This window comes from Callorhinchus milii, unplaced genomic scaffold (assembly GCF_018977255.1).
Source record: "Callorhinchus milii isolate IMCB2004 unplaced genomic scaffold, IMCB_Cmil_1.0 Scaffold1, whole genome shotgun sequence".
Lineage (NCBI taxonomy): Eukaryota > Metazoa > Chordata > Chondrichthyes > Chimaeriformes > Callorhinchidae > Callorhinchus > Callorhinchus milii.
Window position 1 is genome coordinate 20,819,344 of NW_024704742.1, and position 121,896 is coordinate 20,941,239.

At 41.3% G+C, this 121,896-nt stretch overlaps 1 protein-coding gene across 1 annotated transcript; it reads right to left on the reverse strand.

The window, feature by feature from the left end:
- Positions 1 to 23,368: 23,368 nt before the first annotated feature.
- On the reverse strand, positions 23,369 to 113,097 carry naf1 (nuclear assembly factor 1 homolog (S. cerevisiae)). The gene is made up of 9 exons (XM_042338710.1): positions 113,016 to 113,097; positions 105,731 to 106,377; positions 94,101 to 94,236; positions 75,371 to 75,464; positions 59,630 to 59,712; positions 57,138 to 57,298; positions 38,589 to 38,640; positions 31,733 to 31,820; positions 23,369 to 24,735 (listed from the first exon to the last, which is right to left on the reverse strand). Exons 2-9 carry the CDS (start codon positions 106,357 to 106,359, stop codon positions 24,284 to 24,286), a joined length of 1,695 nt encoding a protein of 564 aa, XP_042194644.1. The 5' UTR covers positions 106,360 to 106,377; positions 113,016 to 113,097; the 3' UTR covers positions 23,369 to 24,283.
- Positions 113,098 to 121,896: the final 8,799 nt, after the last annotated feature.

Genomic DNA, 121,896 nt, shown 5'->3' on the forward strand with positions numbered 1-121,896 from the left:
ACACCTTGCTCTGAGTGCAAAATCGATGAGCCAAATGATGAGCCAAAAGATGAGCCGATGAACCTTGCTAAATCTAAATTTCTATGATTCTAAGACGGCAGATTTCTTAAGTGCTGCCAGGAATGTAATTATATGGCAGAGAGGGCTGGCTGCCCGAATGGTCCACTGGGCTTTATATCCCTGTGCTCCTATTGTGTGGCAATGTCAGGTTTAATACTTTGACACATAAAGAGTACTTTGTCTGTGTGAAGAATTACTGTAAGAAGACACCCAACACAGCACAATATCACTGCCTGTTTCCAAGGCAATAACTTTAAACATCAAATCACCAGAGTTCAGTGTATAACATGCAAACAGACTCCCGCTACTGTAGAGAAGGTCACAGCACAAGAGATGAGAGCACTCATTTATGGTAATGCATTCCAAAAAATAATTGAATCATTCTACCCCATCTCTGGATATGATGGTGCCTTGTGCTGGCAACACTTTATCTGTGTTTTTTTTAAATAAATAGAAATCTTTTAAAACAATTCATGATCTTCCTGCTGTGAGACACTGATCTACAGATTATGTTTGATGGTTTGAAACATCCAAGCTTTTAGATGGCGTTTTTATAGCTTCTGTTTTTGTTATTCCTGATGATTCATTTAAGTGCTTTATTACTTTTTTTTACAACAATCTAAATCTTCAATGATAATTTATGAACGTTATGAGTGAGATTTTAATATCCGTCTGAATACCTTCGCCATGACAAACCTGAATTAGTTACACAGATTAGATACTCTGAGGCTGGGATCAGTTATATTGTACAAGTATAGAAGATGCAATAGTCATGTTCACATAAAAGTGCATAGTAATTTTTTAATCAACTTGTGGTGGTTAGATTGCTACTGAGGGGGATGTCACAGCAATATTGAACTCATTTATAAATGTAAAATAGAAAAATTGTGATTTATTTTGGGTTATATAGTAGATACTGTTTTGACCTATTTTTGGGTTGATGTTAAAAGGGAAGGAGAGTCACCTAATCCATGAATCTTTAACATGGCAAGAAACTGAGTTTGTGCGTTTTCGCTGTGATCAGAATGTTTTAACCCTGCTCAGACCAGCAGAATTGTCAACTTAAAAGGAATTTGGTTTGAGGAAATGTGCTTGGAAAATATTAGTTTGAAGAGATCAGAATGAGCTGTTCTGGTCCAGTTCGCAATAACACATGGAAGCAAGGATCAAATGCAAGGATTATTATTATTATTATTAAGCAGTGTGAGATTACTGTAAAGATAATAATAATAATAATAATCCTTGAATTTGATATAGCGCTTTTCACGTCGGGAGGACGTCCCAAAGCGCTTCACAGAACACACTGTAAAGTGAATTGACTGTATATTTATGGGCGAACGCGGCAGCCAATTGCGCACAGCAATGTCCCACAAACAGTCGTAGATTGAAAATGACCAATTTATTATTGTTTTTGGTTTTGGAGGGATTATTATACTAATGCACAGTTTGCTAAATTTAAATCAAGAGTTTCAAATTTTAGTTGTTAGGAAAATAACATTGTAAGTGAAATCTTGTGCCACATTAAGGATAGGAGGGAAAGTGTTTTTTTGTAGGGAACCCTATGTTACTTTAAACATCAACTGTGAGAACTTGGCTCCAAGGCAACCTCAGACTGCAGCATAAGATCACAAGATGTTTGGATGAACAACAACAACAATGATAATAACCTTTGCATTTAATATAGTGTCTTTCACATTGAGAGGCCATCTCAAATCGCTTCACAGGATTCACTGTAAAGTGTAGTGAGTGTGATTTTGTGGGTGAATGTGGCAGCCAATTTGCAAATAGCAATGTTCCACAACTACCCATGAAGTGAATGCTCAATTGTATATGGAGCATTGTTGGCCAGAACTCTTTTCAAATCATGCCATGGGATCATTAAAATTCACTTGAGCAGGTAGAGAGTCCATTTTATCTCTTTCTTTCACTATCCTCCTATCAGTGTCGGCAAGTGAGCCCATATTGTTATATAGGACTGTCTGAGGTTGCCTTAGATCCAAGTTCTCACAGTCGATGTTTAAGGTAATACAGGGTTCCCTACAGAAAAACACTTTCCCTCCCATCTTAAGGTACTTTATGTGACACCAGGTTCGGCTTACAATGTTATTTTCCTAACAAATAAAATTTGAAACTCTTGATTTAAACTTAGATTAATTGTGATACTAGTGCACCGTTTGCAATAGTATATTTACAGTAATCTCACACTGCTTCCATATGTTATTTTGGACTGAACCAGAACAGCTCATTCTGATATAGGACTGCTTAAAACGTTGAATCTAAATTCCAAATACAATGTGCCTGTAATATACCAAATAATTATATAAGAAAATTAATATGTTCCTTTATTATAAATATTTAACTTCCCTGCATTCTGTCTGGTTTAACATAATAATATTATTAATAATAATAATAATCCTTACATTTGGTATTGCATCTTCCACGTCAGGAGGACGTGCCAAAGCTCTTCACAGGATACACTGCAAAGTGGAGCAACTGTGCGTAAGTGGGCAGTCAGATGGTCTAAACAGTCTCTTTTTTGTGTGCTTACCAGAACTTTACCTGCAAAGCAAAAGTAAGTTTTAAATAATTGATCTCAGCACAGAGGAATTGCCCTTTTAAAAGGAATGCAATTTAATGTAAAAAAAACCAGTGCTGTTAAATGTACTAATGGAACGTTCCATCAAATGTGATTGAAATGTTGTATTTATCATTTTGCATGCCTGAGATTTCCTACTCAATGTTATTTTTACTGACAAGTATTCCCACGTACACTTTTATTTTAAGATCTATCTTGTCAGAGGAAGCAAAGCAATTGCATTTAAATATTGCTCCATTGATAATGTAAATTATTGTAATAGAAATGTTCACAAGGTGAGACTCATTTAAAATAAAATATAAAATAATCAATTATTATTAAATAATATTACAGCTTGGACTTGCCATGCCTTTTTACATAAACAATTTCAAAATGCCTTACAGACTTAATAGAAAGCACTGAGCAGGAAATAGGGAAGTTGAAAAAACAGGTGGTTTCGGAGATAAATTTAGGTGATTTTTGAAGGTAAACACAGTTTCAGATAACAACAGCAAAATTATCACTTTGTTCTTCCCACTGAATTCTTGTTAAACCTCCAAGCCAAAGCTCTAATAATAATCCTTGCATTTGATAAAGCGCCTTATCACATATTCGAGACACCTCAAAGTGCTTCACCGAATATACCGTGAAGTGAATTGATTGTATATTTTGTGGGAGAAACATGGCAGCCAATTGCGGACAGCAGTGGCTCACAAACAGTCGTGGATTGAGTGACCGTTTTTTTTATGAAGGAATTATTACCCATGGAAAAGCGATCTGCCAATTGACTAATGACTGGATTCCTACTTACTGCTAGGTAAACAGAGGCATGTGGAGTAAGGAAACTTGCCCAACATTGCCCAACGGTTCCCAAGCCATAGTTCTTGTCCACCTGCTCCTCACGCTCTCCAGAATTAGACAAGCAGAGTGTGTCCCTCTGGAGAGAGAGAGCATAGATATGTGGAAGTGGAAGTCGGAATCTGGCATACTTATGTGGAATCCTTCAATGATTCAACATTCAGATTGATGAATATGGAACAACGGAAATATTTTACAGCCTTGTCAGGTTTTATCACATAGCAAAACAACAAAGTAATCATTATGAAGCAGCTCACTGTCATGATGAAAAACTCCTCTCATTCGCTGGAATTTAAAGACCTGTCAATATCAAGAACAGTTCAGAGTAATGTTAACAGACAGTAAGAGTGACACCGAATGCAAATCCACTTCGGAAGTAAGAGTGAGAAGTATCAAGGTTTGGCTACAAATGCACAAACACAGTAAAAATCCTGTGAAGTGCTTTGAGTCGTTTCGATGATGTTATATCGGTGCTGTACTAAATGCAAGGATTATTGTTATATGGTTTACTCCTTTTTTTAAATCCCTAATAATTGATTTCTATTACATATATCTTTTGTCTCGCTAGTATACTTTTGTGGAGTCCTGTAACATATAGGTTAGAGTACTCACCTCGCAAAAGAGAGAACCCGGGTGCAATTCCTGGGCAGGGCGAAACCTTAGGCAAGTTTCTTTACTCCACACACCTTTGTTTACCAAGCATTAAGTAGGAACCTGGTTGTTAGTGGATTGGCAGATGGCTTTCTAGTGGTAAAAAAACCTTCAAAAAAATCTCAATCCACGATTGTTCGTGGAACACTTCTGTGAGCAATTAGCTACCCGTTTCGCCCACAAAATATACAGTCAATTCAGTTCACAGTATATTCTGTGAAACACTTTGAGATGTCTCAACAATGTGATAATGCTCCATATCAAATGCAAGGATTATTATTATATGTATTGCATTGGTATGCACATACACTTGCTTCAACTATAGTATTTGCCCTTTTAGATCCTGCTTCTTTCCCAGCACTTGAGTAACCCGCCTGGAGGAATGTACGCCATGTGCAGTAATTCAGATCTTCATTGTGCCGGGGATTGGAGAGTAGCAATGACCTCAGCCGCTCTGTGCTATGTTTATGATGTTGTAAACTGTCTGCAGCTGCTGAAACTCTGTGCCCAATCTAGATTACTGGTGAAATGCTCGGAGCAATTTTCTGATGCGATTAAGAGCCGTAAAATTACAAATTATTTCCTTCTTAATTTAATCCAGTTGATCCCAATCCTTTAGTACTTAAGAAAACTCTCCTCCAGCTATCCCAGGAGCCTATTTGTGAATTTGAAACTGTTGGAAATGTCCTTGTAATACGCTGGAGAATGTTCCTGTTCTGTTCCCTATATTTTCTTTGTTCAATGTTTGATAAACTTAAGACATTCTCAGGATTTTCTTTGGACCCAGCAGCAGGACTACAATCTGAAAAACAGACCTGAGGGGAGAAATTCCATCTGGGTCTACATTTCCTTTATTAACATAGCGCACAGCAGTGTTTTACAAACAGTTGTGGTTTGATTGACCAAATTATTATTGTTTTTTTCTTGAAGGATTATTATCAGGCATGTGGAGTAAGGATACTTGTTCAAGGTTTCACCCTGCCAGGAATTGAACCCAGGTCTCTTGCTTGCGAGGCAAGTGCTCTAACCACTGAGTTACAGGACTCCACAATTGACATGTCTTGCTGAGCGGGATTAGATGATCAGCTTGAACAAATAACAATCTCAGAAACCTAGAGTGTTCTGAACCTTTGGAACTTTAATAATATAAGAATAATCCTTGCATTTGATATAGCATCTTATCACATTGCATCTACATAGTGGTCTTCATGCAGGTAGCGTCTCGGAGCGCTTAACAATGGTGTGGTTAACTCCAAGCTAGAAAGGGAAGAGATGTGACTGAAGGCACTGTTGAAGAGGCAAGTCTTCAGCTGTAATTTGAAGATGGGCAAAGAGAGGCAAGATGGAGGGATTGAGGCAAAGAGTACCAGGGAATCATGGCATAGTGGCTGAAAGCCAAAGGTAGATAAGAGGGGACAAGGGATGTGCAGAAGAAGACCTGAGTCAACTGAGCAAAGGTGATGGGTATTGGAGTGAGGTGTGAGCAATTGTAGTGCAATTGTTCTTTTTAAGGAAAAAACCAACAAAAGAATAAAAGACATGGGAAGCTCAGACATTTTACTGCATTACATACAGTGACTCCTCTGTCAAATGTAAAAGGAAGGGAGATAATAAATTGTGTTTAAAGTATATTTTGATTCAGAAAGATTAATTCAGCTTTCACTCATTTGAATTAGAATTTTGGGGATTTGCTTGCTATCAAAATTCATTGAATACAATTCATTTTCCATCTGTTTCCCAGAGTTAGGAGGAAAATTTAGATCTAGAACAAAGGCCACTGCCTTTTCCCTTCCAAAAATTCAAATATGTACCTCAATAAAACCCGTACCTCTGAGGACACAAAAATCAGAACTGTAGACGTAGATGGTGTGCTTTATTTCTTTCATGTACGTTTCCTAACCAACCACGTGCGTTATTTATGAATGATTTGAAGCAGCCTTAAGACATCAATGGTTCATTGTCTGAAGGTCCAGTGGGGACCAGCAGAAATCGAGATAAAAGAAATGTATCAAAGGGACCTTGCAATAAAAGTGACACATTGGTTCTGTGATTCTGTTCTGTGACAGAGTCAATGTGGTCACCATAATAGCTATTCATTATAGAAGATCAGCTTCTTTGTTACATGGGTCCATATATCTTCATATTGCACCCTCTATGAAATATTCCTGCACGTTTCTGGAGAGTAATGCATTTAGAACACTGGGCATGATTTATTGTTTTATCCATCAGTTTCATTCTCTGATTTATTTTTATTTAAAAGCAGTAAGATTAGGAGTTTGACAGCCTTCTGCTGTCTGAGCTGCTGTTTGCACCTGACGTCTTGGCACAAAACGATGTCCCACCTTATTTAAAATCTGCCTTCAATGTGATGCGGTTTATGTGGTTTCCTGAGGACTTATGTATGGTCAGCACTATTTATCACATACGCTCTTACACTCTTGTGACTGTTCCTCAGACAACTCTGGATCAGGAGCCTTTAACACCCTATTACTCTGGGAAACAGGTGTAAAAGGAATCCCATCAACTTTGATGGCTGATGGATCATGCAAATTCAAATATGATTTTTTTCTGCTGCAAGATATATTTTAAGTAATATCTATGATCTCCTTTCTTTTTCTGTTTGACAAAGTGGCTGCATATAATGTAATAAAATTGCTGAGCTTCCAAAGTCACTTGCTGTTTTGTTGGTTTGTTTATTAAAATCAGTTGTTTTCCTTTAAAAAGATCCAGGTGTCTGACACACATGGGAACAACATCACCAATACTTAAATCAGACTGAGACTATGTGAAAGGTTCTACGCAAATGTAATTTGTTGTTGTTGAGGTTGTTGTTGAGTGCTCTACATATATATGAAATTTTCCAATATGTCAGGCACGGTTTACACACTCTCCCCCCAGAGAGATGCAGCCTGATTACACAACATGTTTAAGTGCAGCTTGGCAAGTGGTAAGGCTTGGAGACTTCAGAGCATGGGGCTACTGCTGGAGCTTAACCAGCTAAAATCTCATAGCTTGCCATTCCAAACACTGCCAAGCTTCCTGCTGCACGTCCAACTAAGAAACTCTATTCGCTCAGATCTTGGTTTGAAGAGATAACAGGCACTGAGTGAGAGGAATCCCCCAGTACTCCACTGACTGGTAAATTCCTGCTAATAAGACAGCTTGATCGGCCTATCATCCACAGTGTTGACTGAGCTGTCCTAAGAAACCAATTACTGAGACCACCACAAAGGCTCACCTCATATCCAATATTCCATTGCCAGGAATGCTACTTTGGAGCCAACTCAGCAACAAACAGATCCCGCTTTCTTCCCCGTTTAGGAGGATAGGCACTAGTTGGTCATGACTCTGAGATATCTGAGCTCTTGTTTGCACCTGGTATCTCGGAATGGAATGATTTTACAGAGGGTGCACAGCCCAATTGTGAGCCAGTCTTGCTTCAAGGTCAGAAGGATGTGGGTTCACTCCACACTTTGGGACTTTAAGCTCAGTCTACCACTCCATTACATTCATTAACTGAGGGGAGGGATAAAAAATTAAACTGAAGTCTCATCTATCTGTTCAGATGGATGTGAGTTTCCACGACACTATTCAATAAAAGAAAAATATTTCTCCTGATGTCCTGGCTGACAATTGTCCAGATAATTTGATCACTAATTTTGTGGCAATGGCTGATTCTATCTACACGACAGTAATATGTCGTGCTCATCATTGTTAAACATCATTTTGTTAAATGTTCTTCAGATGGGAAGAGTTTTACATTTGAAACATTGAGATCTGAGTGCCACTTAGCAGAAGCAGAATAGCCTATTAACATGCAGTACCAACCAGAAAATCAATTTTGAGTGTATCCTGTCATGCCTCTTCATAGCAGCATGAAATCTCAAAAGAAGTGGACAGGTCCAGTGTTCTGGGGTTACTGGTTATGATTTGCAAATATTCAGATGTTGAACTAGATTTGTGTTGATTCCAGGGTCATGCTAGCAGGAAATAATCATTATAAGTGGGATACAAAATGAAGTTTAATACTACATTATATGCAGCACTTTGCCAAGAAAGCCTTGACAATGCATCAAACAGTAATAACAACCAATCTTGTCTTCATTGATGGAGAAATCAATGCATTCTCACTTATTTTGATTATGCACTGCAAGCCTGAACATCCGTTACTGCCATTTAAAAAGACTGCAATTTTAAAAAAATGCAATCTGTCTGTTAAAAAAAGATAGTTTTTGTAGCTCAAGCAAAGGATCACTTATATAGCATCTTGAAAGGAATACTTTATCTCAAATTTCATAATTGGTACCAACACTTTTTTTTCTTAAATTCTTGTTCTTCCCGAACCTGTTTACAGTTTTCGCATAGCACGGTCTCTGTAACCCAGAAGGCAGAGCAACGACCAGCTCTTGCACCCTGCTATACAACCAACAACTTGGGAGATCTGACAAGTTAAACAAACAAAAAAAGAAATAAAAAAAAGTATTTTCTTTCTCTCTCTATCTCCGTGGGGAAAATCAGCTTTCTGCCCAGCACCTTCATACAATGGTGAGATTGTATCTCCTTGTGCTGGGCCCTGAGGAGAGGTGAAGAATCGTGTGAGATGTCACTGTCCCATTCCCACCTGATCGGTGTTCATAGAAATGGTTTAAAAACTATCCCTCCACAAGCATGGTCATTTTAAAATAAAATAATTTGTTAAATAACGTGAACAAATGAAAGCAGCCGGGTTGATGGATTACAGCATTAAAGCAGGGTTTTGTTTGCTTGGAAGCACTTTTTTGTGAAGACTGTTTCTTCTCTTATTTTAAAATTCTCAGCTTGGCTTTGATAAAGTCATCTCAGAATTCCCCTGATCCCAGGGTGAAGTTATTTAATTATTTCACGGGAAGTGGAAGTGGACGGGTATTTAAGGAGGATGGGTTTGCAGGGTTATGGGGAAAGAGTTGGGGAGTGGGATTGACCTTACATTGCTCTTCTCAAAGAGCCGGCACAGACTCAATGGGCCGAATGGCCTCTTTTTGTGCTGTACGATTCTGTGATTCTATGAAGCAATTTGTATGACTTTCTCCTATCACAGAACTGTTCTGAAAGGATTTAGTTGTGTGTTTTTTTATCACAATATCACAGTTGAGTTTGAAAACTTATTTATATGGGAGTTCTATCCAGCCACGGCCATGTACGGGAGATAAAGGGTCGATGGACCAGATTGACATGGCATAACTCTTAATGTTTTCCCTGTCCTTCGATCAAAGTTGTTTGTAACAATATTGGACTTCTTATGCTACTTGCATTCATTAGATTGGCTGTTGTTCACATATTGATAGATGCATAGCAAGCTGTTCATTACGCTGTGGTACAGATGAATGAATACAAACAAATACAAATTACAGTTACATTGCGCCCTTCACATCGGGAGGACGTCCCCAGGCGCTTGGCAATCCTGGCATGGTGTCGTAGCTGGGGTGGGAGCAGAGGGGATACGGAGGGGAAAGATGACTGAAGACACAGGCAGAAAGAGGTAGGTCTTGAGACACCAAATGAAACGAGGGAGGCAGCGAGTCAGACAGCTCTGGGATGGACATCCAGAGAGTGGGGCAGATAAGCTGAAAGCCCAATTGCCGATGGTGCGGCAGAGAGGACAAAGGACATGAAGCAAGCTGGCAGCCACTGAGTAAAGGGAGCAGTGCAGATTGAAGGGATCCTTAGCCATCAGGTATTGCAGTGTTAAGAAATACATCCTCTTCTGGAGGACAATGGGAATCACTTGAGATTAGCAAAGGTTTTAGTATGTACAATGATGATTTATAAGAACTCTATTTAATAAGTTGAAATGCTTTAGAGCATATACTGTATTGTTAAGCGTGGTGACGATATATTTTGCAGGTCAACTTTGTGAAGTTCTTTGTGAAGACTTCTTTCTCCCTTCTCCCCGCATTAAGATTCTCAGCTTGACCTTGAAAGATCTACCTCAGCAATCTTCTGATCCTAGGTTGAAGTCATTTCACAAGACATGATTGATTTGATTTCCTTATTATATATAAAACCCTTTGTACTCTGTCATAGTAAGAAAACCTTGATGTTCCCTGTTAGTTCAGGAATAACGGATTTGCCCTCCTGTTTGCCCTCCGCATGTAGTGATTGAGGATTTGAACCATTGTCCAGACGTACTTTGCAGTCACTGCTTATATTTTGAGGGGGTATGGAGAAAATGGCAGATAAGTGGGAATGAATGAATCGCTTTCAAGGAGCTAGCACAGACACGATGGACTGAATGGTCTTTGGCTGTGCGTAAATTTGTCTGGGTCTGTGGGCACAAACAGGTTTGGTCGAACAAGTTATTGAATACTTTGGGACAGTATTCCAAATTCTTTGATCAAGCATGATTCCCATGTCATAGAATCATAGAATTATACAGCTCAGAAAGAGGCCATTCGGTCCATCATGTCTGTGCCAGCGCTTTGAAAATAGCTATCCAATTCAATCCCACTCCCCTGCTCTCTCCATGTAGTCCTGCAAACTTGTCCTCTCCAAATAATTATTTGCTTCTCTCTTAGAAGGAATTATTGAATCAGCTTCCACCACCCTTTCAGGCAATGCATTCCAGATCCGAGCAACAACACAACCAACAACAAAATTAAATTTGTAAAGGCCCTTTCACATCGGGAGGACGTCCCAAGGCACTAGACGGACAGAGTTACGGACCCGATCTGGGGGTCGTGGTGGGGGAGGGTGGAGGGCAGGTGGGAAGCAGAGAGATCAAAAGCACAATCGAAGAGGAGGGTCTTGAGATGGGTCTTGAAAGTGGGGAGGGAGGGGGCGAGGCAGAGGGACTGCAGGATGGAGTTCCAGAGGGTGTGGACAGAGTGGCAGAAGGCCCACCCGACGATAGTGGGGCGAGCAAGATGGGGGACATGAAGCAGGCCGGAGCCCGCTGTGTGAAAAAAATTCTCCTCACATCCCCTCTGTTTCTTTTATCAACTATTTTAAATCAGTGTCTTTGGGATACTGACCCACACTCCAGTGGAAAGATTGTCTCCTTGTTCACCTATCAAATTCCTTCATAATTTTGAAAACTTCTATTAAGTCTCCTTTTAACCTTCTCTGTTCCAAGGAGAATAATCCCGGCTTCTCCAGCCTCTCCTGATAACCGAAGTCCCTCATTCCTGGTACCATCCTGGTAAATCTCCTTTGCATCCTTTCCAATGCCTTGACATCCTTCCTAAAGTGTGGTGCCCAGAACTGAACACAATACTCTAGCTGAGGTCTAACCAGTGTTTTATAAACTCCATGCTTCACAACATGTGTTTGACAACTCCATGCTCCACCGGGCAAATCAAACTAAAGTCCCAAAATGTAATAATACTATACATATACACATACAAGTCCCCAAGCCTTGATTCTTGACAACCTGGTCTAACAGACTCCAGTGTTAGGTAAGCATGGTCCATCCCTCTAGAGAGAGAGTGTACATTTCCAACACAGGGTGTCTATGTGTGGAGGGCAAACAGGTCAAACTGTCATTGTTGAACTAACAGGAAATATCAAGGCTGATCAGTTACAGAAAAATTTCACAAAATCGTTCTTAATGTGACAGAGTACAAAGAGTTCCATTTCAGACATGGTGATGTGTTTCCCCATGTGTCAAACACCCGACTGAGCAAAACAAATCGAAGTCAGGTTGTAGCCCTGTACAGATCACTTGATATAGCTCCATAGGGTTTACTGTAAAGTGGTGCAGGTACTGTGTGTATTTTGTAGACAAAGTTATGAGGGAAGACTCATTATGGTAAATTTATTTTCAAATCAGGAAAGATTGTGAGGCGATGCATTTTAAGATACTGAAAGGAATAATACATATGCATTAGAGGTTATTTAAATGAAGACAAAGTGCAGAACTCGGAGCCTCAAAGAACTCAACTAAGAAATATTTCTTCCGCTGGAGTAGTGGATAACTGGAAGATTTTATAATAATAATAATAATCCTTGCATTTGATATATTGCCTCATCACATCTTCTAGACGTCTCAAACACTTTACAGGATATAACGTAAAGTGAATTGACTGCATATTTATGGACCAAACACGGCAGCCAACTGTGCATAGCAGTGCCCCACAAACAATCATGGATTGAAGTGACTTTTTTTTAGTTTAGTTAGGACACATAGTTCTCCAAGGGTGTGGACTATAGCTTTTAATCTGTTTCTTGACAAACTCCACTGTTTGAATTTAAAAATGCTCGTTCGGAAATACCTGTCCCTCAGTAAGTAAGAAACAGAAGTCTAAATTTCTTTGCACTGCTCGAATAATTAGTTTCTAAGCTTGTAACATGACATTTTTTAATATCAATATTAGATTCTTATTTTAAATGTCTCTCTCTCTGGATAGTGCTAATATGATTCAGAATAACAATTAGTAGCCTGAACCAAATAGATAGATCCAGTGTCTGCTTGAAAGCGCAGTGATGGCTTACAACAACAGACATTGGTGGCAGCTGCAAATGGAGTTGAAACGAAACCTTTCGTTGTTCCCCCTGCCTGACCCCTTAATGATATCAGGGAAAATCCCACTACTCCCATCACTGCATCACTCCACCTTTAAAAATAGAACTAGAATGTCTCTTTAGGAATGAAATTGATTAATGGAGGATTAAATAACTGGGGAACCTAAGAATTCCTGAGCTGCTTGGATCAGGAAATATATTAGGTCAAATTAGACAACCAGTCAAGGGCGTACCTTGTTTTTTGTAAGAATAGATAGATATTTTGGAATATTGGGGGTGAGGAAGGGAATGTTTCCACAAACTCTTGTTCGAGAGATTCAATGGCAAGGCAGAATCAGTAGCAAAAAATAGTAATAATCCTTGGATTTGATATATCGCCTTATCACATCTTCGAGACATCTCAAAGTGCTTCACAGAATATACTGTAAAGTGAATTGATTGTATATTTTGTGAGCGAAACACGGCAGCCAATTGCATGCAGCAGTGTCCAACAAACAGTCATGGGTTGAGGGACCAAATTATTACTATTATTATTTTTTAAGGAATTATTACCCTAGAAAAGGATATGGTCTGAGGAAGAAATGTTCTTTTATTGTTTCAGACTTTCTTGTGTTCACAAGATCACAAGATTGGTTCAGATGAAGAAGGCCCTTTGGCCCTTCAGATCTCATCATTTCAGAACACCTCCCATCCTCCAATCACTGCATAAAGCTGCTTTTTAAATGAGTCCTGGCCTCTTCCTGGCAACCTGTTACAGTTGTTTAATTACCCGCTGGATAAATTCTTCTGACAATTTTTTGCAGCAGTTGGCTTCAGGACAAATTCCTAAATTAAATTGCGTCACTTTGGTGAGATACTGAATGGAAGACAATGGGTTTCCCACAGAGATAGGACTTATCTTGAGCTGCTTTTGTGTACTGCCTACTGGTGAACCTTAGAATGGGATTAATGGAGGCTCAGTAACCAGATCATGCACTTACAGTCTCAACTGGGAAAGATGTGCAGTATAATAATAATAATTATAATAATAATAATAATAATAATAATAATAATCCTTGCATTAGATATAACGCCTTATCATATCTTGGAGACGTCTCAAAGTGTTTCACAGAATATACTGTAAGTGAATTTACTGTAAATTTTATGGACGACACGCAGCAGCCAATTGCAGACAGCAGTGTCCCACAAACAGTTATGAATTGAGTGACCAATTTTTTCTGAAGGAATTATTACCCCCGAAAAAACAATCTGCCAATCGATTAACGAACGGGTTCCTACTTACTGCTATGTAAACAGAGGATTGTGGAGTAAAGAAACTTGCCCAACATTTGGCCCTGCTGGGAATCAAACTCAGGTCTCTCGCTTGCGAGGTGAGTGCTCTAACCACTGAGCTACAGGATTCCACAGTATGGACAGTATCAAAGAGTGAAAGGAATAAATGAATCCCACAAAATCCACATTCTATGAAAATATGCAGCTTTTACAAAGGTCTGTATAATGAACTGTGTTTATTTTATTTGTAAGATAATATTTCTTATTCTTAATAATAAGATAATATTTGGGTTCTGACGAAAGGTGCATCGACCTGAAACATTAACTAATTTTCCTCTCTTCATAGATGCTGCCTCAGCCGCTGCTTGTTCCCAGCGTCTTCTGTTTTAATTATATATTATTATTTAATATTTGGGTCGTTACATGTGCTGGTTTCTTGGTATTCTGCTGCTTAGTTAAGGAAGTTTAACTAAACTATTCCTCAATGAGATGATCTATGTAAATAAGAACTACTTATCTCAACTGATTCCTCTGCAATATCCTTGGAAGACCTTATTAGACAGGATGGCCCTGTTGTGTCAGGAAGGACTGCAAGATGAGGCAAGATCTAGAAGAAACAATTATTATTAATATTTATAGCTCACGGCTTATCTCCCATTTTAAGTCTCCTTCAAAACCTTTTTCTTCTTGTTTCAAATAAAGATAACAATTGGTAAAACTAAAGAAACTCAAACTCCCTTAGTTTATCAGGCACTGCAAGGCATAAAATCTATGTGAACATCGTGAGCTGCAACTTGATAGAAACCAAATGGCTTTGTTTTTCCTAGTTTCTTAAGTGAGTTTAGATCAGGGCATCACCATTCAGCTCATTCCTCCAATGCACATACCAGCGCATGTTCCAGCACAAACCTCAGAATACAGATCAGGAGCGGGAACCCTGGTTAATTGTGCCCTCCTCACCCAGGGGTGCTTAAGGTCAATTTTAACACAGTAAATGTTGTCCAACTGAGATCAGCTCACTCAGGAGGGATTTGGGATTCAAATCTGCAATTTTCTGGTCTAAACAGCCCAGTCTTACACTAGGATATTTCTTAGCCAACAGGGCCATCGGGGAGCTAAGCAGAAAATATATTTAAGTGAGTGCAATGATATGAAATGATGGGTTCTTCAGATTGCTGCCGAAACAAAGGACTGTCAAATGCACACTACGTGCTCAACAGGCCTGGAGGTTTCAAGAAAATCAAGGTACTATTGATGCAGGCAGAGCAACTCTGACAGAGTGAATGATATGCCTTTGATAGATGCAACTCACTCGGAGCACCAGTTTCCTTGAAACAAGGAAATAAACTCCTTTTTAACAGAAAACAATTCTGTTAAACTCCAGGAAGAATATCACGTGTGAGTCCATGTAAACAGAATAAATTAAGGTTAACTTGCTGCGTAAAAGCATTTAAACACAATTGGGACTTTAAAATGATCGATGAGAAATAGGACAAGGGAACATCTTGAAGTGCAATAGGTTGATCAGGGCCAGACAGCACAGAGTTAGGATTGGGAGATTGTGCTCAATAAATGTATTGGATTTCTTTGATGAAGTTACAGACCTACTATACAGGGATGCAACAATGGATACAATGCAGCAAATTCATTCAAAAATATATTATTTTTATTTGTGATACTCCATTTAATAGAGGACTCGTAGAGAATTGTACCACATCACAAGGCAAGTTTCCTTGCTCCACACGCCTCTGTTTGTCCTGCAAAGCAGGAACCTGGTTATTAGTTGATTGGCGAATTTCTTTCTGGGGGTAATAATAATTATAATCATTCGGTCATTCAATCCACGAATGTTTGTGTCTCATTTCACCCACAAAATATACAGTCAATTCACTTTACGGTATATTCTGTGAAGCACCTTGAGACGCCTCAATTACGTGGTAAGGCGTTATATTAAATGCAAGGATCATTATTATTATTAATAGTCAACTGAATAAAGCTCAGATCGAGATTTACAAATTACCACCAAATTGTGAACAGTAACAAATAATGAAAAACTCAATGTGCACTCAATTGAGGATCCAAACAATCTGAGCCAGAATGACAACTATTTGCATTTATAATGCTATTCACATAAAGTAATGTACAAAGGCAAAATCAGACTACATTCAGTCACACAGGGACATAGCATCAAAATAAGAACAAATGAGCATATTAGCAATTTTGTGATTCTGTATGAACAACCTCTAGGTTCACAGCTTGAAGCACTTTAGCAGCAGGAGGGAGCAAGTGGCATCCACAAGAGCAATACAACCACAAAAGCCTAACCATCCAAAACCTTTCCACTCTGTCCTACATTAACAAGCGAAGCTGTGAAATGATCATTCATCAGCAGAGTAGCTCCTTTAGCAACCATTTTAAATCTAGGTGAATCAAATCTTTTTAAATGTGAAAGCAGCACGGCACCATCTATGTACTGTGTAGGGATTGATGGGGTGGCGGGGGGTTGGCAAGTAATTTTGTTTCTCACAAATATATTAGTGAATTGCTAACGGACAGAAGAACCTAGTTATATGCATTTTTTTGCTTCAGGGAAGAGCAATTGAGCTTGAACAGCTGGCAGATCAGTGCTCTTGGAAACCACTGAATACGCCAATGTACTTTATAGTGTTCGGATCCAACAACAACAACAACAATATTACATTTGTATAGCGCCTTTCACGTCGAGAGGATGATCCAAAGACATATGTCACATTTAGTGACTCCAGGTTTTGGAATTTCCTCTCCCCTCCCCTTTAAGTTAAGGTTTATGTTGATCTTTCGATGTCTGCATATTTTAACGTGATCTCTTAGTTTCTGCAAGGAAAGGGATTCTAATCACAGTAATTGCGAGATTTCATATACAATACCTAATGACACACAAGTGTGTCAGCCTGGCTCGGTCGGTAGCACTCTCCACTCTGAGTCAGAAGGTTGCAGTTTCAAGCCCCAAGTCGTAACTTTAAACTCAGTCTAAGCTGACACTGCAGTACAATGCTGACTGTGAGGTTCATTTTAGAGGTGCTATTCTTCGGATGAGAAGTTAAACCAAGGTCCCATCTATCTGTTCAGATGGGCATTGAAGATCCCAAACCACAACTCGAAAAGAGAAAGGAGTTTTTCCCCGTGTCCTGGCCAACAATACCCTGAGTAAAATTGGTCATCCACTTCATCTCTGTTTATGGGACATTGCTGTGCCAAATTGGCTGTTGCCTACAAAATTCAGTCACTACAAGTTACAGTATAGCCCGTGAAGCACTTTGAGACTTCCTCCCCACATGAAAGATACTATGTCAAATGCAAATGTCCCTCTTGGGGGTCCCCTTGGAGCTGAATTGGCTCCACTGTGGCATGTTTGGCAAAAAAACGTTAGAATCATGTCAACCCTCTACGTGGTGGTCTCAATAGTCCAGTTCCTGAGTCAGGTGGGTCCGCAGTACTCCGAGGCACTGCTACTGACAGACCAGCCAGCCTGATTCGTATAATTTGGAGAGGCAACTAACCCCATAAGACAAAGCCCTAATGGGTAGAATGGTCTGAGCTGGACAAGCAACAGGATAACATATGCAGTGATAATTATATATTATGACACAGCACCACACAGGCAGTCTCACTTAGCACCCATGAGGGTAGCGGGTGTGAGAACACAGCACATTGCTGATGATAGATGATAAATTCAATGGGAAAGTGCAACAGCTTCACCCCACATGTGAACCATGTTGGAACCAATTCCAAAATGCCTAACATCAGCACTAAGTGAGCAAAGAGTGGAAAAATGCTCCGTTCTTTCAACACTGATATGCCTCACTTTGTGTGAGGTGCGAGAATAGATTAACATATTAATATGCTTTACATTCGACGTGCTTTGAAACCTGAGCTCTGAAGTTAATTAAATAACTGCATGGGATCAGTCTATGATCTTATTATTCTCCCCAAACAACAGGAAGACCAATCGCCTTTCAGCTTTTCACTTTTACTGTTAACCTTTCTAATGAATAACAAATTTAATTAACACTCAGGATCAAATTCGCTTCCTATTTTGAAACTTAAAAACCTCAGGTAGTAAGCAGCAGTTCACTTTACCAACACTGACTCCCAGCAGAGTAGCATTTCAGGGGCAATGCACTATATGAATGGCCAGACTAAATCTTTTCCAGTACATTAGAAATCATTCGCAAGCAACACTCCCATCTCACCCTCCCAAGATGTGACAAAAATATGTTATTCAGTGAAGCATATTATTTTGGCAAAATATATTCATATTAAATAGTTGAATATATTCTATTCTCTCATATGCATTTGAAATATTATTTACTCGCCTATAAATATACAATCACTGAACTTTCCAGTAAATCCTATGAATCACAACACTTTGAGATGTTTCGATAAAGGGGCTATATCACAAGCAAATATTATTTTATTTTTGTCCTTTGCCCTTAACAAGATCAGAAATTGTAATTGAAATTAAAACTAAAAATGAATCGTGAAGGTTTCCCAGTAAGTGACAAGAAGATTAACTCTGGTCAGGGCTCAGAGTGTTTCCATGTCCTTACAAATGGGTTAAATGTTTCCTGCAGATAAAGAAAAACATTTGGCCTTTTCTTTCCCAAAATTATCTTTTCCTGACCTTCCTTAAATTTTGGCGTATCAATTGTATTCCGATTTACTATGAATGCAGAAGGCACCCAAGGATTATCATATCATGTGGGAAAGGTACTGAGTTCTTGTTTATAAATTTTGGTCCACACATTGGAAATCTCAAATGACTCGAATGGAACCTGCAATAAGCAGCAAGGTCATCACAAATGCATTGAAGCAGACGTGGGAGCTCATTTATTTCACCGTCTATTTACAGACTTATGTACACTTAGCCTTTGTTGAAGTCAATCTTTTTTCATCATACATTTCAAGGTTTGGTTCCGAATCAACAACAGTGCACAGAAGGCTGAGCTAGAGGAAAGAACTTGCATTTATAGTGTGCCCTTCATGCGGGTTAGCTTCCCGGAGTGATTCACAGTGGCAGGGTCTGACAGTGAGCCAGAGAAAGAGGGAAGGGGCCGGTGACCGCAAGCACGATCAAAAAGGAAGGTCTTTAGGCAGGTTTTGAAGGTGGGGAGGAAGGGGGCAAGGTGCAGGGATTGAGGGAGAGAATACCAGAGTTTTGGGGTGTAGTGGCTGAAGGTGGTGGAACGGAGGGCACAAGGGACAAACAAGAGGCCGGAGCCAGCCGAGTGGAGTCAGCGGGTGGAGGCGTAGTGGGGGGATAAGCAGGTCGGATAGGTAGGGAGGTGTGAGGGCATGAATGGATTTGAAAATAAGCAAGAGGATCTTGGAATCGATCCGTTTGGAGGTTGGGAGCCAATGGAGCCTGACAAGGACGGGGGTACGGAGTTTTGTGCGGGTGAGTATCGGGCGGCAGAATTTTTAATTAATTGGATTTTCTGTGTGGTGGAGCTGGGGAGACCAGCGAGGAGGGCAATGGAATAGTCCAGCCCGGAATGGACGAAGGTGTGGCAAATACAGCAAAGACCTCTACATACATTGGAGGTGGCAATTTGGAGAAGGGGCTGAGTCAGGAGACGAGCAGAGCAGGGGTTGTGGAGACTGTATGAAAACGGGTAGCAAGTATTTACCATACATCTGAAGTTACAACAAGAAGAAAGCGTTTATTGACACTACAAAGAGAAACAAAAATGACATTGTATTTATATAGCACATTTCATATCAGGACACCTCAAAGTGCTTCACAGAGCCAGATGATAGGATGAGCTGAGTATCGTGGCATGGAGCTGAGGAAGGTGTGGGGGAAAGCAATGGTGGAAAAGAAAGTAATCCTTCTATGAGGAATGGAACATGTGATGATCCAAAGAAATTCAGATGGCACGTTTAGCCTTTTGATGAACACAATAATAATTATCCTTGCATTTGATATAGAGCCCTTATGACGTCGTTGAGACGTCTCAAAGCACTTCACAGAGTATACTGTATATTTTGCGGATGAAACGCAGGAGGCAATTGTGCACAGCAGTGTCCCACAAACAGTCGTGGATTGAGTGACTTAGTTGGTTAGTTGGTTAGTTAGTTAGTTTTCTTTCTTCCTTCCTTCCTCCCTTCCTTTTATTTATTTGAACGGATTTTTACCCCAGAAAAGTGATCTGACAATTGAGTAACAACCGTGTTCCTAGTTAATGCTAGATAAAGAGGTATGTGGAGTAAGAAAACTTGCCTCAGGTTTCGCCCAGCCCAGGAATAATGAACGTGATGGCTTTAAGTTTCTACGTTCTCCACTCACAGGACAAGGAAGCACTGAGACTTGGAAGACTAACAGAGCAGTGACTGAAAGCAGACGAGAGTAGGGTAGAGGGTATCTGCGGATATGCTCTATAGGCACACTTTTGCTAGGCTTCCATGACTGTAGTAAGTTTTCTGTCCACCCACTACCGAGGGGAAAGAACATGCAACAGCTCAGTCAATAGAGCATGAGATTTTGGGGGAAATAGCTAAAAAGTGGGATTAAAGAAGGATGACTAAAATACCAATACAGCAAACAATCATGATGAAACAACGGCCTCCGATTGTGCTTAAAATTTCTATTTAACGGATTGATACATAGAATCCATCTATGGAGTGAGTGTTAAGCCCACTCTACAATGGCAAATATCTGTGGGTTCAAACAAACAATTTTGAAGTTTTTTTGTGGAAAAAGAATCTGCAGAAAAGGCAGAAATGTTGTCTTTTCAATAGGCTTTTCAATAGGCAGATCTCGTACTGCACTCCCTTCATTTGCTCAAAGTCAAATGTTTCATGAATATGATTTTTTGTGCCTTATTAGAATTATCGTCTTACCCACTTCAAATGCAATCATTTCTTTATGACTGCATTCACAAGATATTTTTTCCTCAGTGGGCAGGTGATGGCAACATAACTGTCAATAAGTCTTAAAGGGGAAAAAAAAAGCACAAATCAGACAACTAGAGAAATGTAATTTCAAAGTCAATTTGAAAGCTATTACTAATCTCCCTAAGCAAATCTTAACTTCCTTGCGATTGCCATGGGATAATCAATCTAAAAATAAATCCTGACATGTATAATTCTAAGCAGCCCCAGTCTTCTATATCCTTTTCTTAACAACTGAGAAACTAGCATTAAAAAGTAATCTAAAAGATCAGGGCTCCTTAAAAATAATCATATCACATACTCCATGCTCACACAAGAGCTGGTAGGGAATATCATGGGGTTACTTCCAGTAGGTTTTTCATTTAGGAGAGCATTTTGATATGATTGAGGTTATTATATATAAAAAATGTGTCAATGGAATCTTTTGGGACATTTTATGAGTAGGCTAGATGGATGAATGGTGTATTCCTGCCTGAAACAGTTAATATTTTATTTTGAAATAAAACCCTGCTTCTTTTTACAACTGGGAAAAGTCACGTGCAGGTACAATCATTTCTTTATGACTGCATTCACAACCTATTTCTTCTAATATACGAGTGAGTGCACTCTTGTGCGTGGTTTAAAAGTCTATTTTTGAGCCCTCAGAGCATTCCCTTCAGCAAAGAACAAGAGCAAGTGGCAGGAATTCAAATAATATTCCTTGCATTGGATAACGACTTTCATGGCAGGTGGATTGCTCAAAGTTCTTTACAGGATTTACTGACTGTATTTTGTAGAGGAAACAATGCAGTCATTTGTACACAGCAATATCTCACAAACAACCATAATATGAGTGACCAATTTTTGTCTGGCGGAATTGTTCACTGGGACATTGGAAAAAACTCCCTTCTCTTTTGGAATATTGCCATAGGATCTTCAACATCCACTTTAACAGCCAGATATGACCTTGGGTTAATTAACACAGGATGGTTTCCGTGCTTGCAAATGCAACCATACGGAGATGGGGCTCAATTTGTATAACATTCCATTTGCTCGAATTGCAACCAACAGAGGGCAAAGTGCTGCTGACTTACCATGAGTTGGTAATGTGCTCCTTGGGTGGGTCCTGGCACTGGGATAAACCCCAACCGTCCTCTGGCTGGTCTTTCCTACACATCCCCCTCCATCCACCATTGAGGTTTGGGAAAAGAAAAGTGGCACATCCACAGGATCTGACATAGTATGACTTGGGATCCCAAATCTTTCAAGAATGGACCCACTTTGTAACTATGTTATAATAATAATATTGAAGTGGTTGTCAGTCATGTCCGGAAGGGCCCCTCTGGGCTCGTGCCAGTGTTGGGACAATTCTGGTTCGACAACAGACCCATGAGGGTATTCTTGAGGTCTAGAGGGATTACGCTGAGTTGACAGCTGATCCAACAGGTTATAGCAAAGATCCATCTGCATTGGGGGTTGAAGGATCTGCCGGGAGACACAGAACAGATTGAAAGCCTTAACGACCCAATCCATTGGGAGGAGGTGGATTTCGCACAGTGGGGCCTTGCTAATGGCAAGGCAGCTTAATGCTCAACTTCTAAAAGCTGCTCTGAGGAAGAAGATGGGAGATCGGTGAGGATCTTACGAATCCAAGGCAGGAACCTCCAACTCGCCTTGGAGCTGCCCTCCTCGTGCTAGTCAATAGGATTGTCTCTGAGGCACGCACTCCATCAGCGTTCCAGAGTGTAATTGTGGTGTCTGTCAACAAGGATGACCCTAGTGAGACCGAGAACTAATGGGATCTCACAGATCGCAGAACTTTGTAAGGCTAAGGGGAAACCTGTTACATTCCTCAGCTTCCGCAAGGCTTTTGATCTAATGCCTCATGAAGCCTTCATGATGAAACGGGAAGCCATGGTAGTGCAAGGCCAAATCCTGGATTTTATTCAGAATGTGTATTCCAGTTCCAAGATCCATGCAAAGGTCGCCAGTGGACTGAGCCCTTCCCTCTTGAAAGCGGGGTAAGGCAAAGCCTATTTATTCCATGTATTCAGTGCCCAGATTCCTGCACCGTCCCACATTTTATGTTGTTGTGTTGTATTACTGGTTCCCCGGATCCCCCCTGAGAGATTAAACCCATGTTGTTCTAGCCAGAAGTCCTGTGTGCGTCCGTATCTGCCTGGCCGGGGAGGGGGGTACATGCTACAATATTAAAGCTGCAGATTGGGCTCAATGTAAATACATGAATATTGCAACAGAACTTAAGAGTGTGAGTAGACTTTAGTAGCAACAATAACAATAAAATTAGATTTGTATAGCGCCTTTCACATCGGGACGACTTCCCAAGGTGCTGGACAGACAGAGTTACGGACCCGAGCTGAGGGTCGTGGTGTGGGAGGGGGGAGGGTGGGGTTGGGGAAGCAGGGAGATCGAAAGCACGGTCGAAGAGGAGGGTCTTGAGGTGGGTCTTGAAAGTGGCGAGCACAAATAAACTGGAAAGGAAATAATGCAAATAAGGAGAAACAGTGAGGCAGATCACACTTAAAGTTGTAAATGGAGTTCGGAGTTTATTATGCATCAAACGTCAAAGGACCATGTTATGCATTTCTGACAAAAACAAAATTCAGCAGGTTTTTAAAATTTAGCAAAAATAAATTGTTCAGCCTATTTTTCTCACTCATTGTTACTTTAGGTCAAGAAAAGGCATTAGGATTCTTTAAGCCGTAGAGTTTCCTATCACAAACAAACAAATACTGACAANTTTTTTTGGTGGGGGCAGGTGGGGTGGGGGGAGCGAGCGAAAGGAAGTGTGTGTGTGTATGTAGGGGGGTTGCCAGCCAGGACTCATCTACACCATGGATAGGACAGTTTAAGACTTTTACTTAATTTTATAAACACAAACACATTGATACCAACTATGTTTCTTTACACATATTACTTTCTAATTTAAATTTCAGTGATGGCAAGTGTAAGTGAAAGCAATAAAGCTGCTATGAATTAATAAGCCAATAATACGTTCCAAGGACGTGATTCAATCATGGCCTAACAAGCACCTGTCTGACCTTCGCTACCCAAGTGATGTGCTGTCAATCAGCAAATACGAACGTGTGCGAGAAACAGTCATGCAACAGACTATTCCTAATGACTATTTACATAATCAAAAAAACACGAATGACAATAGTAATATTTTGTTATGTAAAATGACTACTGGCAGCACGGAGGGATGAGCATCTCTGAGCTGCTTCCGATCATAATCATCTCCAAAGTTATATTTTTATATTAGCAGTACTCTCTCCTTATAGATCCAAACACCGTAAAATGTGTGTTATTTCTAAATACAGTCTGGTATTTGGAAGACATTTGGATCTAATTGTTGCCTCAGGGGAAATATTACTTGATTGTTTCCATGCAATTGAGGCACTTCAGACAGTTTTACAATTACACATGAATGGTTCTCTAATAGCGTGGTCTGTAGGCAGAACCTTGTGGAGGCAACGGTGGTGGTGGGAACGGAGGACTTGGCATGTGCGAAGAGGGACCACCTGGAAATCGAGATGTGTGAGAATTTGGAAAGCAAGGCGGGTACCCCATGTTAGGTTCTGACCAGTTACTGTACATTGGAGGTGGGGGCGGAGGTGGGGGAGTGGAGAAAGGAGACATATCACGTACGTTCATGGGCCAAAATGGTGGAGGATAAGGACATGACATCATTGGATTTGATATCATTGGTTGAGAATGCATCATATTAACTGGTGGTCTTGATGGGGGCCTTTGGTTAAATAGTGGTGGTCCGTAGGCTTCCCTTTGATGACTTGACGGACGAGGGCCAAATCCTCTGCGTTGAAAGCCTCTCCTGTGCATTGAAGAAACTGGATTTTGCTGACAAGGCTGTCCTTCTTCACTTCCTCCTAAATGGATACCAATCACACAGATATACTGGCATTATTAACATAACCTATAACAGCAAATGGACTTTTTAAAGTCAAAACATAAAGCGTAAAAATAACACATCACTGTGCAATTCCAGTACAAGGGATTATGGACTAAAACCTTGTACAATTAAGGACAATTGATGACTAATTTCAGAAAGGATTAGTAAAAGCATCATGATGAGCACATTTTAATTGAACCCAAAACACATACCACCAGTAATCTAGGCCTGTCATTTCCCTTTATTACAAGATGACTGATAGACAGAACAACAATTTACATTAATGCAGTGTTTCATATCGGGAGGATATCCCAAAGCAGAATCACTGAAAGCTTGCCTACTGATGGTGGGGCAGATCAGTTGAGGGACATGAAGCAGGCTGATGTTAGCTACGTGGAGGGAGTGGCTGAGGTGATACGGTTTGCAGGAGGTTGCAAAGGTGGGGAAAGTGAGGTCTTGGAGAGATTTAAATGAGGATGAGGATTTTGAATTTAAGCGCTCAGAGACACTACCTCGTGCGAATGGCGCTATATAAATACAAGTAGCTGGTGTTGAATTCGATCCACTGGGGAATGGGGAGCTAGTGGAGCCAAGCGAGGATGGGAGGGGTGAGGGGAAGATAGGCTATCAGACCATTCAGAACTCTTCAGTTCGTGTCAGGGTGAAACCTTGGGCAAGTCTCCTTACTCCACATGCCTGATAATAATCCCTCAAGAAAAAAGATTAATAAATTGGTCATTTCAAACCACGACTGTTTGTGGGACACTGCTGTTGCCAATTGGCTGCCGCATTTCACCCACAAAAAAAGTCAATTCACCTTAGTCTATTCTGTGAAGCGCTTTGAGACGTCTAGAAGATGTGAAAAGCGCTATATCAAATGCAAGAATTATTATTATTATCTCCTGCCAGACTCTGTGAGCCTATCACCCCCATCGTCTGACTCCCCACCCCCCAGAGGATCCTCGTCCTCATTTTTAAATCCCTCTTGCCCCACCTTTGCAACCTCCTCAAACCCTGCCAACCCTCACCAGCAGCATTCAGGCTTTCTCCCTGAACCTCTATCCTGGAGGTCCTTCAGCTCACCCCTTTCTTCACCTCCTTCAAGGTCCATCTAAAGACCTTCCTCTTTGACCGTGCCTTCGGTCATCTTCCCCGCTTCCCCCTAGGCCCCCAGCCCTCCCAAATTCAACTCCCCACTTGGATGCAAACTCTTGACCGTCCAGTGTCTTGGGGCCTCCTCCCAATGTGAAAGATGCTATATCAGTGCAAATTTGTTGTTATTGTTGATACGCACAGGACAGTTGTGCATCAAACAAGACCATGGATCCAAACTGGTTCCATGAGGTGAGGTGAGCATCCATGCAGGTGAATGGGGTCAGGCCTGAGGTGAGAAGGCACTGACGGGAGCCAAGCAGGAGAGCCTTGGTCTTCCTGACATTTAGCTGTAGAAAGTTGGATAGCATTTTAATAGTTATGAAAACCCATAACCCATAATGTTTCAACAAATTCACGTAAAATAAATGATAGCATTCACAGTGCACACTGAAAAATTGTAAGTGAATTTGAGTCAAATATAATTGATGCCTCCTACTATATTAAACAGCTTGTTATCGTATTTAACCATGCAATCGTTTCACAAAATGTGGTCCTTTAATGACACTTAATTGTACCAACGAGTTGAATGTAAGCGAATAATACCACAATGATAAAAGCCCAGCACGGGACTTGTAATGGTTTTATAGCTTATGAACTTCAGGTATAATTGAACAATTTAAATGGGAAGCACAGTTTTCACTGTATTTAGCTACTGTGATAGCGACACTGATTAAGGGGCTCCACTGGATGAAACTGCATATTTACCCCTGATTTGAAATAGCGACTTTGGAGAGTTTGGCGATGGAACAGTAATGACTGAATTGAAAAGTGAAACAGAAGCAAGAATGAAAGAAGTATGACTCAATATCCATTCTATTTCTTGTGCCAGCAACTGAACGGAATTAGCGACTGAAATTGAAATGAAATGATCATGAGACTGAATTTATTAAAACGTTACACAAAACCTCTGCAATGAGGTTAGACCTGAAGAGCTTAATAGAAAGCTTAAGCAAGTGTCCTTGCTCCACACAATTCTGTTTACCTAGCAGTAAGTAGGAACCCGGCTGATAGTCAATTGGCGGATCACTCTCCAGCAGTAATAAACCCTCAAAAAAAATGTGGTTACCCAATCCACCATTGTTTATGGGACATGGCTGTGCGCAATTGGCTGCCGCGTTTCGACCACAAAAAACACAGTCAATCCACTTCACACTATATTCTGTGAAGCGCTTTGAGACATTTCAATGACGTGATATGAAATGCAAGGATTATTATCATTATAGAAACAATGTCACAACACTTAAGACAATAAAAGTGGAAGGACAGATAGTTATCAATTTTGATGATAAATGAAATGCTCAAAGGATCTAAGAATCTAATTGACAGGATCATCATGCAAGCTACGTTATGTTAAAATGTTTCTAATCAGCCATCAATACTTATATAACAGCATGACTAGAGTGATGGGCTCTTTCCAAAATAGAAACAGAGAGTTTATGAAATAACAAAGGATCAGTGATAATTTAACCTCTGTACTGAACAATTAATACCTGTGATCGTATGGACAAATATTGTGTATACTGATAAATCAGATTCTGACCAAACAGAAGTAAGATTAAGCACAGCTTTGACTGCCAAAATATTGAAATAGCAATATATATAAGAATGTACCGACACAAATTGAACACTCAAGTAAGGGCTGCAGAGATTATCGTCGTTTACAGGATATTGTTGGCACAGGTTAGCAGCTGCAGTTGCCTGTATAACAACATTCACTTCATTTCTAATCAATTATATTTTGTAAAGCACTTTAAGATGTTTATTTTTTTACATCAAAGGCGCTATATAACCACAAATTATTATAGTAGTGCAATATTAGCTCAGTGACATTTTTATACTTGTCAACAGATTATCAAGAAAATATTATGCAATTAAATCTAAAATACCCATTAAATAAAGATTTAATAAGTCTTTAGCCACACTTAAATGAGACTAAGCGTATTCCCACAGTATTTTCCTCTTGTCTGGGTGCATTACCACAGTATTTTCCTCATGTCTGGGTACGTTTAGTTCAATGCAATGGTGACCTTGGTTTAACTGCTAATTATAACAACATTTATAGGCAACTTCTTGTTGCCTTTTCTCTATTGGTTTGTTAAATGATATTTACCCAGGGTTGCAAAGAAGTACTTCGGAAAACTGCAACTTATCCTGCACACTCTAATTGGGCCTATTTATCAGCAGATTTCTTTGCAGATTGTCATAATGAGTGACAGGAGGCACATTCACCCCATTATTATTATGATTATTATTATTATATAATCAGAGGGCAGTCAGAGCACAAACTATTGCATCATGTGCCTAGTCAGGAGGAAAATACTTTGGAAATGTGTTCGCACTACTGCCAGGCGTGGTCTGACCAGAGCATTGCACAGCTTCAGGTTGAATTATGGGGATCTAAACTCAACTGTACTGAGAATGTAGTGCATCTATTCATTACTGTCTCACAATGTGTTGAGTTTATCCTGATCCATGCCCGAGCACTGTGGTGCAGAGCGTGCCCATTTATGGTCTTTTAGGGGCTAAATTTGTGACATTTCATAACAAATTGAAATTGAAATTGATAGTTATTAGATCAAATCTACTATGAAAAATGACAAACTTACCCTTCTATTAACTATTCCTGTGATGTATCACCACAAATCAGACTGTAATAATAATCACTGCATTTGATACAGTGCTTTATCACGTCTTCAAGACGTCTCAAAGCACTTCACAGAACATAATGTAAAGTGAATTGACTGTATATTTTTGTGGGCGAAACGCGGCAGCCAATTACACACAGCAGTGTCCCACAATCAATCATGGATTGAGTGACCACATTATTATTAATAGATTGCAATATTTAGATTATTTCCATCATTGTTTAACAACCTTGCATGGATGGAAGTTTGCAAATCCAGGTCATTAATGTGTATAAGGAACAAAATAGGATCCGGTCTCAGGTACCAGTCAATACCTCTCCCCTATTTTAACCTAAACCCCTTACCAAGAATCCTTGTTTCCTTCCCTTTAACCAGCTACAAAGCCACTAACATCTCTTATCTCCGATACCCAGGTTCATGAGTTTCTGAATCAGATCATATTCTGTTACTGCCTGGACCCCTATTTTGTTATTCAGTAGGCCTTTGGGGACTTATTTGTAACCAAATAAATGTGTCTAAAACAGGCACCAAAGTGCATTGTCTAACTTTTCCAGGCTTCGCAATCCACCATTCACAGAACCACTAACTGAAAGGGGAGAAAATATCCGTAAAAAATAAGATTAAAACCTTTATTTTAAAAAATAACTAAAACTCTTATCAGAAGAATAGTAATTGTAATTCAGATTGCAAAAGCCAGCAGTTTCTGAGGATCATTATTGCATCCATTTTGTGTGTTGATTTAACCACATTGCTGGCGTCAGACACTGCTGGAGAGATGGGTATTAAAGAATGAGCTATTGGGCACAAATCATACCTAATGCTCAGCATATGACAGAATTATTAAATCCGCACTGCACCACTCTGCAGTCTCATAGATCAGATCTGGCTGAAAAGCTGCTAGGATGACGTTGTGGCCTCTTTTGAAACAGAGATTAAATATTCCAAGGACGAGAGGAAAATGATACGAAAAACCCCTTGTCTGATCTTAGATGATATCAGTCTTACGGTTCCTCAAGTCATTATCAGATCCTTCAAGTTTCCACAACCTCTACGTATCACCGTATTGAGACGCTATCAGGAAAGCATGTGGGGGGGTTGGTTATCAAAGATCTGGCTGTAAGTTTTTCAATCTCCAATTGTTATTGATGTGTAACATCGACTTTGTCGACTATCTCGGTCTCTCTCTCGAGTTAACCTTGTACATTCCATGCTTCTGATATTCCATGCTTACGGATATTTTCTCCCCTTTCAGTTAGTGGTTCTGTGAATGGTGGATTGCGAAGCCCGGAAAAGTTAGACAATGCACTTTGGTGCCTGTTTTAGACACATTTATTTGGTTACAAATAAGTCCCCAAAGGCCTACTGAATAACAAAATAGGGGTCCAGAATATACAGTCAATTCACTTTACAGTGTGTTCTGTGAAGCGCTTTGGGACGTCCTCCCGACGTGAAAAGCGCTATATCAAATGCAAGGATTATTATTATTATTATTATTATTCTGGCTGAACAGGAACCCATAACCCTAGTTAATGTCATTTTGACCAACATGCTAAGGGATGCTGCTTGACCAGTGAGTGAGCGGTTGCTTCCACAGAGAAATCAATAGATTCCTAGCAGAACCATGGAGAGGGAACCAATTAGATTCACGAGGATGATTCCAGGAATGAGGGGCTTGATTTATTGAGGAGAGACTACAGAAACTGGGTCTGTTGTCACAGAATAGGGAAGGATGAGAAGAGATCTATGCAAGTGTTCAAAATGCTAGCAGAGAGGGAGGGAGGTGGGAGGGGTGGGGAGGTCAGCTGAGGTTAATAAGGTCAAAAAATGGAAGCTATTTGCACTTGTTGGTAGGTTGGTAACTGGTCAGTAACTTAGAATTAAGAATATGATATTTGCTGATACTAAGGGAGAGGTTAGGAGAATTTATTTTGCACACCTTATTAGCACATGGAAAACGTCACACCCAAACGATGGCTGATGAGGAATATTTTAAAAGGTAATTGGACAAACATTTTAAAATTGAATATAAGGGTATGGAGGGGAAAGGGGAAGGAAGTGGGACTAAATAATAATATAACATTTCATACAGGGCATATATTTCTAAATTGTAATGCCTGTATTTTGCGGGTGAAAGAGCAATACCTCTTTAAAAGAGTCAACACAGGTTGATTTTAATTCTCAGAGCTGTGAATGTAGCAATATTGAGACTAATGTTCAAACTCAGATTGCTTACTTAAAAGTACAGCACTTCAGTTAAAGATGGCACAGTACTGCCAAATGCAAACTCTAGCAAAAAACTGGACTCAAAACTTTCATCCCGATCTCTTTCCTTTAGTTTTATACAAAATGACATAATAAATATGACAAGATTATAATATTCCTCTTGAGGTGCTTTGTAGTTATTTTACAGTGACTCTTCTGTCAAGTAGCTTTTCTTATGTTTTGGAAAAATCCACCGACACTTGAATTGTTTGCAGGATTGGACAAAAGTGTTTTAAATTCCATGTTTTTTTCTACGAAGATCCATTGATGTCGACAAATCTAACTGAACATGTATTTCAGTCAGAAGCAGCTCGGGGATAGCAGACGTCAATCTCTTGACAGTATGTCTTTAATGATTTTTTTAAAAAAATCATAGCTATCTAAGGGAAAACCTATATTTTAAAACTTACAACTTGCATTTATATAGTGCCCTTCACGCTGGATGGCGACTCGGAGCTCTAAGTCTTCACGTGGAGATGAAATACTGAAATTACTTTCAGGAACAAAATATTATAAGCATTGCATTGTCCTGTGAGTTCAAAGTCTTTGATTTGCTGCCTTATTCTGCTCTGCAAGGCTTCAGATCGAAGCTACTTTATCCAGGTTTTGGATGAGGAAGGAACAAAATACAGGAGGCTACTATTGCCAATGGACTGCAAAATGCTCTCAGCAATTGCTTAGCTGCAAGACATAATGCTTTTATTACGGTAGCAAAATAACTGATTGTGCTGCAGTAGAACAAATGTTTCCGCACATAAAAAGAATTAAATCGTTAAAACATGGGATTTATTGACAAGCGGGACATTTATAACAGCTGATACTTTCAACTGAGCCATTGAATTGCACAGGATCGAAGTTGGGTTTGTGAAGTGTAAATAAAAAGGTTGGTTAATTTGGCCGGCAGTGACTCACCGAGCCTGGTAGCTTTTTCTCCGTGATTGTGTGTCTTCTTCTTCTTCTTTGTTAATTTCTCAATTTCGTCATCACTGAAATCCAGAGCCTGGAAAATACCAAGGAATAATTTCATCCAATTCTTAATTCTAATTTTGTAACTGCGAATCACACTTTGAAATGCAATGAACAGCCACGTGTACTGGCATTAAACCTAAACATTATCTAAAGATCCCTTTAATTTCATTTTAATGACACTGAGGGGTTCTCTAGCTCAGTGGTTAGAGCACTCGCCTCACAAGGGAGAGACCTGGGTCTTGGGCAAGTTTCCTTACCCCACATGCCTGATAATAATCAAGAGAAAAAAATAATAAAATTGGTCATTTGAAACCACGACTGTTTGTGGGACACTACTGTGCGCAATTGACATTTCGCCCACAATTATACAGTTAATTCACTTTACAGTATATTCTGTGAAGCTTTTTGAGACGTCTAGAAAATGTGAAAAGCGCTATATCAAACGTAAGGATTATAATTATCATTATTACTGCTCTTGAACATTTAGCACAAGAACATTAGGCGCATAGATGATAAGTCTCACAAACGATATGCAATATGATGGGCATCATTTATGATAATAATAATCATCCTTGCATCTTCTAGACGTCTCTAAGCGCTTAACAGAATATACTGTAAAGTGAATTTACTATATATTTGTGGGGGAAACGTGGCAGCTAATTGCGCACAATTTCCTACATAAATCATAATTCATAACAATACTAGAACAGCTGGAACAAAATCTAGTGTTTGTATGAGGGACGAGGAAGAGAGAATTGGGATTCTATATTGCCCTATCAAGTTGTGGATAAATATAATTAAAAATATCAGAAAATAAGGGGTTCAGCAAAGTAAAAGAGGTTTATTTTTACATGAACTCCGAGATTTACTAAACGTCAGCAGCATTTCACCCCCACTGTATTTTTAGAGTAGTTTATAATTTGGCCCCGACTTTCCTATGTACTCAAGTGCTGTGCAAAACGCAGCTCAAATTAAACGAATGTGAATCTAAATACTGGGAAGCCAGTGTTATTTTAAAGTAATTACTAGTTCACAGAGCAGCATCAGTATCTTGTACAAGGAGTAACGATGTCTGAAAAAGGACCTGTGTCACAAGCACAGCTTTTTCTGCAGATTATCTTTAACCCCTGGTCCATGGAGTGATAATACCCTTAGAGTGATTTTTTAGGATGCCAATGAATGAAAATAGCTTTGGCTCACAATTCTATTTTACAGTCAAAACTCGATAATCACATATTCCATCCAAGTACACACATCTAATGTAACATTCACGTTCCCTCCTATTACAAAGTGCTCTGATCCAAGCATTTGATTTCTCCGCACATCTTTCCAATTTAACGAAGACCTGACTGCACATCAAAAGCAGTTTCATGTTAAGTTGTCGTTAAGAGTGGAAACCTTGTCTTTACTTGTCACCACCCACAATGTTCGTATTTTATACCTGCCTTTAGCAATAACAATACTGCCTATTGTACTGAAGTGTCTCAGAGTGTTTCACAGGTAACTCTGCAAGTGTAGTAACTGTGTATTTGTAGAAAAATGTAGCACTTAACTAGCACACAGCAGTCTGACAAACAGCAAGTAAATTAATTAAAAAAAAATTATCTGTAGGATTGTCAGTGAATTGGCCAGGAAAGGCAAATTAAACAAGAGAAATCACTAAAATGCAGCAGGAAAATTAAAAGCAATATTAAGAAATAGAGGAAGATTTACAACTTGCAGGGAGAGGGAGCGTCAAGCACAAGATTATACAGCAGCTGATAAAAAAAATTAGGGGAGGCAAGAGAGGGTCATAAAAGCAGATGTAAACCACATTGCCAAAGCAATTCTTCTAATAAATTGCAAGTAGGTAGTCAGAGAAGTTAAGTCTCCATAGAACCCAAATGGAGTTCAAAATGAAGGCTAACAAGAAAGTAAAAATATTAAATGAGTACCTCTTAGAAGTTTTTAAATGAGTGATTAAAGCCTATGACATAATATCACAGTGACTTTAGTCAGGCAAAGATAGGCTTGAGGGATTGAAAGGGATACACAAGGCAGATAAACTACAGCAAAAGAGAGGAAACTTGTGCATTGATAATAATAATAATAATCTTTGCATTTGATACAGCGCGATAAACTGTAATTTAACATTTGATTCCAAACCACTTCCATTCATAAGCTTAAATGCACAGCATTAGGCTGCGACAAATCTGTTGCAGAATAGTTCCTCCAAGTCTCTGAATGTTTCCAACAAGCACTACGGTACAATTTGAGTGACATCTGTCACGCTGAAAGCAATCTGTGGTTGCATCCAGTTGTGCTGCCTGACACGAGCACCACCACCACTCACTGTAACCAGATTACACTGTAGTGAACATAAATCAGATCAAAAGTCACACTGCAAGGACAGGACAGACCCCTCCCAAGTGCTGCTAACAAATGTTTTCCTCTCGAAAATTTAACATAATGCGACACAAAGCATTGCAAACGTCATACAAGTGGGACAAGGCACTGTTTATTTCAATGCAATGGACACTATGACTGACATAAGCAATGCTAATTAAGAGATAAAATACTATATTTTTATTCAAAGATAAAACCATTGGATGATTTCCCTGACTCAAGTTTCCAGATTAATATTACATTTTCATCAAACTAAGAGCAGATGAAATAGAGGGGGGACGGGGGTGAGCGGGGAGAGAGGGACAAAAGAAGGGAAAACAAATGGACATGAATAAGAGCATGAGCAACAGCCTCCCTAAAGCCTTTGCAGTGCAAATGTGAATTATGGGTAACTTATCAATCTTTGGATGCAGCAATAAGTGGAGTCCTGTGGAGTCCTACAGCTCAGTGGTTAGAGCACTCGCTTTGCAAGCGAGAGACCTGGGTTCGATTCTCGGCAGGGTGAAACCTTGGGCCAATTTCCTTACTCTACACGCCTGATAATATTNAAAAAATAATAAACTGGTCACTTCAATCCACGACTGTTTGTGGGATACTGCTGTGCGCAACTGGCTGCCGTGTCTCGCCCACACAAAAAAATATGCAGTCAATTCATTTTACAGTATATTCTGTGAAGCGCTTTGAGACAAGCGCTATATCAAATGCATGGATTATTATTATGATTATAAGAACAAAGTCTTTTGGCTGGAGATTGCATCAAGAATAAGGTTCGTAAGTAAAGGGGCCTGAATGGTGATCTTTTTGTTAAAAATCAATAAATCATTAATACATAAAATTTGCAATTATTTCAGTGTTAGTCTCCAACAGGGTCACAATCTTTAATGGAACTGTAGCTGACCTGAAGTAGTTTACAGAAAGAGTTTCCGATCCTAGTTTGAAAAGTACAAGAAGGTGAGAATTACCTCAATTGTGACATTAAGGATGTGGCAGCATTGCATGAAACACAGATTTCAATGGGAAATGTTAGTGAAGGGGGCAGGGGGATTAGACTGAAATGTGGTGGAGAACTGGCATAAGCATCCTGTGTCACAGAATATAGCAGGATTTCCTTTCCTAGGGCCAAAGGCACCAGGTCAATGTTGCCTCTGCTTCAAGATGGTCCTGCCAGAACATTATTGCTTTCAATGAGCTGAAGGCACAAGCAAAGGTGAGACAAAAAGAACATTGGGTTCTAATACATTCATGTCTCGCATGTGTCCTCAGACATAGTGAAGCGAGCACAATGAGGAAATCAATGTGCAGCTTTCTCCTCAGAGGAAGATGGTGCACGGTTGAATCGACATGAGGGGAGGGGTTGGGGGTGGGGGTGCAGATGGTGGACCCTCCAACTACAGCTCAAACCCCAAAGAGAGTAAGGCAAGAAGTTCTGGGGGCTGGTGCTATGTCGGATCAGATATTCTGTTTCTATTGAGAGATGAATTAAAGTCTCTAGACCTATTCCTTGCTTCTATAATGGCTTCAATAGGGTACCTCTGTATTGTTAATGGCAAGCACATTATTAGGGGTGTAAATATCTCTCACATTTGTTTGCCTTCCTTTAAAAAAGTATTTTTTATTTAATTTTTCAAACCTAACAGTTAGGATACTTTGCTTTCTTCTGCATGATAGTATTTTTGGTGCAAATATATATTGTATACCATTCTTGCTATTGTTGGGAAAATATTACTATTATTATTGTTGTTGGGAAAATGTTTTAATTTCTGAACTCGTAGAAAACTAAGAATTTTCAGTGGTTTTCACAGATCCACTTTATCATCAATAAACAGCATAAAGGGATTCAATCGTGCAGGGATTTAGGCTGTAAAATGAACACATTATTTCCAGTAACACACTACAACAGTCATCCCAGCTAACTTTCACTCAAGTAAGTTCAAGCCCTATTCCCACAAAAGATGAATGCTGATACAAAAAGCTCAACTGATTTACTTCAAGGTTGCCAGTAGAAGCAGTTGCTTTTCCTGCTTCTATCATTTACAATTCATGAAAATGGAGTCCAAAAATTTATGATTTTTTTCTGCCATGTTTCATATTTTAAAGAATAGAAAGGTGCCCAAACCAATCTGAATTCAACTGGAAAAGAGCTATTGTATGTGTTATTTGTTTGTTGCCATCCTTTATATTAATCACAATATTCTGAGCAGCGGTAAACAACTTGAAGTTAGTTTACTTGACAGCATTTCTTAGTAACAGATTTGTGAGTGCAACGGAAATACGTGTGACAAAACAACTTGCTTGATTTGTATGGAAACAGAGCATCAAGGCAGAAAAGCACACACCCCCTGGATCTCTCAGACAACAGACAATTGAAGTGATTTAGCTGAACTAATTAAATTAAAGGTGATTATTAACGATATCGCACAGCAGCAGCCAACTGGTGAAAAACAAGCCATTAAGACTGCAAGAATGTAAGACTGCAAGAACTTAAAAGCCTGTGAGAGTATAGATAGATGAGAACATCAGAGGAAGGAGCAAAAAGCAAAATACACAGTAGATACAATGAACGGCGCACAAATGTTAGGCTTTGCAGTACTAAATCCTGCAGTAATAACAGCACAAATAGTGAGATTAGTAACAGCAAGACATAGCCACATTTATACCGCATATTTTTTTGCACTGGGAGCTAAAATGGCTAATCATCAGATTGCTTCCTACGTGTGCAGGAAATGATGTTGGTGGCAAACTAATGATTCTGAAGTCAGCCATTTTGCATATGCCGCACATTACAACATAAACATTTGTGTAAACAAATCTGCGCTATAGAGAGTTATAATGAGGCTGTAATGTAGTCACCAATTCCCATTATATGATATAATCACTGAGTTAAATTATAATTTCCATGTGATGTGTTCCAAGTACCACAGGCAGGAAAAAAACGCCATGTTTGAACCAAGCCAGCTATATCTCACACCCATGTTTCCATTTCATCTCCATTGTGTGTAAATGAAGCCCACATTAATACTTATGCATAATTCATAAAGTGACTATGTTTAAAATGGCCACCTGATGATATGCCAGCACAGAGCAAGTGTTTCCCTTACCTTTGACATAACGCTGAGGGGGTACAGAATTAACACAGACAGAAAATTGGACAGGTAGTGAATATAAAATATTCGGTATTGACAAATAACTACAACTTAATATTCACAGCATTTTGGGACTGCCTGAAAAGCAAAGACAGTTTCTCCAGATACCCTGGCCAATAATCGTCCATATAAAATTGTTAATTCACTTCATGCTTCAAGGACTTTGCTGGCGCAAATTGCCTGCAGTGTTTGTCTTTAAATCAAGTCAATGTATTTGACAAAAAATGACTTGCGAAGCGTTTGGGAAGTTCAATGTGATAAGATGCTATTAAAATTCAAGTTATTTATTTTCTTAGAGATTACACTTGGGAATTTCTGATTATTCTCATTCCATGCAGTGCTTTCAGATGTGCTTCTATGTGAAAGGTGCTACCTGAATGCAAGTTGCTATTGATCCGCTACGGACAGAAAATAAAATGGATTAAAACCCTCAACTGCATGACCAAATTATTATTGTTTTTTTCTTGAGGGATTATTATCAGGCGTGTGGAGTAAGGAAACTTGCCCAAGGTTTCGCCCTGCTGGAAATTGAACCCAGGTCTCTCGCTTGCAAAGCGAGTGCTCTAACCACTGAGCTACAGAATAGCAAAGAAAAGTGAGCAAAATAGTGTTCATGGAAGGTCTATGTTGTATATTGTTTAAAAATGGATTTTAACTATATATACCTTCAAGTAGGATAATGTCTCCTAGTCCTTCACAGTGGCAGGGTTACATGCCGAGCAAGCGAGGTGACCAAAGATGCGGTTGAAGAAGTTTTAAGTTGGGATTTAAAGATAGAGAGTGAGTTGGAGGAATAGACACACAGAGTTCCAGAGGTTAGGGGCTTAATGATGGTGACGTAGAGAAGGCAGGGGATGCACTGAATGGAGGGATCATGTGGGATCAGAGAGATAGGGAGGTGTTAATGCCTGAAGGGATTTATCAAATTTATATTTATCAAATGCAAGGATTATTATTAGTAGTAGTAGTAGTATTATATGTGGGGCTGAGGAGAAGCCTCCCGAGAATTGGGGTGACGGGCTTAGACAACTATGCATTGCTTAAGATGTGGTCTGGCCTTATGTAAAAGACCATGAGCTGTTACTCAGGTTTATCACCTCTCTCTGAATGAATTGGAGAGTTCAAGGAAGATAACAACAAGGAGTCAATGTAGGTGACTGAACCATACTTTACCTTTGTATTTTGAGTCATGTAGTGTATATTTATGAGCTGGAAAATCACTACCCTGTGACCTGAGAAGAAAACAAGACAAGCTGTGCAATCACACTCACCTCAAGTGGTGGCTCCTGGTCATTTCTCCACGACGCATCTGATCCTTTCTCCCTGTTTAAAAATACATCGATATAAGTCACTTTTATATTTTTTTCAAAAATGCTGATGTGTGAATGGAGACGAATACAAATTCAAATGATTATTTGAAAAGAAGGGAGTTTCCCCCAGTGTCTTGGTCAACAATCTGCCAGATAAAATAGGGTCATTCACTTCAAAGCTATTTCTGGGACATTGCTGTGCGCAAACTGTTTGACATATTTGCCTACAAAATACACAGCCCTGAAGTGAAAGGCGCTATATCAAATTCAAGGATTATTAAAAATAATAATTAAAGTTAAAAAAAGGTATAAACTCACCCTAACATTTTTATCCACGGAAAGTGATCTGCCAATTGAGCCACAAATGTGTTCCTACTTACTGCTTAGTAAAGAAAAGGCGTGTGGAGTAAGGAAACTCACTCAACATTTCGCCCTGCCGGGAATCGAACCCAGGTCTCTCACTAACCACTATATTACGGGATTCCAAGTCAACAATGCAATGCAAATTTATATAGCGCCTTTCATGTTGGGAGGATATCCCAAGGAGTTTAACAATCCTAGCGCAGTACCCGAGCTGGAGGTGGGAGCCAAGCGGGATTGGGAAAGATGACCAAAGTGAAAGCCTCATGACGAACATTGAAAGAGATCACGGGGAACATTTAAAATAAAATCCTGCTTTAACCAAGTAAATTAAATAACCGCTTAACCTTTATTATAAATTTTATATGGCTGTTGTGTGGAGTCATAGTCGATGTGTAGAATCACAAGTAATTCATTCTGACCATCTGAAAATGGGTTTAAAAAATTTACAAGTTAGTATGATTTTTTTAAAAAGAACCCCCAGTGTAAATATGTGCAATGAAACTGGAGGCCGAGATATGGTGGATTTATACCAAAGATGAAAAATAAGCGTTTCAGACGCAATGACAGATAGAAGACTGATTTTTACCAATTGTATTTCCAACCTGTTTGAGTTTTGACCTAAAGTCAGAATCTGAGCCAGACTCCAATGTATCAAGGCTTGTTTAAAAAAAAGCTCTCATTTGCATTGCCTTGAATTTTAGCAAAGTCATAAGTCACCCCTACTCACTGCCCAGCGGATCAGCCCCCACCACCCACCCCATGACTTCCCAGTTCATAACCCACCTCCCCCCACGAATCTCCAATCCATCAACCCCCTCAACTGACTTCCCATTCCATCATCCTCCTCCCATAAGAACATAAGAAATAGGAGCAGGAGTAGGCCATTCGGCCCCTCGAGCCTGCCCCGCCATTTAATAAGAGCATGGCTGATCTACTAACCTAATTCCATTTACCCGCCCTCTCCCCATAAAAACTAAAAGATTTCCCTTAAATCTTTTAGTTTTTAAAAATCTATCCATCTCAGTCTTGAGTATGTTCAATGACTGAGCATCCGCAGGTTTCTGGGGTAGAGCATTCCATAAATTCACTACCCTCTGAGTGAAGAAATATTTTCTCAACTCAGTTCTGAAGGGCTGACCCTTAATCTTGAGACTATGACCCCTAGTTTTAAATTCTCCAACCAGAGAAAACAGTCTCACACTATCAACCCTATCAAGATTCTAAGAATCTTACAGGTTTCTATAAGATCACCTCTAATTCTTCTATATTCTAGAGAATATAGGCCTAGTCTACTCAAACTCTCCTCGTAGGTCAATCCCCTCATCCCAGGAACCAAACTAGTGAACCTAAGTTGCACCCCCTCTAAGGTGTGTTTGTCCTTTCTTAGAAAAGGAGACCCAAACTGCACACAATATTCCAGGTGCGGTCTCACCGAAGCCCTATACAATTGCAGCAAGACTTCCCCATTCACACCCACCTTCAAAGTCCATCTGAAGACCTTTCTTTTCAACTAAGTTTTTGGACACCCCCTCTTTCCTCAGATTTCTCCACCTCTGATATTGGTATTGTGCTGATTCTATGAAGCGCTAGGAGACTTCCTTTCGATGTGAAAGGTACTATATAGAAGTAAAGTTACTGTTGTCTTGCACGCTCTCACCACCACCATTTTGTCAATTACTTGGACCATTGCCTGGTCTCCCTCCGACCACAGAAAATTAAAAAAGCAGAGTAGATAGCAGAGGCATTAACAACTTGCTGGAGTGCTTGCTGTTCAGTGATCTCTGTTGAAATCACTTTGTAATCCTTTCCATCGGTTCTTAATTACATAATTAAGAGCATCTGTCATTCCATCTGTATACATGTTTTCACACAAAATGAAAAATTTTGTTACATGTTTTTATATACAATTAACCCAACACATAAATTAGACCCTGGTGTCGCACAAATAGTTGACAACCCAATCTACCTGGGCTTTGGTAGATTCACCTGAACTTAAATTCCCAGTTTAATTTCATGTGCATAATTCACAATGTTTATAGCTGTAAATAGCAGTCAAGCTTGCAGATTTGGTTTCTGTTTATGTCTACAAAGTACTCAGCACTATTGTTTACTGGATGCTTAAACAGAATTTAATAAACATTTTTAAACAAAAATACCTACAGCAGCAAGCCTAATACCTATACTGATTTGCACAGGTCCCCATTCAAGATGTGAAAATTGACAGAGCAGGTACCTTGTCATAACACAAAATACAAATTAGTTTTCTACTTCTCTCTTCACCTCTTTTGCTTTCTCTTACTGTGTGTCTGCTCACTCTCTCGCTGACTCTCCTGACTCTCGTTCAGATTCTTAACTGTACCCTGTGCCTGTAACAAACTGCTGAACAAACAGTTACTATACATCGCCAGATCACAGTCACACAACTAAACTAAAATTGTGTATCTGGAAGCAAAGAATGCATGCGCTAACTAAACACCCCACACCCTACCATGGCAATGCAGCCCAACCTGTCCATGCATCTGATACGAATAGTTGGTGCCCTAATCAGTCTATCAGACTCTGGTCCCCCAGCAATACAAATGCTGAATATTCAGAACAGAACACAACTTGTGTTGCAGCATTTATAATGGATCGACTGAATACAACACAATAAGAATGAAATGAAGCACAAAATGTAAGCAAAATAATGATGTAGATTCAGATGTTATGTGGAGCAACTTGTTTTAAGTTCTCTGAGATGCCACCCTGCACGAAGGGTGCTATATAAATTCAAGTTGTTGTTGTTTTCATCTGAAGTGTTGGCATCTTCAGTGGCAGCCTGACTGATCGCTCTCTCGCACAAAAGGAGTTGGGATGAAAATACCATTGTTGGTGAATGAGCACGCCAAAATATCTAATTTTACCATGAAAAGCAGGGACACGTGATGTCTTGGATAGATTATCTCCTATATTTCATCTTCCTGAGCATCTTCTTTTAATTAACATTTGTTGCATTTTTATAACACCCTATCACCTCAAAAAGTCTCAAAGTACTTCACCAATAATTACTGCCAAGTGTTTTTGTTGTGAGCAAACATAACAGCCATTTGCAGCTGCAGGATCCCACAAAACAGTCATGAAGCAAATGACCAATTAATCAGGAGGATTGTTTGGCCACCACAAAAAAAACTGAACACATTTCATTTTCATTGAATCCTTCAATCTCTGCTTTAACAATACTTTTGCTGTATCATCAGAAGCCTTGTGCTAAAAAGTTAATTGACAGCCAATTTAATTGCATTTTGTTCAGGGTAAATTGATGTTTATTTTTAACCTTTATAAGACCACATATAATAAGTGCTGCCTCAAGCTATGCGCAATGTAAATTACATTTCGTGCTGGAATGTAGTTCGCAGAGAACATGTTTGCGTGATTTCCATTTAAAAATGTACATACCACTCTAGCACAGTAGAGCAATCATGAACCACTTGTTTGCTCATCTGCACAGCCTTTTCAAGCCACTTCTTTGTGCAGTCACAGGGTGAAATTCAATCTGTAGATGTCGGCATTCTACATTACATATTTTAGCATTGTCTGCTGCTGATTTCTCTCCCATATTCCATCTTTCCTAATATAACCATGTAAAGTTTGAACAGCTTGTAGCCATTTGATCGAGCTTCTTACAAGCTTTGTGTATGGCAAAATTTACAACAGCTATAGAAGGGATTTTCAAGATGTTATTTACAGTGCCTGCAATGGTTCTCCCACCCCACAAAAACAAAATTTCAATAGGTAAGATGTACAACAAACTGCCAGCTAATTTCACTTAAATTCAGCTTCTTGCTCCAGTGTTGTTAAATGTTTTTATCCTTTACCACCTTCATCCTTGCTGATTTATTCCACAAAGCACAATTGTAACCTCCTACCTCAGACACTCTTCAATTCAGTCTTTGAATGTGTTCCATCGCAAATATTCTGTAGGGCGTGTACAAGGATCACAAGAGGAGGAAAGAACGGAATTGGATACAAGACAAATGCAGAATTATTTATTATAATAATTTCAGGCCAGAGAGTGTAATGGGAAACAGGATAAAACATACACTATTCAAAGAACCCCCACCTGTTTGATCTCCTGGGAAACAGGATGCAGATATTTTATGAAACCAAAATGAATAATAATAAACCTTGCATTTGATATAGCGCCTTATCACATTGAAATGTCTCAAAAGCACTTCACAGGATATACTATAAAGTGAATTGACTGTATATTTTGTGGGCGAAATGCAGCAGCCAATTGCACACAGCAGTGTTGCACAACCTGCCATGGATTGAGTGACCAAACTATTGTTTTTTGATTTTTTTTTAAAAAGGGATTATTGCTCCCAGAAAGCAATCTGCCAATCGACTAACCCCGGTTCCTACTTACTGCTAGGTAAACAGAGGCGTGTGGAGTAAGGAAACTTGCCTAAGGTTTCACTCTGCCTGGGAATTGAACCTGGGTCCTCTCGCTTGCAAGGCGAGTGCTCTAACCGATACGCTACAGGACTTCACAAAGTAATCAAGCAAAAAAAAGCTGAATATTCACCAATTAATCTCCACTATTTACCCCAGCAACCTTCCCTTCCACAGATGGCATGCCAATCTCACTGGCACGGAAATCATTGGGTCCTGCGGAGCGTATTTGTTCATCTTGGTCTCTACCTACTCCAATCTATCTCCACTGCTAGTTTCAACCAGAATGACATGCAGTTCTTTTTCTTGTTGGGAGTTAAATCGATCATTAAATTGTTTTCGTAACAAGTCTGTTCCATTTATTTGCTAACTGGTTAGACGGCATTCAAAAGTAGGTCAAAGTCATGTGGTTTTTGCTCCCACTTTTTCATCCAAACCAGGGCAGGTTACCAGAGGCCATATACAGTGACGTCATTAAGTGCATCAATGGGGTGATATCACTTGACTGATGCACATTTCATACTGAGAATCACATATTTTAAAAAATACCTTGTTACTGTAATTGCACAGTTTACAAGTTGCTTTGCTTTCAAAAATCTATTTTCCTCTCCCAAGTACTAAAACTATTGTTGTAACTAATACAAACACTTCTATTAAATATTAACGACCAGGACATTTTATACAGTGTTAGGCTTAGGCTGAGTTGGTGTTTTAAAAGACTTTGGGAAAATTCTTAAGGTTAGGTTGGGAAGCTATTTTAACAACTGCAAAAAAAAACCTGGCTGCAGAATAAGACTGAATTTTAGAATTTGCAAAAAAATTCTACACAATTTTAAATTTCAAGGCATTGGTCTTAAAGGGAAAGAACTTGAGATATTTGGGGCCTCAGAATTTGAAATGCGAATCTCCCCTTATTGCAGCTGCACATTTTGGACGATGTGACTTGTCTTTTTTCTTTTCTGCTTCACATGTGTATAAATCTCTGGCACTTTCATTCCTGAGTTCCATGCGGTGATTTCCTGCTTGCCGGTCGCTCGATACATTTTCTTGCCTGGTGAGCAAATCTTCTTCCCTGGTCAGTAGATTTATTGACCTTGACCTGTTAAGCCATTCTGTTTCACTGAAAGCCTGTGCCAAGCCGGAAGACGTGAACACATCATGAGCCAGATGACTAATCCTGAGCCTCTTGACCCAAATACATGCCTCATCAGGTACTAAATTTTCCCCGTTAACTGCTGTGGGCAAGGAAGCTAGGCTGGACTATTTCTCCAGATACCAGGCCTTCCCTTCATCTGACCGCTGATAGTTACTTTGCCTGTGGGTCTGATTGCTATCAAGTGATTCACAATGTTCATTTTCATAGTCGAGCCTTTTTATTTTATTTTAAAATAAATATTGCCTTTGGTCCCCAGGAAGTTGCTCCCCCCAATGCGGTCTTGAGTTACATTCTGTGTAGTAATGATTCAAGTGCTCTGGGATGCTACCCTGCATGAGTGGTGCTATGTAAATGCAAGTTGTTGTTTTTGTTCTGTATTGTCATGTATTTGTGGTTTGGTGTTGTTCTGAGGATATTAAAACATGTTTACCCTATCACAGTTTTNAAAAAAATAAGATTGCTTGTGCAATGACTGGATACAGAATATGTGTAATGATAATTGCTTTTGGTACCAGTGTTGAGTACTTGGGAAAGAGTACAGTAAAACAAATCCAGGGTATTCTGGTCTCAACTGGAAACACAATTTTTGTGTTTCCATAGTTGTGACACCACATGAGGGTTATAACTAGAATATAAAAGTTAATAAACAACAGCCATCTTAAACTTCCATTCATGCGAAAGGCTAAGTACTACTGGCATGAATTTAGTTTATTACCACTTGTTCCTTACGAGAAAATGTTGGTGAAAAAAATCCAACCAATTATGTAAGTGCCATTATCATCATTACTTTGAGGCAGAATTCACTACTGCTCAGTAAAATGACCAACTTTAACACTTCCAGGAACAAGATAGACTAACCCTCAAAAATCACTCAATTGGCAGCAACAATCAATCACAGATACACCACACATACTCACTGATCACTCAGACATGCATGAATATCAACCCCAATTGCACCAAGTCGTGCCCAGCGAGCTACCAGCCGTGTCCAACAAACACACCAACAGAAACGCAATATCCATTCCCTTGCAAGGTCAAAATATTTTATCTGTCAACTAACTTACAGCATCTGCAGAATGTTATGAATTTGTTCAACATAAAATGAAGAAGCAAACGTTTTTCTTTTTACACACTTGATTTCCAAACCATATTTCCTCATCAGTAGCCATTATAGTAAGAGTTAGACGGCACACTGAAACGTTTACTGTAAAGAGATCCAAGAAATGCTTGGCTTGATACCTCATCGAAGGAAAAAAAACAATTGTTGAAAAATTCATTCTGCAGTGCTTCCAATCTCTAAGGGAATCCAGAGAGGTAATAGGAAACGCATATAAAATAAAAGGATCCCCATAAACAAAGGTGACAAATCTTTTCATGTTCCTTATGGCTATGGGGAAAGGTTGGTAAATGGCACTGAAAGAATTCATCTTTGAAAGTACCAGCACAGACTGTCAATGAGGCATTTTCTTGGTATTTCCACTACTCAAGCATCCTCCTCGCTGGTCTCCCCACTCCACTATTCACAAAATTCAACTAATTCAAAACTCTGCGCCCGTATTCTCACCCGCACTAAACTCTGTATCTCCAATATTCCAGTCCTTGTCAAACTCCATTTGCTTCCTGTCACAGAGCCAAATGATTTCAGGACTCTCACAATGGTGTAGTTTGATACTGAAACCTCAGCTCCCTGAGATGGCTAATTAGCACTGCAAACCTAGGTCTCAAGCTAGTGGCAAGTGCCAGTTTCCTAATCCAACATGGCCACAGAAAACGATGGTCGCGATGGCCCAAATGGAATTCTCTCATTGCACATGGTTTTAAGAAAGCACAAGCATATGCATTAGGCAACACAGAATTCCAGTCAAATAATAGTTTTTTTTAAAAATTCCATCCTATAACCTTTTGCCATTAAACAAGATTATTTATGAATAACACTATGGTATAACATTATAATACCCCCAACTTCGTGCCAAGGCAGTACTGTTAAAGATCTTGGGACATCCCCCCGAGGTGAAAGGCACTATGTGAATGCAAATTTATATTGTATGGTAGGGCAGAAGTGAAAATAGACAACACTTGGAAGTAACTGTTGTATATAGTGTTTTCTTTTTTAATCTGTATATCTGAGGGACTGGTCAAAAGACACTGATAACCTCTGCTTCACACATACCAATTTGATCTGATACAGCTAAGACACAGGCCCCAAAAGTTAGTTAGTTTTAGAAAATTTCATCCTTCTCTATCTAAAAGCATGACAGCAATGCTGCCAATTCATTTCTGTTTGTTATTTAGATCGATATTGAATCTTTACTCTGTTAAAATTCCTACCACAAGGTTCAAGAAATGCTGTTTTTTTATGTTCCATCTGAAAATCCATTTACAGTATGCTACGTAGCAGTAAATCACTAGTCTCAATAGGTCTTTCGAGCACTAATTCATTCACAAAGTAACCGCAGTTACTGAAATTGAAACAATATTTTCAAAGTCAATGTTTTTGATTAACATTGTGTAAGCAGCAGGAATGTAAATATGAATATTAAGATGGATTATAGAGGAGAATGAATCAACATGTTGGACAGCACACATTAAACATTATTTGCCACAACTGACTTCCCTCATTGAACAATAACCCAGTATAAATTCTGTACCACGCTTGGGCTGGGAGTGAGGCCAGCCAGGACCACATTCCTCCCATTGAACTTCTAGCCTCTGAGCTTGAATCGGTGGAGGTTGGAACGTGCCCAATCAGGATTGGGCAGCACAGGGATTCCACTTCAATAAAGAGGATGGAGCCAGAAGCTCGGAGCAGCACCAGCCACCAGCTCCAGGATAGTGAGGTTATCAGCCCCCAGCACAGTGCCCTCAACAGCCTGGAGCAGGCTCTCCCAATGAGATCTTCAGGCTCCCCTGCGGAAAGAATGCTTGTGGCTTGTTCTTGGGAAGGAACCTAGAGGGGCAAAAAAGAGGTACTGCCATTCCCAGGAGCTAAGAGTCTGTAGAGGAGCAGGTCAGGGAGTTGACATCCCTTACTGTGAACCCCACACGTGTGGTTTACGTGATCTGTTAGCTATATGCCTGATAAAGTTTGTTTTGTTCAACAACTATGCTTGGTTTGATCATAGAGGCGGGTGACTGGGGCTAGAGTGACTACACGCTAACTCCCTGCTCGCCGAACTTCCCAACTCTTCCCTCCACATGCAACGGACTATTCAGAGCTCTGCAGCTCGTGTTCTCTCTTGCATTGAGTTCCGTGAGCCGATCACCCCCATCCTCCCTGACTCCACTGGCTTTTCATACCCCAGAGGATGAGTTCAACATCCTCAACCTCACCTTTAAAAGCCCTCCATAGTCCTGTTACTCCCTACCTCTGCGACCTACTAAACCTTTACCAACTTTCTCCCGCAGTCTCAATGGTATCCCTAATGGTGGCAATATTACAGACAGTGGCAAATTCAAAAAAAATAAATGTAAACATTTGCCTCTCTTTATTCTTCTGTCTGTCCCAGTCAAAGAGTAATAGGGACACACAGATAATCTGATGGATACAGAGTAGCACAGAAGGTTCTTCAGTTTATGTTTTGAATGGGGGTATTGGCGTCATTACAAACAGCAGGAAATAAGCCACAAAAATAAACTGAAAATATCCTCTGAGGTTTCCTCTATGTATGGGAGCCCGTGTCTATCCATGTCAGCCAGTGACTGAAGCAGTCCAAAGATTTTAATTTTGATTTTGATTTGCTGCTTTTTTAAATAATGATAGCATGGAGATGCAGTGAACATCATCGCAGACTGCGGGAAATTAAAATATACGTAAAATATATATGAATATAGATGTTGATTAAGTTGTCGATAAATTTATTAAAAAACAAGCAAGTAACCTATTTTCCTCTTCATTGTTGTGAATATGTTCAGTCAACGGTTTGTGTATACGTTTATATACCTTTTAATGATTTTAGACTTGAAATAGTTATTTTGATATTTCGCTCTTGATTTTTTACCAATTTTAACATTTCTTAATTTTTTTTAATACTGTAACATTTCACATTTGTAATAAATGTTGCAGGTTGGAACCTGCCATCGTGAAATCCTGTATCCGCCTTTCACCAAGTACCATAAAGTGCCATCTGATATTTAGCATTTTCTCAAAAAGAAAAAATACATTACCACTTCAAATAATTTGCTCCGATATAGGGTACTTCTGCTCAATATTTTGTGATTGGTATTTTCTTAAACTCCCCCATTGAATTAGTAACACCCTGCCATAGTTTTCTACAACTACAGAAAATACAAAAATCTCACAGAATAAATTATTAAATGCTACATCAATACCCTGGTGGCACAGAATAAGTGGCCTTTCAGTCAGTTTGCCAAAAAAATGCCATCCACTAATGCGAAAACAAAATACTAAAACATCACGACATGCTGTTAGGATCTGAAATAAATAATTGGATTTCAAGTATGATCTAGTATAAGACCATCTTAGGCTAAGGTTAAATAGAAACATCTTTACTTTGCATCTCTCCTGACTTGATCTCAGAATCATTGATGCTGATATGATGCAGGAAGCAGATAACTGCTATCATCTCTAACAAAGACATTAATCTTGGTAATGTTTCAAACAATTATTGTGATATTTCGGGGAAATAACAAACTGTGCAATAATGCCAAACCACCTGAGAACAAATCCAGACTTCTATTATTGATTTTCGTGGACCTCAAGAAAAGTCTTTGGGAGTCTCTAGTGAATATAAATGTAATCATTCTTAACAATGAATTTCTACTGCAGAAACAAACTTTGCAACAGTTAGAAAGCATCTATAAAAGGCAGATTCTTCCTTATGTCAATATAATTGCGTACTCAAGGAAATACACTGATTTACAAATGATTTGTTTTAAAATGCAAATCTTCTGCAATCCATTACACTTTTTGAAAAAAAAGACTTAATCCAAACAGAACTGAAAAGTGAAAATTCAATGAAGACAAACTATAGCTTGATGCCATAGTGAAACAAAATTATGAATGATTTAGTGCGCATTGAGCCATGTCTGTGTTGTCCTAGTTTATATGACTAAATGTGTTAGCTGACAAAAGCAATGACCTAGTCATAGCTAATGAACTGTTCCTCGAATAAAAATATTTAAAATGAAATACGAGATTGACAAATCCAATTCAGTTGCTTGTTCAATCAGTAGGAAGTGTTAAGTTTGTAGACACAATGCTTTAGTGATTCAATTTCCAAAAGACAAATAAGCATGCTTGAGTATTCTTATGTGATGATACAGTTGACACTGCACTCATCCATAATTCACGTTTGCGAAAACAGCTCAACAAATCTGACCAAGGTTTGGTCAAGATGTCAAAATTTATACATTTTTTGCCTTTGACTTTTCTGCAAATGAATTTGAACCATGAAATACCATGCATTTGGTGCTCTGTTGATAATCACCCTAATTTAAATCCACAAAAGACACTCAAAAACTTTTACGGAACTACTTGAGAGAAGAGACGATTTGACTTGAATCTGTTTCCTTCCATTTGAGCTGAATTTGCAGTGGGGCAAGTGGAGTCCAGTTGAAACCACCTGCCAAAGATTTTGTCAGCAATGAGGCTCCAACAAGAGTTTTTTCCTAAGCATGCTAGTGAAGTCAGATTTACACTGAGCTTATTTCCCATGAAGAGAAGGGTAAACAAGGCATGAATTATCACTTTGGAAAACGTCTCTCTATGGTTCTAGCTCCAAAATGATGGAACTAACGAACAACATTATTAACATACTTGAACAATGTAGAGAATTCACATTGAACAAAAAACATAGGAATGCATGGAGCATGAAAGGGCCACTTGGCTGATTAACCTCACAATATACAGACTGAGTTTAAACCAATAGACTAGTTTCCTGAGTTAACACATTCTCCGTTTTCTTTCACCATTTATAAGGGAGGGGATGATGGAAAAGCAAAATATGATTATATTGTCAGAGAGATTGAATGGATTTCTATTTCAAAAAAAATGTTTCCATTGTGAAGGGGAATTGCTTTTCCTTTGAGTCAAGATCAAACTGACTTCAAGCCTGTGGAATCCATGTGCAATGCAATAATGAGGATGGCTTTAAAGGAGCCGTTTCAGCTCTCACACTATGGTTCTGAATAATGTTGCACTATACTGGCAAAATACAATTCCAATCTTCTGTCTTGGACTGGAAAAAGAGTGTTTCATAGAGTCTTCAGTTAGAATATATAATAATCATCCCTGGATTTCATATAATGTCTTATCAGGTCTCAAAGTACTTCACAGGATATACTGTAAAGTGGTGTCTCTATGTATTTTGTGGGGAAACTCAACAGTAAATTTGCGCACAGCAATATACAGAATGTAACCATATTTTGCTTTCCAATTTGTCCCCCACAAACATCCATGCAGTGAGTGAGTAACCAATTTTATTCAGGGAATTGTTGGCCAAGACACCGGGATAAACCTCTCTCAATACTTGAACAGATTGAACTGGTGCACGTCAACTTAGACCATTTTTGAGGTGATGTTAATTCTCTGTCTAATGATATACAATGATATCCAAAATTAATCATTTTGAGATCTTGCTCTTTAACATTCACACCCGATCAGCCTCCTCCCCTCCAGACTACCTGCTGATGTAAAACGTGTCAAAAGTAGAAATATTAATTTGCACTTAGCACTTTTCAAGTAGTAATAATAGTTTTAAAAATATCATAATAATCCTTGCATTTGATATAGCGCTATTCACGCCTTCTAGACGTCTCAAAGGACTTCATAGAATATACTGTAAAGTGAATTGACTGTATATTTGTGGAGGAAATAAGGCAGCCAATTGCGCACAGCAGCGTCCCACAAACAGTCGTGGACTGAAGTGCCCAATGTATTATTATCTTTTTTCTTGAGGGATTATTATCAGACGTGTGGAGTAAGGAAACTTGCCCAAGGTTTCGCTCTGCCGGGAATCGAACCCAGGTCTTGCAAAACGAGTATTCTAACCACTGAGCTACAGGACTCCACATAATGGACTAGAAATGAAGTCAATGTCATTATATAGATAATTATGTTAGCCAATCTTATGCCAATGACTTCCCATAAAGAATGAGATGAAGAACCAGTTAATTTGAATTTGGAAGTAAATGTTGCCAGGGGAGGGGGGCAGGGGTGGAATATAAGACAAGTTTTCCACTGACCTTTTCCCACCCAAACACACCCAAACAAACCCCAACCTGCAAATAGCCTGGGGGAGTGAAAAAGAAGTTGTTTCTGTGTTGTTTTTTTTCCGGAAAAAAAAGGGAAGAGGGTGCACAGGATGGCCCAAAACAGTAGTGAAATATACTTATATTGGGTAGGAGGTGGAATGGGGAGTTTTCCAGCCAGTGGAATTGATAACCCTCTGGGCCATTTTCTTTGCTATACATTTTTCAGTGTCTCTAAATTTAGCAAATGTATGTAAATTTATAAATATATGTAAATTTATAAATATATGTAAATTTACTAAATGTATATATATATTTATTATAGATTGTGTTTCTGCACTGACAATTGGGCCTCACGTATCCGAATAACTAAAATATGCGACAAACAATGAACGTTACATTTTAATTGCTGTATGAAAACCTCTCATTCATATAAAACAAAGCACCCAATTTGTAGCAAACCATCATTCCACCAATGTTTTCAAGGTTTACTAAAACTATACTGGTCGGCAATACATTTGGTACTGATTTTACTCAATGAAAACAACTAGAACACTCAACTATAGTGTTATTCTTCCCTGCAGCTCACCTGAAGCTCTTATGATACCAGCAAGCAACAGGAGCAGTGAGCAAAAGAAGCGGTGGTCTCCTTAGCAACAAGATCCTCCTCAGTGTCCTCTAGGACTCCTTTAATAAATATAAGTAAATGCATATAAATTTACTACATAGATTGCACTTCTGCACTGATATTGGGACCTAACGTATCACAAGCTTCCAATTACTGCAAATGAGTCTTTCAGAAACTATGTTGAGATCCGTTGACTACAAAATGATGTCTGACCAATTCGGGCCCCAAGTCTTGCCTTATAAAGCTCTCATGTTGGTGGTGGCTCTGGCTCGGTCCTCTCTTGTGCTGAAGGTCAATCAGCAGTTATTGCAACTGTATCCACAGGATGGTTGGGTCTAGAGGGGGCTCAGTCCCACCTCCCCAAATATATCTACCAGCTCACCAACGTTTCTCCAGTTTGGGATAATGGATGTTGAGAGGCGGTTGGAGAGAGTCATTGTTGTAACAGGACATGAAGTAAAGCATGAAGTGGAGTCCTGTAGCTCAGTGGTTAGAGCACTCACCTAGCAAGCGAGACACCTGGGTTCAATTCTTCGGGCAAGTTTCCTTACTCCACACGCCTAATAATAATCCCTCCAAAAAACCAAAACAATATTTTCAATCCACGACTGTTTGTGGGACACTGTTGTGCGCAATTAGATGCCGCGTTTTGCCCACAAATATACTGTCAATTCACTTTACAGCATATTCTGTGAAGTACTTTGAGATGTCAAGAAGATGTGAAAAGCGCTATATCAAATGCAAGGATTATTATTATTATTAGATTATAAAGCGAGTGTAGCAGTCAATCCGTGAATGAATGAATGGGAGTTGGATCCAGTGCCGACACACACACAGACAAACAGAAACACACATGCACTCTGCAGACTTCAGCGAAGTGCAATAAGGATATAAGAGAACTCAGTTCAGCCCCCCTCACGAAGACTATTTTCACCTGCCGCATATGACAATCCCAGTGTGCGTCAGTGCCTTCAGGAGAGGAAGGAAAAAACACTGAAAGGAGGGAAACTGTATTGATGCGGGACCCGAGAGGGCAAATCACCCATGGTTGAATAGTTCCTGGAGGCTGGATAAAGCACAATGTTGGCAGATCAACTGCTGATTTTCCAGCCAGCGGTATGTTTCAGGGAAACCTAAGGAGAAGTAGGATGGGGGAGGGAAGATATAAATAGCTATTGAAAAGTTAAAAATTTACCACAGTTAAAACAGTGCTGTGAATTATTTTAAATAAATTGCAGGTTCTAAATATACAATTCCGTGTTTCATATCTCAATAGGAATCTTATTAACTTTAAATTGTGCAAGTTCTGCGGTGCTTATTCAGCTCGGAAAAATCATAAAGATCCCTTTTGGTTGACTTGCTTTCTTTTGGTTCATTGTAAAAGCACAGACAATAAAATCTAGAGGGCATTTACACATCTCAACGTTATCATTTTTTAGGTACATTAAACTCAGTTATCAAAACACAGAACACCAAAAGATCAGCCAGCCCCTTTCTCTGCAGTGTTGCACAGTAACTGCTAACTCTTGAGAGCCTGACCACTTCACAAATACAGTTATAAAGGATGCAGCTAGAAATCTTTAGTACATTGTTTTACTGGGGGAAGGGAACAGATGCTACAATAGGACTCAAAAATTCTGCGCGAGGATGGGGTGGACTGGGTTTAACCAGAAAAAAGAAATCAGCCAACGTTCTCATTCTTCACTGTTATCCAATGATCCATATGCAAATGCAATGTACATGGATGCTTGGTGAGGACAGGATTGGACTCAGCTACGGTTCTCCCTCCCCCAGGTACTACCACAAATTAGGCTCAGATATGAAGGATGAGTACACAAGCAAAGGGCAGACAACTCCCATGGAACTGTATAGCACGCAAACATCTGAGTGAGGGTGAAAACATACCCTGTTAAATTCAAAATGTTCACTTGTCAAACACCTCAGGGAATATCGTCAAAAAGAAATCAAAGGCAGTGTACAAACCATCTAATTTTCCCATCATTCGATTTATTAGGCTATCAAACTGCGATACATAAAAAGCTACTTGTGCTCATTAAAGTGGGCATCCAAGCACTCGAAAGCCAGGCAAAGCTAAAAGTGTTCACACTACCCTCAATTTCAGCTATGTGGTTAGTGGAGGACAAACTAATAGCATTCAAAGGAATCTGCCTCAATTAAGTGAATGGAGTATGAAGCAGCTGATGGATTTTAATATGCATCAACTCAAGTTAACATCATTTAGAACAGGATATATACAATGAAGGATGTCCATTAGCAAGGGTGAGAAAGGAAAAGGTTCTCTGTTAAATTATCAACCACTTACATAACATTTTCTCGTCCATGTAGATGTATATTGAAATGTACACCTCTGGCACATTTGAATACAAGTCAGAAACCAAAGTGCATTATGCTAGTCCTAACTGTACTTGAGATGAGACGTTAAACCATGATCCTGTCTGTCTGTAAGATGTTAAAGATCGTTAAAGATCCCATGGCACTATTCTGAAAGAGAAAAGAGTTTCTCCCAGTGTCCTGGTCAACAATCTTCCCGATAGATTTGGTCATTCAATTCATGACACTGTTGTGTAAAAACTGGCTACTGCCTTCATCTGTAAATACACAATCGCTAGACTTTACAATAAAATCCTGAAGCATTTTGAGACTCCTCCCAACATGAAAGATGCTATACCAAATACAAGGATTATGTTAGAATTATTCCAAACATCAGTGCTACAGGGATCCTCAAAATAATGCACATCACATGCACAAGGGAAATATCCAAAGGGCTTTAATTCTGTCGGAGGTTAAATTAATTTTATAAGTAATGTGTACAATAACAAAGGTATGAATACATGTAGGTATGTATACAATGATGTAGGTATGCTTGCAGGCAGAAATAAACCATCTTTTTGAGATAAGACTAGATAAACAGTTAAAAAAAATTCAGCTGTTTGACACTGGATCGAGCAGTTACATTTTCTAACCGATTTGCTCACCGTCATACCCAGTGTCGTAATGTAGACCCTCTGTAGAGCTCTGCTCTTCCCTCTTTAATAATCTTTATTGCGCTACAGATGTTAGCTTGCACAAAGGCAATGGACACCAAGTCTCAGAACTCATCAACAGTTCCGCAATTTGTAAGAACCACACAATTTTGAGCAAGTTACAGGTTCTTACCGAAATGTTATTAACCTTAAAATCTGCTCTAAACGATTCAATCGCCTATCAAAATCCCAGTGCCAGATGGTGTTACTTTGTGAGATGAAGATGATTAAAATGCTGTGGATGCTGCCTTTCGATCATCAGAAGCAGGAAAGGCCAGTGCGCTCCTTCAGCAATAGCAAAACCTTGGCAGAGCTTTGACAAGCATCTGTAAAACTAGATATTTTTTTCTCACAGGTGCCACACTCAATTACTAACTGAGTAAGAAATTAACTGCTTTTAACATGAAATACACACATCTCACTTCATTAGAGATAAGAAGAAAGACTGCAAGTGCTGGAAATCTGAAATAAAGCTGCAAAATGCACAGAACATCAATCAGGTTTGAGCAAACATGACAGGTTCAAGTTACTGGTGTGAGCCTCCACCAGAACTAATATGGATGGAGTGCACGTTAAAGTGGCCCATTGATGAACAAGAGGAGGGTAAGAAAGACCAGACTCATTAGGCAAAGATATTTGGAAGAAATTTTAAAAAAATTTAGAAGTGGTTAACTACAAAGACAAAGAAAGTACTCAGTCAAATGGGTCATTAATACATTTTGACATCCTGGGAAACGTTATTAAAGAGCTCAGCAAGATACAAAAATAATGAGTCGGATACACAGGATAAAGCAATAAGAGATTCTTAGGAATGATCCAATGCTGCGTTTATGTCTGGGAATTAGGGCCCAGCATTGTTTCTCCTTTCACTGGCCACTGATCAATACCACTTTGAATGTCCTGAACAGCTGAAAGTCCTGCACCACCACAGGCTTTGTCACACACACCATGACATCAGTTTCTGACACAGTCTCTCTCTTGCATTCACTGTACTTTTAGTGCAACACACGTGCTCTATTATCTGTTCAAAAAACGTGGAAAGAAATGTGGGGTTCAAAGTCCAAAGTGGCCCAAACGTAGTCTCTAAAAGCACTCTGATCTTAGTGCAATGGATGACTTTTTTTTTAGAAATTTTTCATTTTTTTTGTTGGGAATCACCAAAATACCTTTGTGTCTTAAGACCTGCAGAAAGCTAGTTTGCCATTTTTGCTACTGTCCACTACCTCAATAACACTGGCAGTAAAATTGGCCCAGGTAAAACAGTTTTCCAATGTTCAGCTGCACCTTTCAGGCTTCCCTTACCCTAATTTAAGTAGCAAACCGTTGAGAGAGTAATTGATGTATCAGTGATGGAGGGGAAAGCACAGTGGCCATTGTTCTCCATTGACAGTCAGTGGTCAGGGTCAACAGAAAATATACAATTCCACCTGGTTACAAGCAAAACAAGGAGCCTCGATCTGACCTACCTTCCACTGCCTCTTGCCTTCAGGAGGAGACACAAGGAAAAGTGAGAGTGAAAAATAAAATAAGGGAACAGAAATAAACCAGAAACAATGCTGGGCAAAACGCCATCTTACCAAGATATTGGTTGACTGAACTGAGCTGGTTTTTTCTCTGTCTCTGAAGTATATTTCTTAAATTGCAATAGGGAAATGTCAATTATGGGAAAAACAAATTACCTCTTGAGTTGTTCTGTGAAGATGTACTGAGTGAAATCCTTCACTGTGGGCGCAAAGTACAATGTCTCGTGTACCTTGATTCCCTTCACCGTGATGTTTTCAGCAGAATTGAAGCGCAGAACGTAGAATGGATGAGAAACTTGGCCGAACACTTCAAACACCTGCAAAGTCAAGGGAAAAAAAACGGTGTCACGGCAAGTTTGATAAATTCTTTACAAAAGTACTTTTGCAAGCCAAATACAAAGAGGAAAATAATTCTGTAGAGAATTCTATACAGATGTTTTGGGCAAAATCTGCATAGGTGTTAACTCCTGTGAACAAACTGGCTGCCACGTTCACCTACAAATATAGTCATTTCACTTCACAGTAAAATCCTGCAAAGCACTTTGAGATACCTTAACATGGTAAGGCGCTATGTCAAATGCAAGGATTATTATTATTGTAAACAATTGGACTTAGTATTAGCCTAGGCAGTGAGATCAGAGTCCCGATGAGGGGTTTGAACATTTAACTTTCTTGATGAGAGGCGAAAGTGCTACTAACCGAGTCATTGTAGAAATGGAAATGAACAAGTTCCACATAAACCCAGAAAAAATTACTCAATAGATAAATACTTATCAGGAAACCTACCTACCTTCTCCTTGAAGTAGTGGAAATGTACAATATTTAGGAGACAATTATAAAACTTTCCTATCAGGATACAAGCTGAAAAAACCCTTAGGGTTTTGAGAGAAATTGAATTAATTTATGCATTGAAGGGTATTAAATGGCACTGTTGACAGATGGACTGACTTTTCAGTATTCGTTTCACTTTATAACAGCAAGAGATTCACAATAATATTTTTAATAAATGCCTGATGGAGACCTCCTGCTTGCAACTTTAAACAGCTGCCTTAGAAAGGGCAGAACAATTTCACTGCACTGAATGACTGACGCCTGCTGATCAACCATCACCACTCAACAACATCAGCCTTTTACTCCTCTTCACTGACTGATGCTTCTCAACCACTTCACTATGTTCAGCTCTAAAGCTTCTTACCCACCCACTGCATTCAGCACAGGAGGAAAGCCACTTTTCATCCAAACCATTAAGGACTGCACAAACTCCTTAGCGATCTTGGTGTGCTCAGTACTGCATCATGCTTATTTTATGTTCACTCACCACATCACTAATGAAAAATGCCTTCCTCGCACATAACCTTTTTTTTAGAATCCACAAAACGTTGAAACCACTTGTTTCTGGTGGACATTTTTGCAATAAATTTTCTAAAGCAAAAAAACGTGTAATGTATTTGGTGAACAACAAACATCATTTGTAAATATAATGCATAAGAGAGCAAAAGTTCTAATTCTACCTTGGTGAGTCGGAAATGAATGCCCATAAAATTATAATTGCAAAAAGAATTGAAGGGGAGAAAATCTTTCTATATACGAGTGTGGTTGGAGTATAGAATTTCTTGTCACAAGCCATAGTGAGATAGACTCCATTTTTGTAAACAAAAATAAGAAATTAATTAGTCGTTTGAATAGGAGGAATAGCGAAGGGTATGGGGGACTAGAAGTAAGCAGAGAAATGCTTCTACGTACCGAATTCACGTTGTTAGAATTTACACTCTTTCTATAATGTTAGAATCATAATAGATGTTGCGAACGGGTTAACTTTTAAGTTAAGTGTGGGGGGCAAGTGGACTGAAACTCATGAGTTGACACTCACGAGATCATGTGAGTGTCTCAACGACAAGATGTGTACTACTGTCCTGCATGTACACGAGATAACGGACTGTCTCAAGGACAGTGTGTTTGTGTGTGTGAGGCACGTACACCCCATGAGATGTTCACGTGAACCCAGCATGATTTTGGCCAGGTGACCTAATGTCCGCACCATGATTGGATGGACACAAGCTTAAGACACCGTGCCCGACCAAGATCGGTGCACCCAGGACAATACCTACTGTGGATGGAAGACTGAGAACTAGAAGGAAGAAGTAGACGACCATGAGGAGGGATTACGCGGTAATATTGTTCTGTTAGTGAATCGATTGATTGTGCCTACTTGCCCACGCCCATCGGGAACTTGGACAGATCCTGGAGTTTAATAAACACCACTCTGGTCGCAAACAGTAGCTGTGTTTGATTGGAACTCGAAAACTCGTTTTTTTTCCAACAACGTGAGGAACCTATTTACTCACAGACAAGAAATTAGGTTCCTCACGCAAGTACAAGCATCTCCACAATCGGAAAGATTAGCTCATGTGGAGAAAACCATTAGCGTAAATGTGATGGGCCAAATGTCCTGATTCTGTGCTGATTCTAGGATTCATCTTAAATAGTTAACAACAGCAATTTAGGAGAATCTGTCTCACTTCAAATAAAAATTAGTCAACTAAAGCATTTGCAACATTACATAGTCCAACATAATTATCTTAACTTTTTTTTAAATATACTATACACTTAGCAAATATTTAAGAAGTGAATTGTTTTGGTACAATTACCTTTCCAACCGAGTTGCAATCCTTTTTGAAAAGGACAGTTTCCTCATTAAGTGGCGGCTGGTCCTTCAACGATTCAACGATAACTGTGTGTGGGCGGGGGCAAGAAAGGAAAAACAGAGAAAGAAGTCAGAAATATCATTACAATTTTCCCCATGGTTTAATTTTTCGCTTGAAACATAATCGATTCTCCAGCAGGTGCAAAAGTCACAAATATTAAGGTGGAAATGATGGTGTTTTAAACAAGTTGTTTCCTGCACAATGTCAGGGGAAGAGTGCCAACAAGCAACTTTTCAAGGAATTCAGCAACTTGACACCCAGACCAGAACTGCAGACCCAACCAGAAGGTTGTCTGAGGCATTATACACTGCGGAATCTGAAGGTACAGTAAAACTCGCATGTCTTATTTTTATAAATCATATACACCTCCTAAATCATAACACAGATCCCCAACCCTCTATGACTCCCGCGCTTACCGGAGACCTTCATTCATGTGAAATGACGACCATACCCATCGACGCATGTGCACTTACATTGGATTGCAGGAAATATAACATGTCTTAACCTGTCGACTCATGCGCAGAAGTTCAATTCCAGCGATTCAATGCAATTCCTACATTGGCCAGTAAGTGCGCTTACAGTGACGAGTCAAGAGGCATTGAATCACGTGAAATGTAGTCTTAAACCATCACTGTATGTGCACTTACCGGCTGCATCAAATTATGCATGATTGCTTAACTCGGATTTTGTATGACTTCTACAGTTAGCCTGCAACTCAGGCTTCATGTAAGTTATATTAAATGTTATGATCCTGACTGGTATGACTTATGTGAATTTTACTGTAATGCTGGCAACCTTTACCCTCAGTTCACAAAGTGGCAAAGCTGTGAGCGAGTTACAGTTTTGCCCCTCAAAAAGGATCCCAACCTTGACCTGAGCAAACTCATATATTCCCATTATTGTGCATTACAACTGGAGTTTGTGGTAGCGTGTATCAATGTTCCAATTTGTTTCATCACAGTTAGAGGCGCAGAGACTAACTAAGTTTTCTCTTGTAGGACAAGAATTGAAAAGTTGTCTCCCCCCACACCCACCTCCACCGGGAACATTGGGTTCATACAAAAAGTAGGTCCAACAACAAAAATGTGGTTTGATGTCGACCTGTAAAATATGAAAATTATTCAATGAAAAATATCGTAGCAGAATAAGTAGGTTCTTCACACAGTTGCAGGATGCGTCTCCACAATCAGAAAGCATTTCTTCTATCAAACAACACAATATATTCTTTCACATCATCAAGGTCACTTTGTTCATCTGATCCTGCAGAGCTGTTCTTATGCATTTAGCGCAGCTGTCAATGTATCAATCCATCCACACTACATAATGTCCAGAATTACCTTGGACAATCAGGTGTAGAAATACAACAACTTGCATTTATTTAAAAATACCCTATTCATAAATATGCTGATAAAAATCAGAATACAGTAGTTTTCACTTCAGATTCTGCTAAGTATTCTTGTATTATATGTAAATATAGGTCTTACGCAATTAATTATACAATTCATAACTATTAAAAAAACATTTAAATTGCATTAGTAAAGGCATCCGTAATTCCTTTTGTAAACGATTTTATATTTAGGGCTCACAACATATCTAAACCTCTCCTGCCAGATGCATCAACACATTCATTCATTCATTCACTGTTAAAGTCATCTAACATTTTTGATTCACAAATTTAGGTGTCAATAATGCAAAATTGTGTTACTTACAAAAGGTTACTCCAGAGTAGATAACAGCAGGAAATGATATACAAACACTCTTCGTGACTTGTCTGTGATGGTGTTAGCTAAGTCCGCCACTCTTAACCCATATACCCTTTAATATTATGAATTAAATTTCCTTTAAAATGCATATTGTAAACTCAATACCAACAGCTATTGATATGTATTGTCAATCCCTCTGTGTAAAGAGAATTTTTTGTAATCTTCCTCCATTTTTTCTTCTATAACCATGATGATATCGTGAAACGAAATCACGGCGGTTCAGTGAAACGAACTGTAAACTGAAATCATAGTTGTATTGTACATTGAATTAATTAAGCCTCAATTTCTCTGAGGGGGATTGCCAATAGGAAATCACACTGATGGTTTCTTTCCATCCCTGACATTGGCATCGAAGATAACTAGGGATTGGCAGGGCTGGACCTACAACACACTCAAGTCAATTTTCACGCTCACTTCTTCATTAGTTGCAACACTGGCCTGTCAGGTTAGTTGCAAGCTGGTGAAAATCAATTCCACAAAAAGGTTGCTCCAAAGCACACAGTGAGAGCTGGAGAATGGGAAACGTCAAAGCTTTTGAAGTTAGAAATGTTAAAAAAAGAGTTACACATTACACAAAAAAGGCATAACATGGTATTTTAAAAGAAGCAGAGATAATAACAATAAAAAGAAAATCGGAGAAATAAAACAGGTGACAAAAAGTGGATGTAGTCATTCTTTTCAAAAATGTACTTTTGCGTTTATTTTGAATGAATTAAACTTGTTCATAACACTATCCTATTGGGAGTCATTCCATTACTATAATTTGTTTTAGCATCACAGTGCAAGGCTAAACAATCTTTAGGATGGGTCAGTATAGAGAAAAGAATCTCCATATACCTGGTGGTAATCCAGGGTTAATTTTATTTCTGCTATGACAGAAACTGAGCACGTACCATACAAGTCTGAGGGCTTGAGCTATAACCTGGGAAATAATTATGCGCTGTGACAAAGCACAAGTTTCCATTAACCCATAGCTCAGCTTTCTTTGACCTGAGTTTGAGCTTGATAGTTTAATATAGGAGATACAGGAGATGCAAGAGGATCGGGTAGGAATGAGAAATGGCCAGGCAGCACATCTAGTATTCATGTACAGTATTAGCTCAGCCACTTTCATGTTTCTCCTCATTGGCAATCAGCCAACCTGTCCATTTCCTTTCCGAGTCCTGCAACTGAGCTAACATTGCAAATACCAATTAACAAGTCTATTAAAATCACACAAATTCACTTCAAAAAGATTCACGCAACGGCTCTCAACATCACAGTACCCAAAGACTTGAAAATGGTCTGGAAATTGTCTGGTGAAATTAATAATTCTTGCATTTGATATTGTGCCTTTCACATCAGGCAGGTGTCCCAAAGCGCTTCACAGATTGTACTGGAGACTGACTGTGTATGTTGTGGATGAATGCGGAAGCCAATTGCCCACAGCAATGTCACACAAACAGCCACTGAATGAGTGCCCAATTTTTTTGGGGGGGATTGTTGGCCAGAACACCAGGAGAAACTCCCTTCTCTTTTCAAATAATGCCATGGGATCCTTAACATCCATCTGAACAGAGACGGGTCCTCTGTTTTAAAACTCATGTTTACAGGCCTGTTCACAGCTCTGAGATGCTACACTGAGTGATGGGTGCTATATATCTACAAATTGCACTGAACAGGCCCATAAAGTACATTTCTCAGTTTACTAAACTCCACCAAATAACTGACAATACAATAAGAACATAAGAAATACTGGACGAAAAAAGACCAAGGTCCATCTAGTTCGCCGTCCACCTTCCTGGCGGTCGCAAGCACATATGTCCCAAACTACCTATGTACTAAATCCCATAATGTTATTTCCTAAAAGAAAACTGTCTAATCTGTGTTTGAAATAATCAACAGTTCAATAAAACTAATCCTCCCAGTTGACTTCTCCATGCGATTCACAGAAGTAGATTGCTAATTTGCACATAGCAATATCCCACGAGCAGCCAATGGAGTGACCATTTTTTATTTGGGGGATTTATTGGCCAGGAAGGACAGCAGGAGAAACTTCCTTCTCTTAAGCACCTCATTAAGGTGGTGCACTTGTGGTGCACTTCCCGCTGTTGGAATAAATTGACTATCACCTCGGAATACACTGGTATATTTCAAACAGCAACCGAATGTCCCAGAAGGTTTGGTAGTTAAATGGTTAAAAGTAGCTTTGCTGGACGGGCTGAGGTTAGCTTCTGATTACATTTTCATATTTTCCTGGGAAGATGTTCACTCCTCTGAGATAATGAGCAACTGGGTCCTTGAGCATAGATGTAAGAACAATGGAGCACAGAAAGAAAAGGCTACAGCCTCAGACTCAAGGCTGAAAACAAGCAGGTTGTAGAAGGCTGCCCAGAGGTTGTCCATATCCGTGGGGACTATCTCTGTGACCAGGGGAGTTGGATTCAGAAACACATAAAAGATGTAACTTTGAAATATTTGGAGTTGTGTAGAGGGTCAGCACACTTCCCAGTGGAATCGATATCTATGTAAATGTACAGGGCGAGGGAATTTACCTCCAGTAAGAAAGTAACCATTAAAAGTGAGAGAGGAGTAGTTGGCAGCACGAGTGAGGTGCTGGGCTAGGAGCTGATTGTTTCTGTTGAGTTACAGGAGCCACCCTCTGTGATTCTGTGTGATAGTTCTGTGATCTCTCCAATGTATGTCAAGGTGTGATCCAAGGTCTACTGTTTAGTCTGGAGTACGAAACAGTGCCTGGATGTGTGTTGTTGTGCCTATATCGTTAGTTCTACTGTTGTGTGTGACTGGTTGGGTCCGATGGTTTATCGGATGCTGGTCCCAGTTTATTGTTGATATTGTGAGAGTCGGTTGCATCTGAGGGGTAATTCCAGAGGCTGATCTCTGCACAGAAGTTCGTTAAAGTATAATCTTGGGTGCCGTTCGTCCGGAGTACGAAGTGAGACCCAGATACGTACTGCTGGGTCCGAGGGTTTACCGGACGCCAGACTCTGTTTAGTATTTGTGTTACAGAATCAGTTGTCCCTGAGGGTTTTTCAGGGGCTGATCTCTGCTGTGTATTTTGTGCATGTTTGTCTGGAGTATTGAACAACCCCTGAGTGTGTGGTAAATGTTTTGCTCACATAGATGTGTTGTACTGTTATTGTGTTGTTATATGTAGTATAATTTGATTACAAATTGTTAAGCCTTTTATGTTTCATCTTATGCAATAAACTCCATACTCTTACCACCGTCTGTCGAATTATTTACACAGCTTCTGGAGCAGACCAGCCAGCCTCCTGCATTAAACAAACAGTTGATTTCCAGGTTGTCAGGTTACCACCAATAACAACAAGATGCTTTTTATGAAAAAAATTCAAGGAACTCAAGATCAGTATGTATTTTTTGATCTGTTCAGATGGATATAATAATAATCCTTGCATTTGATATAGCATCTTATCATGTCTTCGAGATGTCTCAAAGCGCTTCACAGAATATACCGTAAAATGAAGTGACTGTTTATTTTGTGGGCGAAATGCAGCAGCCAACTGCACACAGCAGTGTCTCACAAACAGTTGTGGATTCAAGTGACCAATTTATCATTATTATTATTATTATTTATAATGAGCAAGCTTTATCACATCCAGTAAAAGCTTCCCTCCGTTGAAATTTTAATGCCATGAAATTTAACTAAGGTCTTATTATTGNAAAAACTTTGGTACACTAAAGAACACAACATACATCAGCAGCAATGTGCAGTTATATAGCATCCATCATGCAGGGTAGAGTCTCAGAGTGCTGAACAGGCCCATAAACATGGGCTTTAAGATGCTTTAACTTTCATGGATGCACATGGTTTATAAATATATCAAAAAAGGCTTCAGTTATTTCTCGTGGACTACAAATAGGCAGTGAGTAGCCTTCGGTCCTCGATGACCGTGTTATGTAATACAAACAGTTTCTGCACGCAAGCATTTCATCAGCCATCCCTGCACAATCCGCCACTTCACTGCTCTACAGTAGCGCAATGCGCCAATCGATGTGTTGGAACCTATAAAAATTATCCGATAAATTTAACTCAGTTTCATTCTCTCTGCGTATCACTCCAACTGAAATTAAATAGAACGGAAAAACACAATTCAAATAGCTTCACCCGACAGAGGGCAGAAAAAAAAACACGTTGCTTTTTCTAAATGTGACATGTAGTGACAAGACCGTTTCCCGCCACCAGAAATGTATGTGTTGTTGATGGCTGTTTAGTCAAACTGTCAAGAAGCTACGTTTCACACAGTTGCTGACATTTAAAACTGCTACTCTGGTTATCTAGCTGTACAGTAGGTTAGAACATGTCAATGGCACCAATGCATATCTGGCCCACTGTAGCAATAGCATCTCTCTTACACCATACTGTATACATAAAGCTAGCCACGCTGCACATATGGTAACTTCCATGTTATAACTAACTCACACACTAGCGCTGGGCTAGATGAACCACCCAAGACTTAAGAGTGCTAACCTGGGCACTCTTTAGTCTTGGGTGGTTCAACTGACTGTCCTTAGGCTCTTTTAATCAATTGTTGGGGAGATCTGGTAGCAGGTAGCATGCTCAGCTTTTTAATATTTTTTTAAAAAAGTGACCTTAACTGAGTCCTTGCATATGTAATGAACGTTTTAAAACACAGAACTACTGCCCCACCCCCACACAGAGCTAGGCGCCCTTTTTCTCTTCCCCACCAACGCCCCCACACCCCCACCCCCCTCTCTCTACCCAACCTTCACAAAACTCTCCTCACACCTGCAGATGTGTAAGTACATTTTGACAGAACACAATTTATTTGGGTTTCCATTCTAAGTTGCTCACCTGCATGAAGCAATGCCATGAATCTGCAATGGGAACAGGATTAGGCAAAGCAATTCCCCAAGGATGAGCCATTACAGAAGATGATTAACCATTGTCAGAAATAGCTTTTACAATATATATTCTCCCAAATCACTAAGAAATTGAAAATTACATGAGATCTTCAAAACCTTTTTATTGCTCCTCTGGCACAGAGGTGAAAATTGAATTATTCCTGGAGGCTAAATCCAGTGTGTAAAACAATTACAATTAAACCGGTACATTATAGTAAGTAAAATAAAGTATGTATCTTACCATTACTGTCTGTCTTTACTGTATTTACAGTATCTCTTAAAGATGCTTTGTTATAATGTGGGTTCGCTACCCGGACATTTTCTTAAATGAAAATCGAAAATCGAAATTGCGCCACCCACACGGGTCATTGATCATAATGTTGTGATGAAGAAGTACTGACTTTCGTCATTTCTTGATCGCATCCTCATTATAAGGATCATTGAAAGTTATGGTCCCCATCCCCCAACTCTCACCAAATAGCATGATTCTCCTGCACTTTACACCTCTCCATACTGAATTGCATTAGTTACCCTTTGGCTGGAAGATCCAAACTGCATGCTGCGACAAAGATTTATTCAGACTTTTCGCCCCCGTTTGAAGAGAATAAATTCCTCTTTTGTAGACAAATGAAGATAAGGGTGTCAAGGACGCTGAAGCAATGTGATAAGCTGCATAAATTTGTTACAAAATAGAGAGAAGGGAGGCTATTACAGTGATTATTTTCAGTGTGGAATGCCACAGGGATCAGCCCTAAACTCATTGTTCCTGTTCAACTTCATGAATTACATTACTGAGGATTCTTAGAAGGACATCAGCACAGCAAACTACTGGGTAGAAAGCGGAGCATGTCAAGGGAGGTAATTATGCAAGAAGATTTGGAGATATTGGTCACTGCAAAAAACAATGAACAAAGAATTGAGAAGCTATTATACTTTCAGGAAGACGAACATAATGGAAATACCAATTTGCTCAGTCCGTAAAATTGCAGGACTAAAAGCCCATATATATGTGGTACAAACAAAAGTATGGTTAATGGAATGGAGAATGTGTACCCAATAGCCTTGGGTGTACACTCATCTCTCAGAGATTTAGGTGTACATTTTATTGTTGTCTTCATTTATATTACGTATATCTATTCCTTCATAAGAGATCTCAATACTTTTGTTACTTTTAGATTGTTGACAGGATTGTTGGCCAGGATACTGGGAGAAACTCCCTTCACTTTTCAAATAATTCCATGGGATTTTTAACAAACCACAACAAATTACATTTGTATAACGCCTTTCACATCAGGAGGAAGTCCCAAAGCACTGGGTAGATAGGGCATCCGTTTAACACCTCTTCCAAAGGACAGCACTTTGACAATACTATGTTAATGTATAGTCGCTTTTCCACCAAACTTGTAATACAAATCTGACAATAATGTAGCTTTCCACCTCTTTCCCCTCCTTTAGTTGAATAACCCGCAAATTCCAAATGTCTTTTCACCCGTCGGTAAATATTACTCGCTACGCTCATTTCAATGCTGTTTTGTGGCACTCCTTCCAGTGCCAAAGATTATTGAACTGTAGCAAATCAAAGGCAAGTGTCAAAAAATCATATTGCAATTCACTTGAATGCACTTCACTGAAATGTCTGCAAAGCAGCTAATGCTGCCGTTCTCTTAATGACTTCCTTCATTAATGACTACATCAGCGTGCCATCATATTCCCACACTGTGCAATAGCCTACGTTACTTCAAATCTGGAGCAGCAACACAGTAGGGAGATAACTGGTATTTCACACAGAAGCTTGAATATGTGTATCTGCAAATTTCAAGCACGTCAATCCAAATAAAAGCCACATCGTAAATATAGTTTAGAGTGATGTACAACAGGTAAAAGCCCTTTTCACTAAATGTTTGACAGTTATGATAAAAAAAAGCCCTTGAAATTTGATACAAGAGTTCGAGATTTTCCTGACATTGGACATAGATTCTGCTTAACTCCCCTTGGCCAACAAGAATTAGCCGCAATTCCTCGTCCTCACCTGTAAACACTCCATAGTGTTGCTCCGCCCTAGCTCTGTAATCCCTACAATTTGTCCGCTCATTGCATACTATCTTATGCTACTAGCTGCTGATCAAGTTACCTTGTGGTCGTGTTCTGTTTAAAATAATATGGTTGTATTGTGTAACCATCCTTTTCCACTTTGAATGCATTTTAATAAGCATATTGTTTTTGCGAGAAAATTATCTGACAATATATAACCCAGTTTGTGTAGAATATGAATAAGCAGGGACACACTGATGCTAGGTAATTACACAAAATCACCCATTATATCCAACCAAATAGCTTCTGACAGAAAACGTGTTCCGTTGGCCCAGTTATGCACAAATGTCAAGGGAGACATTACACAGGCTGTCAGTCCAAATCTTCATTACAAACAAACTAATCTGAATTAGAGAATGCAAGATTACACCACTCTGCAGTTAATTGTAAATGAAAGCTAACGCCACTCTCAGTTCGTCATTTTAATCTTCCTCTGATCTACTTCATTCTTCTAATTTATCTCCTTTCTTCTCTCGCCCCCCAAAAAACACTGCCTATGCCAAACATCACAAGCTATACAGGTAAACTGAATTCTGTAAATTCCCAAAACTGTTCTGAACTATTATATAATAATAATAATCCTTCCGTTTGATATAGCGCCTTATCACATTGTCCAGAGGCTTCGCAGAATATACTGTAAACTGTTGTGACTGTGCTATTTTGTGGGCAAAATGCAGCAGCTAATTGCGCACAGCAGTGTCTCCAATCAGTCGAGGATTGAGTGACCACATTATTATTATTTTTTGGAGGGATTATTACCCCCGGAAACCAATCTGCTAAACAACTAACAACCGATTAATTAACTTAACTGAGAAAACATCATTAAAACTAAATGCTCAAAATTATTGTATGAAACATTTCAGAAATGCCAGCCTTAAACCACACATTTCGGAAGATCTCTAGGTGTGAAAGGCGCTATATAAATGTAAATTATTTGTTGTTTTATGTGTTGTTCTGAAGACATGTTGAACTTCAGATTGTTTCTGTAGTTCAACGATGTTTTTTTTAAATTCATTTTTATTTAGCATTAGCCATTTTAATTCTCTTCCAAACTGTAAGGACCGGAGCAGTGACCATGAGGTGAATTATCAATGTTTTCTGGAGGACAGCTGGATAGATCAGTGGGAGAGATTCTCTCCTCTTTTCGAGCAGTGGCACGGAATCTTTCACACCATCTAAAGAGGAAGAGGATAAACACCTAATTTAATGAGCCACTCTCCCGGCTCTGGGCCAGAATGTCAGCCAGGACTAGAAACACAATTTCTGGCGTGGGTATGAACCCACAATGTTCTGATCCAGAGGTGAGAATGCTATTAACTGAGCCAAGTTGACCGTTAGTTAATTAGCAGCTTAATATAAAGTCACAAATCAGAAACACAAATCTGCTCTTGGAGCTGGTTAGTTTAGAAGAATCTGAGGTGTTAATGAGTAATCTTTATTCAATCGTATCTTGCAATACTCCACTCAATGAGTTCTGACACAAATTTGTAGCTCTGGGGAACGACAATTTTTTAAAAATTTCTCCATTCCTGCAAGGACATTTGTAACACACATATTTATATTTCCAATTAAGAAAAGCAAAGACTATTTGAATTTCTAATTCCATCAAAGTACAGTACATAATTCCACCATGTGGACACAATACGTATGTTCAATCAGGCAGAATCATGCATCTTAGGGAAATATAGCACCTTGAGGATTAGTTGAAACCAATTGATGAGAATTAATTTCTCTTGGTATCTTGGCCAATAATTTTCAGATATTCAATCAATTCATTTAATAAATGTTTGTGGGACACTGTTGTGTGCAAATTGGCTGCAATGTTCACCTGAAAATACAGTCACTACATGTTACAATAAAGCTTGTGAAGCGCTTTAAGCCATCCTCCCAATGTGAAAGGTGCTATATCAAATGGAAATAATATTATTTATATTTTTAACCCAGTTACAGCTGTTTACTTCCTCTATTGAAGTGTAGTCTTACCTTCATTTCCAGACACCTTTAGTGGTCCTCCTAAAGCCCTGATCCTCCTATGAAGTTCATGTATAGATTTTGTGCACACTGAGTAGGTAGACTTGGATAAAGTCAGTCAGGCAACCCTGTTCAGTAGGTCTGCCCATACTATTTGACTTAGTTTTGGTGGTTTTATAGACACAATTAATACGATACAATCCCAAATTACATTTGTAAGCGCCTTTCACGTCGGGAGGAAATCCCAAGGTGATGAACAGTCAGGGATTAGGACTTGAGCGGAGTGGGGGGGGAGGGTCTTGAGATGTGCCGTGAAAGAGGCAAACTTGAATAAAAGATGCCAACCCTCTTCGGTAGAATAATGCTCTAGCTTAAAAAATACTTTCCTGCAGCTCAATGACTGGGTCCACAAAAAGGTACAGCTTTCTACATGAGGATTTGCAGCTAATACTGGCAGAAATTAAAGAGCCAGTATTTGTGCTGGATTGCCTTGGGCTAAGCAGCACCAGCCAAAAAGATAAACACAGGTGGCATTGCAGGGGCTTACAGGGGAGTCAGATCCAGGAAGAGTTCAGTGATTCTAAACCTTTTGGACAGGACACATTCACATTATGCTGGGAAACAAAATGCAACAATTTTCACTGCTTTGAGTTATGAAACGCCATAAATGTCGAAACACAATCAGATGGCTAAGGAACTACTGGATAACAATCAATACACTAAGTCTGATAATAAGCCTTGCATTTTTTTTGATGTCTCACATCTCAAAGTGCTGAACAGAATATACTGTACTGTATATTATGTGGGCAAATTGCTTTGGAGTTATGAAACTCCATAAATGCCATGGAGTTATTGATGCCTACTTTGCTTGCAAAAGGGTTGTGAATTTTCAGGCAAGTTCCACTCCACCCCCACTCTCAAAGAATATTCTTCACAGTTTATAACTTCACTTCCTCCCCACAATTGGAGCAGTCAAAAATATATTTTCATACAGCTTTATATACCGTTACTGTAGGTTTAAGTTCCACAACCGAGCCCATAAACTGCTGACTTCCTAGGGCATTATGCCTCTTTAGCTGGCTGTTAGGAGGCGAACAAGGTCAGTCTTGATTAACCTGCCCTTCAATTTTTCTTCCTTCCCTGTGGGGAAATGTCTGGCCTCTCTATGATGCTATGTGCAGAAAGCCCAACTGAGATCAACATCACATCATGCAAAGAAACATTGGTAAGAAACAGCATTACACACAGGTTCAGCAATGTCCTGCAATAACTCCTAGAGATGGTGCCTTAATTTGTCAGAGGTGCGACCTATCAGAAGCTCTTACCTTGTTGCACATACAGTTTCAGGGTTGCATTCCCAGGTGTATATTAGCAATCTCTAAGCACTTCTCTCACAATATCCACAGGATGAAGCAAGCATTTTCTAGATTGAAACTACCACTTTGGGTGGATTTTTTGCTAATTTTTTTCAATAAGCATTTTTACGCACAAATAATTACACAAAAAAAAGCAATCCTCTCCCCAAACAAAGAAGTGGCAATGGGGGAAGAGAGAGCGGGTGGTGGTGGGGGGAGTGAAGAGATAACAGTGCCTGGTATATTCATAAATAATACATAGAGCTCAGGGAATAATAAGAGAAATTTCTCCTTCTTCTTAAGAAATATCATGAGGAGCAACATTAACAAAAGCTGCTGGAGCTATTTTTGTTTCACTTGTGCATGTGAATTCAGCTCCTTCACACGGTGACCTAATCAGGTTAGTTCCCCTGACGATGTCAATAGTACTTGCTTTTTAAAGACAAAAACCATATTCAAGAGAAAAGGTTAAAGAAGTGTTAAATAACAGCGTTTTTGGGGGGAGGGGAATAAGAGAATAGGGGAAAGCAAAACTTTTCCCCGCCCCGTCCAAACAGTCTTGATGGTGAGAATTTAAATAAATTAATCTCCCCCCCAAAAAAAACATTGTGATTTAGCACAAAACTTCTATTTTTGACATACACTCATTTTCAGAGACACAGTTGTGCAATTAAAATGAACAATTAGAATAATTGTGCAAATAGAATGAAGTAAGTTCATTGGATCATTCAAGAAAAAACATAATATGGTTTGGTAGTACGATTTTTATTTTCTTCGTTGGGATTTCTTTAAATAGACCAAAGCAATCAAATACAATTATTGATGCTACAATAATTACTCTTGCATTTGATAAAGTGCCTTTTCCACAGGGAAGATGTTTCAAAGCATTTTGCAGGATTCACTGTAAAGTGCAGTGACTGTATTTTAAAATCCTCTGTTTAACGTCTCATCCGAAGCACGACACTTTCAACAATGCAAGAGAGCCCCAGCAATGCACTGGAGTGTCAGCTTACACTATGTAAATTCAAACCCCGACGTGGGACTCAAACCCACAACCTTCTGACTCAGAAGGGAGGGTTCTACCACTAAACCAAGCCGGCACCCAGAACACTAATACTAAAAATAGCTTTAAACAAGTAGAGCTTAAGAAAACAAACTGGTTTCAATTGAGGATTATGTTTCATTGAAACCACTGGCATGTGAAATTGGTTATTGTAATTAAGTTAATATGTCTCATTTCAACAAACAACGTTTCTGGAAGGTTTGTGCTACAGGTGAACCAGACATATTTAAATCATTTCCATCACAACTTCCTTGGAGACAAATACAGTTGCCTCACAATAGAAACTGTTGCTAGGATACATGATATTCACTACGGTCAAGGTAATGACAGTGCGTTTCACTAATACAACACCTTTGTCAAAGGGCGAAGGTCTCTAAGCACTTAACAGGACCAATGGGGAGCAATCAGCAGACAGGAAAGAAGTTGAGGGTGTTGACCGAAGTGAAAGTCAAAGAGATCGAGAGAGTTTTGACAGCAGGAAGAGATGGTACAAGGGAAGGAATTGGGGGAGATACATCTAGAAAGCGAGGACACAACAACAACAACAACAACAACAACAAGATTCCATTTATAAAGCGCCTTTCACGTCAGGAGGACGTCCCAAGGCGCTGCACAGTTGGGTCATGACCCGAGCAGGGGGGAAATGGTCAGGGTGAGGGGAGGGAAGGGAGGAGCGAGGAGGGGGAAATGGTCAGGGGAGGGAGGGAAGGGAGGGAGCGAGGAGGGGGAAGAGAGTCGAGAGGGGAGCTGAAGGCACGGTCAAAGAGAAAGGTTTTGAGACCGGCCTTGAAGGAGGAAAGGGAGGAGGCGGCGAAGGCACTGGGGGATGGAGTTCCAGAGCCTCGGGGCTGAGAGGCTGAAGGCCCGACCACCGATGGTAGGGCGGTTGGGGCAGGGCACGTGGAGCAGACCAGAGCCAAAGGAACGGAGGGTACGGGCAGGTAGGTAGGGGGATAGTAGGTTGGAGAGGTAGGAGGGAGCGAGGCCGTGAATGGCCTTGTAGGTGAGGATGAGGATCTTGAAATCAATCCTCTGGGGGATGGGGAGCCAGTGGAGGCGAGCGAGAGTGGGAGTGATGTGGTCCCGAAGCCTGGTGCGGGACAGTACACGAGCTGCAGAGTTCTGAATGACCTGCAGCTTGTGGAGGGAGGTGGCGGGAAGGCCGGCGAGGAGAGAGTTCCCATAGTCCAGCCTTGAGGTGACAAAGGCGTGGACCAGGGTTTCAGCAGCGTGAGGGGTGAGGTCCCATGAAAATAGGCCCAGTTCTTCTACTCTCTATTCACTGGTCAAATCACTCATGCCTCACTGGGTATGATCCAAGTAAATCTCCTATGCAGCCACTCTACAGACTTGACATCCAATTAAAGTGAGGTGACCACAATTGGACATAATAGTCTAATTGGTCAAACCAAACATTTATACAGGTAAACATCATACTCTTTGGTTTCATATTTTATGCCCCCATTTATAAGATCACATTTGCTTTCTTCACAGTTTTGTCCACCTGTCTTCCCATCTTTAAAGATATATGAACATTAAATCCTGAATCAGTCTCTCTGCTCTTCTTCCCCTTTTAAAATGTAATCATTTAGTGTTTAGATTTTCACCCTAAGCTTCCTGCCAAAATGTGTAACCTCACACTTTTTATTCCATATGCCACCTCTCTACCCAATTTACTCATCTGTCTATGTCCTCCTGCAGTTGCTTTCAATCTTCTTTATAGTTGTGCACTGGTTTGAGGGAGGTTGATGAACTTGCAGTGTACAGAACAACAGCAGCAGCAAAAACTTGCACTTATATAGCCCCCTCCATGCAGAGTAACATCTCAGAGCTCTTAACAGTGGCAGAGTCTGACTCTGAACCGGTGGGGGTGGGAGGGCTGGGAGGTGGCCGTAAGCACGGTCGAAGAGGAAAGTTTTCAGGCGGGACTTGAAAAAGGGGAGAGAGGAGGCAAAGTAGAGGGATTGAGTGAGGGAGAGTGTTCCAGAGATTCGGGCAGTAATAGCTGAAAGCACGACCTCCAATGCTGGGGCGGGGGGTGCGAGGGACAAGCAGGAGGCCAGTGCCAGTCGAGCGGACACACCAGGTGGTGGATTAGGGAGTGAGAAGGTCGGAGAGGTAGAGATGTCCCAGAGAGTGAAGGGATTTGAGCAAAAGTGTGAGGATCTTGAAGTCAATCCGTTTGGTATGGGGAGCCAATGGAACCTGGCCAGAACTGGTGAGATGTGGGTATGGAGTTTGGTTCCAGGAGAAGGAAATGCCACTGTGATTGGATTTGCAGAGATATTTGCAAATTACTAAAGAAGAATGCAATTCTACAGTAGTATTATTAGTTACATTAATCGCACACAGAAGCTGGACCAGAGTTCCTCCAGGGCAGAAAAGTATTTTAAAAATCTACAATTGTGGGGTTCCTCTGTGAACTCCTGGAAAGGTACAAAGACACTAAATGGGGCAGAAGGGGAAAGCAAGAATAAAAGGTGTACACAGGACACTAACTTGAGAGGTAAGAATGAGAATTGTGTTTCATTCTGCTGCAAAGTATTTTACATACCAAGTTGGTCAATAATGCTGGAGACGATTCCCACAGGTTCCAATTGAGTGTCTTCAGGAAGAACAAGATTTAGTTCGTCAACTGCCGGCAGGTCCTGACAAAAAGAAACACGATAAAATACAATTGAAATCCCTTTGATGTGACAGTCCCTGCCTTTAGTCACTGATGACTGAAAAGTACACTATACAATGCCTCGTCACTCTGGCAACACAGGGTCAGCATGACAAATAATGTACATAGCCCTTGAAGGTCCTCTTTGAAACATATGTATTTTTTAATCCACTACCAAAAACCCGTTGGCAACCCTCCTTCAGAAATTCTCCAAACATAAGCTGAGCCAGGTCAGAGCTGGCGATCAGAGCTCGTTGTGGGAGCCAAGGAAAATAGCTTCAAACTTATCCATATTGAGCTGCAAGAAATTGTGACTCATCCAGGGCTTGATGTCTGACAGCAAGCAGACAATAATAATAACACTTGCATTTGATCTAGCGTCTTATCATGTCGTTGATACGTCTCAAAGCCCTTCACAGAACATACTGCAGCGACAACTATAACTTGCATTTATATAGCGCCCTTCACGCAGGGTAGCGACAGTTATTGTCCAACTTCCAAATACACATCCCGGAGAGTGTCAAAAATTCACATCCTCCAGTGCTATAGGACAGGTAACACTCTTCTTGTAATACAATAATGCTCTTATATGCTGCTGCCATGGTATTGTAAATCGGACCCAAGAGATTTCAACCTTTCCTCAACAACGTTATTCTCCATTTTAGCAAAGGTTCCATTTGAGTGACCTTAGAACACGGGTTAAATTATGGAATATATTCAATAGATCCTAAACTGTATAAACCTAGTTGCTGTAACCATGACCTCAGGAACAAAGAAGAAGGATCAGCACTCGTTTGCTACAATGCAATTGACTTGGGAGTTTGACCTTTCCAACAAATACAGGAAAACAACCACTGAATGAATTACTGCCCCTCACGATATTGTACAATCCGTGCTTTCAATGTTCACATGCTTTTTCCAAATTCTCCTCACTGCTCTGCAAGAACCACAGCTGAGTGGCTCATAACTTACAATGTTTGCTGAGCTCCACATCTTCACACAAATAGCACATCTTAAATAACACAACTCCCTCTTTCTGCAGCAGAAAAGTGGGATCGCACCATTTGAAATGACATGAGAGTTTTACGAAACAATCTTCAAATCGAGTGAAGAAAGACATAGAAATATCATTTATACATTAATGCATAGCAAAAATACGATATCCCATTATCCAATAAGGAAAAATAAGTGGGACACTGTCCTTTAATAAAATTTCCCCCAGGCAATAGATGATCCTCCTCTGCTGTACATCACACCTCCTTTTCAGCTGCACCGTTAGGCTGTTTGCCATATGGTTTTGCTTTTGCAAAAGAAACAAGGCAATGCATGTGGCACCAGAGCACTTCATATCTTGCGGTGGTTCCACTGTTCCACCTCCTTCCTGCTGCTGTCCAGGTCTAACAAGTATTTACTCCAGTATTGCAACTTCAGTGACATGCATAACTTCACCATGCACATTTGCACAAAGCAAAAATGTGGAACAATATTTTAAGTCCTAATAATCCTAATACAGGGCAATCTGGCAATACAAATTTACAGCCAATATGGCATAATAATAATCCTTACATTTGATACAACGTCTTTCACTTTGGGAAGACATCTCAAAGCACTTCACAGGATATTCTGTAAAGTGTGATGGCTGTGTATTTCTGAATGCAGTAGCCAAATATCCCCTCACGGTCAAGGCATAGGAGAAACTCCCTTCTCTTTTTGAAGAGTGTCATGAGATCTTTAACATCCACCTCGAAGACAAACCTCGATTTATCTTCTGAACCCGAAGGACAGCACCCTCAACGATTCAACGCAGCCCTCAGCATTGAATTGGAGTGTACAAGTCCCAATGTGGGGCCTGAACTAGCAACCTTCGGTTTCAGAGATGACAGTGATACAACCTAAGCCAGGCTGATACACTGCTTACTCCATTATCCCACGTTTACTGCATTATCTTTTCTGCATGCAATGGTGTAAACCTAGCACAGGTGAGTGTAAAATTAACTAACTATTGACAATGTTTCTTCTACCATCTAAAAGTCATTTACATATCAGGAATTTGATATACACGGAATTCTCCTGGTTGATAAGCCACAGAAACCTTAGAAGGGTACACATGACCATGCACATTACTTACCCCCATACTCCTCCCAGATAATAATTGTACTGAACACATCTATTACAATAACCAAATACATTTTTAAGCACAAGCACACTCTAATGTCTGGACCAGTCACTGTTCCTATATACTGTAAATGCCTGCCTCTGCATTATATTTTCTTTAGTCAAAATAATTCAACAGCACTGACACACTCACTCACTTTCCCACAGCCAAACTATCAGAATTGTCCAGACTGTGGCCATTGCTGCTCAACATACATTCCCACTCACTGATCAATCAACTGATAAAAGTGGTGCCTTGCTTGGAATTCTCTCCTCCAAAAAGGCCGTGGATGCTGGATCCACCCACACCTTCAAGAGTGAGGTTGATAGGTTTTTGGTAGGTCAGGGTATTACAGGATATGGGGAGAAAGCGGGAAATTGGAATTGAATGGATTAGTTGAGGTACAGATCAGCCATGATCTAATTAAATGGCAGAACAGGCTCGAAGGACTGAATAGCCTACTCCTGTTCCTATGTTCATATGTCTGGAAGCTCCATAAAACAACATCTCATTGAATCCCACATCAATGAAATTAAATAAGATCTGAGTTTTTTGTCAAAACTTCCATCTAATCCAAGAATAGAAACAAATATTTATCATTTGTAATTTTCTTGTATTAAACTATTCACTGCTATGTATTCACCAAATAAATGTAATACGATAAATTAGAATGTTATTTTAGTGCAGATGGCATTGTTAGGCAACAAATGCTCCCACGCAGCCATAAGCTACATTGCTTGTGGTTCTGTCATTTATTTACTACATCCCCAATTGCAATGCTTTAGTGCCTGTGAAATTCTGCCACTTAGCCAGCCATTATTTACTTTGTACTGTGTTACAAGCTCACCTCTACTGTATTACATTGATGAACAGTTGATGAAATGCGAACCATGGCTCTATAACATAAACAGCCCTATGCTGATAACCCATAGTCTCTCCCTCGCATAATTCCTTCCACCTCTCTGATCAATCAAATCTGCTACAGGAGCTCATGTTTGCCTCAGGCTGGCCTACCACCTATCTTTGAACACAGATGTTCTCAGGGGACCAGATGGGTCAGCCACTGAGCCAACAGGCCTACCATCAAACTGCTGCGGCACATCAATCAGTTGTGTTCACTGCTGGTCTGTGTCGAGCCTGCACTCTCTGTGACAGACTGCAGTCCCGAAAAACAATGCATCACTAGAAAATGTCATTGATATAATTATGATTCTTACATTTGCTTAATACAGACAAATATGTGTAAGTATTAGCCTGGCGCAGTTGGTAACACTCTGACCTCTGAGACAGACGGTTGTGGGTTCAAGCCCCAGGTTGAGACTTTAAACTCCAGTGAAGTGCTGGGTGTATGCCTCGTTGTTAGAGGTGCTTTGGATAAGATGTTAAACTAGGTCCAGGTTGCCTGTTAAAGATCCCATTGCACTATTCACAAAGATCAGGAAGTTTCTCCCAGTCTCCTGACCAACAATCCTCTGAAGCATATTGGCTACCAGCTTCACCTACATATGTAGTCACTAATGCCCAATAATCCATTGGATAAACCTCTTCCGTGTTACCTGACAGGTACATAGATAAATTCTGACGCGGAACAGCTTTCCTGACTTGTTACATTTGAGAAGATGTTGCCAAGTGAATTAGACATGAAGCTTACACTGACTGGTATAACAGCCAAGTTTGTACCACAAAAGGAGGCACAAATCCATTACCATGCTCCCATCTTCAACAAGTTCTATTTGTGATAGAGAGAATCCACAGTTCCTCAACGGATGAAATTTTAAGATCCTCAACTTAGAGGTCTTCAATTCTCTCCAAGGATTTCGGCTACACAACGTACAACATTTTTTTCCCCCAAATACTACATCTCAGCTCATTGCCACTGCAGTTTCATTATTTATTTGCCAATCCATTTTTAATTCATAATCCTCTAGGGTAAGCCATCAGGTTTTGTACTGCACATCTCCCGCACAAACCTTGAAGCTAACCTGAAATACACGTCTTCAAAAACATAACCGTTGCAATCAAGCTCGGCTGAGTTGAGCTCTGCTCTGCTGTCCGACGAGCAGAAAGGGGGACGTTGTTGGGTCGAATTTGTTACAAATAACTGTGCTGAATCAACAGGTAAAAAAAACGGATAAATGTTGGCCATGTGGCACATGATTCCAAAGTGAATCTCGCTGGATGGAACCATTCAGCCAAAGCCACCCCGAAGAGGTGATTTCACCAGGATCCCAATTTACAGTGCGAGAGCAGGTAGCACAGGTGGATCAACCCCTGCTCAAAGTTGAGGCTTTTTAAAGGACCATTTGTAATTTTGTTCAACACCTGGTTGCATTCCTGGCTCTTCAACAACAAAAAACACTAACCACCATTCAGAGCAGGTTCAGCGCAGGCACATACACAGCTGCCCCACGCCAATATAATTTTTGAACAGGAAACATAAAAATGGGATTTCTGCTCCTAATCGTATAAAGTAGGCTGCAAGGAACGTCACTCATGTACCAGATTGTCCAGTCCACTTTGCCACTTGTTGCCTCAGGATAGATCATGTCATAATTAAGTCAAGCAACTGAAAGTTTGTAACTGAACAGAGGTTATGACACTGAAAGAACAGATGTGGATCATAGTCAACTTCCCTGACTTGTTACTCCCTCAGTCTGTTGAGCACCAAGATCCACACCATCCATCTGCCCAATGTCAAATTCTATCTGCATTTTCCTGGACTAAATAAAACAGGAAAGCGGGGGTGGGGTGAGGGTATCACAGGACACAGAGACATAGAATAAAACAGTACAACGTAGAAGGATAATTTAATAATCTGACCCTTTAATCATTAAAAGGTGGGATGAAAAGTCAGTGTCGGAGAATGGAGCTTTTCTGCTCTTTGCTGTAGGCATCTAACCACTACCTAGAAATAGTTTATCGTTCCACATTTGGAAATAAAAGTTAGCTCACATCTTGACGGATAACTCTCCCTGTTCAAGCATGATATTTCCATTTCTACACTAATCTATTTCTGAGCAAAACTGCTCAAGTGATGATTCACAGTCAGTTTCTACTTTGGATTTGCATCCTCTGGGAAACAGATCACTCAAACTTATTACAATACGGATGTCTAACTATGGGTAGGCAGATATATTAGCCATCTTGGTGTAAAACCCAAAACTCTGGTCTTGAAAGAAAAGTGATTTAACCCATTGTACTACCCAATCCTTTATATAGCTTTAATGCCAAAAGGTTTTCTGACATAAAGTCAATGACATTGCTACGAGTTTTAATTGAGGAAAGTGAAAAAGCAATTGAATAGTTTGTTGTTCAGACATTGGAAGGTTATCAAGCAAATATTTCTGGACCATACAAAAAGGCAATTCCAGTTAAATCCCTGTTGCCCTGGGTTGAATGATTTGGGACATTTTCAGCCCACGCACTGACAGGCTGAAACAATTGCCAAAATAAAGTTACTGAAATGTACTTTTTAAACTATATTACTTTAAGCAATTAAAAGCAGCAACAACAACAACAAATTACATTTGTATAGCGCCTTTCACGTCAGGAGGAGGTCCCAAGGCGCTGGACAGTCAAGGATCCGTACCCAACCTGGTGGTTGGAATTAGGAGGGCTGTAGGGTGGGGAGAAGGTTAGGACGGTAGGAGTAGGAGGGTGAGCAAAGGCATGGTTGAAGAGGAGGGTCTTGAGACGGGTTTTGAAGGAGACGAGGGGACGAGGTGGAGGGACTGTGGGATGGAGAAGCAGAGAAGTTGAAGACCCGCCCGCCAATGGTGGGGTGGGCAAGGCTGGGTACGCGAAGCAAGCCGGAGCCCGCTACAGGTTGGTAGGGCGCTATGAGGTAATTTTTTTCATTAAAATACATTTATTTTCTGCACATTTCAGCGTCCCAAGATGCTGACTATGATCGATATACAGTCATTTGCCTACCAAATATACAGTTGCTAAACTTTACAGGAAATTCTGCTAAGTGCTTTGAGACTTCCTGACAAAATGAAATGCAAAGATTATTATTACTGTCCCCATCAGACCAAACTGATGCATATTGTGAAACAAAATGGCATTAAAGCTGCTGAATGGCATTAAAGCTCCTCAGCCCACTCAATTCTGGAGAAAAAGTACTGCATATAATTGGTGCAGTGGGCTGTAAATTAATAGAGGCCTTTTTGTTTTAAAATCGATAAACCCTTTAAAAAATATATACATAGCGTTCAGAGCACATCCAATAGCAAAACTTAAGGCACCTAGTGATTTCGTTAGCTCAAGCAGGATACAGTGGTAGCGTGGACAGCACATTGATCAGGGTCAGGTTTACAAAAGCAAATAAAGGCCATTATTCATTAAATTCAATAACTGGTAGGCTGAAACCATGAAACAGTAGCGGAAAGTGGTCCAGGTCAATCAGCCTGCCAACATTCATTGCCTATGCTCACAGAATGGCCCCTTGGTCAAAGAACCAGAAGAACCATCATCTCCATCGTAACTCAGCAGAGGTCAGAAGTTAGCACTTCCAAACAGGGAAAAAGATTAAACTAAAAATAAATAGCTAGATATGATGGCAACTGATATAAATGACCTTCAATTGTATTCAGAAAGGGAGACGTATCGCAATGTCCTCTGGGCTGGATGTGAATGATGGAAATGGATGTGAGTGCTGGACATGGTTCTGCTCGGAAATCTCACATGACCCAGTGCTCAACATCAATGTTTTGCAGTTGCATCCTACAGAGTATTAAAACAGGTGAAAATCTTCCCCTCGGCTGTTGCTGTACAATAACGGAAATAGATTTATGGAACGCTGTAGCTCAAGCCAAGAAAATCAATGGCTTTCGTCACAAACGTAAAATAAACTGTAACTATAGCAAGGTAGTGATAAAAAGGGCACTGCACACAATTCATTAAAATTATTGACCCAAAATATGATATACGGTCATGCAGCCCAATAACGAGCTACTGTTTAAGATCAAATACCATTTAAAAACAACATTTATGCCTGGTTTATACTGACAGGAGCAATGAGACACCATTTCCAAGAAACAGAGCTATTGGGAGCAGTTATTCCACTTCTGGCTCCCAAATGCACTTGCAGCGGCTCGGGTGACCAGGATGCACGAACTTGGGTCAATGACAATAATAACCTTGAACTTTTCAAACGACCATTTTTGACCACAGACACGATTGATAAAATCTGTATTCAAGCTGCCATGGCGAAAAAATCAATGCTTTGCCTCCTCAAAGCGGTCTCTGCAATTTACACCAATTTGCCTTCTGTGGTAAATTGCTACAAGAAGCTCAGTGGAAACTAGGCATCAGTCCATGCATAAAACCATTTTTATTTGTTGCAATAATGCGTGAAAAAATTTTACCCAGAAAATGTATAGTCTGGAATGCCTGAAACAGCAGTGGAATCAGATCTGACAATAGCTTTCAAAGAGGAATTGAACAAGTACTTAAAAACAAAAAAATTGCAGGACTATGGTGTTACGAGTGGGGTAGTGGTAATAGTTGTTAGCTCTTTCAAAGAGGCCCCACAGGCATTATGCGCTGAATGGCCTCCTTCTTGTGCTGTGAAATTCTATGATTCTATGAAATCCTAACAATTTCACAGCAATCGATTTCTGGACAAAACATGCTCAACTGGTAAAGATCAGTGAATGGATAGGAGATAACAACCACAACAAATTACATTTGTATAGCGCCTTTCACGTCAGGAGGACCTCCCTAGCTGCTGAAATAAACATTCATACCTACAAAATTTTGTCTTTAACAGCACATTGAGAAAATAATAAATATGGTAGACTGACTGTAGCTCCAGCTGTTTAAGGCTAACCACTAAGTTTCGATAAAAAAGCCTGTGCTTGTAACTAATTACTGTAGCTCCCACTCAAAGGCTTCACAGAACCCAGTTAAATACAAGGTTAAGTGTTGTGAATAGTGAGTACTTAACTGTTCTCAGTGAGTCTTCTATAATTGTTTGTCATTCATAAAACAAATATAAGTTATCATATTACAGGTATATTATGAAACCTGATTAGTCCCAGACTCTTTGAGTAATTACAATAAGGTAGATATGCCGCAGGGCTTCAGATCTCATTTCTAAAAAAAAGGGATACCAACGAGCAATTGTAAATATCCTGAAACTGAATGTGGACTCCAGCTCAGGCCATAGTAAATGCTGCTTAATTGCTGATACTCTACAGTTACTCTCAGTGCCCAAAGCTAAGGAAAAGGAAAACAAAGCAGCAAGGATTCACACTCTTGACTGTAATCCAATTAACACTGCTGTAAATGAGCTGCTGTAGACCCTCCAAATCAGCCACAGTGCCTCCACAGTTGAATCGCTTTCGAGCATTTACTGCAGCATTCTGCAAAATAAGGTCCATATGCAAAGATCTACTATTCAAGGACTTCGTGATGCAGGACGTTTTGAGCCACCAGATGTTGTAAATATTAACTGGCCCCCGGAAATATTGTTGACCATTCAACGAATCCATTTGAAAAAACTTAATTAGAATAAGAATAATCCTTGCATTTGATGTCATGCGTTCTCACATCTTCTAAGTGTATTGTAAACACGGCAGCCACTCATGCCCACCAGTGTTCTACAAACAGCCGTCGATTGAGTGACCAAATTATTTTTTTACTGGTTTTATTTTTATGGCTTTGTCCACCTTTGATGCTACTATGTGTCCACTGCAATCATAACATTACTGATAAACTGTAGGGTTGCCGCCCAAGTAAAAGATTTATATTTAGCTCTATTTTTTTTGAAGGGACGATTAACTCTGGAAAAGTGAACTGCCAATCGACTAACAAACAGGTTCCTACTTACTGCCGGGTAAACAGAGGCATGTGGAGTAACGAAACTTGGGAAGTATTTATATAAAATCATGTTTTATATAAATTGCATTACTTCAGCAACAAAATTATCATGTTTAATAGGAATGAGATTAAGAAACTGAAAGTTTCTGATATTCTATAAGAAGATCGCTACATTCAATGCAACAGAAAGTCTTAACACAATCTTCCCAGAACAGAATTGCACAGAAATTTACAGCATGGAAATATTCACATTTATAAACATTTGTAAATAAACATTTATCCCAAACATTCATTAATTGCTGATTTCAACATCTGTCTACCAAAAAGGGCAGAGCATCAGGGTGACCATAGACAGAATGATTGATGTGTAAAATTTCTCTCCTTGAAACAGGGGTCGGCTTTGGGACCTCTTTTATTTAACATCTTCATGAATGATCTGGAGCTAGGAGTCACAAGCACAGTGGCTAAATTTGCAGATGACACAAACCTAATGAAGTGGTAGTCTGCAAAGATGAACAGGATAGGTTACAGGACAACTTGAACATTTGTGGGAATTGGGCAGATCGATGGCAGATGAAATTTAATGTCGAGAAATGCAAAGTGCTTCACGTGGGGACAAAAAATCCAGGAACGGACTATTATTTAAACAGTAAGAAAATAATCTGTACAGAAGATGAAAAGGACCTGAGGAGCTTTATTGACAATAAAATGAAACTATCCCAACAGTGCTCGGTAGCAGTGAGTAAGGCAAACCAGATGCTAGACTGTATTATAAGGGTAATATTGAGCCAAAATAGTGGGGTAATCCTGCCAATGGTGCGACCCCACTTGGAATATTGTGTCCAGTTCTGGTCAACGCAATATAAAAAAGGATATCGCAGCAATTGAGAGGATACAGAGGAGGGCAACCAAAATGATTGAGTGGATAGAGGGACTGGACTACAAGGAGCAATTACATAAACTGGGCATGTTCACACTGGAGAAGAGAAAGTTGAGGGGTGATATGATTGCGGTCTTTAAGACTCTGGAGGAAATAGATAAAGTAGACCATGGTAAGCTGTTTTATCTTGTACTGAACAGTGGAACCACAGGACACTGCCTACGATTGAAGGGGGGTAAATTCAGAAGAAATCTGCAGGAACACTACTTCAGTGAGTGAGTAGTAAACTTATGGAACAGACTCCTTAGGGAGACAGTGGAAGCAGAAAATGTGATTTGCTCCAAGAACAAACTGAATAGATTTCTGCTGGAAAATAATATCTCAGGATACAGGATATAGTTTGGGACACGACAAGCAAGAGCCAGGAATGGTGGAAGGTGAACTAGATGGACTTCGGTCTTCTTTCGCCTAGCAAATTCTTATGTTCTTATCCCAACAAGTCCGAGCCAGTGTTTAAACTCCACCTTCCTAATCCCCTCATGTACAAATCAAGTTTCCTCTTAAAATCTATAATTTTTTTGCTTGAAATGGTTTCTGGTAATGAGTTCCACATTCTTAACACCTTCTGAATAAAAGGTTCTTCCTAAACTCCCTTTTAGATTTGCTCCTGCCTCTCTTTTGTTTATGTCCACTTGCTTTGTTCTCCACACAAGTGGAAACAGTCTATTAACATCCACCTTTTGAATCCTTTCATATTTTTAAACATCTCTATTAGGTCTCCGCTGAATCATCCTGTCCCCCAAATAGAAAAACTCTAATCTACCAAATCATTCTTGAAAGCTGTATCCTCTCATCCCTGGTAACATCAGGGCAAATATATGCTGCAATCTGCAGTGCTACAATATCTTTCCTGTTTGCAGAATCAGAAGTTCATGAAGAACTCCAAATGTGGCCTAAACATTGTTTTATATAAATACTTTCCAACTGGTGTACCCTATTACTTTGGATATAAAGCCAAGGAACCGATGTGAATTCTTTATTGCTTTGTCCACCTTTGATGCTACTATGTGTCCACTGCAATCATAACATTACTGATAAACTGTAGGGTTGCCGCCCAAGTAAAAGGTTTATATTTAGCTCTATTTCCAACTACACAAGCATCCAGAATATTGCTCATGGCATTCAGCTCTCATGTAATTTTCATCGTATTTGTGTGTGTGCGAGTGAGGTAGGGGAGCCAGATGCCCTTACAGAATATATTTAATCACAATCTTTTCTTGGAGACCAGATCTTACTCCTTTTAAAGGGCATTTCTTGCTTATTCTGCCGAAACTATATTAAAAAAGACCTTGTGAATTTTAACTATGAAAAGTTACAAAGAAATTTAACTTAAATATTCATACCTGCATTCAAAATATAATAATTTTTGCATAAAATATGCACAAGTAAAGCAAAATATCAGCCCAGATATTCTTTTTACATGTCGCTATGCAGGACACTGAAACTTGACTTTGCTTTACTTATTCACTTTAAACTGACTGGATAGATTTCACAAGCAGTAAAATGAAACCTAACGTGCTACCTACCCAGTGAATGCATTCCAGGAGGAAAAAACAAAAAAACTTTTTTGGGGTACAGCCAGGTGTCTGACACATGTGGAAACCCATCACCAAGCTGAGATTTCCATGCATCCCACCTACATGTGGAAATCCCAAAGTTAGATTGTTGGAAGGAAATGCACACTCTCTCCCTGGAGGGACACATCCTGCTTACCTAATTCCGGAAAGTATTATGTGCAGATTGGCAAGAGCCAAGGCTTGGAGACCCCAAAGTGTGCGTTGGGTACTGCTGGAGTCTAACCAGCTAAAACCAGATAGCTTGCCATTAATATTGCTGTCTGGCAAGCTTTCCCGCTGTTTGTCCAGCTAGGGCTACCTTACCCATTTAGGGCTTTGGCTTGCAGGGTTAACAGCAGCTGAGTCGGATAACTCCCTATCCCCAGTGACTGGTTTTCTCTTCCAGGTCCTGCCGATGAGCCAGGCTGAGGAACCGGACTGCCAAAACCCCCACAGAGATTGGTGCCAGTCTGTTCATGTATCAACTTGTTGGGTTTTTGGTGGGGATGGAGTATGTTACAAATAAATAACATGTCAAAACGGTCAGATCACAAACGAAATGCAACACAAACAAATAGGTATTGTTCTTATGCAGCTGTCAACGTCTGCCGCCAGAGACTGTGAAAAGCAAGAGAACGGTTGCCTCAAGTGAGAGGAATTGGCAATACACCACTCCAATCCAAGGATTTTCACCAGCGCGGTGAGACAAAACAACAAACAACAACAAAATTACATTTATAGAGCGTCTTTCACGTCGGGAGGACGTCCCAAAGACATACAGAAAACAAACTTTTTTATTCTTTCAATCTTCCCACAACCTAAATCCAACCCAATTCTATCAATGTTTCATAATCAGTTCTACATAAAACTTTCCCTGTATCCGGCATCAAAAAACAAATTGCATATTTGCATGAATGTAACTGGAGCTCCCCGAGCAGCGTACATCCCAATCTTTGAAGTGGCTGATCGCTTCATATAAATCCACACTGAGTCATTTGAAAATGGCAGCAAATTCTCTTTGAACAGGGTTGAAAGCAGCCTCACATTGACCATACCTGGTAAAAGATCCTTGCATGTTTATTACCTACCCTATTAAAATAAAACCAAAAGGAATTATTTTTGAAGGTAATGAATTATACACCAGATAAATACATTTCCATCCAATCCAAGAGCTCAGATAGTCACACTTTTGTCTCCGAGTCTGTAGACTGTGGATTCAAGCCCCATATCAGGATTTTGAGTTCATAGCCCAGGCCAGCGGGTTTAACCTTTTACCTGCTGAGGGCCAGATGCCGAATTTGAGAAACATTGTAGAACGCATAAGCAATGATTTTGTGTTTCCTTTCCAGAAACAAAATATCACATTTGCACAGCGTCTTTTTCACGTTGGGTGGACATCTCAAAGCGATTGACACTGCCGGCTGGGCACTCGACCTGGGGAGGGGAAAAGATGACCGAAAGCACAGTCAAAACGTTAGGTCTTGACATGCCTTGAAAGTGGGGAGGGAGGGACTCCGGAAATGGGAGTACCAGAGAGCGGGGGCAGGGTAGATGGGGTGAGGGTTCATGAATCGAACCGGTGTTTGCTGGGCAATGCAAACAGACAGGTTGGGAGATCGCAGAGGTAGGGTGGGGAGGGGGTATGAGGGCCACAGAGGAGTTTCTCATTGGGAGCGAGGAAGTTTTCTGCGAGGAAACTGCACATTGCTCAGTGTCCGGCTCCCATCATCTGTCTTGGCAGCGAACCATGAAACGCTGCCCTCACTTTCTCTTTCTGCTTCTCCTCCCTCCCTCATGCTCTCTCTCGCTCTCTCTCCTTCTCTCTCTCTCTCTCAATCACTCTCTCCCCCTCTCTTTCAATCACTCTCCGTCAATCACTCTGCTCTTCCCCTCCACTCTGTCAATCACTCTCTCGCTCTTTCAATTACTCTCTCATTCTCCCTCTCCCACCCCCTCTCTCTACCCCTCTCTCGTTTCTCCCCCCCTCTCGCCTCTCCCCCCACCGTCTCACTTTCAATTAGGCTCTCCCCACCCCATCTCTCAATCAGCTGTGTGGCTCACTATCTGGCAGTAGTGAGGTATAGGCAAACCTGTCTCCTTAGCAACCGCAGCCTCCCGATCGCCAGCTCCTGCCGTTGCCATGACCAGACAGATCGCTGGGGAAGGAGCAGAAATGATTTGCGGGCCAGATGGGGCCTGTGGGCTGTCAGCTGACCACCCTGGTCCAGGCCAGGAAGTCTCCAACCGGTCAATTGCTCAATAAAAACATAAGGAAGGAGCGATATTTACCACAGTTCAAACACTTATATTTTTATTTTGAGATGCAGATAATACTTTGTGCATCTGGCTTTGTTTTCAATTGGACCAAATAAATTCTATTGCTGCTTCCTCTTGTCTTTTGATCATACACGAGAGCGCCACCTAGCAGTGATCGATCGGTTGGAGACACCTGGTCTTGGCTGACACCCGAGGGCAATGCAATGCTGGTGAAGCACTGCATTGTCAGAAGTGCTGCACTTTGGATTAGACAACAAACCAAAGTTCTGTCCGCCTGTTCAGGTGGACATTGACGACCACCTGAAAATAGAGGGGAGTTTCTGCTGGTGTCCTGACCATCAATCCCCAGATAAAACTGGTCTTTCATTTCATGTCTGTTTGTGGGACACTTGCTGCACGCAAATTGGCTGCAATATTCACCTACAATACACAGTCACACCACTTTACAGTAAATCATGTGAAGCGCTTTGCAACATTGACTGAATGATGAGACAAATGCAAGGATTATTATTTGTTATTATGTGTCGTTCTACAGAGGATCAATGTGGACTGTAAACACCAGCTGTGAGCGTGAGTGTCTTCCAGCACCAACCAGTTTTCCTCTTCAATGTAATTGATTCAAACTTTTTCAGAAGTAACCTTCAGCATCAGTATCAAGCATTCAAGATCTGGTACAGCAAAGCCAGTAAAGTAAAGCTGGCTCTATTTTGTCCCTACAATGAGTCTAATCTATTAACGTTCACTACACTTTGCAGTATATCCTGTAAGATGTTTTGAGAATTGCCTCCCAACATGAAAGGCACTATATGAAATGCAAGGATCATTTATTAGAATCCAACCTCAGAACACCTACATTATATCAGTGTGAAGTTGTACACTCCCTGCTGACAATATCGGTTTGACCTTTCATACAGAGTTAGCAATTTACTTCCAAGAATGAACCACTTTGTGCTGTAATTCCCTATCCACTAAAAACCAAAATGAGCTAAGACTGTCCAAACTCATTTCAAAGCACTTATTCCTAATTCGCCTTCATTCTTAAATGAGTTACTAGTCAAACAAATAAAGTCTAGGCCCGCATTTGGTCTTTATTTCCACTTTAATAAGATTTTATCAAAGATATCACTAAAAAATCTTCTTGTGACATATGAATCCACCATAAAGTCCTGTTACAGCATTGACGCCAGCCAGTGCAGCAAGCCAACACATAGAAGAAAGAAAAACCATACAAAGCTTCAGTGGCTTCTATCAAGAGAACTGAATACCATCACTCAAAGACCAAGCCCAACAGTGTAGGAATCCACACATACCACATTATCTGTAACAAACCCGTAAAAAACATGCAAAATTAAGTTAAACTTAAATACATGCAAGCCTACATAATTAGTAATTAATCAAAGTCTAATCATTTGCGTAATAGTTATATAAACATGATTCCAATTGAAAAGCATCTGTTTTGATTTTTAAAAAAAAGAAAAATCTTTCAACTGTTACCCAAGGGATTATTATCCCCTCCCATTTCGATGGAGGAATTTCATTAATGCCATATTAACAAGAAACGAGAGAAGCCTCGTCGTTTTCATTAAAAACGAAATGAGGAAATAAAGCACAGACATGAAGATGGAGTTTTGCACAAAACAGTAAATTCAATGCAATGGGTTCTTCTGATGCTGGAAGATTGTTTTAAAAAGCAAGAAAATTACAGGGTGAAATTGCTTTAGGAAATACGTTTTAAAAAGCAATGTGGCAAATAGCAATTAAAATGCACGGCAATGTACGTAGCCTTTACATTTTGAACAACCATCATGCATCTCATGGGAAAGAAGCAAACAGAGGGACCATAAACGTCAGATACCTTTTCTACACAGAACGAAATACAAAAACTTAAAGCTTCAAGAATAAAAATATGAGTAATCTTTAAGAAAAATGGTTTGATTCCATTATATACAAACAAGTAAGCGTAAGAAAAGTCCAAGGTTTGATCCAAGGCCATGTAAAGGAGTCTCTCCCCCAGCTCAGATGTGAATCCAGCATTGTTAAGCGTTTTCCGATGTCCGCCCAACATGAAAGGTGCAATACAAATGTAAGACTTCTTGGAACAGTAGTATCAGTAATGCTGCTTACTGCTCATTTGCAGCCCACTGATTTCACCTGGCTATTCAGCATCACCAGATACTTTATGGAATATAATGCCAGTTTACCCCATTTCTCATCATATCTTCTTTGTTTCCAATGAGAAAAAGGCAACATACATAGTTATTAGAGGCAAGTGAAAGTGCTTTACGGATTACAATAGCTAAACACAATTGAATATGGGAACATTTGGAGCCAACCAAGCAGGTGTAAACCCATGCATCGTCACTACGAAGTTTAGCATTTCAGTATTCCAAAAAACTAGCCTCAAGGAAGACAATGCTTGGGATCATGGCCCTCAACAAAGAATTAATAACATTAAATCAGAATAAGATGGAGAAAGCAGGCTGCTCTCCTGTACTGAGTGGTGAAGTGTACACATGGCAATGCCAAAGATGTCATATTCATTTCTACCCTGTGCAAGCACCTCCAACTCTCCAGTGTGACAGCAACCCTGTACAATCTTGGAGGCTAAGGACAACCCCAGGCTCCTCTTCTCCATCACGAACCAGCTCCTCTCATGCCTCACCCATTCTCACCTCAAAAGCCAACTGTGGGGCGATGCTGGATTTCCTCGAATCCAAAGTCGAGGGAATCCGCTCAACTGTCTCTGCCGCTGCATCTGCTACTCACTGCCCATCTCCTCCGCCCATCCCAGCCCCCAACCACCACTCCCTCCACACCTTTGAACAACAACAACAAAATTACATTTATAGAGCACCCTCTACTCACTGACATCGTAAATCTCTCCCTGTCCACTGGTATTGTTCCCACCCCTTTAAAAAAAAAGCTGTCATCACTCCTATCGTTAAAAAACCCTCCCTGAACCCTTCTCTACTCCCTAACTACTGCCCCATCTCCAACCTCCCCTTCCTCTCCAAGGTCCTGGAAAGAGTTGTTGCTTCTCAGCTTTGCTCCTTCCTCTCCCACCACTCCCTTCTCGAACCCTTCCAATTGGGCTTCTGCGCCGCCCACAGCATAGAAACAGCCCTGGTCAAAGTGACAAATGACATTCTGTCCATCTGCGACCAGAGCTCCCTCTGCCTCCTCGTCCTCCTTGACCTCTCTGCTGCTTTCGACACCGTCGAACACTCTATCCTCATCCACCGCCTCTCCTATGGCGTTCCTCAGGGCTCTGTCCTTGGTCCCCTCCTCTTCAACATCTACACGCTCCCTCTTGGTGACATCATCTGCAGACATGGCGTCAACTTCCACGTGTATGCGGATGACATGGAACTCTACCTCTCTGCCTCCAACCTTGACTCCAGGACCACTGCTGTGCTGACAGAATGTCTATCAGACATCAAGTCCTGGATGAGAGCTAACTTTCTTCAGATGAACGTCAACAAGACCGAGGCGCTCCTGATTGGCTCCTGTTAGCGCTCCTCACCTCAGGCGCTGACAGCATCACCATCCATGGTTGCACACTCCACCTTGCTAAGCCCGTCCAGAACCTTGGGGTCTTGTTTGACCCTCAACTATCCTTTCTACCCCACATCTGCACCATGACCCGCTCGGCCTTCCCACACCTCCGCAACGTCGCTCGGCTCCAACATTGTCTCACACCGCAGGCCGCAGAAACCCTCATACACGCCTTCATTACATCGAGGCTCGACTATGTAAACTCACTGCTTGTCGGCCTCTCCAACTCCTCCCTCCAAGGATGTAAATCATCCAGAACTCTGCAGCCCATGTCCTCTCCAGCACTAGGTTCTGGAACCCTATCACCCCCATCCTTGCCCAACTCCATTAGCTTCCCATCACACAGAGGATACAGTTCAAGATCCTGGTCCTCACCTTCAAAGCCCTCCATGGTCTTGCTCCCTCCTACCTCTCCGACCTCCTAACCCCCTACCACCCTGTTCGCTCCCTCCGTTCAGCGGGCTCCAGCCTGCTTCACGTCCCCCGCCTTGCTTACTCCACTATCAGCAGGCGGGCCTTCCGCCACTTTGCACCCACCCTCTGGAACTCCATCCTGCAGTCCCTCCGTCTCGCCTACTCCCTCGCCACCTTCAAGACCCACCTCAAGACCCTCCTCTTCAACCGTGCTTTCAATTTCCCTGCTTCCCGCCCGCCTTCCACCCTCCCCTAGCCCCACCCTCAGCTCGGGTCTGTAACTCTGTCTGTCCAGCGCCTTGGGACATCCTCCCGACATGAAAGGCGCTTTACAAATGTAATTTTGTTGTTGTTGTTGCAAAAGACAAAATAATAATCTATATCCTCTTTTCTTGCCTGATAGATAAAAGGCTCTGGATATGTACAGCAATAGTTAAAAATAAAATATCTTCACAAAATTAGTATTTCACAATCATGATCATAATGCACAGGCCACAAAACTATTTCTATTTTCCCAAATTATACAATAAACTTTCCTCTCACCCTCCCTCTTTTCCCCAAACCACTTATTTTTCCCACAGCCTCTCTCAACCACAAACCATGCGGAGGAAGATACAATGCCTCCAGGCTTCCATTAATGCTGTTGTGACCTTGCTTACTTAGATTTTATCAAAATCACCAGAAAGCATGAAGGACTTAACAATGTCCCACTAGCATTGGAGGCCAGAAACTTGCTGATTCCAAATGCCCAAATCAGCCAAGAGTGGCTGAGTCACTGTTCATAACACTTCAAACTTTTGGCTACCAAAAGATCTGTTTCAATGGAATCAATCAGTAATCACCAATCTTACATTTGCCATACTATAAGTAAAAATAAGCAAAACATAGCGTAGTTACCTCTAGCAAGAGCTCATCTTTTGTTTTTAGATGTTGGGGTTTTCTTTTATCTCCCGTTTCTTGATCATCTTCACCCTCTGACATTAGCACCTCTGGTGGCTCAAAAGAAGAGGAAGAAGATGTGGAGTCCGAATCACTGTACAGGGAAATGAGTGATTAGTCACACAGCAAAAACAAATGTGCACACAGGTATTGCAACATGATAGCAAACATATTCTAGCTGCAGAATATTCTAATCACAGTGGTAAATTGGAATAAAATCAAAACACTTGATTGGGTTTCAATTTGCCACTGTGCACATCAGACATTTTGACCCAATTACAATCTTTGTGTTTTTTTATTGTTGATGAATTGTCATAGTATAAATTCAACACTTGCATTGGGCAAATTATCCCATCTAAAGCTGCCTGTACAACCAACAAGGTAACCATCTGGGAAAGAGCAAGAGTTGAGGATCCTCAAACTCTATACATTGGCTTAATTTTGCAATATTTATATAATCCTAATGGCAAAGGGAATGAAGCCAGCTCATTCCATCATTGTGATGGAGAGAGAAGAATGAGTTAACCTTTCAGGTTGATAACCTTTTATCAGAATGGGGCATGTTGGAAGGGAGCAGAATATAAGGACAATAATAATAATAATAATAATAATCCTTGCATTTGATATAGCGCTTTTCACGTCGGGTGGACGTCCCAAAGCGCTTCACAGAACACACTGTAAAGTGAATTGACTGTATATTTGTGGGCGAACGTGGCAGCCAATTGCGCACAGCAATGTCCCACAAACAGTCGTAGATTGAAAATGACCAATTTATTATTCTTTTGTTTTTTTGGAGGGATTATTATTGTTATTATTATTATTGGACAAGCAGAGAAGGGGGCAGGAAAAGAAAGACAAAGGAAAAATTTAAGTGGGGGGACGGAAGATGACAAGGTCAGAGATGTCATGGTGCAAGACAAAAGAAGCCAATAGTGGGAGATTACAGAAAGAAAAGATACATCTAAGACCCAGAGGATGTGTGAATCATTATAGAAGCGGTGGAGGGCGGCAGAGAGAAGATGTGATTTAAGATCTGAAGTGGTTGAAATCAATGTTGAGGCCACAGGACTGTAAGGTGCCTTGGAGGTAGATGAAGTGCTGTTCTTCGAGTTTGCATTGTGCTTCATTCGAAAAGCGTAGGAGGCCACGGACAGAGAGGTCAGAGTGGGAGTGGGAAGGAGAATTAAAGTGGCAAGCAACCGGAAGCTCAGGGTTGCACTTGCACATGGAACGGAGGTGTTTGACAAAGCCATCACCCAATCTGTGCTGTATGACCTGCTGAGTGTTCGGGGCGAGTTCTGTTTTTGTACCCAATCTGTACTTGGTCTCCCCGATGTTCAGTTGTATTCTGCAATGGAAAGCTGCGATCATCTATGAAACGCTGTACATTATAAAATCGAGATGTCAGAGCAGAGCCAGCTATAGTGCACAGGAGGAATGGGGAGAGGGTAGAGATTTTCCCAGTGCAGTGAAGAGCTGAGAGAATATGATATCCTATTTAATACCTGATACTTAATATCCTACTGAGATATCACCTATTGCAAAAGTATTGTGTATTAGATTATGATTTTAACATTTTCTTCACTCTATGCTTGTAATTATCTCTGACTGAAGATATTTTCTCAAGATAACAGAGATGATATTTTTTAAAAATCACAAAGCGTTTGATAATTGTGCAATGTTTCAGGGTTGCACATCTGATACACTTAAATTATCACTCTGACTTGACAGCCTTTTCAGATCTTTACAGATGTCATATATATGACATAAGTTGTATCAAAATTGGTTCTAAAAGCCCCAAAGGCTGAGTGCTCAAATTTTAGTACTAACATCAACACTGCTGGGGTAAAATGCTGTCCAGGTCTATATTTACTCTATTAGCATAGCATTTTAGAGCGTATAAAATTTGTTGAATGGTTAAATACAGCCTTAATTTTGAAACCACTCAATTATTTCAAGAGTCCGTAGAAAACAGTCTTCAAACTAAAAAAAACTGAATTCAGTAATTTGCCAAATTCTGCACAATCTGAATTGCTACATTAAATAGATTATATTGAGACATAGGTGGCATTTCTACCTTCTCTCCCTTCTCCCTACCCTGATCTCTGGATACTTTCATACTGAAACAGTATAAAAGTTGTGTTACAATAACACAACTTCTATACTGTTTCTTACCGGAGGCAAGCCTGACTAACATGGAAACTTCTGCTATAAAATGGCTTGTTTTTTCTGTCTCCGATTTACAATTGACCTGACTTGAGATGGATCAATGGTTTTGGATGGAGTGAGTGCTGAATAAAAAGTGGCATGTCCGGATGTGATTCAGCATGTGACATCAGTTGCCGATGTCCCATTTTGATTGACTGCCTTACCAGACTGAATTTACTCTCTGAGATGTTAACCTGCGTGAAGAGTGCTCTAAATGCAAGTTTTGTTGCTGAATTGAGTAATAACACCCAGATCAACATGAGCGCCTGCCTTCAACCATAATCTGAGGCCTTCCAAAGAATGTCAGTGGAATAAAAGGCTTTCTCCGTCGTAAACTTATTTTACAACCGAGAAGGATGCATCTGGCAGAACTGCCTCAAAACGCACCACAGTTGAAGCGTGCTGAAACACCTATCCTTCATAGAGAAATTTCTGAAGAACACCATCTCAGACCCTTGCGCAATTACCAAGCGGTCCCCAGGTAGTTGAAACAGTTAGAAGGGGGAGAGGGCAGACCCGATCTGGAGTTACCCTGAAGCGACTGCCAGCTACGTCACCGGCCCTGTCCAACAACCATCAGGATGCGGCCTGGCTGGCGATAAAAAGGGCCTCCCTCTCAGCGCTTCCATGCCAGTCAGCTCTGCCCTCGGACTGGCTGCAGAGGCGAGGTGACCGTGGACCACCTCTTCCTGGAGTGTTGGTACGCGAAGGCGCTTTGGAAATAGGTACAATGGCTGCTCTCGCGGTTCGTCCCTGGGGATCCGCTGCCACTGCATTCGATGCTACACGGCCTCTGCCCGGGAACTCACAGCGAGACCTACATCGAGTGAAGCTGGAGGATCATCAACTCGGTGAAGGAGGCCCTCACTCCCCGGCGCTTCCGCAATCTACCCCCGGCGCTTCCGCTCGACTGGCACTGGCCTCCTGCTCGTCCCTCGCAACCTCCGCTCCACCATCACAGATCACACTTTCAGCCACTACGCCCCAAAACTCTAGAACGCCCTGTTGAGCGCTCTGAGATGCTATCCTGCGTGGAGGGCGCTATATAAGTACAAGTTGTTGTTGTTGTAATGGGCCTGAGATAAGCGCAAATATATATCAACAAATAAACATATTTTTTTTAAAACAAATCCTCTCTTCATGGATGCTGCCTGGCCTGCTGTGTGTTCCCAGCGACTTCATCTTTTGTGGCCTTTCATTTCCATGTGAGAAATTGATTTAACTGAGTTCTACTTCAGCTTTATCTCTTCCTCCTGCCCTCCCTCAGATACCCAAAGTCTAATGATGATCATCTGCAACAAACTGATAGAATTTATCTCGGAGCACAATCCATAAGGCATATTAATTCATTAATCCTGCGAGCAAACACACACAATTATACACCACATTATTTCCAGAGAAACCTGAATAATCCTGAAGGTCAAGTAAGAGCAACCTAGTTTCCTTGTGTTATACAACGGGCAATTAAAACCATTAGTGCCATACCCTGTGAACAGTATAAACAGGCAGCAACACACTTCCCTTCCAGGTTTTAAACAATCAGACTATTAAACTAATTATTTTGATGTATAAACCTGAACTCCAATCAGACAACCAGATGTTTACACACCTATCAACCTGTTATTGCTGCTGGTTACACCAAATCAGAAAACACATTTTATTTGTGTCTTCATTCCCATGCAACTGATGTCTAGACTGGAACAGAGCAGAGAAACCTCACTGCACCCCTCTCTGCTTTAATCCTCAGGAGATTTCTATATACCTGTCACCATTAGGCTTGCACTCCAATGCCTACACTGTATTGCAGTGTATCATTGTGCTGAGCAGCATTTTTTAATTAATAAAAGAACTTGCACTTATACAGCACCGTCCACATAGAACAAATGCCATGAAACACTCAACAAATATGATTGGGAGCACCCAGTATAGCCAACTGAGGATGCTCACCAAAACTGAGGTCAAAAAGATATATTTTGAGATAGTTCTGATTGCAGAGAGGGGAAGTGAGGTGAAGAGGTTCTGGAATAGAGTTCCAGGGGACAGGGCTTAGAGGTTGAAAGACGGTCAGACAGAGAGTGAGACAGGAACAAAAGGGTAGAATCAAGAGGAAGATATGTGCGGATACAAGGGTTGGAGGATATCACAAACGTAGGTAGAGGAAGACCACAACGGGTTTTGAAGATCTTAAAACTCAATTAGTTGAGGTACTGGGAGCTAGTAAAGCATGGTAAAGAGAGAAATAGGTTTGCGGGATGCTAGATGGAGAGAACACAGGCTGCAGAGCATTGAATGAGCTGGAATCTGTAATGGGCAGAGCTATGCAGCAGTCCAGGAGATTATTGGAGAAGACTACTCTTGAGGTGAGGAAAGCACAAATGGGGCATTCAATAGTGGAAGACGTGAAGTTGGTTCAAGTCTGAAATAACCGAGAACCTTTCAGCTGCAAACTTCATCGAATATCCAACCAGAACCATCAAAAGTATTCTCATTTTAAATTAACAGCATTGTAATTTTCCTGTTAGTGCTTAGAGCCGATTGATCGTCATTCACAATTCACCTTCCAAAATGAAACCACCGTCACTAGTAGTCTAAACAATAATAGACAATTGTGCCTCAAGTGACTGTCGAAAATCAATATTCAATGATTACATCCAACAGCAAATGATGGATCAAAATATGTTCAATGCAACAAAACAATAAAAACAAGGTTCATTCAGTGTTGCATACATTTTGTGAGCAATCAGTGGGCTCTAATGATTCCCGGGGAACCCTGAAAGGAGCCACTATTGAGGTGTCACTGTTCAAAGCTGTACACAGCTGTAAAGCTCCTGAATGGCTCGCTCAGATATTAAAGATCAACTTGAAATTTTACCCCTGTAGCAAAATAAAAAATGACTTTCTACAGTAGTAGAATATTACCTCTCACATTTGCTGCAGTTTGATTTCATAACAAGTGATTAAATATAAATATAAAATATGCAAAGCAGAAGTTATTTTTGGCATCGGTGACCCAGGGGAATTTATCCTTTTATTCAAACATCAGCCACAACTGGGAATCAGACTCATTTCCTTGTGGACTAAAGTGCTCCAGCCTACTATGCAATTCACGGTCACTCTGTATATTGTGAGTCAGTGGAACATTTTCTATTTTAGATATAATAGTCTGATACTCTATGTCACAAAATCATCATTTTAATATAGGACAGAGCTACAGCTATTCCTAGTACTGCAGCTGAAAATGGCTTTGCACTATTGCAACAACAGTAACGTTTCAAATTGATGGAGGCTCACAGATTGACAATGCTTCATCCAATGTTTGTGTAAACAAAGAATTAAACGGCTCGTCTTTAAACAACTACCAAGGACATCACCTCATTACTCTTTCTATCTCATCAATTAGTCCAATTTGCACCTTCGCTGCTGGGCTCTGTGCTTCCTCCTATTCAACTGCTTTTGCTTGAAGGTAAAATTATTGAGGTCCAACAACAACAGTTGGTGTTTAGAAAGAAGTCCTTACATCCAATCTATAACAACAGCAGCTTGCATTTATATACCACCATTACAAATGACCTGCACACCCAAACTAAACATGATATGACCAACAACAACTTGCACTTGTGTGGGTCTTGCACATAGGATGCGAGTATCACAGCACTTCACAGAGTCAATGAGTACCACTAAGCAAGGAGGCAACGAGGAAGATTTAAGAGTGTTGACCAAATGCAGTCAAAGATCAAACATAGATGAGGGAATGGCAAAGACAGAGAGGATCCAGCACTTCTGAAAGAGCATTTAGAGCAACCACGTATGTTTAAGCTGAACTAGTGGTGTGGAATAACAACAGGGTGAAAACATTCAACTTCAGAGGATTCACACATTTCACAGAACAAGCTTATAATTTTGTTGGCTTGGTTGAACAATGTGTTCCTGCAAAATAAATTTTGTCTGTTCCACTTGTTGAAAATCCAGTATAACAAACCACAGTGACCTATAATCAGTGAACACAGAGATGGATCACCACAGCACACCAACAAACTAATCGGCCCACCAAGTATGCGATGGTGTCTTCCTCCATTTTAGCCACTTAATTTAATCTCATTATCCCGTTTCATCCATGGGCTCTTTAATATTCTTTTCAAACATCTAATTTCCTAATAAAAGACTGGCGAACTTTGTTTTAATAGTTTATAATCGCAGAAATGTACAGCATAGAAGAAAGTCATTCGGTCCATCATTTCTGTGCTGGCTCTTTCAAAGAACAAGCCATCCAGCCCCATTAACCTGCCTTTTGCCATAGCCCTCCTGCAAATGAACCTTTTTAATGATCTAGTAGAAAAACGGTTTTGTGGTCACCTCAGTAATCCAGGCACCTCACAATTGCGGAACATTTTCACAGTCTCTTTTATTGTCCATGTTAAAAGGTGGGTCGTCTGCTTCAGTAAACAGGGCACCTCACTAATCAGGACAACGGTCATTATTGCAGCCGCTGCAGCACCGTTCTCCTGTACAAACACCCTCCCCCTCCGCTACTAACCTGTACACAGTGCACTAGGCCTTGAGCTTCTCACGCTGTTTGCTCGGCGCTGCTACTGTGGGAGGAGTGGGCTCAGTCGCACATGCGCGGCGTGGGCAGTGTTGGGATTGCAGAAGCGACGCGAGCGGGAAATTGACTTCGCCCGGCACCCGCAGCCTAACCTGAGCCCCTGCAGCCAATTCTTAGTAATTGCTGTAAACATGCCACCACAAAAGGAGTTGTCCTGACATGGGAGAGTGGACTTAATCAAAAACAGTAAAAGTAACCAGTCATAGACAGTTAGCTGTGATCTGTGGCATTGGCTCAACACAAGTTGGAATGAATTCTCAAAAGGAAGGCTGAATACATGACAGCTTTTGAACAAACTCAACAGCCTGATAGAAAACATGCTTGTTTGAACTCTCATTGTAAGGACATTGATAAACTGACATGGGAGTGGTTCCAACATGCCCGTGGTCTCAACATGCCTGTGTCTGGCCCTAGGATACAGAAGAAAGCACTCAGCTTTGCAGCTTCACTTGGCAAGACTGGCTTCAAGGCATCAAATGACTGGCTTGTACATTTCATGTCCAGACACAACATTGGGTCTGCAATTGCGTGTGGTGAAAAGTGTGAAGTTAAGTCTGCTATTGTTGACAACTGGAAGGAGAAACTAACTGAGATTACAGCTGGCTATGCACCCAAGGACATCTTTAACATGGATGAATCTGGTTGTTTTCAGGGCTCTCCCTGACAGGAGCCTTTCAGTTTGTGGTGATAGCTGCACTGGTGGGAAGAAATCCAAAGACTGCATCACCATGTCTTTGACAGTCAACACAGAGGGAGATTTTGAACAGACAGCTGTGATAGGATAGGCTGCCACGCTCCATGCCTTTAGGAATTTAAACATCAAGACTCAGCTTCCCATCTCGTGGTACAGCAACAAAAAGTTATGGATGGCCAGTACCATTTTTATGGAGTGGCTTCAGAACTTCAATAGAAAGATGCGGGCACAAAGCAGGCATGTGCTGCTGTTTCTGAACAATGTCCTAGCTCACCCTCACAGCATTTCTACAATGTCAAGTTAGTGTTATTTCCCAGCTAACACCATATCCATTCTCCAGCCCCTACATCCAGGGCATCACCAAGAATGTCAAGATGCACTACAGGAGGAGTCTTCTACCCATGGTCCTAGGAGAGATGGCCAAAGGTGTACGGGCTTCACAAGTCGCCAAATCCATCAACGTTCTTTATGCAGTCACCTGGATTCATTCAGCATGGTGCGTAGATCAACAGTGCAGAAGTGCTTTGCCAAGGCTGGCTTTAGTGGGATCCGTTACTGTAAAGTGCTCTGAGATGCCACCCAGCGTGGAGGGCACTATATATATCCAAGTTGTTGTTGTTAGTGTGGATGAGCCTATGGAAGAGGACCCTGATGATAATGTGCCACTTGCCCAGTTGTTGTCTCAGGCCAGTCAGTGCCCGTCAATGGATACCCCTATCCTCAGTGCCGAGGAATATGCAGCCAGTGACAGTGATGTGCCCTCCACTGAGGACTTCAATGTGGGACAGGAGGAGTGTCTAGTGAAGGAGTTTCTACCAGGGACCAAGGACACTAAGGAACAGGACACACTATAGAAGGAACAGGAAGAGCAACCGACAACATCAAAGAACCTTCTCACTTACGGTGATGCACTGGGTTTGTTGGGACAAGTGAAGGACTTTTGCCTTGATCATGGACTCTCCGTGTGGCAGAATTTGGCTGATGCTGAGGTTTAGCTGCAGGCCAAGGCAGTGCAGGTTAAATCAGCAGCCAAGCAAACAATGCTGGACTCTTTATTCAAGAAATGAACATTTTGTGTGTTTTTATCTTCTCACGTGAACTTTAAATACTGATCTATTTTAAATGTGACAATGCCTTTATTTTAATGAGATTGCAAAGTATGGTTGTTGAACGTTCATCACCCTTTTCCATTACCAATGCCCGAAACATTACGTCAGTGACCTGAATCACCTGAACTGTTTCAGTAATCAGGTCACTTCACCAAGTAGGTCACTTTTGCCCAGTCACTTGAGTGACTGCATTAGTGAGGTTCTGCTGTAGTTCCCACAGCTAATATGGATTCTGCCTCAACCACTGTGCCCAACAAGCACTCCACATCCTGACAAACGTTTGTGTAAAAGATATTCAACGGTTTACGTCAGAGGACTGGGGCAGAGTAAAGAAATATTTTCTTCCCCTGCCCTTAAATTAGTTTGTGATAATCTTAAATGTGTGCCCTCTTGTTTCTGCTTTACCAACCAGTGGAAGTAATCTATTACTACTTACCCCATCATAACTAGCTCTTATCAGTTGTCAAATGACCAACTGGTGACTGTCAATCTGGTGGGAGGAGATAAGTGGGATCTCCTGAGAGCTGAGCTGCCTCCAAGATGACATGTTTGGCAATGAAATCTCTGATTCAAGCCAACTCCAGGGCACTGCTGATAACAGACCAGTCAATCTGGCTCATCTGTAGGACTTGGAGGGACAGACCAGTCATTGGGAGCAGAGATTCTTTCCACTGAGTTCATGATCAAGTCGGGTGGTCCTAACCAGACAAGCTGCAAGCTAAAGCCTTAACAAGTAGGGTGGTCCTAGCTGGTCAAGTTACCAAACAGTGCTCTCAAAGGCAAGCTAATTCATTTTTTCAGCAGTACCCCAATGCCCATTCTGGAGTTCCCACACATTGGCTTTTGTCAACTTGCATCTAATACTCTCCGGAATTAGGTAAACAGGGTGCGTCACTCCAGGGAGAGAGAGAGTGTACTTTCCTTTCCAGATACGGAAAAATCTCCATTTATAGGTGGCATGTCCATGTGTCTGGTTTGGATACTCTTTAGCATAGTGATGTGATGACACCTAGCTGACCCAAAGTAAAATAATTCTTTGTGATCTTGAAGATTTCACACCAGATCCCCTCTTAACCTTCTCCACTCCAGTCAATAAAAGTCTTCAAATACCTAAATACAGAAGTCTTGCTTTCCACTTTAATTTGGATTGTGAACTTTGCACAATTGGTTTCAGAGGCAGAGCTAACGGTTGCAATATGAAACCATCAAAGCATAGTGCATATAAATACAACAATCAACTTGCATTTATATAACGTCATTCACGAAGGGGAGCATCCCAGAGTGCTTGACAGTGGCGGAGTCTGACCCCAGGCCAGAGGGAGAGGGAGGTGACCATAAGTACGATCAAAATGGAAGGTCTTTAGGTGAGATTTGAAAGTGGGGATGGAGGGGGCAAGGCAGAGGGATTGAGGGAGGAAGTTCCAGAGCTTCGGGTCGTAATGGTTGAAAGCGACTAAATAATAATGAACTGAGCAATAAAAAGAAAAACTCCAAAATACTGCAATTCTGAAATAAAAACATGAAAACAGAAAATGCTTCAAATGCACGGAGGGGGGATGGAATCAGTCTGTAGATAAACGACTCTTCATCTTCATCCCAACTGAAACAACTTCAGCATTTGCAGTCACTAAGAGAAAACCACTTACTGCCTCTTCTGCAACAGTCACTGAAATAAGATGTAAGAATGTGAATCAACATCAAATGACTTCTTAAAAATCAATGAACTAACAGCATAGACACATAGAGATCTACAGTACAGAAGGAGGCCATTCAGCCCAACGATTCTGCACCATCTCACAGAGCATGGGGATCATTTCAATCCCATCATCCCACCTTATCCATACCCCTCCAAGCCTGGCTGCGCTGTCATCAGAGTTTAGAGATGTGGACCACAACATAAGGACTAAACACAGCGGAATTTGTTACTACTAAAACATGCAATGAAAGCAACCATGCAGCAATTACACTAAATAGCCAATTATCTACTGCAGTTGCAACCTTTACACTGCAAAGAGAAATATCGTTCACATCAAAATAAGAAAAATACACAGGGAAAATAAAACACAAAGTCAGTTAGGCAGCAATGTAGAGAAAATATTTTCACACTCAATTTGTGGGTATTCCTTAAATCACTGCTAAACACAAGCAATGTGTTATGGAATAAGAAACTATATGATCCCTCGGGCATCATTAACCAGCCAGAAAAAGGATGGTGGGGGGGAGGGGGGTTTGAAACAAAGTCCAATAGCACTCCTGGCTCGACTGTCATCCAATGACTCCTGCTGCACAGTACATGTATATTGATTAGGGCGAGGATAGAATTATATTCAGCTTTCACTGTACTGTGAAACAGCCTGCAGACATTCAATGTGTAAACACATCATGTAGATTGGCTACGTGAGTGAAGTACTGGAAGCTTTTAGACCTGCATACTAGATGGATTGAACGTATTCAGGCGAGGAAGCCAGGAATAGAAGGGAATGAGAAAACTATAAAAAATGAACCTTACATTCATGCCACACCCTACCATTGCGCCTCCAACCTGGTCGTTAAATTCACTCAGCGAGCACCGGCCTATTTGTTCCACCTCACCATCGGCAGGCAGCCATCCCAGAGTCCCTCTGCCTCGCACCCTCCCTCCTCCCCTCTTTGAACCTAAGTCTCAAAACGTACCTCTTTGACCACGCTCTCAGGTATCTTTCCCTTCTCCAACCCCCAATTCAGGTGCTCTCCCAGCACTGAGAATGCGCTCTTGGACACAATATGAAATGGGTTATCTTAAATGTAAAGATTATACATTTCATTACGTTGTCTTTTTCGATCACAAAATAAGTTAAATATTCCAGAATTGCGGATTTCCACTAATACAAAATCAATATTGTGTCTACTGGATAGAACTACTCATTCAAACAAATTTCAAGAAAAACAATATCAGGAAATTTGTTCATAAAACTTCTCTGCAATGAACACTCACCTATCTGATGAAGAGTCTTCAGACGAAGAGCTATCTTCACTTTCCTTTACTTCATTTTCTTCCGCCTCAACCACACCAGCTTGCACAGTAACGAAAACGTGTGAAACGTCCGTGTCCTGCTCGGACTGTTGCCCCTCTGTATTAGCGCGGTTATGGCATGTCAGCAGTGAGTTTTCAAACGATAACGTCTCCAGTTGGGCAGATACGGTAACCTCCATCTCCTCATGCTCAGGCACCTGGCTCGGCAAAGGTGCATTGACACCCGTATCAGCACAATTCCCCGAAACGCTGATCTTGTCTGATTTAGCAAAGTCATTCCTATTCTCTTCAACAGTTTCGGATTGTGTGCAAGACATGTTGCCATTAATTTCACTTGAAGTGCACCGTGGAGAATGAACACCTAGCTGATGCTGAACTTGAGAATCTTGCTGTTTTGTCAAATTAGCAACAGAGGCTAATTCACCTTTGTGTGCCTGAGTGCACGATTCGGCTGCTGGCAGGTCTTCCTGTTCGGCAGCCACATTATTATTGCCTTCCATCAGCAAACTGCTTTCTAAGATAATTCCCTTCTCAACCGTGTCTGGCTGTGGAGATAGCTGGATATCTGCGTCAATCCCTTGTTCTGCCATTCTTCATCACCATCAAATCTTGGAAAACAAAAGTGTGGCAATTACAAACACATTCAAACAAGAAACAAACTGTTGCTTTATAAATAGTATTCACTGCAAAAAAAGGACCATCTTAAGCCCATGACAAAATAATCTTAGATATTTTGTAAAAATGCATGTCATCTTATAGTATCTCATTTTCCTAACCGAAGGCTAAAATGCAGGGCTTCGGCTGTAGTATCCATATTCTAAAATGGAATTATGCTATATATAGATACCATGGGAGATTCATACACAACCCATTTGCCCACAAAATAGTCACTCCACTTTACACCATATCCTATGAGGTGCTTCAAGACATCTCCTGACACGAACGGCACTAAATCAAACGCAAGGATCATTATTATTATTATTATTAAATAAGCAACATGCACTTATCTGTGTTTGCAATTAGAAGCACGAGGTGCGAGCATTGAGCAACTCTGTTTAACGTGGTTCTCTGGGTTGCCCTGTAATTCCATCATAGCTGGTACCAAATAGTAAATCACATGTAATGAGTGAATTGCATTGACAAAAAGGAAATGTAAGCTGTAGTGTCTGTGCAATTGTCGTCCAAAACTCAGCCAGACTATATTACCAAGATTTAAAAAATCAATTAAAAAACATTGAGATCCCATGACACTATTAGAAAAGTTTAAGTTTCTCCCTGTGACCGGACTACCAATTCTCCAGATAAAATTTGTTATTCATTTAATAATAATCCTTATATTTGGTGTTGCACCTTTCCAGTCAAGTGGACATCCATATACTGCATATACTGCATATACTGTATATACTGTATATACTGTAAAGCGGGGTTACTGGGTGTTTTTTGGGCGAACGCGGCAGACAATTTGCAAATCGCAATGTCCCATAAACAGCAATGGAGTGAATGACCAATTTTATTTGGGGGATTGTTGGCCAGGGAGAAAACTCCCTTCTCTTTACAAATTGTGCCATGGATCCACCTGATCAGGTAGACAGGACCTCAGTTTAATGCCTCATCCAAAGGATATTGTTGTGTGAAACTGGCTGCCATGTTGACCTACAAATATAAAATCTTGTGCAGTGCTTGGTGCTGTGGAATCAATGTAAAATGGGAATCTCATACAGACTGCTTCCAAACTCTAGCAAAATCAATTATAGCCTGATGAAGAATGAAAAGTTTGATAGAACCAGCAAACAGCAAGTGTGAGACATTGATTAAAAACTGTGTGGTCTTGCCAGTACGAGGCTCCTCAGACAATATTGCAGAACATTTCCTTGAAGCAGTTTATTTAAGACAGAAGACTTCCATCAGGATATCTTGATTGAACAACTGAACATTTACAGCTAGCAAACCAATGTTCCCTGACTGAGAATGAGATGAACTGGGCTGCATTGATTAACACTTTCATCACGAAATGGAACCCAACAAAATGCAAACATTTAGTAACAATCCCCAAATCAGAAGCAATGAGGACACTCCACTCAATACAAACTGGACCTGTGTGTATCTCTCTCTATATACTTCTCTCTGTGAATCACTGTCGCTCTCTCTCTCTGCACTCTCTCTCTCTCCCCGCATCTCTCTCTCTCTGCGTGTGTATTACACTATCTGTATCTCTCTTCCTCTTCACATCACTTTCTCTCTATATCGCTGTCTCTTTGTGTATATCACTCACTGTGACTATCACTCTCTATCTCTCTGTGTATCTCACTCTCTCCCTGTATCTCATTCTCTCGCTCTCTCTGTTTATCTCTCGCGCTCTCACTCACTTTTGCTCTGCGTGTCTTTCACTCTCTCTCTCTGTGTAGCTCAGCGGTTAGAGCACCCGCCTCGCAAGCGAGAGACCTGAGTTTGTTTCCCGGCAGGGTGAAATACTGGGCAAGTTTCCTTACTTCACACGCTTCCATTTACCTAGTAGTATGTATGTAGGAACCCGGTTGTTATTCGATTGGCAGATTGCTTTTCCAGGGATAATTCCTTAAAAAAAAATTGGTCACTTCAATTGTTTGTGGGACACTGCTGTGAGCAATTGGCTGCTGATCTCGCCCACAAAATATGCAGTCAATTCACTTTACAGTATGTTCTGTGACGAGTCTTGAGACGTATCGAAAATGTGATAAGACGCTATATCAAAAACAAGTATTATTATCTCACTCTCTCCCACTGTGTGTATCTCTATCTCACCGTGCATATCACTCTCTCTCTCTATCTCATCATGTGTTTCACTCATTCTCTTTCAGTGTGTTTCTCTCTCTCACTTTATGTATCACTCACACCTTCTCACACTGTATCACTCACTCAGTCACTCTCCCGCACCCTGTGTATCACTCTCTCTCTGCGTATCACTCAATCGCTCTCTCTCACACTGTGTGTGTGTCTACCTCCATGTAAGTGTACCTATCTCTGTGTGTGTGTGTGTCACTGTGTGTTTGTGTGTATCACTGTGTTTGTGTATCACTGTGTGTGTGTATATATCATAGTGTGTATCATTGTGTGTGTGTGTATCATTGTGTGTATCACTGTGTTTGTGTATCACTGTGTGTGTGTATATATCATAGTGTGTATCATTGTGTGTGTATCACTGGGTGTATCAATGAGTGTGTTATCACTGTGTGTGTATGTATCACTGTGTATGTATATATCGCTGTATGTGTAACTGTGTGTATAACTCTCACCTCTCACTGTGTGTGTATATCACTGTGTGTGCATAACTCTCACCTCTCATGTGTGTATGTGTATATCACTGTGTGTATATCATTGTATATCACAGAATGTCTGTCAGACATCAAATCCTAGATGAGAGCTAACTTTCTTCACATGAACAAGACCGAAGCTCTCCTGATTGACTGACAACATCACCATCCATGGTTGCACACTCCACCTTGCTAAGCCAGTCCAGAACTTTGGGGTCTTGTTTGACCCTCAACTATCCTTTCTACCCCACATCTGCGCCATGACCCGCTCTGCCTTCCCCCACCTCCGCAACGTTGCCCGGCTCCGACATTGTCTCTCACCGCAGGTCACCGAAACCCTCATACACGCCTTCATTACATCGAGGCTCGACTATGTAAACTCACTGCTTGTCGGCCTCTCCAACTCCTTCCTCCACAGGCTGCAGATCATCCAGAACTCTGCAGCCGGTGTCCTCTCCAGCACTAGGCTCCAGGACCCTATCACCCCCATCCTTGCCCAACTCCACTGGCTTCCCATCACACAGAGGATACAGTTCAAGATCCTGGTCCTCATCTTCAAAGCCCTCTACGGTCTCGCTCCCCCCTACTTCTGCGCCTCCTAACTCCTACCATCCTGTTCGCTTTCTCCGCTCAGTGTATTAATGTGTGTGTGTATCACTGTGTGTGTGTATATCACTGTGTGTACATGTGTATCATGTGTGTATGTATCACGTTGTGTGTATAACTCTCACCTCTCACTGTGTGTGTATCACTGTGTGTGTGTGTATCACAGTGTGTGTGTGTATCACTGTGTGTGTATCATGCTGTATGTGTATCACTATGTGTGTGTGTATATCAGTGTGTGTGTGTATCGCAGTGTGTGTGTAACTCTCACCTCTCACTAAGTGTGTATATCATTGTGTGTGTATATCAGTGTGTGCATTATTGTGTGTGTGTATCATGGTGTGTATCAGAGTGTATTAATGTGTGTGTGTATCACTGTGTGTGCATGTGTATCATGGTATGTGTGTATCCAGTGAGTGTGTATATCAGTGTGTGTTTGTGTATCATGGTGTTTGTGTATCACCCCTCACGCTGCTGAAACCCTGGTTTACGCCTTTATCACCTCAAGGTTGGACTATGGGAACTCTCTCCTCGCCGGCCTTCCCGGCACCTCCCTCCACAAGCTGCAGGTCATTCAGAACTCTGCAGCTCGTGTACTGTCCCGCACCAGGCTTCGGGACCACATCACTCCCACCCTCGCTCGCCTCCACTGGCTCCCATCCCCCAGAGGATTGATTTCAAGATCCTCATCCTCACCTACAAGGCCATTCACGGCCTCGCTCCCTCCTACCTCTCTGACCTACTATCCCCCTACCTACCTGCCCGTACCCTCCCTTCCTCTGGCTCCGGTCTGCTCCACGTCCCCGCCCCAATCGCCCTACCATCGGTGGTCGGGCCTTCAGCCTCTCAGCCCCCAGGCTCTGGAACTCCATCCCCCAGTGCCTTCGCCGCCTCCTCCCTTTCCTCCTTCAAGGCCGGTCTCAAAACCTTTCTCTTTGACCGAGCCTTCAGCTCCCCTCTCGACTCTCTTCCCCTCCTCGCTCCCTCCCTTCCCTCCCCTCACCCTGACCATTTCCCCCTGCTCGGGTCATGACCCAACTGTGCAGCGCCTTGGGACGTCCTCCTGACGTGAAAGGCGCTTTATAAATGGAATCTTGTTGTTGTTGTTGTTGTGTGTGTGTGTATCACTGTCTCGTGCAGTGTTCCTCAGGGCTCTGTCCTCGGACCCCTCCTCTTCACCCTCTACATGCTCCCCCTTAGTGACGTCATCTGCAGACATGGGGTAAATTTCCACATGTATGTGGATGACACCCAACTCTATCTCTCTGCCTCCACCCTCAACTTCAGGACTACTGGCGTCCTGACCGACTGCCTGTCCAACATCAAGTCCTGGATGAGGGACAACTTTCTCGAACTCAATGTAAGACCGAGGCCCTCCTGATTGGCTCACGCCAGCACCTCCGCACCTCAGGCGCTGGCAGCATCAGCCTCCACGGCTGCACCTCAACCTCACTAAGCCAGTCAGGAACCTGGGTATCTTGTTTGTCCCTGAACTGTCCTTTCTCTCCCATATTCGCACCATGACTGGCACTGCCTACCACCACCTCCGCAATATTGCCAGACTCCGCCACTGCCTCACCCCTCAGGCTGCCGAAACCCTCACCCACGCGTTCGTCACCTCACGGCTCGATTACAGGAACTCCCTCCTCATCGGCCTTCCCAACGCTTCCCTTCACAAACTGCAGATCATCCACGAGCTCTGCAGCTCGTGTACTCTCATGCAACAGGCTCCGTGACCCCATCACTCCCACCCTCGCCCGACCCCACTGGCTCCCCATCCCCCAGAGGATCGAGTTCAAGATCCTCGTCCTCACCTTTAAGGCCATCCATGGCCTTGCCCCCTTCTACCTCTCTGACCTGCTGACTCCCTACCAACCGGCCCACTCCCTCCATTCATCAGGCTCCGGTCTGCTCCATGTCTCCCGCCCGACCCGCTCTACCATCGGTGGCCGGGCTTTCAGCCTCTCTGCCCCCACACTCTGGAACTCCATCCCATGGTCCCTTCACCTCGCTTCCTCCCTTGCCTCCTTCAAGGCCGGTCTCAAGAACCTTATCTTTGATCGTGCCTTTGATCGCTCTCCCACCTCTCTGCCTTCCCTCTCCCCTACACCACCCCTCCCCCATGCTCGGGCCCCGACACCTGACTGTTCAGCGCTTTGGAAAGTCCTCCTGACGTGAAAGGCGCTCTATAAATGTAATTTTGTTGTTGTTGTTGTATCACGGTGTATGTGTATGTGTATTACGGTGTGTGTGTATATATATCACTGTATGTGTGTATATTAGTGTGTGTTTGTGTCTATCAGTGTGTGTGTATCACGGTATGTGTGTGTATATCAGTGTGTGTGTATCACAGTGTATGTGTGTGTGTATCACGTGTGTGTACATATATATCACTATGTGTGTGTGTGTATATCAACGTGTACATCATGGTGTATGTGTGTATCACAGTGTGTGTATAACTCTCACCTCTCACTGTGTGTGTGTATATCATTGTATGTGTATATCAATGTGTGCATTATTGTGTGTGTGTGTATCACAGTGTGTATGTATATCATTGAGTGTATGTATCACAGTGTGTGTGTATATCACTCCGTGTGTGTGTGTATCACGGTGTGTGTGTATATCACTCCGTGTGTGTGTATCACGGTGTGTGTATATCACTCCGTGTGTGTGTATCACGGTGTGTGTGTATATCACTGTGTATGTGTGTATATCACTGTGTGTGTGGGTATCAGTTTATGTGTGTATCAGTGTGTGAGTGTATCACAGTGTGTGTGTGTGTGTCACGGTGTGTGTGTGACGGTGTGTGTGTGGGTCTGTGTCACGGTGCATGTGTGTGTGTGTGGGTCTGTGTCACGGTGTGTGTGTGTGTGATGGTGTGTGTGTGTGTGTGATGGTGTGTGTGTGGGGGTCTATGTCATGGTGTGTGTGTGGGTCTGTGTCACGGTGTGTGTGTGTGACGGTGTGTGTGTGTGTGACGGTGTGTGTGGGTCTGTGTCACGGTGTGTGTGTGTGTGACGGTGTGTGTGTGACGGTGTGTGTGACGGTGTGTGTGTGTGTGATGGTGTGTGTGTGTATGACGGTGTGTGTGGGTCTGTGTGATGGTGTGTGTGTGTGTGTGTGACGGTGTGTGTGTGTGTGTGACGGTGTGTGTGTGGGTCTGTGTCACGGTGTGTGTGTGTGTGTGTGACGGTGTGTGTGGGTCTGTGTGACGGTGTGTGTGGGTCTGTGTGACGGTGTGTGTGTGTGTGTGTGTATGTGACGGTGTGTGTGTGTGACGGTGTGTGTGTGGGTCTGTGTGACGGTGTGTGTGTGGGTCTGTGTGACGGTGTGTGTGTGTGTGTAACACTCACCTCTCACGCGGTCGGTCCCGGTCCACACGCGGCGTCGCTCGGGGCGCACGTCGTAACGTCACACGCAAACGCCCCGTCACACAGGTGGTGGGAGGAGGCAGGAGGCGGCGCGCGCACCTCCCGCGTCACAGTGACGGCCTCGTTGCCGGCGCGCGGGGCCCGAGAGTGACGCGTACAGTGGGGGCCGCGCCTCCAGAGCACAGCACAGCGCAGCGGCCCTGTGCCCGGGGGGAGGGCACAGCACAGCGGCCCTGTGCCCGGGGGGAGGGGAGAGCACAGCACAGCGGCCCTGTGCCCGGGGGGAGGGCACAGCACAGCGGCCCTGTGCCGGGGGGGGGGGGAGGGGAGCAGCCGGAAACAGCACTGTGATTAACAGACAACAACAACAACGACATTACACTTGTAAATTGCCTTTCACGCCAAGAGGTTGTCCCGAGGCACAGACACACACACACACCGTGACACAGACCCCCACACACACCATCACACACACACACCGTGACACAGACCCCCACACACCGTCACACACACACACCGTGACACAGACCCCCACACACACACCGTGACACAGACCCCCACACACACACCGTGACACAGACCCCCACACACACCGTGACACAGACCCCCACACACACCATCACACACACACACCGTGACACACCCCCACACACACCGTCACACAGACCCCCACACACACACCGTGACACACCCCCACACACACCATCACACACATACCGTGACACAGACCCCCACACACACCGTCACACAGACCCCCACACACCGTCACACAGACCCCATCACACAGACCCCCACACACACCGTCACACAGACCCCCACACACCGTCACACAGACCCCATCACACAGACCCCCACACACACCGTCACACAGACCCACACACACCATCACACACACACACCGTGACACAGACCCCCACACACACACCGTGACACAGACCCCCACACACACCGTGACACAGACCCCCACACACACCATCACACACACACACCGTGACACACCCCCACACACACCGTCACACAGACCCCCACACACACACCGTGACACACCCCCACACACACCATCACACACATACCGTGACACAGACCCCCACACACACCGTCACACAGACCCCATCACACAGACCCCCACACACACCGTCACACAGACCCACACACACCATCACACACACACACCGTGACACAGACCCAAGGAGGACGCTGGGGTGTCAGGACCCGAGCATGGTGGGGGGGGGGGGTGGGTGTAGCGGGGCAGGGTTGGGATGAGGGAGGGCACGGAGCGGGCGGGGGAGGGAGGCCGAATGCATGGTCAAAAAGGAGGGTCTTGAGTCGTACCTTGAAGGAGGCGGGAGGGAGGGATGGAGGGAGCGAGGTGAAGGGATTGTGGAATGGAGTTCCAAAGCGTGGGGCCAGAGAGACCTGGAGCAGGCCAGAGCCCGCTGAACGGAGGGAGCGGACGAGCTAATTGGGGATCAGCAGGTCAGAGATGCAGGAGGAGGCGAGGCCAGGGAGGTCTTTAAAGTTGAGGACCAGGATCTTGAACTGTATCATCTGATGGGGAACCAGTGGGCGAGGGCGGGTGTGATGGGGTCACGGAGCCTGGTGCGGGAGAGGACACAAGCTGCAAAGTTCTGGATGATCTGCAGCTTGTGGATCGAAAAGTTGGGGAGGCCGGAAGGAGGGAGTTTCCGTCGTCAAGCCGCTGAAACGCTGGTCCATGCCTTTGTCACCTCTCGGCTGGACTATTCAAACGCCCTCCTCGCTGGTCTCCCATCCACTACCATCCATAAAATCCAACTCATTCAGAATTTAAACAATAATAAATTGGTCATTTTCAATCTACGACTGTTTGTGGGACATTGCTGTGCGCAATTGGCTGCCGCGTTCGCCCACAAATATACAGTCAATTCACTTTACAGTCTATTCTGTGAAGCGCTTTGGGACGTCCTCCCGACGTGAAAAGCGCTATATCAAATGCAAGGATTATTATTATTATTATTATTAACTGCAGCCGCAATTCTCACCCGCACGAAACTCCGCTTCCCGATCACCCCAGTCCTCGCCAGACTCCACTGGCTGCCTATCCCAGAGAGGATCGATTTCAAGATCCTCACCCTTGTCTTCAAATCCCTCCACTCCTCTGCACTCCCTTACCACTCTGACCTCTCTCCTCGGCACAGTACCCGTTGCCTTCGTTCCTCCGGGTCTGGCTCCTCCTTGTCCCCCAAGTCCTCCGCTCCATCCTCAGCGGCCTTGCCTTCAGCCACTATGCCCCGAGGCTCTGGAACTGCCTTCCTCACTCCCTTCGTCTTGCTCCCTCCCTTCCCATTTTCAGGTCTCTGCTGAAGACCTTTCTTCGACCGCGCCTTTGGTCACCTTCCCACCGCTCCCCCTGGCTCGGTCCCGGGATCCTAAACGTCCAGTGTGGAGGACGCTATATAAATCCAAGTTGTTGAGCTGACGAATGGGTGTATGAGGGTTTCAGCAGCCTGAGGGGTGAAGCAGTGGCAGAGACGGGCAATGTTGCGGAGGTGGGGGAAGGCAGAGCGGTTCATGGCACGGATGTGGAGTCCTGTAGCTCAGTAGTTAGAGAACTCGCCTCACAAGCAAGACTCCTGGGTTCGATTCCCAGGGTGAAACCTTGGGCAAGTTTCCTTACTCCACATGCCTGATAATAATCCCTCAAGAAAAAAAACAATAATAAATTGGTCACATTATTGCACGACTGTTTGTGGGACATTGCTGTGCGCAATTAGCTGCCGCATTTCGACCACAAATGAACAGTCAATTCACTTTACAGTATATTCTGTGAAGTGCTTTTGAGACTTCTAGAAGATGTGGAGAGTGCAATATCAAATGCAAGGATTATTATTCTATAGTGGAGAGAGGACAATTGAGGGTCGAACAAGACGTCTATGGGTGTTTTGGTGAAGTGTGCAACCATGGATGCTGATGTCGCCAGTGCCTGAGGTGCTGAGGCGCTGGTGTGAGCCAATCAGGAGGGCCTCAGACTTTCCTGACTTTCAGCTGTAGAAAGTTGGCTCTCATACAGGACTTAACATCAGACAGACAGTCTGTCAGGACGTCATTTGTCCTGGAATCGAGGGTGGAAGCAGAGACATAGAGTTGGGTGTCATCCACGTACATGTGGAAGTTGACCCCATGTCTGCAGATGACGCCACCAAGGAGGAGCATGTAGAGGTTGTAGAGGACAGTCAGAAGACAGGGATGGGTCCATGGAAGGTTTTTTCAGGATGGGGGTGATTGTAGCTGTTTTTCGGAGGAAGGGAACAGTGCCAGATGAAAGGGAGAAATTGATGGTGTTGGAGAGTAGAGGGGAGAGGAGGTACATGTCACCTTGGAGACGGTTTAGCTCCACGGAAAGCCAGCTTATCTCTACCCCAAGGAGAATAGTCACTAGTTGGTCAATCAACATTCAATAAGCGTGGGTTTGAGCCTTCACTAAGTGGATGGTAGGTACCATTCCATTGCTAAACATGTCACCTTGGAACCAATTCAGCTGTAACTAACCTCTACAATACATCCCCCCCCCACCACCACTTGCGGGTGTCCCGGTGGGCACACGATGCTTACTCCTCTGTGCAGCATATTTTGGTAGTTTTATGTAAGCCAGGCAAAGTTTTTAAATGAGCAGAGGCTTTTTGCGCCCCCAAGAATTATAGCTGACAATCCTGAGCCCTTTCAGGGTGCCAGTACTCCACCTTTCACCGTGGTTATTCAGCTCCTTCCAGTCTGGAATCGGTGCTAAAATTACACCCTAGTCCAGTGTTGGCCAACCTCTTTGGTTGACCAACAAAATAAATGTTCATTGATTGAATATTTCTTAATTTGTGGCATAAATCTATGCTATCTTGCTATTTCTCTGATCGTTTTGTTGGCCCCACTGCTAGCCTGATTATAAACCACAAGATTGTCTGAAGCCCAGTTGTCTCATGCACACAGGTTATCTGCAGGAACGTGCTCTCAGGAACCAAATGGTAAAAACAGTCTGTTTCGCAGGCTATCAACACTGAAGAAATGTTTGTGCTGAAATTTACAACACAGTGTAAGACAAAATCCGCATCTAAAAAGAATTTAAATACCTTTTAAGGCTGATATGCATTAAATGTGGGCTACAACTATGAGTGAGGTGACAGGTTTGACTTTAGTCCAAAATCTTGGTTTTCCCTAAATGCAGCTCCAATCTGTCAGCAGCTCCAATCTGTCTGCAACTAGAGCTAGGGCCAAAAGGATAGTTCAGCTAGGGCGAGAACTGTCCCCCAAGGCACTTGTTGGGCAACAAAGCCACTCACTGATCTCCTAGCTGCCAGGGAAGTAAGATAGCAGAGAAGCACCATGTTCAGATGTTATCTTTCCTGCAGATATGTGTGGTCAGGAAGATAGACTGAAGTTGCCGCTGGGTCAGAAGTCAAAGTTCCAGCTGGACTCAGAGATGGGCACCAGGGAAGGTTCCGAGGGAAATCTGCGGTTTTCGGAAATGCCCCAAAGTAGTCAAAACACAAAGCTTGAGCTAGCCTAATTGCAACTGAGGGTGAGGTGAGTTGAATTGCTGAAACTAAACAATGGGTTTATTTATTGCCTTTCTCTGAATTACAGTATGTGCTAATTACCACGTTTAATTTCATTAAACATGGAGTCCTGTAGCTCAGTGGTTAGAGCACTCGCTTTGCAAGTGAGAGACCTGAGTTCAATTCCAGACAGGGCGAAACCTTGGGCAAGTTTCCTTATTCCACACAGAGCCTAATAATAATCCCTCCAAAACCAAAAACAATAATAATAAATTGGTCATTTTCAATCTACGACTGTTTGTGGGACATTGCTGTGCGCAATTGGCTGCTGCGTTCGCCCACAAATATACAGTCAATTCACTTTACAGTGTGTTCTGTGAAGCGCTTTGGGACGTCCTCCCGACGTGAAAAGCGCTATATCAAATGCAAGGATTATTATTATTATAAATGAAAAATTCTTCTAATCCTCGACTGCCTACATTAAAGATTTATCAATGAAAAGTTCGCATTTTATATTTCAGTTCAGTTCCTTCTCTTTCTCTCAATGATTTCTCCCTTTTATTTTTGGCCCTTAATTCTGGGAAGCAAACCTTTAAAGGCTTAATGGCAAGTCAGTTTTCAATTTTTGTTTGTGCTGGTTAAGTAGCGGCCAAATATTCCAGGAGAGTCGTACATCTTCCTTAAAATGTGCCTGCAAGTGAGAAGCTAATCACACTTGGCGTGTGATCGGCCTCTGACTGCATAGTTAATGATACTGATGAGCTCCATTACTGAGCAAGCATCCAACAGGAAGGAGCTATGCGAGGTAAGAGACAGATTCATTCAACCCAACCAGCAGCCAGTGAATAACTATAATCTGGGCAAGATCTGCTGTCTTCAGATTACTACGCTTATTGTCTACATCTCCTTATCCTGTGTATTGCATCATGAGAACATGTCAATTTCTTGCCCTGAACATTACAAAATGGTTTGAAAAACACACATATCGTGGGGTTTGTCAATTAATCTTTATTAAACATCTGACTGTAATAATGATAAAGTGTATTATGTCCTAATACACTACCACTCTGTTAACACACTTAATTCAGCACAGACCAGGGATCAAACGTAGAATCTCTATGGCTCAGCTAGTTACTCAGCTGTTCAATAATATTGCAGAGCCATCATGGTGTTTTCATGTTTTTAAATTTGAATATTTCTCATTTATTATTTGTGGTGCTTTCAGTTATGGTTTTACTGTCAGAGATATTGAGGCAATCTCCTTCAGTGCCGCTTGAATAACTACCACTTTGAGAGAATTAAATCTTGTGTACTGTCTGAAATAAGCTTAAATCTGTGTTTTTTCTCTCCTTTATGTATGTTGATTTACAAGGATGTTACCAGGGACGAGTGAATACACCTATCAAGAAATGATATAAACTTTGTAGAGATTGCAACTTTTCTCTCGGGAACTAAAACAATTGAAAGGGGACCTGGTAGACCTGTTTTAGGTGTTAAAAGGATTCAATAAGCATAGTGTTGATAGCTGTTTCCACTTAGTGAATCTACAACTGAAGGCATAAATATAAAATAGCTCGCAGTAGGTTTAATAGGAAGTTTAGGGGGAACTTTTTCCAGCACAGGGTGGTAAGAATGTAGAAGCTCGGTTTGAAGCAAAAAGCATCAATGCATTTAAGAGAAATCTTGATGCATATATAAGGGAGAAGGGAATAGAAAGGCATGGATGAGGGGAATAGGAGTGGGAGCTTGTGTGTTGTATAAACACTGGTAAGAACTAGTTCAGCCAAATGGCATGTTTCTTTGCTGAATCTCTCTCTGTAACTATGTTATGAAAAAAATCCTAATGGGAAAATTGCATAGAAATTAATTTGCATCAGAATACAGCATTGTGGTCAATCCCTGTTACAGTGTATTATATACAGTGAATGAAGTACCAGGAAAATAAAGATTGATAAAACAGGATTGAAAGAAGATGTGAAACAAATTAAACAAATGGATCGAACAGCATTGTTTCAGGCAATTAACAAGCCTCCAACATTGAACAACAACAGCAAAATTAAATTTTTATAGCGCATTTCCGTCGGGAGGATGTCCCAAGGAGCTGGACAGACAATGTTTCGGACCCAAACCGGGGATCAGGGAGGGTGCATGGCAGGTGGGGGAAGGAGGGTGATCGAAGGCCCATTCGAAGAGGAGGGTCTTGAGATGGGTCTTCAAGGAGGCAAGAGAGGTGGCGAGGCGGAGAGGTTGGAGGATGGAGCTCCAGAGGGTGGGGGCAGAGTGGCTGAAGGCCCACTCGCCAATGGTGGGGCGGGCGAGGTGGGGGTTGTGAAGCAGACCGGAGCCCACTCAGCGGAGGGAGCGGGCAGGTTAGTAGGGGGTTAGGAAGTCGGAGAGATAGGGGGGGCAAGGCCATGGAGGCCTTTGAAGGTGAGGACCAGCATCTTGAACTGTATCCTCTGTGTGATGGGAAGCCATTGCAGTCGGGTGAGGATGGGGGTGATAGGGTCACGGAGCCTGATGTGGGAGAAGACATGGACTGCAAAGTTCTGGATGATCTGCAGCCTCTGGGGGGAGGAGTTGGGGAGGCCGACAAGCAGGGAGTTTGCATAGTCAAGCCTGGATGTTATGGATGTGTGTATGAAGGTTTTCGGTGGCCTGCAGTGTGAGACAGTGGCGGATCCAGGTGATGTTGCGGAGGTGGGGGAAAGCAGAGTGGGTCACGGCATGGATGTGAGGTAGAAAGGATAGATGAGGATCAAACAAGACGTCAAGGTTCCAGACTGGCTTAGTAAAGTGGAGTGTGCATCCGTGGATGGTGATGCTGTCAGCGCATGAGGTGTGGAGGCACTGATGGGAGACAATCAGGAGAGCCCGGGAAAAGCGATCCGCCGATCGACTAATAACCAAGATCCTACTTACCGCCAGGTAAACAGAGGTGTGTGGAATAAAGAAACTTGCCTAACATTTCGCCCTGCCGGGAATCGAACCCAGGTCTCTCGCTTGCGAGGCGAGTACTCTTAACCGCTAAGCTACAGCACTCGTCAAAGCCAACTCGGTAGTTAGCTGTGGTTAGCTGCCACTGACAAATTTGAAAGTCTGGAGCTTTTAAAAATAAAATTAGATTGAAAGGTGAAAAGAATCTTTCCTGTACTTTACAACCATGGCTTGAAGCTAAGATTAAAAGACCGTTGGGCCATTTTGTCTGGTGGTGAGAGCAGGGACATTGTACAACAGGATCCCCAGATTCATTAGATGTCATTCAGTGGAATGTCATGTGAAGATGTGGTTTTATTGTTTCTTTCAACAATCTAAGTTTGTAAATTGGGAATGAAGAGATTTTATTTTGATTCTTTGAATTAGCCAGAAATTATATAAACTTCCATAAGGGTGTTTGGTTTACTTGAAGAAGAGTTTTTTTTAAATTACAATGAATTAATTAAATAGAAACTTTTGTTTGGAGATAAGCTGCATACAATTCCTGATTGTCAGGGAATACAGTATTGTACTTAGTTGGAAAGGAAATCCATCCTGGGTTTGAAAATAATAATTTCCCTTCAATTTTGCAATTAATTTAAAGCGCACATTCAGCTATTACAATAATTCTAAATCTGTCACAAAGTCTTACAAAATCTTAATTGGGACGTCCTCCTGACGTGAAAGGCGCTCTATAAATGGAATCTTGTTGTTGTTGTTGTTAATTGGAGAACAGACTCCTAGGGTAACACAAACCCCAGCACCAGAAGGACTTCCTTCCTTCCATGCACAAGAACTTTGTTTCAAGTTAGTTTGGCCACTTTCATAAGGTTTTTGAAAGAATTATTTACTTATATTTTACAATATGTTCTTATGTTGTTAGTCAACCGTACTGATGCCTTCCTGCTTGGCTCCCACTAGAACCTCCTCATCTCAGGCGTCAACCATATTAACTTCCCCGATTGTTTGTTCCCTCAAGGAATCTGTAAGGGACCTAGAGAGAATCTGTATGGAGCATTTTATTCAATCCTCAACTCTCCTTAAGCCTTTCATCTGACCAAGTCATCTGCTTTCCTCCATCACTGCAAAATCACTTGCCACCATCACTGCTTTACTCCTAGCAGAGCTGATTCCCTCATCTATTGCCTTGTCACCTCCAGACTTGATTTCTCCAATGCCCTGCTCACTGGGCTCCACAGCTCCACTATCTGTGAGTTCTGAATCATACAGAGAAGTCTGTATTCTCACCCTCATTAGGCTCTAAGGCCCATAAGCCACATTCTTGTTCAGCTCCACTCGGTTCCTATTCCCCAGCAGATATTCCCTTTATGATGCTTGTCCTTACTTTCAATTGCCTCCAT

Bases quoted from the DNA above. Each gene is read 5' to 3' on its own strand.
- naf1 (XM_042338710.1), bottom strand. From the start codon at position 106,359: ATGGCAGAACAAGGGATTGACGCAGATATCCAGCTATCTCCACAGCCA. The intron at 57,299-59,629 runs GTAATTGTACCA...TTGACTTTGCAG, and splicing joins ATTGCAACTCGGTTGGAAAG to GTGTTTGAAGTGTTCGGCCA. The intron at 24,736-31,732 runs GTGAGTCACTGC...GTATCCATTTAG, and splicing joins AGAAAAAGCTACCAGGCTCG to GAGGAAGTGAAGAAGGACAG.